The sequence below is a fragment of the Medicago sativa genome, chromosome 5 (assembly GCF_051527215.1).
Source record: "Medicago sativa cultivar Bolivia chromosome 5, Bolivia_mono, whole genome shotgun sequence".
Classification (NCBI taxonomy): domain Eukaryota; kingdom Viridiplantae; phylum Streptophyta; class Magnoliopsida; order Fabales; family Fabaceae; genus Medicago; species Medicago sativa.
The window spans coordinates 75,890,611-76,034,789 of record NC_140753.1 but is presented as its reverse complement, the minus strand read 5'-3'; the positions used below and the strand labels follow the sequence as shown (position 1 = coordinate 76,034,789).

Here is a 144,179-nt window from a genome sequence, read left to right as displayed (position 1 = left end):
CTTATGTTCCAAGTGAACACAGTGGTTGAAAAATCTGAGAATGCTCTGGTCACCCCTCATTTGTTATCGTTTTCTAGATCACCTAAAATTCGTCGTTGCCAGCTTGAACATGACTTCTTAGTTGGTTTGAACATTGACTTCAAGCTTTATTCGCATATTTTAGTCATATACTTTGTACTGTTTTATGTATATTTTCGCTTTACAACAGTTTAAAGTTGTGCAATGTTTTTATTTTTATATTTGTGTAGATGTTATTGGATTTCTCACTGGTATTTCCACTGCGAGGGAATACATTAAGGACGGTAAAATCACCAAAATATGTATGTTTGAGCTCAATGATGCTAGGTGATTTCGGTGTACCAGTTATTATTGTTGAGTTAATTGTTCTGTGTTATCTTGCTATGATCATAGCAAGTAAGTGATTCTGATTATTTTTTCTTATTTGTTGTTTTCCAGTGGTAAATTTGAATGTGTATTGTTTGGTGAATATGTTGATCAATTGCAATCTTTAATTGGAAAGCCTGTTGAAGGTTTTCCAGTGGTTGTAATTGAGTTTGCAAAAATCAAAATATTCCGAGGTGAGCATTATACTCATATACCTCGACATATTCTGCCTAATTGTTTGTTTTATTTGTGTGGATTGCTGTTTTTTACTATCTATCTTATTGATGAAGGATATCCCTCGGTCCAAAGTGCTATGAATATCACCAGGATTTCAATCAATCCTCACATTCCCGAAGTGGAGGAATTTAAAAAAGAGTATGTTAAATTTTGTTTCTCTAACTTTGTTACCTATCGAGTGCTTATTGCATAAGAATGTTTTTTTGCCACATGCGCAGATTGTTTATAAGACGCCTTTCCCTTCTAAACATTTTAGGTTGGCGCAAATGTTTGAATTCATCCTTTATTTGTTCATATTAGGTCTTGCTGCTTTTCCAACAAAGATTTGAGTTACTTCGATCGGCCCAAAGATCAAGAGTTACAGCAGAGTTGATTTCTTGCACAACTATCCAAAGAAAACAGTAGCTGAGCTAAATGCTACAATCGAATATGGGCTGTGCGTGGTTCATGCACGTTTGGTAGGTTGTGCTGAAGGTGAGGATTGGTGGTATGCATCTTGTGTGTGTCACAAGTTGTTGTCTGGTGATTCGAGTTCGTATCTGTGCAAGAGATGTGCTAAAGATGTTTTTCATATTGTTCCGAGGTTAGGTGTTTTGTTCCTGATGGATTTCGTTTTTATTGCTATACCTGTTTAGTAGTGTTTGGGTTCGCTCAAGAAGGATTAATGATTAAAGTTGGAATATGCAATTTTGGGTACAAAGTCAAGGCGATGGTGGATGATGGGACTGATGATGCCATTTTTGTGTTATCTGATGCTGATGTCAATCGTTTTGTCAAAAAGAAGTGTGCAAGTTTGGTTGGTGCAGCCGAGGTTAGCATTTTATTGATTGGACTATTGATAAGTGTTTAAAAGTGATATATTTCGCATAGGAGTTTAGGCGTTTTAGTGACTTGTTTTGCAAGATTCTCTATGGAAAACTCCAAATATTGTGTTAATATGTCATTTATGCTTTTGAGCCTTAGTCTACCCTTTTTGTGCAGGAAATTACAAGCAAGGAGCAAGAAATGTCAAAGTTCAAAGAAGCTACGCCATTAGCGTGTCCTACGCTATTGGCGTGATGAAAAAATGCCAAAGGTCAGAGGGATACGCCATTAGCGCACCTGGGGCGTGGATCTGGAGCACTCTTGAAGGCTACGCTATTAGCGTATACTGCGCTATTAGCGTACAATGTCCAGAGAGCTACGCTATATGCGTACCTGGAGCGTGGAAGCAGAAGCTGGGTTTGAAGAGCTACGCTATTAGCGTATTTCACGCTATTAGCGTAAATGCTCCAGAGAGCCACGCTATTAGCGTGGCTGGAGCGTAGCAGCAGGGCAAGAACAATGTGGCAGGCTCCCATTGGCCAAATTATAGGCCGCCTTACCACGCTATTAGCGTGAGTTGCGCTATTAGCGCAGGTGCAAAAACACAGGCCATTTAAATAGCATTTTTACCTCTCTTTTAGGTATTCACTATTCCATTGAAACATTTTATACATTTCTAGAGAGAGGTTAGAGCTATTTCATAGAGAGAAACACAAAGCAAGTGATTAAAGAGTAGATTCAACCCTAGATTCATTGAGACATCAAGGATCTTGGCATGGAATCTTCATCTTTCCTTCATTTCTTGCATTAGTTTACATGTCTATATGTAACTAACCTTCTTTGTAGTATTGAGGTAACAATCAAGCTATTATGTAATCTTTTGATCTTTTAATATATAAGGTTCTAGCTTAATGATTCAATATTGTTGTTATTCTTGCTTTTAATGCTTTCAAAGAGATTCAAGATGATTTGGACACAAACCCTTGAATTTAGAACTAGAATAACAATCTATCTTATGTTATATCACTCTTGACAAGTTTGTAAACCTTTGATAATTACTTTTAATCAAGCTTTTAATGCTTTCGGATACTTAATCAGGCTGGACACGGTCGATTAAGTCATCCGATCGACTTTGTTATCGTTTAAGGAATTTGGACACGAATGTTTAAACGCTAACTTGGAAATAACGATGTCGCTTTGGACACGAAGGATATTGTAGAAATGATTGTAATAATATTGGTTATAAAGCTAGAGTCTGTTAATCGATCGAGAGATTGCTGCTGTTATGCTTGCTCGTTATCTTATACCGCAAGCGAAATAGTTCAATCCCCTCTCGTTTTTACTTAAATGTCAAATATGGATATAGTGTTACACACAAACAAATTATATCCAAACCCTTAATGTGAACGATTGTGTAAATGCTTATGATTAACGTAACTCCCTGTGGAAACGATCCTATATATACTCACGTGTACATAGTTATATGACGTGTAGGAAAAATCTTACATCAAAATGGCGCCGTTGCCGGGGAGTAACGGAAATTTTTATCATAAGTATTGAAACAATTTTGTCATGTTAAGTCAATTTTGCACAAAATTCTTTCATGCATATACTTATACACTTATGTCATTCATTATTTTTTATGCTAACCACCTGGTATAGTCTTGGTGAACTTTGTTTATGCGAGGTACCGTTGATAAAGAAGACCTACAATTTGATCCTGAAATTGAGAAAACTGCTAGGTTACTTAGAAAGCAAGCAAAGGAAGCTAGGAGATTAGCCAGGCTGGCTCAGCCGGAATCTTTACTTTTTATTCCTTCTCCGTCAGGTTCGGTGCATACTATATCACTAGGTGATTCTTCATCACATTCTTCTGCACATTCATCTCCGAGGAGTGATCCAGAAGTAGTCATGGCTAATGAAGATGAGAATGCTCTACCTATGTGGGTTAGTCCGAGGAGGCTAGCTAATCTTGGCAACCGTAATGCCAAATCTTTTGAGCTGAAGTCTGGGTTGATTAACTTGATTACTCATAACCAGTTTACCGGTATGGATCATGAGGATCCATATAGACATCTTACCAACTTCTATGTTACCGCCGGTACACTTGGTATGAAAGAAGATGAGGAAGAGGGTGTGTTTGTGCAATTGTTTCCTCATTCTTTGATCGGGAAGGCTAAGGAGTGGTATCTTGATCAACCAACTTCTCTGATGGAAAATTGGGGTGAGCTAGAGAAAGCATTTCAAGAACGGTTCTTTCCGGAGGATAGGCATCTTGAGGCTAAAACTTCAATTACAACTTTTGCTCAAGGCCAAAGTGAGACTCTTTGTGAAGCTTGGGAGCGCTATAAATCATTGCTAAGGAATTGTCCAAAGCATGGTTTTGATAGCCAAATGCAACTATATCTTTTTCGTCAAGGGCTTCAAGACATGTCCAAGACGATGCTAGATGCAAGTGCTGGAGGTTCTATTGCTTTGAAAAACCCAGCTGAAGCTGTCAAAATCATTAACCAAATGGCGCTCAACACAAGAAAATCTTCTCACAATCGGAATTCTAATCAAAGGAAAGCCGGTATTCTTGAGCTTGAAGCAAATGATGCGGTCTTAGCTCAAAATAAGCTTCTCACTTAACAATTAGAAGCTATGCAAAAGGAGATGAAAGCTATGCCTAAACAAATTCTTGAATCTCTCAAGCAAGAAGGAGGAACCGCTCAAGTCTTTACTTGTGGACTTTGTACGGGGGATCATCCCACCGGCTATTGTCCCGAGCCCGGTTCTTTTGAAGGGGAAGAGGTCAACTATGTGGGAAACCAACAAAGGCCTAACCAATCACAACAAGCCGGAACCTCACAACAAAATCCGGGTACTTCCAACTTCCAAGGAAGGTATCCGGCCAACTAAAACCAACAAAGACCTTGGAGAACACCGTACAATAATAACTATCAATATCCACCATCAAACTACTACCAACAACCTTACCAACAACCATTCAATAATCAATACCAAAATCCACCACCAAATAACCCCCAACAACCGAATAATTCCCAAAGCACCGAGGAGGTCTTGAAACAATTCATGCAAGTGTCCATGGCTAACCAGAAAAACACCGACGCGTCCATCAAAGGCCTTGAAACGCAAGTTGGTCAGTTAGCTCAACAAATGGCTCAAGGTCCTCCGCAAGGTGGAGCTTTCACCGCTAACACTCAACCAAATCCTAAGGAGCACAACAAGGCATAGCAGTCAAAAGCTATAGCTACAAGGAGTGGGAGAGTAGTAGGTATAGGGGTAGGTGATGATATTGTTGTTGAAGAAAAGGATGATGAAGTTGTCAATAAGGAGGACAAAGAGGAGTTCGAGGAGGATAGTGTAGAGATAGAGGAGGAAGTGTATATAAAGAATAAAGAAGCATTAGTTGAAAAAGAAAAAAATCAAAAAAGAGATCTAGAGTTACAAGAGGAGATGGAGAGGAAGAATAAAGATGTGGGGAGAGATAAAGGGAAGAAACAAGTAGTTGAGAAGCAAGTGGTGGCTCAACGCTTACCATACCCACATGCTCCATCGAAGAAAGACAAAGAGCGGCAATACGCAAGGTTTCTTGAACTCTTCAAGAAGTTGCAAATTGATATACCATTCTCGGAAGCCTTGGAGCAAATGCCGGTCTATGCAAAGTTCATGAAAGATATCCTTTCCAAGAAAAGAAGAATCAACGATGAAGAGACGATCCAAATCGATGCCAATTGTAGTGCTATTATTCAAAGAACAATGCCAAAGAAAGAGCAAGATCCGGGAAGAGTCACTCTACCGGTAGCTATTGGCACAACACATGTAGGTAAAGCACTACTTGATCTTGGATCAAGCATCAATCTCATGCCTTTGTCCGTTGCCAAAAGAGTTGGTGACCTTTGTATAAAGCGGACTTGGATGATGTTGCAATTGGCCGACAAATCCTTTGCAAAACCACTAGGTATGGCCGAAGATGTTCTTGTAAAAGTGGACAAATTTATTTTTCCGGCTGATTTTGTGGTTATGGATGTCGAAGAAGATGAGGATGTGCCTATCTTAATGGGAAGGAATTTCATGCAAACGGCTCGGATGATGATTGATCTTGATGATAATATCATGAAGGTCAAGGTAAATGATGAAGAGGTTACCTTCAACATCCGAGAAGCTTTGAAGTACTCGAAAGACAAGGGTGCATGTTTCAAAATGGATGCAACCGAAGAAGTCATCTTGACTACTCGGAAGCAAATGCACAATAGAACACCCCTTGAGAGTGCTTTGGTGGACGCACTCAATGCTATTGATGAAGACGAAGCAAGTGCCATTGAAGAGTGTTTAAAGGAGCTAGATTCCTTGAAGGAGGTTCTTCCTAATCAAGCCATACTTGAAGATTTGAAAGAAGAATCCAAGGAAGAAGCCAAAGTTGATGACACCAAGGTAGAATTAAAAGTTTTACCATCTAATTTGAAATATGTTTTTCTTGAGAAAGATGGTACAAAACCGGTGATCATTAGTAGCTCCTTGTCCATCGATGAAGAAACAAAGTTGGTAGAGGTTCTCAAGGCCAACAAGGAAGCAATAGGGTGGAAGCTATCCGACTTGAAAGGGATAAGTCTATCTTATTGTATGCACAAGATCATGATGGAAGAAAACTTTAAACCGGTAGCACAACCGCAACGCCTCTTGAATCCAAACATGAAAGAGGTGGTGCGAAAGGAAGTAGTGAAGTTGCTTGAAGCCGGCATGATCTATCCTATCTCGGATAGTGCTTGGGTAAGCCCGGTTCAAGTAGTTCCCAAGAAAGGAGGAATGACGGTGATCACTAATGATAAAGATGAGTTGATCCCAACTAGAACCGTCACCGGATGGAGGATGTGTATAGATTATAGAAGACTCAATCAAGCAACAAGGAAGGATCACTTTCCCTTGCCCTTCATGGACCAAATGCTTGAAAGACTCTCCGGTCAATCCTTTTATTGCTTCCTAGATGGTTACTCCGGTTACAATCAAATCGCCATGAACCCAGATGATCACGAGAAGACGGCTTTCACTTGCCCCTTTGGTATTTTTGCTTATCGAAGAATGCCATTTGGCTTGTGTAATGCACCCGCAACTTTTCAACGGTGTGTTCAAGCAATCTTCTCCAAACTTATTGGAAAATGCATGGAGGTGTTCATGGATGATTTCTCAGTTTTCGGTTCGTCATTTGATACGTGTTTGAATAGCTTGGATACCGTGCTGAAGCGGTGTATTGAAACTAGCTTGGTGCTCAATTGGGAGAAATGTCACTTCATGGTTACCGAGGGTATTGTCCTTGGTCATAAGATTTCTGCTAAGGGTATCGAGGTAGACCAAGCAAAGGTCGATGTCATAGGAAAGCTTCCTCCACCGGTAAATGTCAAAGGTGTGCGGAGTTTTCTTGGTCATGCCGGTTTCTACCGGAGGTTCATCAAAGACTTCTCAAAGATTGCAAAGCCTATGAGCAACTTGCTCAACAAAGATAAGTCTTTTGTTTTTGATAATGAATGTCTTGATGCATTTGAATCTTTAAAAGAAAAGTTGACCACCGCACCAATAATCATTGCTCCTAATTGGGATTTAAATTTTGAATTAATGTGTGATGCAAGTGATTATGCTGTTGGTGCGGTCTTGGGTCAACGTAAGGACAAAATTTTTCATGCTATTCACTATGCAAGTAAGGTTTTAAATGAGGCACAAATCAATTATGCCACAACTGAAAAAGAGTTACTTGCAATAGTTTATGCAATGGAGAAATTTCGTTCTTACTTTGTAGGTTCCAAAATTGTTGTTTATACTGACCATGCAGCTATCAAGTATCTCCTTACTAAGTCCGACTCAAAGCCTAGACTCATCCGGTGGATGTTGTTGCTTCAAGAGTTTGACTTAGAGATCAAGGATAAGAAAGGCACGGAGAATCTTGTAGCTGATCACCTTTCAAGGTTGACAAACAATGAGGTAACCAAGAATGAACCGGAGGTTCGTGAAGAATTTCCAGATGAACTGTTGCTAGCAATCAATGTGAGACCGTGGTTTGCCGACATGGTGAACTACAAAGCAACCGGGTTCATTCCGGAAGATTTTGAATGGCAACAACGCAAGAAGTTCCTTCATGATGCTAACCACTTTGTGTGGGATGAGCCTTATTTGTTCAAAATTGGAGCGGACAATCTCTTGCGTAGGTGTGTGGATGATGAAGAGGCAAAGAAGATCCTATGGCAATGTCATAATTTGCCCTATGGAGGTCACTTCAACGGGGAGAGAACAGCCGCAAAGGTACTTCAATCCGGGTTCTATTGGCCAACTCTATTCAAAGATGCCAACTTACATTGCAAGCATTGTGATGAATGCCAAAGAACCGGATCAATGTCAAAAAGAAATGAGATGCCTCTACAACTCATCCTTGAAGTGGAAGTGTTCGATTGTTGGGGTATAGATTTTGTTGGCCCTTTCCCTTCATCATATTCAAATGAGTACATCTTGGTCGCTGTTGATTATGTGTCAAAGTGGGTGGAAGCCGTAGCATCGCCTAAAGCCGATAGCAAGACGGTGGTGAAGTTCCTAAAGAAGAATATTTTCACCCGGTTTGGTACACCAAGAGTGCTTATTAGTGATGGAGGATCACACTTTTGCAACGCACAACTTGCCAAGGCCCTAGATCATTATGGAGTCAAGCACAAAGTAGCATCACCGTATCATCCGCAAACGAATGGACAAGCCGAAGTTTCTAACCGGGAGGTCAAACGCATACTTGAGAAGACGGTCTCTACATCTCGGAAGGATTGGTCGGCTAAACTTGATGAAGCTTTGTGGGCATATAGGACTGCATACAAGTCTCCTATAGGCCTCACTCCTTTCCAAATGGTTTATGGCAAATCTTGTCACTTACCGGTCGAGCTCGAACATAAAGCCTTTTGGGCATTGAAGTTCCTAAACTTCGATCAAGAGAAAGCCGGTGAAAGAAGAAAAGTTCAAATGCATGAGCTTGAAGAATTGAGAAATCAAGCTTATGAATCGTCAAAGCTCTACAAAGAAAGGACCAAGAAGTATCATGACAAGAAGATCACTCTGAGACAATTCATGCCGGGACAAATGGTATTACTTTTCAATTCAAGACTGAGGTTGTTTCCGGGCAAATTGAAGTCTAAGTGGTCCGGACCTTTCATGGTTAAAGAGGTCAAACCGTACGGAGTTGTGGAACTTGAGGACCCAGTCACCAAAGCCAACTGGACTGTTAATGGGCAAAGGCTTAAGCCCTACTTCGGTGGTGAAATTGATCGGTGTTTGACGACGATTTCACTAATCGAGCCATGATTTCTTCAAAATGCGTCAAGCTAAGGACGTAAAACAAGCTCTTGCTGGGAGGCACACCCAGTTTTGTAAGTATTTTTATGGTTATTGCATATAGTAGTAGTACATATACATTTACAGCAGAAATGAAAGACTTTGAAAAACTGATCCTGAAGCCTCACGCCAATAGCGAAATTTGCGCTATTAGCGTGAGAGCTCCAGAGAGCCACGCTATTAGCGTGAGTTTGGCGTGGGAGAAAATTTTTTTGTGGGCCCAGGGGATTAACTCCCCATAACTTCCCACAACCCACTCCTCTTATTCCTTTTACGGTTTCATTCTTCCCTTTCTCACTCTCACACACAAAAACTTCTCTCACTCACACACTAACCCTAAAAATCAAAACCCTTTTCTTTTGGGTCAATTGGTTCCAAGCATTCATCTTTGCATCATTCATTCTATTGCTTGCATCCAATCACTGCACTAACAGGTTTGATTCTCTTCCTATCTTTGTTCTTAAATTTGAAAAAAAAAACCATGCTTTTGACATGATTAGAGATGGTTAGGTTAGGGTTAGAGTTTTGATTTGTGAATAGAGATTGTTCTTTAATGATAATAGTTGGAAAAGGAACAATAATCATAACCCACATGCAACAAACATTCATCTTTTGATTTTGACCCATTTTGTAAATTTGAAAAACAAGGGTTTTGAATGATTTGTGTGCCAATGTTGTGATTCTGATTCCTTTTCATGATTCTATTGTGTTTTAGAGACATAAGATGAAACCTAGGGTTGAAATATGCTGGGTTGTGCTGAGAAATTGCAGGAACAAAGATTTTGAAAATTTGAAAATTGCAGGAACGAAGAAGTACGCTATTAGCGAAATATACGCTAATAGCGCAACTTTTCCAGAAAAATTTCGCTAATAGCGTATCCTACGCTAATAGCGAAAGTTTCCCAGAAAAATTTCGCTATTAGCGTGTCTGGCGCTATTAGCGTAGTTCTTCGTACTTGTCCAGATTTTCAAAATTTTTGATATTTTTAAATGACCAATTGTAGTTTGTGCTAATATTTTCTATGCAATATGTTGGTGTTTCCTGGTTTTGTTGCAGATGGCACCGAAAAATGTTGAAAAAACTACCGGGACTAAGCGTCCTAGAGGCAAAGGTGCCTCTTCCTCTGCTGCACCTGCAATCCCAAACCGTTTCCCCACCCCTGCCCACTCTGCCAGGTTTAAGAAGATGGCACAGTACAAAACCTGGCACGAGAAAACTTTTGACATTCATCCTAGTGGTGAGCATTCTGATATGCTCCACATTTTCACTGGTCACAAATGGACCAAACTCCTCGTGCCTGCAACCGAGATTAACACCGACCTAATCAGGGAGTTTTATTGTAATGCTGTCCCTGATGCCTCACCCGCTACCTTTGCTGAGACTTTCTCTTGGACTTCTTACGTCCGAGGAAAGCAAATCCCTTTTGATAGGGATGCAATCAATGATTTCCTTGAAAATGCTTTAAACCTTGAGCCATCTGAGGACCCCACAATGCCCACCTTGTGTACCTATGCTAAGAGAAACGCTCAAGGAAATTGGAAATATCAGCAAATTGAGCGTGATATAATGAACAAGGGTAGGCTATTTGTCAAAAATGACAAGGGAGAGATTAGGCATGCACTTACCAAGGAGATGACAGCTACTGCCCGCTTAATTTTCCAATTCCTTGTCCATAATGCCCTTCCAAGAGCCCATACTTCCGATGCCCCAAAAGCCGTTCTACCACTCATCTGGTGCATTATGAAAGAAGTGCCTGTTGATATTGCTCGCATCATTGCTAATGAGATGAAGGCTGTGGCTTTGAAAGTAGCCACTGGTGCTAAGAAGGTGGCTTTGTTCTACCCGGGTTTGATTATGGGATTGCTGAAGGCTTATGGAGTGCCTATTTCTGGACCCTATGATGAAGATATTGAAGGGGTCATCACTGACACTCATATTCGCACCTGGGAGAAAACAGAGCAAAGGGCAGCCCAATACCATTTCTCTGATGATGAAGGTGGCCCATCTGAGGCTGCTGGTTCTTTTGACTTTTCAGGTTTGCAGACCTTTATGCTGGAGCAGCAGATGCATAACCAGTACGTGAGGGACCAGAACAGCTTCTTAATGGACCAGAATGAGGCAATTTGGAGGAGCAACATGGGCATACACCAGGACCTCTACAATGCTCACATGCATCCGGGAAATGCTGAGTACCCGGTTATGACTCCTGAGCAGTACCAGGCTTATGTTCATTGGCCTGAGGGCAGGCCAAATCCTTATGTGGGGGTGGCTGATGCTGTTGATGATGAGGCGACACCTGATGATGCTGGAGTCGTGGGTGATGATGATGATGTGTACCAGGATCTTGATATGGATGATGCTGGAGAGGATGATCAGTGAACTTGAGTTTTTAGTGATGTTTTTCTTTTTGCTTTATAACTCTTCGTTTTTATTTCATGTTGGAACATCTGTTTATTTTGGTTGTATTTTGTACTCTTCAAGCACTGTGGTTTTTAGTGCTTGATTTGTTACTTTGTTACTTTGTTACTTTGTTACTTTATATTTGGTTTAATAACTTAGATTTTTAGTTTAATAACTTATGCTTTGGATGAAATTTTTGTTACATCTTGCTTGTGTCTCTCAAAAGAAAATTGCTCATGAACAATAAATCTTAAAGTGCTCCATGGAGCCATGTTTGAGCAAAAGCAGGTGAGTGATAATGATATTACTTGTGATAAAGCGTAAGGCCAAGGTATTGGTTTTCTTTTATTCTAGGTTTTTAATAAGAATTTGAAACTTGTACTTTGCACAAAATATATATCATTTAATTCTTTTCATAGACATAAATATTTTTGAACCACTTAGTACTTAACATAAATGTGAGGTAGCTTTAATCTGTTGTATATATGCTGGAGACCAATAATCACCGTCTAACTTGTTTTAGTTATGTTAAATCTGATAATTATTTTGAATTGTTTGAAAGCATGGAAAGGATCAAGGCACTTTTTGAATTGAGAGTAGCCTACTTGACCACATAAAGCCTACCTGTGAGAAGAGCGAGTATCTGATACCCCAATCCGAGCCTAATGAATCAAGTCCTCAAACATGAACTGTCAATATTCATAAGCACAATGCTTGTTGAATTTGCCTGAAATTTTTCAAAAATCCAGTTCATGGTTGAATCTTATAGGACTTTGATATTTTTACTTTGTTGAACCCTTAACCTTTTTGTACTTTGTCCCTTGCCTTAGGATAGGGGAACATTCAATTAGAGTTTTTGTTGTATTCAAGTTGGGGAGAAAAAGGAGGCATTATATGTTAAGTTCTGGTGAAGTTGTAAAATAACCTGACAACATTGAATCAAAGAAAAAAATTGTACATTTGAAAAAGAATAGAAAAGAAAAGAAAAAGAAAGAGAAAAATCAAAAATAGAATAAGTTGTCAAGGTTATAAGTTTGATTGTTAATCACCAAAGGTTTTAATTCTTGGTAGGGAAGTATATGGATTTCAAGTTGTGATACAAAAAAAAAATGTTCCTCTTTGATAGGCTTTCTGATCAATTGCCCCACATATGACATTTCTTTTGTAGCCCGGCCAAGTTATAACCCTTGCTAGACCTTTTGATCCATGCTTTTATGCTTTTTGAGACGATATTTGGATGGACACCTAACTTAAATAGGATGTTAGCATGATTGTTGGATGTGTGTTCATTACCTCATTCATTGTTAACATTATATTGCATTTACTTTCAAAGAAGTGTGTTAGGTGTGGTTCATAGATAGATATGTTTATGTTTTGAAGTTTGTGATGTATAGTTTGTGCTTAGGACATTTTTTCGCATTCTTAGTTTGAACCTAGAGTAGCGGAGGACTTCATGCTTGTCCACGCGATCATTTTTGAATCACCATTTGTTTATTTTTGTTTTGAATTGTTTGACATCATGTTGAAAACCTTGTCCAAAGCCTTGTTAGTTTCCTTGTCAATTGATTTGTTTGAGGACAAACAAAAAGCCAAGTTGGGGAGAGTTTGATAAGTGTTTAAAAGTGATATATTTCGCATAGGAGTTTAGGCGTTTTAGTGACTTGTTTTGCAAGATTCTCTATGGAAAACTCCAAATATTGTGTTAATATGTCATTTATGCTTTTGAGCCTTAGTCTACCCTTTTTGTGCAGGAAATTACAAGCAAGGAGCAAGAAATGTCAAAGTTCAAAGAAGCTACGCCATTAGCGTGTCCTACGCTATTGGCGTGATGAAAAAATGCCAAAGGTCAGAGGGATACGCCATTAGCGCACCTGGGGCGTGGATCTGGAGCACTCTTGAAGGCTACGCTATTAGCGTATACTGCGCTATTAGCGTACAATGTCCAGAGAGCTACGCTATATGCGTACCTGGAGCGTGGAAGCAGAAGCTGGGTTTGAAGAGCTACGCTATTAGCGTATTTCACGCTATTAGCGTAAATGCTCCAGAGAGCCACGCTATTAGCGTGGCTGGAGCGTAGCAGCAGGGCAAGAACAACGTGGCAGGCTCCCATTGGCCAAATTATAGGCCGCCTTACCACGCTATTAGCGTGAGTTGCGCTATTAGCGCAGGTGCAAAAACACAGGCCATTTAAATAGCATTTTTACCTCTCTTTTAGGTATTCACTATTCCATTGAAACATTTTATACATTTCTAGAGAGAGGTTAGAGCTATTTCATAGAGAGAAACACAAAGCAAGTGATTAAAGAGTAGATTCAACCCTAGATTCATTGAGACATCAAGGATCTTGGCATGGAATCTTCATCTTTCCTTCATTTCTTGCATTAGTTTACATGTCTATATGTAACTAACCTTCTTTGTAGTATTGAGGTAACAATCAAGCTATTATGTAATCTTTTGATCTTTTAATATATAAGGTTCTAGCTTAATGATTCAATATTGTTGTTATTCTTGCTTTTAATGCTTTCAAAGAGATTCAAGATGATTTGGACACAAACCCTTGAATCTAGAACTAGAATAACAATCTATCTTATGTTATATCACTCTTGACAAGTTTGTAAACCTTTGATAATTACTTTTAATCAAGCTTTTAATGCTTTCGGATACTTAATCAGGCTGGACACGGTCGATTAAGTCATCCGATCGACTTTGTTATCGTTTAAGGAATTTGGACACGAATGTTTAAACGCTAACTTGGAAATAACGATGTCGCTTTGGACACGAAGGATATTGTAGAAATGATTGTAATAATATTGGTTATAAAGCTAGAGTCTGTTAATCGATCGAGAGATTGCTGCTGTTATGCTTGCTCGTTATCTTATACCGCAAGCGAAATAGTTCAATCCCCTCTCGTTTTTACTTAAATGTCAAATATGGATATAGTGTTACACACAAACAAATTATATCCAAACCCTTAATGTGAACGATTGTGTAAATGCTTATGATTAACGTAACTCCCTGTGGAAACGATCCTATATATACTCACGTGTACATAGTTATATGACGTGTAGGAAAAATCTTACATCAACTATGGTCTTCTGAGTTCTTATATGTTTATCTTATATCTTATATTTGAAAGGTTTTTTTTCTCTTTTTTTGTTTCAAGGCAAGAAATGCAGGGTTTTGTCCATGTGAGTTTGAAGCTTTGAAGGACAAACAATTGTTGTTTATTGTTGAGAAGAAAACATCTGCAAATCCAAACCACGATGGTTCTTACAAGGTCAAGGGGTGTTGCAATGACCCCGGTGTTGTTGATTCCTTTTTAAAACAGGTATTTCTTAATTAATATTTCTTGATGACTTGCTTATATTGTTGCGTCGGAATGTGTGACAATATGAGTACATGAGTATAGGTGGAGCCTTGAATATGCTAAGGATAGAGCTTTCTCATGTGAATATATGCGGAGCTGTCAAATTAACTATGCCAATTATTCTTAAGAACTATGTGAATGTATGTGGTTTGTGTGCCTTCACTCTTGGGTGAAGTTGTCAAGGGATTGAATATATGCGGCAGATCACGAATGTTGCAGTATATTTTTGTAGTTATGTTTTACTACTTTAGTTAACTTAGGTACCTTAGGTAGCTTGGGTAATTGTCGTGTTTTATTACTTTAGTTGTGTTTAGATGTCGAAGTGCATTATGTATTAATGAGGTGTGTGTTTTGAATACAAATTGGCTGAATAGGTTAAGTCTAGGGATACTACTCAGGTTGATATTAAGGATGAGGTTTTGCCTATGGAGGGACATCCTGCCATCCATAAAGATGAAATCAAAGAATTGGACCCGGTTCATCAATCATATGTGACAAAACGCAAAGGTGACTCTTATATTTTTGAATGGGAGGTTGAAATTACTGATCCTGTTCTTCAAGCTACAAGTCCCCTCGTGAGTTTCATTTGCTTTCAGTTGTTTGTTTTTCTTTCTATGATTCTATGTTGGTTATTGTAACATGCTAGCAGACTATGTTAATTTTTCCCTGAATTGGACTATTTATTTTTTCAAATCCAGACACTTCCAAGACCCATTGCTTTTGAATTCACAAAGCGGAAGAAGATGTCAATTATTTTGACGGATTTGGACACCATGGAGACATATAAAGCTGACATTATTCCGTCCAAGGATAAAAATGAGGACTGTATAGCCGACGCTTGGATTCGGTTTGCGTTTGACAATACTCTTCGAGTCGGCGACAAAGTGTGTTTCAGTCTTGACTTCGACTTGAATAGCTTATTCGCTGAAATAGTCAAGTATGTTCCATGAGTTTGTAATTTAACTTTCACTGTGGATTTGGAAAACATCGTTTGAATTTGCTTGATACATTTCTGTAAGGTATTAGGTTGCCGGTGTTCAAGGTGCCAGGGGCGTTTACTCCAACTTTCTTATAGTTTCAGTTGTATCTGTCCCTGCCTTTTGCGGTGCATGTCTTGTGCTTTTTTTTTGTTTGATGCAGTATCTGCCCATGGTTCAAGGTGCCATGGCCCTGTTAGCTTTTAAATGGTGTATTCTTTTGTAAGAGATGTCTTTGATACCAAACCATGATAGTCGATTTATATCACAGGATTTCATGGATATGATGTTTACTTCTTATATCTTCTAGAGATGACATCCAAAAATTTTGAATATTATTTTTCCTTTCAAGATCTCATTAATCTTTGTTGCAATTATAATAAAGCTCACAATGATATAGAGCAGCACATTTTTTTAGGGATTTATTCCAAAAATCCAGCAGCACATAGGGACTATTTATAATTAGCAAGTTTAATATGAATCACACAAGAAACCATTGCTGCCTGTCTTCTCCAGGTTAAAGATGTTAGTGGATGGTAGATTACATTTTATTCATGTTTTTGGCCATTTAATTTTGTGTTTATGATCATGGTGGCATTCACTAGAGTGAAAATGTTGGAACTAAATGCGGCATATTGATGATATATAGCATATTGATGATATATCCCATTCACAAATTGCAGAAAGTTATTGATTATGGTTCAATCACATTTACCTATTGCAGAAAAGTAGCGATCATGTCACTAAAATAAAAAACTTATACTCATTTGGATACTGATATTGATATTGATGAGTGGTTCAAAGTTATTGTCTTTAAAGATTGATATTTTGTTATGTTATCGTTGTGTTACAATGTACACATATATATAGTACAAAATTTACCAATTATTAGTAGTAACGTACAATGCTAGCTGCAACATATTAAACTGAGGTATTCTGGCTCTTAATACAAATAATGACTAATCAAATATTTGTTGACTATAGCAAGTCTGCTCTTAATGCACTAATGACAATATCAAATATCCTTTAGTATTTGATGACCAAATAAAATTTTCCTTTTATTCTTCTGTGATACCACCAGATTTGTGGATTTTATTTGGTCCATTATTGTTACTGCTATTACTGCTGCTTTGCTACTGCAGACTTAATGATTTTTTGCATTCATGATTTGGCGAACGTGGTCGAGGACTGTTCGTTTATGAGTTTAAGTCCTTTTTGGTGTTCATGATTTTTGTGGGATATTTTGTGTGTTTATATTTTAAATGTCCGCGTGTTTGTATGTTGTATTTCCATCTACTTTTATTAATTTCCCTGTGGTGCGCTGTTTACTTCATGACATACACGTTTGTATTTTTGTACCACATTAGTATCGTTGTTGTGAATCTTTGACCAACTGTGTATAAGTAATAGGCTTCTGTTCATTCTTACGCTTGCTGTCTTAATGTCTGTTTAGGTCTTGCGCCTTCGCCTTGGTGTTGTTAATCAACGTCTGTGTTGCCCGTGCGTCGCACGGGTTACACACTAGTAATATGACAAGAATTAAAATTGGAAACAAAAAATTTAGATGGACAAAAGTTTGAATGAAAATTTTAGAGAGGCTACAAATAAAAGTTGGTATATTTTGATGGACTCGAAAAATATTTAACCCAATAAATTATTCCAAACCATCAAATAATCAAAGAATGACATATTAGTTTTGGGGTAAGATGCCAAATTGAAAGTGAAAAGCCAAAATGAAAACATTAATTAGGCATAAGGTCACTTGTTTTGTGTAGAAGGTTAATCTCTCGGTCAAATTTTTTCACCATTAAGTTTGTGGCTCAAGCAATACCTTTTTTACTCCATGGGTGCTTTTTTTTATATCATACTCTTTGAATGATGAAAAAGAAGAAAAAGAGTTCAAGACTTTTTTTTTTTTGAAGGAAAAAGAGTTCAAGACTTAAGTGCTCCTAATGATCTCTTTCCGTATAGGCATTGATCCTTAAATATAGATTAATTTATTAAAAAGATACTAGAATTAAATGATTTATATTTTTGAAATGATTAATAATATGTATTTTCATGCGTTTGCCTAAATAATTTTTATTTGCTCGACAAATGTTTGTTGAGTTGGTAAGAACTTAAACTCATATGGTTAAAATGTATGTTTAACTCTCATTGTCCATGTGATGTGAGGACTTCTTTAGCATGTGATCTATAAGTATCTTTGTAAGTGAACTTTAAGGTGCATGCTCTGACTCTAACGAACCTCAATAATCCAACTCACCTAAACTTTTGTTATCCAAATATTTCTTTTTGAGATAATTACCATATAAGCACTAAAGATATGTATTACTCTGCATGATATATTCAGGGCCGTCCCTGAGTAATTGGAGGTTCGGCTCTCATATAAAAATAGGCTCCTAATAAAATAAAAACATAATTTTTTTTAGAAAGAGCAATTATCAATTTAAATTGAAAATAAGATCCGTAAATATAAAAAAAAAGTCATTATTGTAACTAACACAAAAAAATTGATATTCTAATCAATAATATAAAAATACAACTTCAAACGAATATCATTATCAATCATTATCAATTTTCTAGGGTGTTATTTTCCTTAATTTGTACAAAAGAAAAAAATAAAAGATTTATAATGTTTTTTTAGAGAATAATTATAATGTTTTTTCTTTCAAATGAAAAATTATAATATTTGTTGTTAGTGCTTTATAATTTTATACAATAAGTATGAGGCAAAAATTATAAGAAGTGCTCTAACAAAAATAAGAAGAAAACAATGATATTGTGCTTTTATTTTTAAATATATAATCCAATATGTTAAGGAGAATTTAGTTGAATTGGAGAGAAGATTTAGGAGCCTCAAATCCACAATAAATTATGTCCAAACCAAAAAGGAATAATTAATTAAAAAAGAAAAAATAATTATAGAAAAACGGATCCTTCCTGGTTTAATTAAAGAGTAAAAAAGGACAAAAAAGTACCAAAAGGAAAAAAAGTACCAATTTTAAAAAAAAAAAAACCTATGTTCAAGGAAAAAAAAAAGGAAAAAAAGTACCAATTTTAAAAAGAAAACCTGTGTTCAAGGAGTCGAACCAGGGACTTCGAAAAAAAAAAACCTATGTTCAAGGAAAAAAAAAAGGAAAAAAAGTACCAATTTTAAAAAGAAAACCTGTGTTCAAGGAGTCGAACCAGGGACTTTGATGCTACAAGCTCGCGCTGCTACCGCTAGGCCGCTTCAGTTTTACTGATTTATTCATCACGCCATTCATATATATTAAATAATTACATGTATTATATTTTTAAAAAAATAATAATTGGCCCCCAAATTTTGGAGGCTCGGCTCGGTAGAGCTGTTTGCGCTCCCTCGAGGCCGGCCCTGGATATATTCATATGGTTGCATGCAGAGAAAATGAATTCGGCGTGAAGAAGAAAAGTGTCGTGTTTGTAATGGTAATGATGGAGTATGATAATTAATTGTACTATATCATTCCATACAAGAAGATGAGACTGACCTCCCTGCAAGAAGATTGTGGGAGATAATGCAAATAGTACGAGATGTGTATATGTGTGTGTGGTAGTTAGTTGGCATCATTAAAATGGGAACAACGTTGGAGACTCCACATAGACAATTTGACCTCATACTCAAAATGGGAGATTACTCTCACAATTTATTGCAAAAAAGAAGGTAAGATGGCTGAAGGGGGTTTAGAAAATATATTTTGCCATGTTAATGTTTGAGTTTTTTCAAATTAAATAGGCCATAGTTCATAATTTTCTAAATTAAGACCTTGGTAACAAAAAATTTAAGTCATAAACAAAGCTTAACCCATATTTAAGGCCTGACAATATTTGTTTTTTTAGTGAAAGTTGATAAGGTTAAGTCTTAACTTTATTATTCTCAGTTTCATTCCGACATTAAATTAAAATTGAGAAAAGATTGATATTTTTATTACCATATCCATTTACTTAATGGATGCAAGTCAATTACCATTTGAATCAATCTATTGTTGGTATAAAAGATGATTTCTTTATTATACTTGCTTGATAAATAATATTAGTACAAACTTTTTTTTGACTAATTTTAGTATAAAAATTTTGACAAACGTTATACTTACTTGAAAATTCTTTTAGATTTTATTCCATGTTAAAATGATACTACAATTTTTCAAAAAATATTTCTAGGCCTTACATCACATAATTATTTTCATTTTTTTTTGAAGAAACTTAATTATTTTCATATACATACATACATACATATATATATATATATAAATATTTAATTATTTAAAAATAATATATTATGGTTAAAACATAAACAAATACAATATAATTTTTATAACTAATTTTGCCAATTGGAAAAAACTGTTAAGCGTATTTTATAAAACTCGTGTAACCACCTTTGTGAAAGAAATTCATGTACAATATTGATTTACTTTTTTCCTCTCGGAGTCGTTGGCACGCTCTTCTTCAATCTTCACATCTCATTGTGACCGAGTTCTCTACCGCCTCTTGATTTCACCCTCATGATTATTCAATTCAGATGGGATACTTAGTTTGAACTTGGTTTGAATTTGTTTATGTAAATCATGTGCATTATGAATGAATCAAGTCGAGTTGAAGATAACCCCATATTTAAGGTGCAACAAAAGGAGACGAGGGGAAGAACTAAATGTTATGGTCTTGATCCAACGTAAAATATGCATTAACATTAACATTTAACATGGTAGCTATTAAGTGATGATTTCGTAACCCAATGTTGGGGGAATACAAACGTAAGAGCTTGATGGTGCAAGTTTACTTCTTATACCTTTGGTGGGATTCAGGGGGATTCCTAAATGGCTAAGTTGATAATTCCGCAAAGTCTCGATTTATGTACCTTAAGTGATTCATTATCTCATCTAGTTATCGTGTCATGTAGTGTCAACAAACAATTTTTGTGTTCTAAGGTTTTTCATTTAAACTTTAGAAAATATTTAAACAGAGTTATAACTTGATTCTCAAGGGAGGCATGAGTTCGCTAAGTAAATTTGGCTAGATCTCGGTTATAAATAGACATCATAGCACTCCAAATAAGTCTAGAGCTTCTATCTTTAGATTTCGGTTATATTCTACCAAAACACCACAATCCAAATAAGTCTGGTTCTAATTGATGTGCTGAGCTAGAGAGGTTGGTAATGCTATTTTTCTCTTGGTAAGATAATGTTATACCTTAATGTTATCAATCTATTGTTCCCAAAGTTCATTTATTCATTTACTAAGTCGTTGCAATGCTCATTATAAAATTTTTCATCGTAAAATTTATGCTAACTCCGGCACTATAAATATATGGATGAGTTGATATTTTTTATTTTTTCATTTACTAAGAAATGATATATAAAAAAAATCAAAGACATAAAACCACAAATCAAAATATTTCCTCTTGTATCAAATATAAGCAAGAAAAATGTTATGTTAGTTGCTTTTCATTATAAAAATAAGTTAACAGTTTCCTTTTTTTCTTTTTGACCAAGAAGTTAACAGTTTCTATCATATTTGTTATGAAACAATAGATTAAATTGGACACACCATGAAGATAAACTGAATTAAAACAGAAACACATAAATAAAAGATTGTAGAAACTAAAGATGAACATACAAAATTTGTCGATGTTCATATCAATTTGAATCCTACATCCTCATTGAGGTATCTCTCGGAAAAAAAATCCTCATTGAGGTAAAATCTTATCACATGCTAAATGCCGCAACACCAAAGTTACACTAGGGTTACACAATGTAACTTTATAGCTAGCAAGGAAAAACACTACCTCACTTGATCACTCTATTTTTATGTCTTGATCAATGATTCTATGAAAGTAATGCCTCTCATGCTTGGACACGTAAGGTTAAATACTACTCTCATTTATAAGGTTACAATGTAATTAGTTACGATAAATCACCAACTAACTTAAGGAATAAGCTAACCTGGCCCAACTAAAACTTGAAGACCCACCAAAACTAACAATATCTAATGCTGGTATTTCTTAATATTACAATTCTTTTTGAACATTAAATAAAATTAATTATTTTTTGTTAATGGATGTGAGTTAATGGATGTGAAATAGTATATTTTCTTCTGCTTATATATGAGTTGACTATGTTCTAACCGAAAAACTGTTTTTGATAAATTAATTTGTATATAAGATCAATCATATAATCCACTAATATTTTACTATACCTAAAGCACCCCGATTAATTTTTTCTCACTTCTTATTAGCTATCATATTGAATTTTAAAAATAAAAAATATGAAATTGAATTGAAATTAAATTTGGATAAGTTTGTTAGTTAATTACATAAGACTTGCTCTCTAAGTCATGTATATAAATACTACGTGACCTCTCTGTTCGTCAATCAATGAAAATAACAACTTTCTAATACTCTCTTCTTTCTCCATAACAACCTCTAATTACTCTCTTCTTCTTCCTCCATAATTTCATTCATAGTTCAGATTACTTGCAAAGCAAGAAACTTGTGTTGCGCTAATAATAATTAGTACTGGTATTATGTTATATATGATGAATTAATGTTTCATGCAATTTGTCCCGTGGAAAAAAATAAATTCTGATCAATGCTTGGTGTTCTTGATATCTATTTGGGCTTAAGAAATTTCATAAACAAGAATTTTAATGATATGATACATGAAGAGGCTCATATTACTTACACAAGTTACGATTCTCTTATTAGAAATTCTTTCTACTAATTTAACATGGTTTTGCTTTAAGCTTGCGCTTCTTCTTAATAAAATAGAATTGTAACTCGATAAAAAAAATGACAAAAAAAAAATGGCGATAACGTGGCTATTCTTTTGGAGGAAGAATAAACTTGTTAGGTTGAAAATTAAGAGTCATTACTCACAACTTAACCATTTTCACTAACAAACGTATTTGATTCAACATTAGTAATTCTAATCAAAATATGGGATTGTAATTTTAAGTGACAACTATTTTGTTTTTTACAAGAAACTTATATTCATTCATCCAAGTGTGGCATCATATCAAACCTATATTCATTCATCCGTGTCTGGCATCAAATCGAATGTGACAACTGCATCTATACAAGAAGATGTTTCTTCAATCTACACAACAACAGAAGAAATAGAAATTGCATATTTTACTAAATAGTGAGCAACTTGATTAGCTTCACTTCTAACATGCGAAAAAGTAATACTATTATAATTGTGCTGAATCTCAACAACAATAACACGTGTTCATGTATGTAAACACAAGTTAATCACAACAGGTGAGTTGCTCAAGGAAATGGCCTAGGCGGAATTCCAAGAGCATTTTTAGAAGTAAATGAAGAATACAATGTTTTTCTGTCTAGCATCGTGATATCAAATCTCTAAGTGTCTCCCTTTTATAACTATCGAAGTGTTGGTTTAATAGACTTTATTCTGATCATTCAAAGCCCATTAAGTTGTGATTCAGAGCCTCTCATTGGTTGTCTATTTAGAGTACGTACGGCCGCACGTGGACTTTCTCTAATCATTCAATGCCTATTAAACGCGTCTCTAAAAGATTAAGAGTTGTGCTATTTATCAAGAAAACAAATGTACCGAATGTATAGCGAAGAATACACAGCCGTTGGATCCTAAAATTGTTTAAAATACACATAGTAGATGAAAATGAATAAAAGTCTGCTGCAATACAATTAAGCATGTCGCGATGTTGTCGGGGATAACAAAATTCGCGATATCTAGCATTAGTCAAAGATTAAACTATGTTAAGACCGTAAAAACAATTTAGTCATTTTTATCAATTAAATTAGGATGGGTGACAATAACCAATTTTAATGTCATCTATCATCATCATAATATAACAAGAAGATTAAACTATGTTTTAGACGTAAAAAAATTATCCATTTTCAGTTTCATTTCACCTCTCCACAGCCGTAGCATTGTGCAATGACAGCTCAGAGTAAGTAGTAAATAAAATTATCATCCGCCACGTGTATATAAATTGCTACTTAAAATCGAGTCTTTCTTTCCATCCATTTCTTCACACACAAAATAGAATTCATTTCTTTCTAGAACCTTCTTCACTTTTATCTCCCTGTAACCGTTTTCATCATCGCAATGCCTCCAAATTACCAATCTTCTTTTCTGGCTCCGGTGGTGAGGGTAACCACCGCTCCGTCAGTTACAGTTGCAACAGGGTTGTGTTTTGCTTTTAATTTTTGTTCTGTGAAAATAAACAAAAGGTGGAAGTGGTATTAGTACGTAGTAGTAATTTATGCATGTGTTTCTTGATTTAACGTTTTCCTGGATCTGATTTTCGTTCATTCTTCGTTGATTTTAGGTTTTCTCAATGTTTGCTCCTCCTGCAACAACTGCCAAGGCCGAAATAATGAAGGATTTAAGCATTTTTATGTCAGGGGTGGCAATGCTACCAATTCTCATGGTAGCTCTCTTTGCTCCCAAACGCATTGGAGAAAATTGTGGTTTCCTCATTATCTTCCTCTGCAGTTTTGTTATCTCCGTTTACCGGATAATACTTTGGTGACATAATATCACCGTGACATTAAATCTGGGCCACACAAAGGGTTGTATTGTGTGGCCCAGATGTGTTGTATGGGTGACATTAAATCTGGGCCACACAAAGGTGTGTGTTGTGTGGCTCAGATTTAATGTCACGGTGACATTATGTCACCAAAGTGCCACCCCCCGTTTACCTCATAGCAAGCCTTCATTTCCACTCGAGCAGATGTCTCGGCATCCGCGTCATCAGGATGCTTTCAATTGTTGCCTATTTCTCCGGCTACTGTTTTCTCTACCTTGTCTCCTACCGTCTCCTCTCTTTTGCAGCTGCAGCCTACTTTGGTTATTAGTTATTGCCAGAAGAACTTACTTATTAGTTCATTTTACGTTTTAATGCTTCTCTCCATGGCAGAGGCAGAACACTATGTTTTTCTGCTCCTTTATAATTACTTTGGTAGCATTTACATTTATCTTTGGATCTACAACTACTCTTATGTTGTTTAAATCCCACCCTTGTTTGGTTGGTGTATTAATTAGTACTGGTGTTATTTTATGCTTTTATGAATTATAATATTTCAAGCATTTTGTCCTAAATGTGTGGAAAAAACAAGTTATAATCAATGGTAGCTAGGTGTTCACCGTATCTATTTGGGTTTATGAAATTTCATAAATAAGTTATACTAATTCATGATAATACATGAAAGAGAGTCCTTTGCTCAAAAAAAATAAAATGAAAGAGAGTTTGATATTACTTACGCAAGATATGATTCTCTTATCATAAATTCTTTTTACTAATTTGAGATAGTTTTGCTTCAAGTTTGCACTTCTTTTTCCAATGTGTCGTAAGTTATTTTTCTGAGAGAGAATAAAGAGGTTAGAATGATAAAGAGTCATTTCTCACACAAGTCAACAATTTTCAGTAACAAACTTATTATTTGATTCAAGATTTGTAATTCTAATCAAAATTTGGGATAGTAGTTTCATGTGACAACTCTATGGGGCAGGGGTAATAGTTTTAAATAAGTCAAATAAGTTCTTAGTGTGGTCACATCTTTCTATTAAAGGGAATAATATATGATACTTTTTTTTCTTATAAAATATGTAGTATCATACATGAATATGGTATGATAGCAAAGGATATTATTCATCAGCAAGAGAAAGGAGGCAGCCTGAGTTTTTGGATAAAAAAAATATAAAGACAATATATAGAGAAACATAGAAATACTAAAAATATTAAACTAGCCTTAGTCCCTTAGTTCAATCATACCAAAAGGCTTATTACATATCATCTAACATCTTCCCTCAAATTCATAATACATTAAAATGAAGCTTCAAGAGCTTTCTCTGATTTCTATCTCTCTTAAGCTATATCATCGTTATAGTGTTCAACAAACAAATTCCATCTATTAAATAGTGTGATGTCTTTTTTACTCGCTAAATAATTTATTCCATGCCTCAAATAATTCAAAGAATGATATCTTAGTTTGAGTGTGGATCGTAGTTGTAGGATGCATGACTGAAAAGGAGAAGAGCCAAAATTTAAACATTAATCAAAACAAATGTTAAACTTCTCTTTTGTACAAGTTATACTTAAAGAAAATTTTAAACTTCTCTTTTGTAAAAGTTATTTGATTACTTAAAAGAGATATGTTATATGGTGCAACATATTTGACACATGAATGGGCACGAACGCTTGAACAAAATGCAATTTTCCCGTAAAAAGAAAATCAAAAGACTTTAAAGTCAAAAGCCAAAATTGTTTAACCCCATTAAATATTGGATTGTTGGTATTTATCATAGAACCACATGCTAAAGCAAAACAATTAAGTATTAATGGAGGAGTAGTTAATAAAACAAATATGAAACAACTGCCAAGAAATCTGACGTACTAGTAATTTATAACTTGCAATTTTATTTTATTTTTGTGGAAATAACTTGCAATTTCTTGTAAAAGAATAAATCAGGAACTGAATGCATCATTGAGTCCTATAAATTAAAGGAGAAGCAAATAGGTTGTTTCTTCCTCTATCTATGGAAGAGAAAAGAGTCTCTTGTTTGCCACATAGCCAATCATTATCCGCCAACGTGTACACAATGGTTTATTAGGGTTTAAGTAGTATATATACGGCCATAGCTATATATTCTTCTCATTCTTTTCAAGTCACACACTCACACTCACCTTTAGAAACCCTAATGCAAAAATATCAACCACATCAAGAATTCTTCTCTTGATCAAGAAAACCACAAGAAGTCTTCTTTTTCTCAGGTCTACAGAAAAGGTGCTATGCTACATTCTTGTAAATTTCTGCTTTCATTTCTCAGTTGATTTCTTTGGTTTACATTTTCTTGAATCTGTTTTTACCTTTTGTTTCATTATAGGTTTCAACAATGGCACCAGAAGACTACATTTATGCTTTAGACAGGATGCAGAAGATAAGCATGCTTGTGGCCATGACTCCAACGACTTACCCATTCATCTTTCTTGCATACACACATGCTTTCTCTCCCATTGTGATCTTCTCAATATTATCCTCCATTTGTTTGTTTTTCGCAGCCATACTTGCCTTCACCCTTAAGAAGAATGTCCTGCTTTTCCAAAACCAGGTCGACTCCACCACCCGATTCCGAATGCTAATTTGTGCTCTTGCACATGTCTATGGCATCTTCTTCTTCTTCTTTGCAAATTATCATTTCATTCCTTTCTTTTTTCACCATCTCAAGACGTATCAGCTAATTTTCATTGATATTTTGTTTGTTATTATGGTTCTGTTTCTGACTCATAGTGTTGCCGCATTTCTCCATTCCTACTTTTGGATTGTGTATGGCAGCCCAGATACCTAGTTTTTTCTTGATTTAGGCTATATTAGGTTTTTAGCTTTTTCTTGATTTAGGCTATATAAGGTTCTTTAAATTCATTAGTGTTGTTGGATTTCAAGTGTAATCAGATTAATTTCTATTTTGAGTTCTCTGTCTGAGATGATTTTTATTTCTGTTGGAGCTAATTATATTTACCTTTGTTGCTAATTTTTTATAAGTACTTTTCATGAATGTTGCAATGAGAAGTCAAGATAGTGCATGCTAGTCCACATTATAACCACACTTTCAAAATATCCGCATAACGTAAAATTAGATACAATTGCGCCTTGCTGAATAGTCAAACTAACTAGCAATATAATGGTGGTCCCAGCAATAAGGTCTGATTTCAAGAACCTAAGGGTGTATTGAGGGGCCCACTCCAAATGAACAAATAGTACAGCAGAATAGTCACCAATATCCATCTCTTAATACAATATTGGCCTAAGAACCTTAGAATAAATGTTTCATTTTTGTGACATGATAACAGATTCAAAAGTAAGCCTCCTAGCATAAACATTAATCTTAATCTAAGCATATGATTGGTTTAGTTTCTAAATAGCTGAACTTGCATTGCCATAGGTCAAACCAGGTGTGACCATGTTGCAAAGACATTTGGATAATTTTAAGTGAATAAATTTTGCTCTGTTTACTTGAAGCATAATCATAGTTTTTATGATGATCAAAATCAATTTACTTATTGCATGTCAATCAAAATTTGATGAAAAATATGAGTAAAAAAAAAATTTGATACGAAATAGTATTCTTCTTAATGAGGAAAGTGGCAAATGTGTCAGTACTGACAATATCAAACAGTTTTCTTAATCTTGGATCATATATAAATGTTTGTTCTTTAGATTGATGGAATAGGCCATTGTCATACTTTCAAAGTGTATAAACATCTTTTCGAATCCTTGTTATATCTAGAAATGCAATCATCTAAAAGTTGTTTACATCTAAATCCCCATGTTTGAATAAGATCCAAAAGCTCTTCAAATCCTCAAATCCTTGTTATGGATCTCTGCTTCTATTTGTCGAATGACGGTCTAGTAATTAACTAGTTTGGTATATGCATGGTTGGTTAATGGTTAGTAGAAGTTATTTAAATTTCATGAATATTGTTTTAATGGTTTAATGGTACGTATAACTTCAAATCTACATATTGAATATGTGTTGTTTTAAGGTTTTAACATGAATATTATGTCTTAATGGCCTTTGAAAATGAATTACATACATGTTTTTATGGTTGTACTTCTCTCTGTTTCGATCAATAAAAATTAAAAAAGAACAAATTAATTAACCTATAAACTTTGGTGTGTAGTGAATTAAATACCCCTAAGATTTTTGTTGAATAATGGTTGAGATGAGCACAGTGCATGGGATGAGCTGCAATTTGTCCTGAATGTGGAAAAAACAAGTTATGATCAATGGTTGATTTTCTCTATCTATCTGGGTTATTTATTTCTTAGGTATGAAATAATTTGAGATCTGGTTTTGGTTCAAAAGCTTGCGTTTTTTTTTCTTCCAAATTTTATGGACACTCAAACTCATGTTTGGACTTCTATTTCAACTTCTTTTTAGTGACTGGAATTTTCAACATCATGGTTAATTAATTAGCAAAAAAAATAGAGAATAATGTTTCTTCCAAAAATAGAAAATAATGTTATTAATTAATAATTTTTCTAATAAAGAAGTTGGAGTGATAGAATCATGATTCACAAGTCAAACTTTTTTCACTAAGAAGTTTATTTGATTCAAGATTTTTAGTAGTCTATGATCAGTTAACAAATTTTGGACAAAAAGATACAAGCCTAAACCGTGCGTTTGATCAATATCACAAGTAGCTAGCATGCATTTACAAGTGTGTTATGTTGCATACAAGCTGCCACCAATTAATGGAGTAGCTTCATAGACTGCTAATTTTTGGTAATGAGGACGAATAACAACCCTTCTTCTTCTTCTTCTGTTCATTAATTGTTTGAAACTGACTAAGTGATATATATCTCACATTAGTCTCCAAAAAAAAGTGTGTATACACACACATGGTTACTTATAAGGACCCTAAATATTAGACACTCCTTCACTCATTATACACTCAACTCAGTCCTACATGGCTCCACATATCACACGTGATGCAAGACAAATAATTAGAGAGAAAATTTATATCCAATCATGTTTTGTCACGTATGGATGTTAAATGGGGTATAAAATTAAAGGGTGTCTGTCTTAAAGAAATAATTGAGTACATGGACATATCCACATCAATATGGAGCAAGACCATAGGCAAAATGTGGTGCATAAGAGCCATATATGTTATATAATTATATCATATAAGCTAGTAACTAAAGTAAGTAACTAAAATTTATTTCAGCTGTGAAGCTAGAAAATAATTCACACTAGTTGTACATGTGCACATTGTACACACATATTTGTTTCTCTAAATAAGGGTTTTGTAATTTATCCACTCAAAGCAAGTTATTATAACTAGAGATAGAGTAGAAAATAGAAACCGAGAAAGATGTAAAAATAAGATCATTAAACCAAACAATATAATTTTAAAATGTTGATTTGATGAATGCACCTTTCAACTTATAATAACATTATGATGGCAACATTTGCGGAGGGTGAGTTGATTCAAAAATTCCACCATTTCCTATGGTGCAAAATGAAGGTACATACATTTCTATTTTCAGTGTTACACAAGGAAAGAATATCAACCTTTAATGAATCACGAAAGAAGAAAAAAAACTTAAGCAGTCATGGAAGTATTAGGATCAGTAGCAAGTCATATTTTTCATAAAATTCTAAAATACAATCTAAAAATCAGCATTAATTTGAAGAGACTGTCAATGATAGAATCGATGCATATTTACATGTTTGAAAGAAGAGAGAACACTCTTGCTCCCAAAAAGTTTTTGAATATATTCACCACCGGTAAAAGCAAAGGTACGAAGACTTGGAACATATAAATCGATTCCGGAAAAGGTTCCTATATAATTCTTCGGGTCACAATCATACATACAACTTGCATATACTTAAATTGACAAGCTTGGTACTTGATATGTAAAGGTTTTGTGCATGGAGAACTACACAACGGTCAATGATCAAACTATTCAACATGTTAAATGTGGAAAAGGGCTCGACACAACCATCATCACAATGACGAAAGGCAACTTACTTTAGAGAAAGAGTGGTTATAATACAGGAAAATACAAAAAAATTGGAAATATTTGTGTCCCGCCAAAGCAAAACATTGTATTGCAACTAGAAAGATTAAGTGACGTTGAAGTGAAACAAGAAAAGAAGCAAGAAGAAAAGCGTTAAATAGTAAATAAGTTGATCCGTATAAGAGTGGGAAATGTCTTCAAGAAAATGGTGCATCTTTTGGACAAAATGCAATTTTAAAGGTCTCTATATATAACGTTAAAAAAGGACAGTATCTAAAGGAGATACAAACAAAGAATTCTAAAAGAAATGAAAATGGCAGAGGTATTGTAAAGTGTTATTCACATATGAAATCAAAGTACCTTTACATTGAAGTAGGTGGAGCTATGAATGTAGATAGTTAGAATAATTTAATCATAGAACCATAGAATTATTTAACTCCAAAATCTACTATTAATTTCAAGTTGGGGTTTTAGACCCATAGAACCAATTGTACTTAAGATTGATTAACTTCAAAAAATACAACAAATTGTGCATCCTATATCAACAAGTACCTATAGCTATTATGGAGAAGGTTTCTCCTTTTTATCACTCCTAATATACCATCACAAATTCATTCTTCTGCTGCCAAATTTGGCTTATGTGTAAACATTTTTTACGGTTGTCTTCGATACTCGAAAGATCCCTCCATCATTTTGATTTATACAAACAACTCATGGGTAGACCCTCTGACAGTCGTAACTATTGATGATCAGTTTATAAATTTTAAAAGTGGAGCGACATACTGTTGGGTGGAATATCAATCCTCCCTTAACCATTTTTAAGTATACCTGAGTGAAACAATGTTCAAGTCGTCTACCGCCGTTTTTAATGCTACTATTCTCAATGTCTATGATTTTCTCAAAGACATCAAAAATAGTACCATTGAGAACGACCATAAAAGAACGTTTGAACTTGGTTTTATTCAGATATATTGGAAAAAGAGGTTAAGGGAGGATTGAGAACAACCAACAATAGATTGTATCTCCACTCTTGAGATTTATTGTATCTCCACTCTTGAGATTTATAAACATCTCATCAAACTTGCACCATTTAAATGACCTAGTATTGGAGGTTACAACCAGTCATTTTTATTTATTTTTGAAAGGAAAATGTGTAGGAGAGCAGCACATTATCCCATCTCTTTCTCTTCCCCTCTGTCACTCTTTCCTCCCACTTTTACGCTCCCAAACCTTCATTGTTACCTACTATCTTCTTCCTTTCTTTTACATTAATTTCCCTTCTTTTTCTTTCACTCACATAAACCCTCCCTTAAATTATCCTTATCAAATTACCTTTTAACCTTCCTTTTATCAAATTATTATAAATTAATTAAGAAACAATAGATTTAGAATTGGAGAATAATAACAATAATTGTCAAAATTTATTTAAATTGATACCAACTGGATCTCTAATCGATGGGTTGGTAAAAAACAATATTGTTGTGTATCACTTTTTTCAGGTTCAAGTAAGAGAGACCGTGTTTGAAAAATATTGTAAAAGAGAAGTTTTCAAAGAGAGAATATTCCTTTCCCATTATCCCCATATAAATGAAGATGGAAATTTGTTTTTTTTTAATTAATAAATCATTTCTTTGTTGAAAATTTGGGTCTTAATAAAAAGGGGGAATTAGTCACTTTAGTCCCTGAATCGGAAGGGATTCGTCATTTTAGTCCCTGAATGCAGATAAATTGCAAAATAGTCCCTGAATGTAGACTTTGATGAATGCAAACTTCGTTAGTCAATTTAGTCCCTGAATGTAGACTCCGTTAGTCACTTTAGTCCCTGAAATTGACCATGCAGGGACTATTTTGCAATTTCTCTTCATTCAGGGACTAAAGTGACGAATCCTCTCCCATTCAGGGACTAAAGTGACTAATTCCCCTAATAAAAACATATTTCATAAAACATATTCAACAATTATGAATCAATAGCGGAAGCAAACAAAACATTGAACATGATTATGATTGGATCTACGACATGTTTGATTTATCAAGGATATTAAGAATTAGAGTATTAGGAATACCTGGAGATGAAGCTTTGGTGGCAGCCCTCTCGACAACAACGATAAAGAGAGGAGGTGATCTGAAACAAACATCAACATCAACATGGTTAGCGGCGGGCGGCGGCTGATTTGGTTCTTCCTCAACCGGTACCTTTATGCCTCAAGTTCTCTTCAGATGGGGAGAAGAGAGAGTTCGTCGTGTACGGTATATTGGGGACCATAGCCTCTTTTATATTGGATGGCCATTAGGGTTTCCCATTATTCCGTTAATGGGCCATCCGGACATCCACTCATATTGAGTCCATATCAACTAATTAAATATTTAATTAATTATCCAATAAGAAATCTAATAGCCTTATTACTTAATTTGATCACTAATCAATTAAGGCTCACAATTGATAAATTGCTAATGTAATTATTATTACGATATTTGCTCACAAAATGATATTGGAATATAATTAAATAATAAAATATTCCAACATTCTTCATCAGATGAATCATGGATATATGATGCTACAATTATATATATTTCAATGAAACTCAGTTGTCAAAAAATGGAACTCTTTGTTAAAAAGAAAACTGAAACTAAGTTGCAAACTTGCAACCCAACGTGAGAGAGAAGATGGAGGAGAGAGGGTGAGCCTTGAATCAAGTAAGATGCTATTTCACAAGCTGACAAAACCAATCTAGTGCAACCAGGCTTACATTAGCCTTCACGTAGCCACAACTTGGACATCAAGTTCCAAAATTCCAATCCCAAGTGTCCGTTTAAAATTTTGCTATATCAATGGTCTGTATTCAATTGGTCCAAGTTGGACCCAAACTTTAGGTGGTCCAAATTAAAAGAAACCATTTTATAGTATTTATTTTATGTTTATGTTTATACGTTGTTTATCATTTTGAGATGATTCAATTTCTAATTTTACATTAATCATTAAGGACTTTCTTGATAATGTTGAACCCTAAAATCCAATTTAGTTAATTGGTGTAAGATAATGGAATGCCTGACTTTCTCATTCACATGAATAGAATATATACAGCTCTTGTGTAACGTTTGGTCAACTATCTAATTACTCTACAACATAATTACAGGAAACTAATTATAGTAAATTAATACAAAATATTCTATTCTATCACACCCCCGCAGTCGAAGCGGGAGGTTCACGGACGCTTAGACTGGTCCGAAAATCATCAAAGAGAATGCGAGGAAGCCCTTTGGTGAAGATATCTGCAATCTGATGTCGAGAAGGAACATGAAGCACGCGTGCCTGACCACGGGCTACTTTTTCCCGTACAAAGTGAATGTCCATTTCAATATGCTTGGTACGTTGATGTTGCACAGGATTACCAGAGAGATAAATGGCACTAACATTGTCACAATACACCAAAGTGGCCTGAGGGATAGGGAAGTGAAGCTCCAGTAAAAGATTACGAATCCAACATGACTCGGATACAACATTAGCAACACCTCTATATTCGGCTTCAGCGCTAGAACGAGAGAGAGTGGGCTGCCTTTTGGAAGACCAAGAGATAAGGTTGTCACCAAGAAACACACAATATCCAGATGTGGAACGTCTGGTGTCAGGACATCCACCCCAATCAGCGTCAGTGTAGGAGATAAGCTTTGTGATGGGGGATGGTGATAAATGTAATCCAAAGTGTATGGTACCCTGAACATAACGGAGAATGCGTTTGAGAGCAAGCATGTGTTCAGTGCTAGGTGCATGCATGTGAAGGCATACTTGCTGAACCGCATAAGAGATATCAGGTCTAGTGAAAGTGAGGTACTGTAAGGCTCCTGCAAGACTGCGATAGAGAGAAGGATCCTCATAAGGAGTGCCAGATGAAGTGCTGAGTTTCTGCTTGGTGTCAACAGGGGTGGCAGACGATTTGCAGGATGCCATTCCAGCACGTTCAATGATTTCAGAAGCATAGGTGCTTTGACTTAGAAAAATGCCACCAGGATGGCGAGAGACAGCAATACCCAAAAAATAACTCAAAGGACCCAAATCCTTCATTGCAAACTCAGATGCTAAGAGTGACATAATTGATTTGCGAAGGGCATGAGTAGATGTAATAAGGATGATGTCGTCCACATAAAGAAGGATGTAGGCCATGTCAGAGTGTTGTCGAAATATGAAAAGAGAGTGGTCTGATGTGCTATGTCGAAACCCAATGGTAGTTACATAGTCAGCAAAGCGTTGGTACCATGCTCGAGGCGCTTGCTTGAGACCATAAAGTGACTTCTTCAAACGACAAACATAATCTGGATGGTGAGAGTCGCGAAAACCCAATGGTTGGTGCATGTAAACAGTCTCATGAAGATCACCATGTAAAAAGGCATTCTGGACATCCAGCTGATGAATGGGCCAGGATTTAGAGAGAGCAATGGCGAGTACTGTTCTAATGGTAGCGGGTTTGACTACCGGGCTGAAAGTCTCATCACAATCCACACCTGCAACTTGTGACCTACCATCACCTACAAGACGAGCCTTATAGCGCTCAAAGGAGCCATCAGAATTTTTCTTATGTTTAAAAATCCACATACATCGAATAAGGTTAGCATCACCAGGGCGAGGAACTAAATCCCACGTCTTATTTCTAATAAGTGCATCAAATTCAGATTGCATTGCGGATTTCCAATTCGGGTCTGATAAGGCCATTTTGTGATTTTTAGGTATGGGAGAGATCATGTGGTTTGAGTGAGAGATTGATAAGTTAAATATTTTTCGGGGTTTGGTGATGCCTTTCATGCTACGGGTGGTGACAGTACGTGTAGGTGGAGGGGGATGCAGTTGGATTGGTGGGGGTGAGGGAGAGGAAATTATAGTGGGTGAGTTGATTGGAGAGGTAAGAGGTGAGGATTGTTGGTTTATTGAGGAGGGTGGCTGGTCAATCGTGGTTGTTGGTGTTGGTTGGTTATGTGCAGTCGGTGGTGATATTTGATTTTGCCATTGATGTATAAGGTAAGGGTGCAGGTCATCATCTAGGAAATTATAAGAGTGAGGTGAAGGTGAGCTTATCTTGGTGAAGGGAAATTGAGTTTCATCAAAGATAACATGCCTCGAAATTATTAATTTTCTGTTTGACAAATCAAAACACTTGTAACCTCTATGGTTCAATGGATAACCCAAGAAGACACACGGAGTAGAACGAGGTTGTAACTTATGAATGGTAGGTGACGGAAATAACGGATAACACAGACAACCAAAAATTCGTAAGTGTGTGTAGGTGGGATCACGATGATATAAGAGTTGTGTTGGTGACTGATTTTGAAGTGTTTTACAAGGAAGAATGTTTAACAGATAAGTTGCCATGTGGAGAGCATGATGCCAAAATGATGGTGGAACAGAAGAATGAGCTAGCATAGTGCGTATCATATTGTTAATGGTTCTAATTTTTCGTTCTGCTTTCCCATTTTGTGAGGATGTGTGAGGGCAAGAGAAGCGAAAAACAAGGCCATGATTAGTGCAATATTGTTGAAATAGCTCATTATTATATTCACCGCCATTATCACATTGAAAGGATTTTATATTTTGCAAAAATTGTGTGTGAATAAGATTTGTAAGTGACTTGAACATTTCAAATACTTGAGATTTTCTGCTAATAGGAAAGGTCCACAAGAAATTTGTAAAATCATCTAAAAAGAGGACATAGTATTTATGACCAGCAGAACTTAAAATTGGAGATGTCCACACATCACTATGTAAAATATCAAAGGGCATCAAAGTAGTAGTTTGAGAATCAAAAAATGGCAATTTAACCTGTTTGCCTAAAACACAAGAGTCACAGACAACAGAAGGATTAAAAGGTTCACAACATATGAACTTATTATTGCGAAGGGAATTTAAAACGGACGCTCCAGGATGACCAAGGCGACCGTGCCAGAGACTGGACGTAAGACCGACAAAACTGGAGGGAGTGGTGACTGGATATAAATCGCCACGGCTGTCACATCTCATGAGAGGGATCCCCGTCTGAAAATCAGATACAGTAAAACCAAAAGGGTCAAAGGAAACAGAGACATTGTTGTCAGTGGTGAGTCGCCTCACAGAAATTAAATTTTTAATAATTTTCGGGGCATGCAGGACATGGTTTAAGTGAATGGGTTGGTGAGAGGTGGAAATTTGTGTGTGTCCGATGCCGTGAATTGGAATTCCATGGCCATTGCCAACAATAACTTTCTGATTTGAATTACTTAAAGGAAAATAAGACGAGAGATTACCTCGTGATGCTGCCGTGTGAGATGTTGCGCCAGTATCCATGTACCATTGATTGTCAGGAGTCTGGAGAGACATGGTGTGCATAGCTGCCTCAATGTCGGTCTGTATCTGAGATGGTGTAGTAGCTGCATATGCCTGAGGACGCTGTCCTAGGATGCCGGACTGCTTCGGAGGACCGGTGGGGCGTGCCCATTGAGAAGTGGGATAAGGACACGGAGGCATAGCCCATGGAGGAGGAGTCCAACCCCATTGTTGCCAGGTTGGGTACTGCTGTTGCTGCTGCCAAGGAGGATAGGACCATGATGGAGGGGCACTAGGAGTTCCAGATTGAGGTCCACTTCGGTTACCACGTCCCCCTCCGCGACCCTGGTTGCCACGAGAGCGAGAACGATTGTTGGGGCGGCGGTTGCCACGCTGAGAGGTGTCTTCAGAGGGTCGTTGTTGAGTGGTGTGCATGGCAGCATGAGAGCCGGTGCTTGCCATTTTAGCCATACCAGCTTCCTCCAAAGTGAGCATGGAGCGAGCCTGATAAAATGCAGGAAGAGGATTACTTTGACGGATCAAGGTGGCAACGCTGCGGTAAGCTTCTGGAAGACCAGATATTAGTTGAAGAACTAGACGGTGATTGTTGACTGGAGAGCCGACATTCCTCAACTGGTCAGAGAGTATCTTAAGACGCTGACAATAAGCAGAAACATTGGGAAAATCCTCCATGCGAGTGTTGGAGAACTCTTGCTCAAGAGTGACAGCACGAGCGTTCTGATTGTCCTGGAAAATATTGGCCAAACGGTTCCATGCTTCCGCGGCAGTGGAGTTGGGTTCCAGAATAGTAGTCAGCAAATCGGTAGAAATGGTGGAATAAATCCATTGAAGGACAGTGGCATCAAGAGTGGTCCATTGTTCATACTCGGCGTCGGTAGGGGATGGCGGAGCTTTATCTGTAGACGGAACAATGTGATGCAAGCTCGATGTGAGCGAGCATGAATACGGAAAAGCTCGGCCCAGGTTCCATATTGATCTTTTTCCATCTCAAGAATAATAGGAATGTGGTTCCTAATGTTCGAGTCGGCAAGGGCGGGATGAAACTCCGTTTTTGAACCTTTGAGCGTGGTGACCTTGGACTGGCTGGAATCACCGGTGGCAGCTGGGGTGGAACGACCATTAGTGTCACTGTGTTCGGAATCAGACATGATATGTAGTGGGAAAATGAATCACGTACAGAGAACACACGGTACAGGTCTTCAAGGAGAAAACACACGACACAATTGAAGAAAAAATTGAAAATGAACAGTCACCAGCAGAAACAAAAAGAGCAGTACGGAGGAGAGAAAGTCCCAACGTGATGGTGTTGTATTCGTCGGAAGCGTCGGTACAGCTGTCGGAATTGAGAACAGGGATCTGAATCGTGAGGTGAAGAACAGATGACGAATCAAAACAGAGCAGGTGTCGGATTCGCTGGGTTTTTGAGCACAGTGGTGCGGTGTGCGTCGGCGGCGGTGGCACGATCAGAACAGAGGCGGTTCTGATGTTCAGCGGCGGCGCGATCAGAACAGAGGCGGTTCTGATGTTCAGCGGCGGCAGTACGCAGAGGACAGAGCCTGTTGCTGCGTGGGTTGATGTGAAGGAGAAGAAGTGCACGCACGAGTTTCTGTGTTTTTTTTTTTTTTTTTTAGAGAGAGGGATCGATTAGGGTTGATACCATGTAAGATAATGGAATGCCTGACTTTCTCATTCACATGAATAGAATATATACAGCTCTTGTGTAACGTTTGGTCAACTATCTAATTACTCTACAGCATAATTACAGGAAACTAATTATAGTAAATTAATACAAAATATTCTATTCTATCAATTGGCCTCACTGATTTGAATAATTATAAAATTAGTGGTGTGTCCTTGTATAAGGTACGTAATTTCTTTAAAGATCAATTTATATATAATTCTTCGAACCTGTACATTTCATTATCGAACATGTTTTAGTTCTTAGTAGGCAAGATCATTATATACTGCATTATGAAATTGATCTTAATGATTTGGAAGTTTTACCATTTAATGTGATTGCAGAATATTTTGATATGCTGGATTTTATCGCTTATTATATTATATTATTGTAAAATTAGTCAATATTCTGCAAAATTAACAAGTTGCTACATTGGTTGGGTCAAATAACTCTTTTGATATTTAAGTTTGATAAAAAAAAAATTAAATAGATCTTTTTAAGTTGTTAGTTTAATGCATCTTACCCTTTTAAGAACCTATTTAAAACTTTAATGGGTGCATTAAATTTACAATTTAAAAAAAAAAATATCTATTTGAAACTAATAAAACTTAAAACACGTATTTGAAACTTAAAAAACTTAAAAAAGTATGTTGTTTGGTTACATTTGGTTAGCATTATAGTATATAAAAAGTATGTTGTATTGGGTTACATTTGGTTACATTTGTAGGCTTATGTTGTTTGGTAGCATTATAGTATATAAAAAGTTTTAATGTTTTCACATACTAAAACGCTAACAAACAACCTAAATCAATGAAAATATAATATGATAGAATAGTGAAGAGAAAACACAGCCCAAGTCCAAAAGAAAATATTAGATATGGTTAAGGAACCTATTGTAGTTGTTCTCTTAAATTCATAAACAGAGACATTTTTTTAGGCAGTTGGAGATGAAGTAACCGACCAAAAGAGAAAGGGTGAAACATTTTTACAAAACACGATTTTATCCTTAAAAATAATGTACTTCTAATATTGTATACAATATACATGTTGTAATATATACTATTACTCACACCATCTATGCATATACACAGTTGAACCTCGTAAGAAGTGGAGGAGGATCAACGATCTCTTAAGAGATTCACTAGATTATCAATTAAAACTGGATATCTGATCATATTAATATCAAAATAGGATTGATGTACAACTATGATTAGTTTCCATAAAAAAATGATTATATTTACTAAAAAAACTAAAATCAGTAAAGAAAATTTAGAGAGGGAAAACGTGAAATTTCTCTCTATTTTCGTCACTAAATTTTGCAATCAATTAATTTGTGAGAGATTTTATATTCTCCGTCAGTAATTTCTCTTTCTAATTTTGCTTTTCCTAGTCTAATTAGTTTAACATTAGGTTCAAGACATCACGCACTGCGCGGATGCATTATGTGTAAAATACTGAAGAATGTGAAGCTCAATCTGAGATGGCTCGGTAATAATATCATCCTTATTCCAAAGTAAAGCAAATTGTACCCAGTGGCGGAGCTACACCAGGACTGGGGTAGGCCATGGCCTACCCATTTATTCTGCGAAAATACCATAATACCCCTGAGGTAATTTTAATATTACTACCATATGCCACTAGCCAACTATACCACTTTCACTTCAATTTTTCCTCCAGAACGTGAAACTGGGAAAGAAAAGAAACGCGCTTTCTCTTCTCCCTTGCATCATAACACAACATCAGTACATCACCCACCACCACCCTCACCAACCACCACCGGTAATCCCACCACCGACATCCACCGCCACCGACATCTACTCTCTGCATCAATCTCCAGAATCAAAGTTTCATTGGTCTCAATCTCTCTACAAACCCTAAAAAAAAATGTAAGTGTATCTCTGAATTTGATTCTTCATCTGTTAGTAATGATAGTGCTTCAATTTCTTTTTGTTTGTTAATGAATTTGATTTTTGATTTGGTTTTCAATTTCAATTTTTACATAACCCTAATCAAAACAAAAGGGGATTTTTTATTTTTGTAAAGAGTTGTGGCCACCCCATAGTTTTTTGTCTGGCTCCGCCACTGATTGTACCATTGGTTCACCTCCAACCAAAATGAATCTAAGTATCTTAGAAGATTTATTCCATGCCTCTAGACCATCCCCAGACCCTAGAAGGAGAATATGGTGAGAAATTGTAGGATGGGATTTTTTTTTTCCCAAATTGTCCTCTTCTTCCAAGATGTACACAAAAGCATTCCAAGATTTTGATACAAGTTGTTGCAAGTGTGCTCCATGTTTAAGAGTAAATTCCAAATACATTAATCGGTGACTTTATTCCAGGAGCTTCCCCTGCCATAACTCAAACCATTATACCACCTTTCGTGGCTTCTACTATGTCCTTGCTTAAAACTTCTTGATACCTTGGTTCAATCCTCACATAACACAACATTACAATTTAGCTTCATAATTAAGAAAATAATTTACAATCCTGCCAAGGTCGATCCCAAGCCCAGGTAAAAGGAGAGGGTTGTGTTAGGCCTCGGTAGCCAACATAAAACTTCGTCGAATCTCTATTAGTCAACCCCACTTAGTGGGATAAGGCTTGGTTGTTGTAATTAAGAAAATAATTTACCAGTTTGACTTAAACTTTTAGGTAGATAATTGTTCCTAATTTCCTAAAGAGTAACAAGTATTTTATGCATACTGCATCAAAAAAAGTGGACAACAAGTACTTCCAACAAGACACTTTTGAAAAAGTTAAATCCATTTATGATGTATCAGACTTGAAATAGGATAAAATTTTCATCATCACCACAGGCACATTCTTTATGCTGCCCATTTCGGACCCTTTTGAATCTTTTGGTGCTCTATTTAAAAAGCACTTCTAGGATATGGTGGTAGATCATGAAATAAAGTCACATGTGAAAGTGAGGGAGGAATATATGAACTCAAAATATTCTATAATTTATTGGGGAATTAGTCACTTTAGTCCTTTAATGGGGAACGATTCGTCAATTTAGTCCCTGAATGCAGATAATATGCAAAACAGTCCCTGCATGGTCAATTTCAGGGACTAAAGTGACTAACGAAGTCTACATTCAGAGACTAAATTGACTAACGGAGTCTGCATTCAGGGACTAAATTGACTAACAAAGTCTACATTCAGGGACTATTTTGCAATTTATCTGCATTCAGGGACTAAATTGACGAATCGTTCCCCATTCAGGGACTAAAGTGACTAATTCCCCATAATTTATTTGTCTTTTTCTTTGTAAAGAGTATAATTTCCTTTTTGTCTCAATGATATTATATGGTGAGCATGGACAAACGGTCGGTTTCGGTCGGTGACGGACCGAAACCACCAATCCGTTTAAACCCACGGTTGCACAAACTACACCCATTCCCGTCCATTTTTGCATTCGGTTTCGTCGGATTGCGGTTTCAACGGGTGACGGTTTTCTCGGATGGTTTGTTTCGGTTATAGGCTTGAAAAAAAAAATCTTTCCAGTTCAGAATGATAAAGACAGGGATAAAGAGAGAGCAAGAAGAAAAAAGAGAAATGCTACTTCCGATACAAGGAACCATTTGTTGCTTAAATGTTGGCTATTCTCAGTAAAGGTTGCAACTTTTCAAAGGTGAAACAACTCTCATGAGCAAATTAGTAAAGCTCTACATTAGAGAAAAAATACAAATCAAAGAAGATCAGCTATGTTGGAGAACCTCTTTTCAAATCCTTTAAAAAGAAACATATTTGACGAAACAACAAAACTGCCATGGAAGATGACCCATGCAAGTTGGAGGACTTCATATGCGCATTGGAGGTCGATGGAGACAAACAAAGGCGATTACATGTATATCACTCTCATCAATTGTTTTTATTTTAAGGAACACTCTCATCAATTGTTGTGTTGTGAACGTGGTGAGAGATGAAGTTAGGGGAAGAAACACTGAAGCTTGCTTTTCTAAGCTCACACTGTTAATGGAAAAATGAGAAAGAATAATAAAGTTGAATAAGGAGGAAAGCCCACAATGAATTCATTTTCTTAAATGCATACTAGTATACTAGTACTAGTAGTTAGATTTGTTGGTCATTTTTTGGTGTAGTATAAACTTAAGTTACGGTATTAATTAATTATTCAATTTCAAAGAATTTTAAAGCATTCAAAATTTATTACTAGTATAAAAATTAATTAAAACACATACTTATCTACACTTCCCAATGATCTATGAGAGATACAGCTGGCTTTGTGAGGCTCAAGACAGACAGAATGGTCATGTCACACAGCAAAAGTGCATAAACCCTCTGAACTATGAAGAAAAATGAGTATATCTATGCAATAAAATCCCATGGTCGGACGGTTTCGGTTTGCCCGCGGGTTCAATTCAGACATCCGGACTCGACCATATCAGTCCACACAGAACCGGAAACACACACCCGACAATCCGACAACCCGTTTTAACCCACCCGAGTGTCTATTTCTTCACACGGTTTTAGCGGTTTCGGGCGGGGGTCGGGTTTTTGTCCACCCCAGAGCATTATCCCAAAAGATCCTCCAAACAAATAGTGACGCAGAAAGCATGTCATCATCGGATCATGGGGCCAATTTTCATCAACGTTCTGATTTGACTTTTGAGTATTTTTCTCTAAAAATGAATTAAACCTTTGGTTACTTTTATTCGAATATTTTCGTACTAAGAAAAAATATTTAAAACATGATTACATTAGAAATGATGGCCTTTGAATCACATACACACCACACAGGATATCGCAATAACACTTAAACATCTATAATAATTTAAAAATTCAATTAAATGAATGTAATCACACATGTCAATATTATATCGGTGTTATAAGTTATAACATTAAATACGATCTGTATTTGATCATAATATAGGATATCAAAAAATTGAAAATTTTTAACTTGACACAATCCTAAATTAATTTTATTTGAACATACACTCATAAATGAACAAAATTAAAGGAGAATATATTTAAAGGATGTGGATTTTTAAATTTGTGTGTGTGCGCGTTCAAATAAATTTGATTTGGGTTTGTAACATGTAAGACTTGATTAAAAAAGTGACAAAACATCGCAATGAATTGGAAACTCATAAAATCCAACACGACAAACCTCTATGTGGATGATCAGGAAATCCAGAAGAAGCAGCAACTGTGATATCTCACATTCTTTTTTGTGTTGGTGGTGAGAACAAGTTAAAATTTTGATTGTATTAGTTAAGTCGGGTGCAAATCTAGGTGGCATGTTGACTAGTTGTTGACAAATAATTTGGTGCTCGTTTTGGATTTTATTTAATAAGATAAGATACATGGTGCTGGTTGTCACTATATAAGCTGCATAATGTGATTTTGTTTTTTTACCCCTTCATTTAAATACAGTCTGTGTCTCCTAATTATAGGATCCTTTTAAAAAAAAAATTAATAATTGTGCTTATAAATATAAAATCCTTTACAAATTTTTAGATACATTTATTTTATTTTTTTCAAATAAATCCCCTGTTAATACTTCAAATTTATCTTAAAAAAAATGCTTCAAATTTATCTTAAAATGTGAAAAGTTAAAATTGTATGCAAGTGCTATAATTTTTTTTTGTGATGGTCGGAGTTTGAACCCCGGACCTTGCAAATGCTATACTTTAATAAAACTCACATTTTTAACAAAATTATTATTCCAATTACTTTTTTTAATACCTATGTTTTTTTGTTAGAACATCTTGTAAATAGGGGAGAGTGTGATTTTGATTTTGATGTGTACTATATCTCTAACAAGAGTGGCTCAAAATGGGGATATTTATTTTTAATAATAAGTTAGTCTATCCACCTGTTATAAAATAGTAAAATACTAATCATAGATTGCGTTTTTCATAAAAAAAATTACAAGGAGTGGGAATATTTATTTGTCCCTTGCCTTTTCTTTTTCCTGCAAGTCCACCATACAAATGTGACAATAAATGATATCAAAATTCTAAACCAACTGCACTAGACCTCCAATGTTTTGCTTTCTCAAAACCATTGGTATAATTTTCAAAATCATCAATAGTTTGGTCAATCTCTTCTTGAGGATTCATCACAAAGGGTCCAAATTGTACCACTGGTTCACCTAATGGTTCACCTCCAACCAAAATGAATCTAAGTACCTTAGAAGATTTATTCCATGCCTCTAGACCATCCCCAAACCCTAGAAGAAGAATATGGTGAGAGGTTGTAGGATTAGATTTTTTGTTTCCGAAAATACCCTCTCCTTCCAATATGTACACAAAAGCATTCCAAGATTTAGGTACAAGTTGTTGCAAGTGTGCTCCAGGTTTAAGAGTAAAGTCCAAATACATTGTTGGTGTCCTTGTGTAAATTGGTGACTTTATTCCAAGGGCTTCCCCTGCAATAACTCTAACCTTGATACCATCTTTTGTAGCTTCTACTATGTCCTTGCTTAAAATTTCTTGATACCTTGGTTCAATCCTAACATAACACAACATTATAATTTAGCTTAAACTTTAAAGTAGATAATTGTTAATAATTTCCTAAAGATGATGACAAATACTTCCAATATGGACACACTGGTGAAAAAGGGGATAACAAGTACTTCCATGAAGAAAAAGGACAAAATTTTATACTAGAAGACCATTTCATCACCACAGACACGTTTTTATGCTGGCCATTTTAGACTCTTTTTGAATATTTTAGTGCTCTATTCAAAAGTACTTCAAGGATTATGGTACATGACGAAGAATCATGAAATAAAGTCACGTGTGAAATTGAGAGAGGAATATATCAATTATAATATTTTAAAATGTATTTGACTTTTCCTTTGTAAAGAGTGGAATTCCCTTTTTGTCTCATTGACATTAGATCTTTTGTCTCATTGACATTAGATGGAGAGCATTATCCGAAAAAAAAAAAATATTCGGATGATTTTAGTGACGCAAAAAGCACGTCATCATCTAATCATGGGGCCAATACTCATTAATGTTCTAATTTGAGTTTGTGTATTTTTCACCAAAAAAGAATTTCTCATTGGTTACCTTTATTTCAATGTTTGTATACTACGAAATAAGATTAAAGTAATATTCCTTAAAAAAAAAAAAAAAGATTAAAGTAATATTATTATGTTTAGAAAATATCAATTATAGGTTGTGCATCAATTACCCTGCATGAAATAATGAACATGGGATATGTCGCTCACACTAACATGTCAAATTCGGTAATAATTGATCAAATGAATTCATTTAGTATCTATTTGGTTCAGTTTCTACATCATTCAAAAGCAATTCTGGTAGTTTGAAAAGTGAAAACTGACAATTTCAACATGTTTGGTTAGCTTCTCAAAATCAATTCTCATCTCCAAAGAAAAAACAATTTCAGTTGAAACTACAATTCCTAACTTTTGAGTTTACTAGAATCAATTCTCCATTAAATTTTATATTTTAATTATTACAACTCATTATTTTTCTTTAGGCTAAAATATGGTTTTAGTCCTTGCAAATATGTCTCGTTTTGGTTTTAGTCCCTTAAAAAAATTGTTTTTGGTCCCTGCAAAATGTTTTGTTTTTTAAAATAGTCCCTGGAGGGACTATTTTCAAAAACAAAAAATTTTGCAGGGACCTTTTTAAAAAACAAAATATTTTGCAGGGACCAAAAACTACAAAATGGGTTCAGTCATCATGTGCCACGTATGCAAATCATCACAAAAATGGGGTCAGAGACTATTTTAAAAAACTAAAATTTTTGCAGGGACCAAAAACAAAACTTTTTTTTACAGGGACTAAAACCAAAACGAGACATATTTGCATGGACTAAAACCATATTTTAGCCTTCTCTTTATTGTACTTTATCAATTCTCCTTCTTTTTGGTTTGTATTTAATTTGATCAACCAAATTTAATCAAAAAATTTAACGAACCAAATTAGCCCCAGAAAATATTTATGGTCATGAGTTACCAAGTTTTGGATTTTTCTTAACGATTTTTCCATCCAAATTTACTGAATTTTTTCTTTTACGTTATATTTTATAATTTTTGACAACCAACTCTATTATTATTTAACTTAAATATATTTTTATCAAAAAATATATAATACATAGGAAAAATATTTTGTCAAAAAAATTTAGTTTAATGATCGTATTTATTATTTTTAAATTAATACATAGAAAAATTTATTTATTTAAATTAAATAATATAACTGCATTTAGTATTGATCTACATATACATTCAACTATGTCTATTTATTTGTATTTAACTATGTCCATTTTAGTAATTATACACTCAAAAGCAATTTTGATCAAAACTATCCAAACAACATCTTAATGTAATAAGTAATCCCACATATTATTGGTTTGTATTGGCATCATACACGGCCCTCGGGTGGTCCTAAGGGTGGACAAGAGGGACAACAGTTCAGGACACCATTTTTTTTAACGACACTAAAATGATTATTTTTTGTTAGTAGTTAGTATTATATAAATATATTATTTTTTTTTTAACTCGTTTTGAATAATTTTATTAAAAATATATTTTTAAATTTTTTTGATTATGAATGAATCTTTTGTAATAAAAAAAATGTAAGAAGAAATTTGAATAGTTAAAAAGCACAACTTTATTAATTCACTCGGAACACTAAAAAATTTAGGATCGGCCAAGACTTAAATTATGTATTGTTGACTTACATTTTATGTTGGGAAGCAAGGTTGATCCATAGCTGAAGACCCTTTTGGATTCCTTGAGAAGCAGGCATTTCTGAGTGCACTATCCCTCTACCAGCAGTCATCCACTGCAAGTCACCAGCTTCAATTGTTCCCTTGTGTCCTTCAAAATCTTCATGTGTTACAGCACCCTTAATTTCACAAACAATTACACTAAGATGAAGTTAGCTCAAGTATGTGTGACCAATATTGCATGCAAAAAACTTGAAGTCCACTCAAGCTAGTAGTTGGCCTTCTAGAAATATAAACAAGACATGATATATGTGACATCCCACTAGCACACAGATTACTATATTGAGTTGAATATTTAGCTCAACTAAAAAACTTTGAGCTAACATAGAATAAAAAAATTAAATTAGAAAACCTAATGTTTAGTTTACATTAGTTTTCGTTGTAATTCTATTACTCCCACTATATTATATTCTATACCTTTGACTTTGTAATAACAAAAAAAGACATAACCCAAATGTTACCTGTAACATATATGTAACAGTCTCAAAACCTGTGATCAAAAAAGTGAAAAAACATAACAATGAATTAGAAACTCATAATTAAATTAAGAGGAGATTAATGAAGAACAAGTATAAACAACACAAAAACGCCCAACAAGGCAAACCTCTATGTGGATGATCAGGAAATCCAGAAGGAGCAGCAACTGCAATATTTCACATATTTAGAAAACTAAACAAGATTATGACTCTACTTTTCTACTAAAAAAATTAATTATGACTCTCATTTTGAACTTAAAAAACAGAGCAAAAAACAGAGTTTCTGACCTGAGAATTCATCCAAGACAAGGAAAGGATCAAAGTACTTGAGCTCAAATCTAAACAAACCCAGGTGATGAAGAAAACCAATCAATTCAAAAAGATCAATCCAAAACATCTAATGTAATTTATATGTAAATTTAACACATTACCTTAATATTCATGATTGAACAAAAACTATACAAAACTATATATTAAGTCACGTTTTGTAAAAAAACAAAAATATCACGTTTGTAAAACATAATAAAGACAAAATAAAAAGTTGTATATATTTTAATAATAGTAAGACATATTTTGTTGGATTGGACTGTGAATGAATTACCTTCCTATGCTTCTTCTAACAACAGCACCAACACCTTCTCGTTGAGGTTTGGCTAAGAACTTCCTTGCTACAAGACGAGGTTCTTTGAGATTTTCTGGCATTTTATTATGAAAGTGATGGCAAGAGGAAACTAAATATTGTATATTGATGAAAATGTAAAGTGGGGGGGTATATATATATAGGAAGGTGGGGTATGTGGTGGGAGATAGGAATGTCAAACCCAAAGAAAAACGTAAGCGTGGATGGGTAGCTGCCAAGAGTTTGCTTGGGATCAAGGTTTTCTTTATTTATTCCCTTCTTATGAACATACGTCATCATAACGCACCCATGAATCATGATGTGATTATACATATTTTTATTCTATAAACAATTTTCTTCTTTAATTTGTCAAATTCTTATTTGACAAAATCAATATGATTTGTCTTTTTGCTTAATTTTAATTTGACGAAGCACTTTCGTTTTTTGTTTTTTATTTTCAGTTTAATCATTTATGTTATTATCATCTTACACTTTTGTCTTTTTTTTTTCAATCATTTATATTATGAAATGTCAATATTGTATCGTCTGTATAGGATTCTTTCAATAAAATCTGAGTTTCTATGTTTCTATGTTGAATATTTTAGTTTGATAATGAGTTAGATGAATTTTTTATAAGTTATTTTACGAGTTTACTTTTTTTTAAAATTGGATAACATAAAGGATTAAATCCAAAAAATAAATAAATATAAATGATGAAAATGTTACCTGAGGTAACAGACAAATTGTATAACTTTACCTTCTTGTTTTATATACATACATTTAGTTTATTTTGGATAATAAAAAATCGTTTTGATTAATAAATGTTTTTTTAAAGTTAAATAGTCATTTTGGTTTCTCGATGTGCACATTGTTGTCATACTAATTTCTGTTTCAAGATAAAATACCAAAAAGAGAGTAAATAGGCAATTACCCCCACTGAAATTGTAAGTTTCGTCAATTACCCCCTTGAAATTAACAAAGCTTCAATTACCCCCCCTGAAATTGCACAAAGTTAATCAATTCACCCCCTCCGTCAAATTCTTCTGTTAGTCAACATGACGTTTTGCAAATACCCCCCTGAAGTTTTGCACTTATGTGCAAAATGTCCCCCGAACTTAAAAATTTATATTTTTTTTTCTTTTACTTGACTCAAAAGATATTAAAGGCAAACAAGGAAACTTGAGAAATGCATTTAGGATTCAAGGAATAGCTTAAGGAGTTACTTGGTGAAGGGTACTATGGTAAAGGAGGATTATTTAAAGTGTTTTTTGAAAAGAAATACGTTGGTGGAGTTGAGGAAATTCAGAAACTTCTTGATGACAAGAAGCTTGAGAAATTGATTGATTGTTGTGAAAGGATTGATGACAATGAAGGAGATGATGGTGGATGTGAGGCTTGTGGTGATATAAAGTTTGTTCCTTGTGAAACATGTTATGGAAATTGTAAAATCTACTATGAAGGTGATTATGAAGAAGATGATAATTGTGAGGTTGGTGGGTGAGTGTGGATTCCAAAGATGTTCTCATTGCAATGAAAATGGCCTAATAAGATGTTCCATCCTAAGATTTCAGTTTAGAAATGATCTATTTCTGTAACTAGAAATTTCATATGTTGTTTCTAGTTCCATATTTCATTTTGACATTTAACAATGAAAATGTCCTAAGTTAATTGTTAATTGTTTGCCTTTAATATCTTTTGAGTCAAGGATAAGAAAAAAAATAAAAATTTTCAAGTTTATGGGGCATTTGGCACATAAGTGCAATACTTCGAGGGGTATTTGCAAAACATTATGTTGACTAACAGAAGAATTTGACGGAGGGGGTAAATTGATTAACGTTGTGCAATTTCAGGTGGGTAATTGAAGTTTTGTCAAATGCAAGGGGGTAATTGACGAAACTTACAATTTCAGGAGGGTAATTGTCTATTTACTCCCAAAAAGACCTTGAGTTCAAATTCTATTAGTTATTGTAGTCTCTGACGTTAGTTTTGGATGTTAAGTATTAAAAATTTAGCTCTCATTTTTTTTTAGAGACAAATAGTAGGTGATGTAACATCAGGGATCATTTTGACATGTTATCAATTGGTTTTAAATCCCTAAATTTTCAAACCAGAATCTTATTCTTCACTTTGAAATTCTAAATCCTTATTCATCTTCTTAGTGTATTAGATTAGGATTTTATAGGACAATTTTTGCTAAAAAAAAGTCTCGAGGATGTTAAAAGATTTTGTAGAATTTTAATGACTTTCATGATTTTAAAAGACTATCAGGATTTACAATTTGGATTTCAATGGATTTACATCATAAGATTTTAAAGGATTTGAAAAGATTTTATGAATTTTGAAGACGCATTGCAAAGAAATGGTTACAACACACTCTCTATCATAATATTCTCAATACATACTCTTATTTTTTTATGAGAGAGAGAGAGAGAGAGAGAGAGAGAGAGAGAGAGAGAGAGACGAAGAGAAGAGAGGGAGAGGGAGAGAGAGAGAGAGAGAGAGAGAGAGAGAGAGAGAGAGAGAGAGAGAGAGAGATAGATAGATAGATAGATAGATAGAGAGAGAGAGAGAGAGAGAGAGAGAGAGAGAGATAGATAGACATAGTAAAATTTTAAAAGAAAAACAATCTTAAGAAATCTTATGTTTTCATGAAAGACTTTTTAGTGTTAAAATTTAACTCGAACATCCCACAAAATCCATCAAAATTCAATTTATTAAACAATCCTTCGAAATTTGAATGATTTTGAATATCATGAGACTTTTTTTAAGTTGATGAAAAGTCTTGATTGAATGCCTCAAGACTTTTTTAAAATAACAAAGAATCTTGATTGAATATCATAAGACTTTTTTTAAGTTGCAAAGAGTCTTGATTGAATACCACAAGACTTTTTCATAATTAAAAAGTCTTTTAAAATCCTTTAGAATCCTAATCCAATACACCCCCTAAACCATTTTGTCCTCATTGCATTCAATCGATTTTGATAATGATGGGTGGTGGTGCAAATTTGTCGCAACACAACCATATACACATTCGTCAAAAATTGGATATTATTATTCTTCTTCCATCATCAAACTGTTTTGCTGTAAGGTGTGTTGCACAAACTTATGATAACAAGGGCAGGTCATTCTTCACATTTTCAATTAACAAGGTAACTTTGGATAATTTTCAATTAACAAGGTAACTTTGGATAATTAACAGGGGCAAAATATTATATAGTAGCCAGATATATTAAGAGATGTTAAAGTGTTACATTAAAAAAATAATAAGGAAAGCATACAATAGTAAATAAATTTATCCATGTAAAAGTTTGAAGGTCTATATAAAAGGATAGTATATATGAAGGAGAACACAGCTAGAAAATTCACTAATAATGTCTTCGTTTTGGTTGTCGTTATGTTGCATTCATGTCTCCATTGTTGTCTGCAAAAAAACAAAGAATTCTACAAAAAGAAAAATGAAAATGACAGAAGTATTGTAAGGTGTTATTAACAGATGAAATTAAAATACCTTTACAGTAAAAAAAAGGTGGAGCTCCGAATGTAGAAAGTGATAATCATTTAACTCATAGAACCATAGAATTATTTAACTCCAAAACATACTGCTGATTTCAAGTTAGGGTTTTAGACTCATAGAACCAATTGTACTGATGATTGATTATCTTAAAAAAAAAAAAAAAAAAATACAACAAATTGTACATCTTGTATCAACAACTAACCATAGTTATTATGGAGAAGATTTTTCCTTTTTCATCACTCCGAATATACCATCATAACCTCATCCTTCTATTGCCAAATTTGGCTTATCTGTAACTTTTTTTTTTTTGTTGTGTTTGATACACATATGAATGAGTCCTCCATCATTTTGATTTATACAAACAGCTCATGGATAACTCCTCTAACAAGTATAACCGTTGATGAGCATTTTATGTATTTCAAGAGTTGAGACACAATATATTGTTGGGTGGAATATCAATCATCAATTAACCTTATTTCAGCACCCCTAAGCAAAACTAAGTTTAAGTCTTGTATAGTCGTTCTCAATGCTACTATTCTTGATGTCTATGATTTTCTCAAAGACAACATTGATTTATACACCGACTCAATTCTTCTAAGGGCAATGGAGTAGGTGTACAAATCAAGATTGTTTTTGAGACGGTCATACACATTAATAGTAGTGGCATTTAGAACAGTCACAAAAGGTATGAACTTGGTTTTATTCGTGTATACCGAAAAAAAAGGTTAAGGGAGGATTGATATTCCTACCAGCAATAAATTGTATATCCACTCTAGAGAGATTTATAAACTACTCATCAATAGTTATGATCGTCAGAGCAGATATCCATGGAGTTGTTCGTATAACTCAAAACGTTGGAGGAATCTTTCGAATGTTTATCAAACACGGCAACAAAAAAATAAAAAGGTTGTAAGCCAAATTCGGCAGCATATAATTATTTAACTCCAAAATCTAGTTTTGATTTGAAATTGGGGTTTTAGACCCGTATAATCAATTGTGGTGATGATTGATTATCTTAAAAAAAATAATACTAGAAATCGAGCCAATAATCTTATATTTGAGGAACTACAATGCTTTCATAATCAACAATTGAACTATTCAGGATATTGAAATTAATTAGAGAAAGGGTCATGTTAATTTATGTCCTTATGCCCTAAGGGCACAAGTTAAGGATCTAAAAAAGGAAATAAAACATGAGCTTTGTATTGAAAAAATAAGTTTTTAAACTTTCAAAACATTGAACACACAATTTTCAAAAATTAGTTTCTACAATTGGTTTCTAAACTTGTGTCTTAAGGGCACAAGTTAACATTTCCCTTAGAGAAACTATAAATACCTTTCGCTACAAATCTAGTGATGGATGGATGGAAGGAACAGTCGGAGGACAATCAATGCATTTGGCGTCCACATAATTAATGAGAAGAAAGTTGTGTAGTTGTTAGTGGTCTTGGGCCCACTATTATGTAAGTATACACTATTATGTTCTAATAGTTGAGTATGTAAGTATTAGAAGATACACCCTCCGGTCATTATTATAAGCAAAAAACTATATTTTAGATTCATTTATTAAATAATATATTTTGTCAAAAAAAAAATAATATATGTGGTTCATAATAAAGACCACATACATCATTTAATGAATGAATCTAAAATGTAGTTTTTTGTTTCTAATAGTGACCGGAGGGTGTACATACACATGCGGAGCCACTTAGAAGCTTATGTAGGCATATGCCTGCACAAACTTTTGAGATTTTTTTTCTTAATATATGTTACACTTTCGTTATGCCCACATTAATCATCAACCATTACAAATTATTACTAGTTCAAATGCTTTACTCCACTCTATTCACACCACATTAACTCACACATTAATATATATTTCTTTTTTATTAAAACACAACACTCTATAACCATAGTCTACACTCCACGCCCACTAACACGTGCTTTTGATAAGTTTTTTTTTTTTGAAGATTTGAAGATTTTCTTACCTCCAAAAAATTAAAGCTTGTGTATTTTTATCCATTAAGAAATGACAAAATTATTGTATTGGAAATTGGGAGCATTACAGGTTATATAAGTTCTATAGTATATGTGTATGATTTGAATTTTGAACATAGTTTTAATTGTGATAATTTTATTTATGTCAATAAGCAATGGAAAATGAAATGTAATACACCCTCTATTACTTTTTAAGTGTTGCGGTTTGATCATTTGCACTATTTATATAACTTAATTCGACAATATTTTTTTAATTAATATATAAAAACAAATGTTAACATATAAGATGTTTAAATTGTTCGTTGAATATTTTTAAAATATAAACTTTTTATAATCTTTTGTAATAGATAATTAAATATATTAGTGATCAAATTTATGCATTGACATACGTGAAGTGGTAAACTACGACACTTAAAAGTAATGAATGTAGTATATATATTTAATGTTACAAATCTACATATAGCGCCCCCACTGTTTAAATTTTTTGGCTACGCCGCTGATACATAGACATAGTGCACTCCCAAGAAGACGATGAATGTTGCTAGAATTTTAGTATGGACAAAAATCAATAGTTTGGTGAATCGTGTGAGTAATGTGAAGATTGACAGTGAAGTTTTTTCAATCAAGATTGTTGAAGATGGTGAGAGTCCTACAATTTCTAATAATGGCAAGATTAATGTCGAAAATTTGATTGAGGCATATGGGATGTGGTTGAGGATAGTATGCCCCTACAATTGGTGTAAATAGTATTAATGATGTGGATTATGAGAGAGAAAATAATTTAAATTCATATGATATGAATGAATGGTTATGAGGGGCTCAAGAATGAAGGGAGAGATTATGGTAGAGAAAGAGGTGTGAATCGTGATTATAGGAATGGAATGGAGGAGACAAATTTGGATAGAAAGTTCATGAAATTTAAATGGAATTGAAGTGGAAAATAATTGTGTGGTGGCCACAAAGAGTAGTCGTTTTTTACAAGCCACAAGGAATAGTCATGATCCAAATTTATAGGAGAAGGAGAAAAACGAGTCATGAATTGCATTGTTATTATTGAGCTGTTTAAAAATAACGGATATGTAATGTAGCATTTTTTTATGTCATTTTATAGTCTAGCCACGGCTGAACTTATGCATTATTTTGTGATTACAAGTCTTATGAATGTTATTTACACATAATCATCTAATTGCTCAATGAAAAACAACAAAATTGAAGACCATAGGTTGTTACGGCCGTGACTTACATTACAATCGACCGTAACAACAACAACTTTTATGGTCTTAATCATTTGAATAAAAAATAAGAGAGATCAGAGAGAATATGAAGCTTCTCTCATTAGAAGAAAAAAAACTAGACCAACTTACCATATATCATTCCTAAATCATAATATTACACTATAGATTTTGATTAATAATTAATAAAAATAAAAAGGGTAATTGAGATGTTCTATAAAAAAAATAAAGGGATAAGTGGGATGTGTGTTAATTTTTTTAAGGCAAAGAAAAGAATAATTTGGATAATATCAAGACAACAAAACAAAACACTAACTACGTTGTCGTATGAATATGATCATGTGACAAATCAAAAAAGTTGGAATAATATGGAAGCTACGAATTTTGATAAACCACAATTCCAGATTTCGAGATGACTGACTCGGCAAATCCCCATCGCCTTCAATGATGCTTCTATCCAAGGTAACTGACTAACTAGGTATATAAAAAAAAATTGTTAGAAATAAAAAGTTTGTCTCACTCCATCGTGTGACATGCGTGTATCTTTCGTCATATATAACTCCATAGACCATATAGTCTACACATTTTTTTAGCTAATTGCCAACATACAGTCTACACGCTTTGACACACAACTCTTGGTTACGTCAAATAGTACATCTGATCTTACGATACACTATGTATTATGCAAATTAATGAATTTATTGTTGACAAAATCTGTGAATATATTGTTGACAAAAACTACACTTTAGAGCTCTAATAAAGTATATATTTAGACGAATGTGGTGATAATTTATTAAATTACAAAATGTAGCTTAGACACAAAAAGATGAAATATTGTATAAAGTTACATTCACTTTAAAGAAATGCTAACAAATTCAAAGAAGAAATTTTTTCTTAGAAACTGTATATTCAGCACATTGAAACTTAAAAAAGAAAAAAATTTTACATAAATTTTATATATTTTTTTCTCTTTTGAATCTTTAACAAGTACCTTTATAACACTTATTAGCATAACCCTTCAATTTAAATGAGACAGAAAGTCAGGATAAAATCAAATTCGCATAGCATACGGTATATGGTGTCAACATAACACTTTTGTTAATTACTAGTAACTATTGAATCTTAGATAAAGTATAAGTTAAAATAGAGGAATAATAGAATATTTAGTTAAAAGGAAGTCTCTATTCATCATTTAAAAAAAAAAATTAAGTTACTTTTTATTGATGGCTGATGACAAAATATGTTAATTTTACTTTCATCATGGTTGATGACTTATTCCTATCTCTTGTTTGAACATTGGCTAACAACACTTTTTTTTTTTTTTATCTCTTTTAGGTCGTTTGTGTTCTATTTGTAAAACTCTGGTGTTTCTCTTTTATACATCTTGTTCTATGAAAAACATTTTTTAATGTTAAAAAAAGAGAAGTGCTATATAAAGCGAACCAACCTCTCACGAAGCTTTAGCAAATGAAGCAAAGCCATTAAATCTTGGAATCTTGGAATTACTGTATTACAATACAGATGGGAATAAAAAAAAAATCTTGTTGCAGTTACTTTTTCACTGTCGCTATGTTCTTGTGATAAAAACTCTCGAGGACATGTAGCATTTTCCTTAAAAAAACCATTGAATATCATTTTTTTTTTAAAATAATATAATAGCACGTAATTAAAATATTGGGTACAATTTACTTTGTAATTCGTTTTTTTTTAAATATGTGTTTGTTTTAAGTTGTTGAATAAAAAGATAGAAGAGTGAGACTACTAAAGTAGAGAAAAGATGAAATGCAGGTTAGAGACGATGCATTTTTAAAAATTAAAAATAACAATTATTTTGACGATTTTTCATTGTTTAAAAAAAAATGCACAAGTTGTTCACTATAAGAGTTTTTTTGGTGAATTCTTCAAGAGATTATTATCTCTTTGTTAAAAATTAAAATTAAAATAAATTTTAAAACTCAAAAATAGAAAATATTTTCAAAATATAAAATACTTTTTTTTAGAAGAAAATGTAAACAAAAATAGTGCAAAACTGCAAATTACACACTCCAAAAACAAACATTAATTAGTTTGATGTTCTCGAACATTGTCTCATGTAGGAAGATATTTCCTATCTAGAACTAATATAATCCATAGGTTCCTTTGAATTTGATTTTAAATTAATGAGGCACCTTATTTCAGCTGCAATTTCTTCAAATGTTACAATTTGTTATTGATGAGGTGACCTTGTATGTTGCAACATTAGGGTCAGTTAGAAAGTTTAGAGGGGAGGAGAGGAGAGTACTTTAGATTAGAAGAAAGGAAATTTTTTGGGCTTAGATCGTCTATGTATAAAAGAAAAAGAGGAAAATATAAAAATTTATAACTAATCTCTAAAAACTTGAACGGGAGAGTATATTTTTATTCATGATACAGTTTTTATTTTATTTTTAAATGGAGGAACTAAAAAACTGGAATGGGAGGGTTTAGATAAACTCTTCAAATTCAATCTATGCTATTATAATTTCTGTTGATTTTAACGATCAAAACAAAATCTACTTATATTGAAACAATTAACAAAATACACATGCTCTGCATGTTCTCAAAAAAGTTTCATCCGAACCTCAACTTGTTTATCTAATGCCAAATGCACACCAACAAATACAATTATAAATATATAATACAAGATAAACATCTAAGATGAATTCGTAGTCCGTAGATATACACCACTAAGGATTTTGTACTAATAGTACAAACCCAAGAAGCAATTGGAGAACTTAGAATGAACATGCATAGCTACAATGAAAAGAATTTGCTCCTAAGTTAAAAAAAATAATAAAAATTGTGGATTATTCATGCAGTGTGAAGCCATAAGTGTCATGCCACTATCCTGGCAGAGATCATGAGGCAATAGAGGGTTGAAACCAGCAAAGACACCTTCTCCTTTTTCTTTCTTTTTTCTTCTTTTTGGCAGGAAGTGAAGAGATGATTTCACTCAAAGCAGAAGAATAGAAGCTACAAACACAGCAAGACTGGACAAGAAGAAGCAAGCAGAAACCTTAGGCTGTGCGTTTCCGGGTGGGGACTTGGTTCCGGCAGCAGGGCTAACAGCTGGAGCTATTTTAGCAACCGGAGGCAAAGATGGCTCTACCACTTCATCTTTAGTCAAGGGAGGGAGTGGAGCCATAGCTGGAGGCAATGACGTATTGCTAATGACTGAAAAAAGACTTCCTGGTTGAACAGGTTGCATGTAGGGAGGTGTGTTATTACCCAAGTTTAGGCATTTGTTTCCTGCAAAAGAATAGAGAACAATTATTATGTCGATAATTGAGAGATAACAGACTTGATGGTTGATAGAGCAGAGATAACAATTGTCAAGTAAAACAAAGTTAATTAAGGAAATGGATGAATTTTTTTTTTTTTTTGAAGAAGGAAATGGATGAATTTATATTATTAAATGATGAAGAAATGGATGAACAATCTGCCCAGACCAAAAGCTCCTCAGTGAAAAAACTTACTGCCTAACCATATCAAGTTTAACAAACTCAATCCTACCTACTCCTTCCTCTCACACACCTTTTTGTTGGGAGAATCTACTACTATCTGCCAGCTCAGCACTCACATTTCCCACACTATTTTTCTTCTTTTTCCTAGTGTAAACTCTCCACACTTTGGGCTTCTCATTTTTAAAGCCCACCAGCACATCACCCTCAATAGTATCAGGCCCAATTAAACTCCTATCAATGGTACAGTATAATTTTCTAGCACTTACTTGAGTATCTATGAGCAGTTTTAGGGAAGTCTGTAATGATCCCGTTAATTTTTGCACCCTGAATAAACGAGTTGATCTCCACAGTTGAATCTGAGAAGAAATCAAACGCCTGAGATACAAACTCATTGCTGAATGTTTCTACGAAAACTGAGAGGTTAGAAGCTCGTAGCTTTTCCACAATGTTTGTTTGGGTGGTTACAAAGCCTGCATTCTTAGGAAATACTGAATCTTTGTTGATAACCACAGAACTAGCAAATGTTTTTATATCCTCAGCAGCAGCATTGGTAGCATCACCGACACTCTCGTCAATCTGGTAGACAAGCTCGTATTTGGTTTTCTCCTTGAACTTCAGTAGTACAGAGCTATTAGTGGATTGGATATAAACTTTTTGGCTCCCTGGTTTATCATAACCTGCTTTACTTAAAGCATTAATGACAACATCGGTCACACTTAATCCCTGCTTTTCTGCAAGATAGGCTGCATTCTGATAACAGAAACACACAACATAATGTTATTCAATAAAAAATTAAAGAAAATAAATTTGAAACAAAAAGTTTGTAGGCTTAGAATATGCAATCGTTATAAATCTATCCAATGCCCAAATAGAAACCAATTTGTTTTTCTTTGGTTGAAGTAACTCAGCAGGCAGAGTTCGTGAAGAAATACTAGAACGGAAATTCACAGGAATGTCACTTTTGGCAAGTCAGTCTGTCATTTGCCATTTTTATTATATCCTACTCACAAGTGTCGTAACAATGCAAAAACAATACACGATAGACTTAATATCTCCTATTCTTATTTTCTGGATCATGCAGGGTGCAGGCCTTTCAAAGTAACAAGGTGAAACCAGATAATCAGTCATACCAACTATGGAGTAAATGGCCCTAAACCATTAAATTTGCACTAATCTGATATATACTGATATCAAAATTATATACTAATAGTAATATTCCAATATAATCCCAAGAAATTCGAGAGTCTTGGTTCTCTCCCCTCCATGAATTCGAGAGCTTGATCTCTCCCTACCTATCCTTTATCCCAATCCCCGAATGCCTTTATTTTCCTCTGCAACTTATTTATAATGCTAAGTCTTATATCTGTTACATAGAAGTTTAGTAGACACCAATTACTGCAGACAGCAATTACTACACACAAGTAACAGTTACTTATTTATAATATTATTAAATAAACAACTAGTATTCTATAACTTCTGCCCTTAGGAGTCCTATTACTAACATAATCTTATAAACATTGTGAGTTTGAATAACAGCTGATAGAATGAATTATATACAGAAATAATAGGCATGATAGAACACACCTCAACAATGATCAAGACGCCTGATAGAGAAGTCTGATTTTTTGTTAACGACAAGAAATCTGATAATGTTAAAAATGTCCCATCGTTCTTAGCTTTTGGATTCCTGAACAATGTGTATTTTGAGAAAGGGGCCAATATTGAGGCTGCAGGGAAAATAGGGAACAGAAAAACATGTCAATTGCTCTTTTATAAAAATTAAAACATATTCTTTCTTCAAAACAATGCAAATCAATATAAGTGCAAAACACCAAAAGCGAAATGTTTTCAATGGAAAACAACCCATGAATCTTTGATTATCCTATAAAGTGAAGTTCTAAGCTAAATTTTTCCTAAAACACAATTTTTTAATGCGTGTGTCTCTATCTGATTCTGAGATTATGGCTTATTGAAGTATCAGTCAATTAGACTTAGAAGAGTCTGGGTTACCACCATGCAAATATGGAAAGTCTGAATAATATTTAACTGCTGGAAAAAAAACTATAGAACTTTCTTTGACTTACGGGTCAGTCCTTTTATATCGTTCCACGTCAAGTTGAATGAAAATATGCCACGGCCAGATTTGATCTCAGGGACACTCATTGCTAAATCGCTGAAGCTAGTTTGAGCAACTGTGGTACTCTCTAGAAGATCAATTGATTTTAAGCAAAATGGTGTCCCGTCCTTTGACAATTGAACAGGGCAGTCAAGAACATCCACACCATCTTGTATGGCCTTGTTATATGCTAAGTTGGTACAAGCTGGATAATCTCCACTTGCTCCATACTTTGAGATAATCAAGGTTTTATCTGAAAATATAAGAAGTGAGAGCAATAAGTCAACAACGATGAACACTATGCGGCCACAAAATGATGGAAATCGTGCAAAGAAACAACTAGAAATTATTGATCAACAAGGTGAGAATACATATTTAAGATCAAGACAAAATGTACCTCTTCTTGTAGCATTGTTGCCTATGTGAGCAAAGCAATCTGCAAAATGAGAAGACAAACTCAACACCTTCTTAAATAGAGACTAAAGAATAGTACACACAAGCATACATATATATTCTAAGGTTACAATTTTTAAGTATGTAAAATAACAAGAAATTAATATCAATTGCACACCTTTGTCGTATGTTTAGAGGATGTAAAAGGACTTTAAAATTGATGAAGAAAATGACAGTATGGATAGTTAATAGGCATGAAAAACCAAGAGGACGGAAATCTTTATAAGGAAATTGAAAATTGAAATGAAATTTTTATGATAATTTCTTATATGAAAGGGTATACAACCAGATCCCCTACCTGTCTAGAGAAGGTGCCTAGTCTAAGATGGAAGCAAAAATGCAGAAGGTCGTGGGTGTTTGGAAAAGATATTCTATTTTTAGTAAATTTTGTGTGTGCACCATCAGCATTAGGACAAGAAATCGGATAAGGTCAACATGATTCCATCAGTGTCCTATTATTGAACAATGATTGTATAGTTTGTAGGAGCACCCGCATGGCAAGAACAAGTACCTCCTTACCAAGATTGTAAAGTTAAACTAGTTTTTTGTTATACCAACTTGATTATGTATCATTTAGCAGGCCAATTCAATTGATAAATTCTTACTTTGAAGAGATTATTCAATGAATATATTGATATGGAGAAATTTGTAGGGGATGGGATCATGGGAAAATTTTCCATTTAAAATATATAACAGCAAAAAAATGTTTAAAAAAGTAAAAAAGCAATGATTGGAACTAGAAGTCTATATGTGATAATATCTTATCTTATTTTACTCCTTACTCAAATAATTAAAATGTTGGCATATAAATGTATATTTTTCCTTCCCATTGAAACTTTTCCATCCAATCATGTTCTTAGTGAATAAGATTTTGATCAAATCAGATTCATTCTATTTGCGGCAAGTCATTAACAAAATGGAGAAAGATAAGTAAATAACTAACCTATTGCTTCGGATGGAGTTAAAGGAAAATCAGTCAGCACACCATCAACGGTGAACTCGCCGTTATCAATGAATTGGAGGTATTCAGCAAGAGGATCATAACTGTAATTAAAGCTAGTAACAATATCATTTGAAAAATCTGATGCAAACACTTCCAGCCCCGCTTTATGCGCGTCTGAGACCAAAGAGGTATGTGGTTGTAGATAAAGACTAGCATCTACAGGCCATATGTATCCCTTGGGAACAAGAATTCCAGAAGCAAACGTCTTGATAAACGTAAGATTTTTTAACAATGAACCATAAGTCTGATTGGTTGATGGATCAGTGTCTTCCTGATTGAGAAACCTAAAGACAAGTTTCGTTGTTTTTGGGTTGAAGCGTGTTGTAATACTTCTCAGAAAACCAGCCTCAGGTGATGAAATATAACTGACATGCAGTCTTCTAGAAACTGCAAGTACAAAGCTTCTCATGCTCAAATTGTGTTGCGTGTAGAATGCATCGTGCTGTAAAATATCAGAAAAAGTAAGAGTTAGTTTAAGAACAAACAAGGAGAGTAAATCATGAAAGTGGATTATACAATCCATTTACCTGAATGTTCAACCACAAACCTGGTGTTTGTGGGGCCACTAATTTGAGTACGTCATCGACAGTATTAATTATAAAATTATTGCCATCAAGAAGGGGTGACCTACTGTATACTCCCTGAGTTACTGTCCATAACAAAAAGATTTCAGAAACCATAATAAATTTGAAAACTCACCAGTAAGCTAAACATAGAAAAGATCTTAAATCGTAAAACAAAATGTGTTACAAAAGAATCAATCAGTCCACAAAATACTGAATCCATAACAACAAAACTAAATATCCGACACAAGTTAAACTTACCAGTGACACTGGATAGGCTCTCGAAGTTGTAATCCACAGAAAAATAGCCACTTGTGGGTACACCATTAACCAAATAATTCATAGTTTTATTTGGGAAAACACCGGAAATGTCAGTAGAGTTTGAAAGGTTGAGATCTGGAAGGCAAATCCCAACTGCATCTTTCGTCAATTGCACATCACACCATAGAGCGGCATTGGGTGTGCTGGTTTGTGCGGCCAAAATATAAGCAGAGTCACTAGAATCAGGAAATATGCCCGAAAAACCACCATGTGAGATGACCAGTGGTGGACTTCCTGCAAAACAAAGTTGTTTAACTTTTGTAAGCTTCCTACAAATTTATGATTCTTCCCAAAAGATAAAGTTAAACTGGAAAGCTCCTTAAAAACCTTAAGATAAAGAAACTAATTTCAACTTAAATGAGAAATTATTGTTTATTACAAGATTCTTTCAATTTAAGAAACTTTCTCAAATTGACAACATCACTGGTAAATTATCTAAAGAAGATGCTGAATTAACATGCATCAAAAGAATCTATTAGGACAGGACTGTTTCTAAATTCTAACTGAAACTACTATAAATATCAATAGTTTCATTTTTCTGATAAGATTTTCCATGATTCAGTTCAGTTCAATAAACATTATCAAACTATTCTTAGCTAGCTCAATTAACTAACATTTATGAGAATTCAATCAAATCTCTAATAAGCTCAAATTAACACTATCAAAGTTTATAAACAGAGATCTTTCAACACATACCTGTGAGTGTGTTCCATACAGATCTCTTAGTTTGAGCTGAAACAAGTGCTAGAAGAAGAAACAGAGAGAGCGAAACGAAGAGAGCGCGTGGATTACACATTCCGACTCGACTACTATGGTAGTTTACGATGAAGTGATGAACACAACCACCTTAATTTCGGAGAGAGAGGTGGTTTCTGTTCTGTTCTTTTCTGACTTATGTTAATGACCTCTTAACTCAGAAACACAACCTTTTTGTTTCTCGTCCTTTTCTTTCCTTCTTGCATTAATTTTACAATATATATAAAAAATGTTTATATACTAGATATAGATATTGTAGATATTTCCTTTAAAAAAAAATATATTGTAGATATTATTATAGGTATTATTTTATGATTGTAAAGAACCGAGGACTATTCAACGAAAATCTACTCAACATTTGGATGCGATGATAAAAAAATTTCTTCAGCTCTATCAAACATAAATTTAGATACGAATATCGAACAAGACATGTTGATGCTAATAATAATTTGAAGGAATGATATAATTCAATGTAATTATGCATCAGTGTTGTGTTAGTATCAGATATGTATCTGGCACCAGAACACAGCTAATCTAGTAGAATATTTGTACTTCCCACCAAGTCTAACAATGTAGCAACTTAAAATCGATACAATTGTACTCGACTCGATAAATTAATTTCTGCAATTACACGCATAAGATATTATATTAGAAAAAGAAAAAAAAAAGATTATTCAATTCAATAAATTATGAAGTGGACAAGCTGGCTTTGAGCTAAAAGCCGCGTTATTATTGACTGCTGTTGAGATACTGCGTTTTGTGGTGGGGTCCAAACCATTGTTGTTACTCTCTGGCATTTCTCCACGTGGCAGAAGATCATTGGTGGTGTGGTTTGGGTATGAAAATGATCGAAACGCCTGCGTTCTTAGCTGTTCTTGGTGGGATTCCAATTTCCACAGGCCACAGCCCCACGTAGATAGAACGTGCTCAGGCCATTGTGATGTATGTGGTTCTCTTTTCTTATTTTTTTGATAAGTTTATCTATGTGGTTCACTATCAAAATTAATACATTATTATATTATGATGATATATGACATACTACCATAAAATAAAGTTATATGATATACGACTGAGTCTGATTGAACAGGATGTGTTTGATTCCATATGAAAGGTGGAATAATTCTTGTGTGTGGTTAAATTTGGATTAACATCATAATCAATCGTGGATAGAACCAAGCTTCGATGACTATAATGGTCAACTCTCTTCACATATTTATTTGTACTTCCTTCTATTTCAATCATAAGAAAAAAAGTATTGTATGTAGTATCGTCATCTAAAGGGACCTCTAATGTCCCAACATGCATCCGTCCGTGGACTAGTTCATAAGTCATGCAAAAAAAATAAAATGGTAGGACAATGGATTTAAAATGTATGGTTTACATTTTTCATTAATTGAATGGCGTTAATTGGAATTCAAATGTAAGTAATAGTCTTACATCGACGAGAAAATGAGCTAAATAAAAATAAATAATACTATACAAGAGAAAGAGAAGTGACTTATATATTTAAATTTAGGCTTAAATAAGAAAAACGTCCCTGTAAGTTCGCGTGTTTTTGGTTTTAGTCCCTGTAAGTTTTTTTGTTGCGAAACAACCCTTGTATTTTCATAACTTTTTGAAATTCGTCCCTGCCGTCACCATCCGTTAAAAAAACGCACATGTGGCTAACGGAGGCTGACGTGGCGACCTGTGACGTGGCGAAATTGGTTGATGTGTCCATCCATGTGGCCAGTCACCAAGTTTCAGGGACCAAATCCAAAAACGAAAATTACGAGAGGGACCAAATCCAAAAACGAAAATTACGAGAGGGACTAAATCCAAAAAAAGACGGTAATCACGAAAAATTCAAATTAAAAACCAATTTCTCTTCCATCTTTTTCCTCACTTCCAGCTTCTTCTTTATCTTTCTACTTCTTCATTTTCCTCGTTCTTGTAATCACACGCCTAAGAATGTCTTCATCATCCATTGCTAACTCTTCTATATTTGATTTTCTAGAAATTAAATGCATATATAGTTTTCCAAAGCTTGGAATAATTCTAGATGTTGGTAATGTTCCTTCAATACCTTCCAACTCATAACTGGATTCATTAGGACGTCGAGGCTGTTCTTTCCCAAGCCATTTCGCTAGCTGAGCTGACAATTGTGGTTATCTGAATTTAGCTATCCAATGAGTTGTAAAATTGAAAAGGGTTATACTCACAAGCTTAAAAACCATTCTCATTACAGTTCATACATATAACTGAAAAAGGACTGATCAAGGTAGAAAAACCAAAGCATTACAATAGTAATTGTTTCTTTCTAAATGTGGCCAATTGACTATAATTTTAATATCGCACTCCAACACCTTATTAGGCATGATTTGGATTTGCAGCTATATATCGAAAGAAGACATAACAACTCTAAAGAAATCAATAAAAATGAAAGAGAGAAGATACACACCGAAGAAGAAAACAAGTCGACGCTAGAATGGTTCTATGCGCTATTAGGATTGTGTTCTGTTTTGTGGAATGTGTTTGTTTTAATAATTTGTTCTTTCAATTTTTCACCTGTTAGATTAAATTAATGTTTGGATTTTATTGTTGAGAGGATTGAGAGAAAATACAGATTTAGAGGATCCGGATCCTCACCTAAGAGTTAGCAATGGATGATGAAGACATTCTTAGGCTTGTAATTACAAAGATGAGGAAGGTGAAGAAGGATGAAGATAATGAAGAAGCTGGAAGTGAGGAATGAGGAAGAAGATGGAAGAGAAATTGGTTTTTAATTTGAATTTTTCGTGATTACCGTCTTTTTTTGGATTTAGTCCCTCTCGTAATTTTCGTTTTTGGATTTGGTCCCTCTCGTAATTTTCGTTTTTGGATTTGGTCCCTGAAACTTGGTGACTGGCCACATGGATGGACACATCAACCAATTTCGCCACGTCACAGGTCGCCACGTCAGCCTTCGTTAGCCACATGTGCGTTTTTTTAACGGATGGTGACGGCAGGGACGAATTTCAAAAATTTATGAAAATACAAGGGTTGTTTCGCAACAAAAAAACTTACAGGGACTAAAACCAAAAACACGCGAACTTACAGGGACGTTTTTCTTATTTAAGCCTTAAATTTATACTATGTATAAAGAAAACTACTCCTATCAGCATTTTTGAGCTGAATTTTTCTTTCCAAAAATACCCTTAATTTTCAATACAAATAATACATGTAACACATAGATAAAAATAAATTTAAATATTAAAACAAATATAACAAACACAATATGAATATATATTTTTTTTATTTATCATTTAAAAAGTGTAACAAACTAGATGAGTATATTTATACTTACTTTCTCATCATTCCAATTATACCCTTAAACAACTTTTTCTATAATAAAATTGTTGTTGGTGTCATTAAAAAAATGAATTTAGATTATATTTTTTGTTATATTGTATTATTGTCAATGTCGTTGAAACAGATAATCATGGTTTTGATTTTTTATAACTTGAAAGCAACAAACATTTATATTTTATTAGTTTTAATCAAAATCAAAATTTCATAAAAAAAAACACCGTTCATAATTTTCAAACGTTAGCATAATAAAAAGAGTGAGAAGACGGCCACGTGAGTGCCCATCTTTTCGCTGGTTGGCAAATAAAGTTTCTTACTTGTATACGTCGTTCATTGGCTTAAATTTAACTTGATGTCAAGTCATCTAGTAATGTTTTTGCGTACAAACATAAATTCAATTCTTATTTTTGATTTTAACTTTTTATTGTATTATTTTTTGTCTTTGGAATTTGCCTTGGGCCTCCATATACAACATTGCTATAATATTATGACAAACTTCCATGCACATCTATTACCAATACGGCATTGCTAAATACGTACACTAAAAAGAATATCACGAAAGGATCGCAAATAAAAATTACCAATGAAAAATTAGAGTTTTGTGAAATGCACGTAAAAGTTGGTGAAAAAGATGGAAGTCAATAATGAATGGTTGGCCGAAATGCATGTCGCAATGGGATTCATGTCATTTTCATTCGTTAGCAAATACAGTAACATTTTTCTTTTCAATATTTTATTTTTGTGAATAGACTAAATAACAATAATTATTGCAAACTCACACACACAAGTAAATGAGCCAAATTTGATTCCAGGTCACTACGTTTAGACTATCAATTTTAGCATTTTCTTTTTCTTCATTTGAGCTATAAATTGTGGATAATTTATAATTGAGTTAGTGATCCGATAAGAAGTCTTATATAGATAGATAGATAATTGATGACAGCTTATGGTTGCTTCAAGTAGATACACACCATGCAAGTTTATTGTAACTTTATCATAAACGGTAGTACTAGTTTATAGGTTTATATTTTCTAAAAAATAGTTTAATTCTAACCCCTTTTTCTATTTTTCTCGTATACCACTTTTAATGATCTTTTTACCTCAAATGCAAATTAAAAATATATACTTGATTGGTTTCACTCACTTTATAAAATGACTATTTTGGTTTCAAACTCGCACATAATTCTACCCAAATAAAAGTCACACATAACTCTACCAAAAAAAAAAACCGTGTTTGTGGTCATTTTTCAAATTATGTTGACGATCCAATTGCATTTTTTTTTTTGTTGAACAAGTTGAAGATCCAATTGCATTAATTAATTTATATGTTGGTTTTATTGAAGAGATGACCGCGTACCGTGACATCTTAGACGTTGAAAAAACTCACCCTGAGGACAAGACAATTTCAAAGACGAGTACATAGAAAACACAAATAACAAACACAAGTTTTATAATGTCAAACATCATGAAAGAGCCAAAATGAAACAGCTGGAAGTGCAAACTAAAATGTATGGTTTGCATTTTTATAATTGGAATTCAAATGTGAGTGATACTCTTACATTTACATGGATGAGAAAATGAAGTAAATAAATAAGTAACTCGTATATGAAAAAAGTGACTCCTATATTTGAATTCGCAAATGAACTTTTTTACTTGTTTACTTGGTCCATAGGTCCATTAGCTTAAATTTATCTTGATGTCAAATTAAGTTATCTAGTATATTGTTCCGGGTACTTTTTAATTTTAACTTTTATAATAATTTTTTAATACTTTGGAATTCACCATCCACCAAAAGATCACAATAATATTACCAATGAAAAATTAGAGTTTTACGATATTCATGAAAAGTTGGTATAAAAGATGGAAGTGAATAATGAATAGTTAGGCGAGATACATGTCGTAATGGGATTCATGTGATTCTCATTTGATATAAATAAAATTTTGTTTTTCATTATTTTTTTAGATGGACGAAATGACGATAATGTTGCAATTTCACACATACAAACATAAGTAAATGAGCCAGATTCAATTATCAGTCACGACGTTTAACATAAGAATTTTGACATTTTTTTCATTTGAGCTGAAACTTATGGACAATTTATAATTGAGTTGGAGATTTTATAAGAAGTCTTATAAGCTCCACGTTGAAGTTAATCGAGATTCATCTAGTTCAGTCTTAAAGTTAGCAAAACAAATTTATTTACTTATTTTTATAAGCTCCACGTTGTTTTTTATTTTAAAATGTCTCAATACAAAACCGGAAAAAGATTGGTGAACCACTCTTTTGGTACACCCTTTTGGTACACCCGCTGATGTGGCAGGGGTGGTTTGGTAAATTCACGTGATAAGGGGTAGTTTGGTAGTTTCCTTCACAACCACATAATCTTCTCCTCTTACTATCTCTCTAAACTCATTCTTCCATCTCTCCTTTTCCCTCAACAACTACGACCTCCTCCCACCGCCGCCTCTCTCTCCTCTCCTCTCACGCCCATTTTTCTCTAATCTGAGAAATTTATCTTCCATTTTTAGTCCCTCTTCTCTCTCACTCCAGTCCCTATTCTCTCTCACTCCAGTTACCCTTCAAAGGAATTGATTTGTGGTTCTTGCTCAGTTCCTATCCCATTGATTAATTTCGTCAGCTTTGGTCATTACCTGCTCAATTCACCATGTGATTCCGGCAACAGAGTTGTTCTTCTCGACACACGCTATTTTTTTTTAAGGTAAGACTAAGAGATGACCACCATTTTTCAATTTCTTTCGGGTTCTTACTTGATATTTTTTATTCATCTATTTCTACTCTTCACATTCTGAGCGCATACCATGTGTTTGATCAGGGTTGTCTTTGATGCTCGCACTCCTGCTACTAAAAAAACAAAGAATGGCAAGAGCAACTTCCCGTTGTTGTTCTCAAAGCAGAAGAAATCATGTATTCCAAAGATAATTATGATGTTTTTATAAACCCTTTTGTTAGTTTGGGTTTTAACGTGGATTTTTGTATAAACCAACTCACTAGAAATTAATGTTTCAAAGTTAACTATGTCATTTGTGTGTTTCATAATTTAAAGGGAGGGACTATTCATGCTGCAGTTAAAAGAAGCCTTCTGTACGTCTTCTATGTTAATACTCCTATGTTGAATAATGAACTTTGCTTTTTGCAAATATCCACTAAAGCCCAATTGAATTGATTTTTTTCTCTGTTTTTGATTTTGTTTAAATTTGTGAATTTTGATTAGAATTTTTTTGGGACAGATATTAGTGTTTTCGTTGCATTGGGTTTCATGTATCTTACTGTTGATATATGTTTTATCTTGGTTTTCGGGTGTCAAACATTAATTACGTTTGAACCTTTTAAACCGGTGATATCTTATTTTTTTTTTGGGAAGGGAAAAAGTAAGCAAAACCCTTGAGAATCGAGGTCCGGGAGTTGTTTTCGCTACGGGAAGGTGTTAGGCACCCATAACGACTATAGTAACCTATAGGAACCGTCTTTAATTTCTACGCGCGCGCTTTATTTTTAAATGCTATTTTGAAAGTATTATTTAAACCTAGGAGTTTACTAAATGAAGAATTGGAGGGAGAAGAATGTTTTTGGATTTTTATTTTATTTGAATTGAAGGAATTTTGTTCCTTGCCTACGTACCCGTTTAAGGGATCAAATCCACCGTAGTTCTCTCTCAAAAAATGTTTTTGTTTTTGTTGGTTGATTTTAAGTTTGAAAAATAGGATTTTGAAGAATGGAGATTGAGAGGCCTTGAAGGCATGAGAATTTAAGAAAAGAGTGGGGTTTGATTAGTTATTTGCAAAAACAAGTCAAAGTATGATTAAAATTTGTTGAAATTTGATTAAGAAAATGAAAAGGAAAATCAATGGGGTTTTGACCCCAAGGTTTATTGTGAAAAAGATTTGAGTGAAGTTTGTTCATATTTTTTTGAAAATTGATTTTTCTAAGTATGAATCCTAGGCATTCATCTAACCATACAATCCTAAACATACATCTAAACATGCATATTCTAGCTATATATCTAAAGTGGTGTGTGTGCATGTGTCGGTGCTTGTGTCGGTGTACATCATTAGAGTCCATTGTCCTTTACATCATACCCTAGATACATTCTATGGCCTCTTTGCCAAGAAATTAAAAGCATGAAAGTAAAATATTACAAAAACTCCTAAGTTTTACATTCTAACTTTGGTACAAATTAAATTGCAAGAAAGAAATAGAGATGAATATGGGATGAAATGGAGATGCTTATGAAATGATGAAACATGAAATGAAAGGAGTTAGTAGTACATGACAATATCAAAGAAAATAAAGCAAGAGAAGCACTAGAACATAAAGGATAGAAAATGAGTGCAAACATGGCTAAAATTTGTTCATAGAATGCAAGAACCATATGACCTATAATTCTCCCATTCCAATGCATTTTTAAAGGTTTAGGATCAAGTCTTGGAATGGGAATTAAGGCAACATGATTTACTTGGCATTTTAAAACAAATTTCAAGCATATTTACCTTATTTATTTACACAAGTAACTTGTAGACTAAGTAACCTATCAAGATTCATACTCATGTATTAATATCAACACAAACAGTAGCTAAAACTCCCTCAAAATCATATAACATGTATCACAAACAATTATCAAGAATTTGAAGTAGAATTGGGCAAAATTTTCATGAATTTTCACAAGAAATCAAGGAAATAAAGCAAGAAAATGCAATAATATTTTTCATCAAGATTTTCAGTAAACAAAATGCATAAAAACATCACAAAAATTAACAAGGACATGTACAAAAATTTATAGAATTTTTCAAGTAATTTTGATCATGAACAGAGGTGTAAAAAGCAAAACAGTGTTAGGAAATAGCAAAGATGCATGAGAAAAACGAAATCTGCAGAAACACAAGCCCAGGCCCAAAGTCTTGATGGATCCTGGATCATCCATTGGCTTTACAGCCTTTAGATTGATCCAGGTCCAATTTTGACCAAGATCCGAGGGCTGAAGACACACAAAGCAAAGTGGATCAAATCAAGCACGCATCAGGACCATACAACTCATAGCAAGACAGATCTAACGGTCTAAACATGAAGGAGCACAGAACGAACACAACACGCGCGCGCGTGGGATCAAAGGCATGATATATAAGCAGTTTGCAGAGAGAGAGAGACACAATACACATACATTTCTCTCTCTAACATAAGTTAGAGAGAGAAGCTCTGCAACAAAGAGTCTTCTTCTCCGATCTTCTTCCGGCGAGTTCAAACATGCCGGTACGGTGGTCCGCCGGTGGCGCCGCCGTACCGGTGGAGTTTTTCAAAGCTTTTTACATCCTTGAACTCGTCTTCTCCTCCTCTTTACGGTTTTGAAACTATTTTTCGCAAGGAAGGTTTAGATCGGAGTAGATCTAGGTTCGAATCCTACGGTTCTTCAGATTTTCAAAGATTTTCGAAACACCTTGAACTGAAACCCTAAACTACACTATTTTCCTCACTGATTACGATTATGCACTTGAATTTGCAAAATAAACGGTGGATCTTCACAGACTGCATTTCTAGGGTTTCGGTTTCAAATCTTTTCGAATCTTTTTGGAAATTCTGCTTTGATTCACCGTTTATACATGCTTATAAACCTTCGATGATGATTTGAAACCAAAACGAGAAGGTTTTTGAGAGTGTACCTGGAGATTCAAGCGATGATGTGACGAGGATCCTCGTGAATATTTCCTTTGAGCTTCTGGTGAATGATTTGTTGAACTGAATCAATGAACTTCCTCTTCTCTTTCTCTGATTCGAATCTTCTTTGTTCCTTCTTCTCCTCTCCCAAACTTCTCTGTGATCGTGTAATTCGTCAATCTAATGGCGAAATTGCGCTGGAATTGCAGAGTTAATGGATTCGATGATGATGATTTCGTAAGAAATCTCTGAGAACTTGCTTCAAACTTGTTGAAATTGTTGGATTCTGTTGTGTGTTGAATTCGTATTCTTGCGAAATCTGAGGAAAATTAGCGTGAATTTGTGAGATTTTGGCCTGGAATTCGATGTGAATTGATGATTTGGTGTTGGATTGGTACTGGTTTGATACGAATTTCTGAGATTCTGGACAGTTAGGGTTTTGAGATGATGAACTTGTTCATCATTGTTCTTGAGCTTTTCAGAGTTTGTTACGGTTTTGATTTGTTTTGGGTGGAGAGAGAAATTGTGATGTGTTGGTGATTTTTTTTGCTGAGTTGTTAGCATCTGAATGGAATGGCAATGATTGGAGCCTTTTATAGGCTGCCATGTGTAGCTTCTGGACCAATATGGACATGACATGTGGCACTGGACATAACAAACTGGACCAATGGAAAAAAGACACGTGGCACTGGACTTTAACAAATTTTGGACCAAATTGCAAATAACCAAAAATAAAGGACTGAGATGTAAAAAAAACGACAAAAAAAAAGACTTTAAAAGTAATTAATAATAAAATTGGTAAAAAACGTAATTTGGAAATAAACGTAAAGTGAAACGATTAAAATCGACAAAACGGACTAAAACGAACCAATGGCTTAAATGAGGTACTTTAAAGTACCTCTCTGCCGAAATTTCGTGTGAAATGACCAAAATGCCCCTAGGGCTAAAACAACTGTAAATGACTCAGATACGAATTTAAAAAATGGATTTTTAACAAGGAATTGAAGCAAAGACTTATTCAAGCAAAATTAACAGACTCAGAGACAATTTTAAGGGTTTAAACAGAGTTTTGACACTTGGAATGACTAAAATGCCCCTAGGGGCAAAACCGACTCGAAATGACTTCAAATGCAATTTTTGAAATGGATTTTGACATAGAATGAAACAGAGACTTATTCAAACTACTTGAAAGGACTTAAACAAATTTTTAAAGATTGAGAAAAAACTGACATAGGAAATGACTAAAATGCCCCTGCATGTGAATTTTGCAAATAACATTGGGATAAAATACAGAGAAAGATGCAATTGATCAGAGACATATCAAATGACTTGAAATGCAAGAAAGGGAAAATTGATTAGTATTTTTAGGTCCAAAATTAGGGTATAACAGCTGCCCCTATTTAAGTTTCTTTGTCCGGAGAGTCAAGAGACGAAGTCTTAGAGTTGACGGGACGAAGATACTTAAATATTAACATTTGCACTGCTTTTGGACATAAAAATACGCTTTCAGAGTTTCAAAAACATGAATGTCATGCAATACTTTGATTATGGATGTAAGACAAACAACTGGAGTCTATGGAACCTGTCATGTCACTGGAGATTCAAGTGGACATTGACAGGGTAGACAAACCAGGGAGTAGAAAATAGGTACAAGTTGTTCTTTTGGGTCGAACTAGCCACTTGACCAAGGAACACGAAACAAGAGATGGGTGCAAGCTGTTCTTGGAATTGAACTTGGCACTTGACCGGAAACATAGACATATAGGCAGATACGAGTTGTTCTTTGGATCGAACTTGACACTTGGTTGAAGATACAAACAGATAGGCAGACACAAACTGTTCTTTGGATTGAACTGGCTGTTTGGCTGGAGACATGGACAAAAAGGGTTGATACAAGCTGTTTCTTTGGATCGAACTTGCTTGTTGGATTATCACCACATCATGTGGGAAGGTGCAGACTGTTCTCTTAGAACGAACTTGTCGTTTGACCGATAACAAAGCATAAGTTGGGTACAAACTGTTCTTCAGATTGAACTTGCCGTCTGACTGATAACAAAGCATGAGCTGGGTACAAACTGTTCTTTTTAGATCGAACTTGTCGTTTGTCCGGAAGCATAGGTACATAAGCAGGTACAAGTGGTTCTTTTTGGATCGAACCTGGCACTTGACCAGTAACAAGATACAAATTGAAAGTCTGGCTTAACAAGATACCAATTGAGGGTAAATTGTCATTGACTTGATCTGAGAATAGACATGACCATTTTTGTTGGCCCAAGAGTAAATTGACATTGATTTGGATTGAATTGAAAGTTGACATTGGCAGAGGGATTGAAGGTTGAGATTGAGCAGAGACATAGACATAGACGTTGGATTGAGAGTTGAAATTGCCATTGAAATTGGATTGGAATTGAATTGAAAATTGAAATTGACATTGACATTGAGATTGGAGATTGACATTGACATTGAAGTTGAGATTGGATTGATATTGGAGATTGACATTGACATTGAAGTTGAGATTGCTTCGAATTTGACAGTTGAAATTGAAATTGAGATTGGATTGAAATTGGAGATTGACATTGACATTGAAGTTGAGATTGCTTCGAATTTGACAGTTGAAATTGAAATTGAGATTGGATTGAAATTGGAGATTGAAATTGAATTTGACAGTCGACAGTTGGATATGCAACATGTATGCATGGTATAGCAAGATTATTGGATGTATGAGCACATAAAATGCATGATTATGCATGTATGAATGCTTAAAATGCATGATTGGCTTGGCAGTTTGACAGGGAAATTTCACAAAGGCAGACAAGACATTGGAAGGTTGGGCACGTAGTGGCTCGTGCTGCAACATATTCACAGGGGAAAAACCTCTTTGGAGAGACCGTCGTTGAGAGACGTATCAAAACCATGGCTGAGGGCAATAAAACTTGTAAAGGAGGACCCATGGAAGGTTCTTGGATACAGGTCGCCGTTGCTAGGCGTGTCAGTGCTGGGTAAACATTGGATGTTCGCATCTGTGGTCAATGCTTTTCAATATTCTTTTCATTTTTCATTTTCAAACCCCAATTTTGCCTGAACCGCCCTTTCGGGTTTTCGATTCACCGGGGAGTAAAGATTCTTTTCATTGCCCCATTTTTGCCTGAATTGCCTTCATAGGTTGTCAATCAGCGGGGTGCTCATTTTTGCCTAAGCCGCCCTTTCGGGTTTTCAACTTAGCGAGCTTTTCATTTGCATTTTTCATTTTTCATTTTCATTCTGTTTTTTCATTCTTGCCATTGACCACAGATCATCCCGGGGGTAACCTGCTTGTAACATGTATTGAAATAGACATTGACACTCATTCATTCATGCATGTTTCATTGAAATGTACCCTATTGCTCAGGTTTGCTTTCAAAATAGACATGGAAAGAGTTTTCAAGTTTTCAAAAGATGTTTGTTTCAGACATTGTCATTATCAAATAGAAAGGAAATATTTTGTATAAAGCATTGAAAGCAGAAAGAAAATAGAATTTCAAACAATAGAAAGGCTCAAATTGATGTAGAAGAGTGAGAATCAGCCAAGGGCATGACTTCACGGATTTACAAGGCTTGGAAAATGGTAATTTTATTGGTTGATGATACATTGAACACGATGACCGCTACATTTCATAGAAATTTTGAATTCACAAGTACAGGAGCTTCTGACGAAGACGATCATTGACAGTTGCAGATGCCCCAAGGGTGATGGTGATTTGCCGGATATAGTTACTTGTCTTTTATTGTCAACCTCATTTTTGCATGAACCGCCCTTTCGGGTTTTTGGCTCATCGAGGCGCTCATTCTTGCCTGAGTTGCGTACAATCTCAGCGAGCTCTTTCATATTCATTTTTTTTTGTCCCTAACTTTTGCCTGGATCGCCCTTTCGGGTTTTCGATCCACCGGGAAGCGCATTTTTGCCTAGGCCGCCCTTTCGGGTTTTCGACCTACCACGCTGTTCTTTTCTTTCTAGACAAAGTATTTCTTGACTATATCGGTATTAACAGGATTTGGGAGTTCAACACCATCCATGTGTGTAAGAATCAAAGCACCACCAGAGAAAGCCTTCTTGACGACATAAGGACCTTCATAGTTAGGTGTCCACTTGCCCCTTGGGTCGGGTTGCTGACTTATCCTTCTTTTCAATACAAGTTCGCCTTCCTTGAATTCTCGCGGTCGGACTTTCTTGTCAAAAGCATTCTTCATCCGTACTTGATACAACTGTCCATAGCCATAGCATCCATACGTTTCTCTTCAATTAGATTCAATTGATCGTACCGACTTTGACACCATTCAGCCTCAGTTAACTTTGCTTCCATGATCACTTGAAGAGATGGAATCTCCACTTCCAGAGGGAGAACTGCTTCCATACCATACACAAGAGAGAAAGGAGTTGCCCCGGTTGAACTGTGTACCGTAGTACGGTAACCATGCAAGGCAAATGGGAGCATTTCATGCCAATCTTTGTAAGTAGTGACCATCTTCTGAACAATCTTCTTGATGTTCTTGTTAGCGGCCTCAACTGCACCATTCATCTGAGGTCTGTAAGGAGAAGAGTTGTGATGTTCAATTTTGAATTCTTCACATAAAGCTTGCATCATGCTATTGTTCAGATTGGACCCATTGTCAGTGATGATCTTGTTGGGAACACCATATCGACAGATAATGTTATTCTTGATAAACTTGACAACCACTTGCTTGGTCACATTTGCATAGGAGGCAGCTTCAACCCACTTGGTGAAATAGTCAATTGCCACTAGAATGAAACGATGTCCGTTGGAAGCCTTTGGTTCAATTCTTCCGATCATGTCAATGCCCCACATAGAGAAAGGCCATGGGGAAGATATAACATTGAGGGCATGTGGAGGCACATGAATCTTGTCAGCGTAAATTTGACACTTGTGGCATCTTTTAGCATGTTTGTGGCAGTCACGCTCCATGGTTATCCAGTAATAGCCGGCTCTTAACAACTTTCTTGACATGGTGTGGCCCGCAGCATGGGTCCCAAAGGTACCGTCATGTACATCATGCATCAATTTCTCAGCTTCTTGCTTGTCAACACATCTCAACAAGACCATGTCATAGTTCCTCTTGTATAGGATTTCTCCGTCCAGAATGAATTTACTAGCCCATCGCCTCAAGGTCTTTTTATCTCTGTTAGAAGCACCAGGTGGATATTCACGATTCTGCAAGAATTGTTTGATGTTGTAATACCAAGGCTTTTTATCATTCACATCTTCATCAGCTTGATCTGGCATATTTTCAATAGTAAACACATGAGCGGGTCTATCAAGACGTTGTACTTTGATTACGGGCACATCATTCCAGTGATTGACACGAAACATGGAAGACAAAGTAGCAAGAGCATCAGCCATTTGATTTTCATCCCGAGGGATGTGGTGCAGCTCAATCTTGGTAAAGTATGTCAGCAGACGTCTTGCATAGTCACGGTATGGGATCAGCTTATCATGATGAGTCTCCCATTCACCCTTTATCTGATTAATAACAAGTGCAGAATCTCCATAGATGTCAAGGTGCTTAATTCTCAGATCAAGGGCTTCTTCAATGCCCAAGATGCATGCTTCATATTCAGCTATGTTGTTTGTGCATTCAAAGGTTATTCGAGCGGTGAAAGGAATGTGGTGCCCCTGCGGAGTTACAATGATGGCCCCAATTCCTTTACCATAAGCATTAACAGCACCATCAAATACCAATCCCCACTTGCTATTGGGGTCTGGCCCTTCATTGATCAGTGGCTCTTCACAGTCTTTTGCTTTCAGATACATAATCTCTTCATCAGGGAAATCAAATTTAATTGGCTGGTAATCGTCGAGGGGCTGACAAGCAAGATGCTCAGCAAGGACACTTCCTTTGATTGCTTTCTGAGCTTTGTACACAATATCATATTCAGACAACAACATCTGCCAACGTGCAATCTTTCCAGTAACAGCAGGCTTTTCAAAGATGTACTTGATTGGATCCATTCGGGATATCAACCAGGTTGTATGATTCACCATATAATGACGCAGGCGTTTGGCAGCCCAAGCTAAGGCACAACAAGTCTTTTCAAGCATTGTATACCGAGTCTCGCAGTCGGTGAACTTCTTGCTCAGATAGTAGATAGCATGCTCTTTCTTACCAGTCTCATCTTGTTGACCGAGAACACAACCCACAGAATCATCTAACACTGACAGATACATAATCAAAGGCCTTCCTTCCACTGGCGGGACAAGGATAGGTGGCTCCAACAGGTACTCTTTAATGCTATCAAAAGCTTCCTGACATTCATCATTCCATACAACAGGCTGATTCTTTCTGAGCAATTTGAAAATTGGTCCACAGGTAGTAGTCATGTGAGATATGAATCTTGAAATATAGTTCAGACGTCCGAGGAAACCTCTGACTTGTTTCTCAGTTTGAGGGGCCGGCATTTCTCTGATGGCTCGGACTTTGTCAGGGTCAACTTCAATGCCTCTTTGGCTGACAATGAAGCCTAGCAACTTTCCAGATCTTACACCGAATGTGCACTTGTTGGGATTCAACCGCAGCTTGTACTTTCTTAATCTTTCAAACATCTTTTTCAAATACACAACATGCTGCTCTTCATCACTTGACTTCACAATCATATCATCAACATATACTTCAATCTCTTTGTGAATCATATCATGAAACAGAGTCGTCATACCTCTTTGATAGGTAGCACCAGCATTTATCAAGCCAAACGGCATCACTTTATAACAGAACGTTCCCCACGGAGTGATGAAGGACGTCTTTTCTCTATCTTCCAGTGACATTCGTATCTGATTATAACCAGAGAAACCATCCATAAAGGAGAACACTTTGGATTGAGCAGTACTGTCAACAAGCACATCAATATGAGGCAATGGGAAGTTATCTTTTGGACTGGCTTTATTTAAATCTCTGTAATCAACACACATTCGAACTTTCCCATCTTTCTTTGGCACTGGTACGATGTTGGCAATCCACTCAGGATATTCAGCTGTCATGAGGAAACCCGCATCAATTTGCTTCTGCACTTCAGCTTTGATCTTAAGAGCCATGTCTGGACGAGACCTTCTCAATTTCTGTTTGACAGGAGGACATTCAGGTCTTGTCGGTATCCGGTGTTCCACAATCTTGGGATCTAGGCCCGGCATGTCTTCATAGGACCATGCAAAGACATCTGGATAATCATGGAGAAGCTGAGTGATCTTCTTTTTCACTTCTGGCTCAAGTGCAGCACCGATCTTGATCTCTCGCTTGTTTTCTTCAGTACCCAGGTTGATAAGCTCAATCTCTTCCTGGTGAGGCTGAATGGCTCTTCTTTCTTGCTCGAGCAGTCGAGTGATCTCATACGGTATCTCTTCATAATCATCATCCTCATCTTCAGCTTCATATACAGGGAATTCAAAATTTGGAGGAACCATAGGGTCACTGTGTTCAACGGGTTTATTGTGGTTCAATCTGCATAATATGATTGGGATGATTTTTAGAAAAAATGTTTTTTCATGCAGATTTTTGAAATTAATAAGAAAATACAGATGTTTTGGTTTTTTCTGGCATTACCATTATTTCCAAGAAAAAGACACTGAAAAGTAAAAACAAAGAGTCGCGGAAAAGACGACAACTTTTATTGATAACGGCAATGCCGAAACAAACATGCCCTTACAATGATATCACCTTCGCCTTGGGCAGAGCGAAAGGATTGTTATTTTGAAAACAAAAAACATGAGCAACAAAACACATTACATGGAAGCATGCATGACTAAAGGAACATCAATGGCTTCCCAATTTCTCACAGTGCCTCCTGTTATACCCTAATTTTGGACCTAAAAATACTTGTTCAATTCTTCTTTTCTTGCATTATAAGTCATTTGATATGTCTCTGATCAATTACATCTTTCTCTGCATTTTATTTCAATGATTATTTGCAAAATTCACATAGAAGGGTATTTTAGTCATTTCCTGCATTCAACTCATTTTAATCCTTGAAAATTGTTTGAGTCTTTTAAATTGGTTTGTATAAGTCCCTGTTTTAATCTCATGTCAAAATTTATTTCAAAAAATATCAGTTGAGTCATTTTCTAGTCAGTTTAGCCCCTAGGGGCATTTTAGTCTTTTCATGTGTTAAAACCCTGTTTAAATTCTAAAAATTGTCTCTGAGTCTTTTAATTCGCTTGTATGAACTCTTGCTTTAATCCCTTGTTAAAAATCATTTTAAAATTGCATTTGAGTCGTTTCGAGTCATTTTAGTCCCTAGGGGCATTTTGGTCATTTCACGTAAAATCTCTTATCTGCTGTATTGTTTTTAATCGCCTCGCTTTACGTTAATTTTCAGTTTACTTTTTCAATTCAATTTTAGTTTTAATTTTCATTTTAGTCCTCGCACTTTTATTATTTGCATTTTAATCCTTTTTTTAGTTTGTTAGAGTCCAAGTGCCATGTGTCCAAATGCTATTGGTCATTAAGAGTTTGTTACAAGTCTAGTGCCACATGTCTCATTCCAATTGGTCATAAGCATCACACATCACCTATATAAGTCAAACTATGGTCAAAATTTCACAACTAATCATTTTTACACCAAAAAAATTCCAAAAATCATTTTTAATTATTTTTTCTCTCCCATTTTTCTTTCATCCCTAACAACCTCTAACTAACTTCCTCCACCTCCTTCACCACCCTAACTAATTTCCTCCACCACTTTCTCCACCCTAACTAACTCATCTTCATCCATAACAATTTTTTCCACCACTTTCTTCATCACTTCAACCTCCACAACCACCACAAACCTCCATAACCACCTCCAAACCTCCATAACAACCTTCGATCTTCATCACCAACCTTCAATCCACATCCAATTCCTCATCACCATATTCAAATCAGATTATATACACAATTCCAAACTGAACCAAAAGGAACTCCAAATCTCCTCTCATTCCCAATCGGATCCCATTCTTTTCTTCCTTATCGCAAACTATGACACTATATGCTTCCAAGAAAGAGAGTTAGTGAAGGAGAAATTTGTCATAGAAGAAGAGACCAGCAACAACAACGGTACCAGAACAGGTGTGGATCAAAATCACAAGGGTTTGGAGACGGAAAGTGCTTGACGATAGAGGCATCGGTTTCGCGGCGAATCGAAAACGTCGGAGAGGAACGAATCTGGTACCAATCTGTTTGAAACGCAAACTGGACTTGCAGCAACGGTGACGAACTCGGAACGTACAAGCAGGAACACAACCGAATTGGTAACACTTTCTTCCTCTCCTTTTCTTGTTAACGTTTTTATGGCCGTTCATGAATTGTTTTGAATTGTTTTGTGAACACTGAATCTTGTCGTGAATTGCTTTGCGAAAACTGAGTTTTGAAATCGAATAGAGGAGAGGATTCCGATTCCGGTGATGCGTTTTGTTGAAAAAGGGATGAAGTTTGAAATACCGGTCACCGCGTCGGAGTTTAAACCGTCACCGGAATCTGGAATTTTTTTGGTCGGAGAAGAAGAGGTTATCGTATGAAGAATTCCATTTCAATTGTGTTTTGCTCTCTGTACGTGATGCTTTTGTTGCTATTATCTTCCCATTTAATTCCACGTACGTTAGAACACCGTAACACCATGGTCCCTCAGTTTCTTGGTGATTCGATATTGATCATGTGGTTTCTGATGAACTGGACTTTGCATGTTCGGGTTGGGCTTTGTGAGTTCATTTCCTGCATTTCACTTCAATTTTCCTTGCTATTTCATGCCCGCCAATTGCTAATTGAACCCCTCCTACATTCAAAATTTATGATAAAAATTCCAAAAATTTCTAATAATTTTCTTGTGTCTTTTGTTAAATTTTTGTGTATCTTGCATGATAAATTTTGATCACAAGTGAAAAATATTTTGGCTCTTTGATTGATTCCATGTGTTAATTTTCGTCCAAATCTTGATAAGAATTTTTAGGGTTTTGTGAAGTTGTTGTGATCAATTTGTGGCATTTGATACTTGTTTTTAGAATGCAATTACATGTTGGAACTTGCTTCAAGGCGTATGTGTTTGTGCTTTGTGAGTTTGTGCTCATTTTGTTAAGTTTTTTTGTGAAATTTGTGACGTGATTGTGAACTTGGATTTTAGTGCATAAATGTGGCTTTGAGCCTAAAATTTTTGGAGTGAATTTGACTTTTAGATATGATGAATACTTGCTGTTTTTTGAGTTAGCCTACGTGAATCTTGTGTTTGTTAAATAGTGTGAGGTATACTTGTGAATTGAAGCGCGTAAAAAAGGAAGAACTTGCAACCTTTATATTCTTTGGTATAGTTAATGACTTTAATTCTCATGTTTTTTTCTCTTGAACTAAGTCACTCAAAACTTTTCTAATATCATGAGGATTTAGGCCTTTAACCTTACCTTAGGATGGCATTAAAAGTCGAGGTTCTTTTACCACTTTTAGTTAATGTTACTTGTTACTTCATTTTCAAGTTACATTTACTTTACTATGCCTCTAGTATATTGGTTCTATTTCACTTATGCTACTAACCCTTTCTTGTTTCATGTCTCATTTCATAGCATTTCACATCATATTTTCGCCTTTTATTTCTTGCACTTTTATTTCTTGCAATTTAATTTTTGCCAAGAACTAGCATGTAAAATTTAGGTACTTTGTAATATTGCTTTTTAATTCTTGCAAGACCATAGAATGTAAACTAGGGCATGATGTAAAGGACAATGGACTCTAATAATGTACACCGACACAAACACCGACACATGCACACACATCACTATATAGTTAGAATATGCATGTTTAGATGTATGTTTAGGATTGTATGTTTAGATGTATGTTTAGGCTTTATACTTAGAAAAATCATTTTCCAAAAAAATATGAACAAACTTCATTCAAACCATTTTCCAAATAAACCTTGGGATCCAACATCCCATTGTATTTTCTTTTTCATTTTCTTAATCAAATTTCAATGAAAATAATCATGTTTAGACCATATTTTGCAAATGACTAATTCAACCTCACAATTTCCTAATCTCATGCCCTTGAGGCCTCTTTCTCATTCTTCAAAATTCCAATTTTCAAACTTAAAATCAACCAACAAAAACAAAAACATTTTTGAGAGAGAACTACGGTGGATTTGATCCCTTAATCGGGTACGTAGGCAAGGAACAAAATTCCTTCAATTCAACTAAAATAAAAATTCAAAAACATTCTTCTCCCTCCAATTCTTCACATAGGACATTCCTAGGTGTAAATAACATTTCAAAATAGCATTTAAAAATAAAGCGCGCGCGTAGAAATTAAAGACGGTTCCTATAGGTTACTATAGTCGTTATGGGTGCCTAACACCTTCCCGTAGCGAAAACAACTCCCGGACCTCGATTCTCAAGGGTTTTGCTTACTTTTTCCCTTCCCAAGAAAAAATAAGATATCACCGGTTTAAAAGGTTCAAACGTAATCAATGTTTGACACCTGAAAACCAAGATAAAACAGCTGGCGACTTCACTGGGGAGATTCGAGAGTTACGCCTAGTCTTTATTTCCACGCTTGCGCTTGTATTTTTACTTGCTTCCTTTACTTGCTTTCCTATGTGAATAAATGTTTAAATTCTTGCAAACGTGTGGGGTGAGAATATCAAAAGTCCTGCACCCGGGCTGAGTGAACTTAGGATTTAGGAGGGATATAATCGACAATTCATTCCGGGGGTTGCCTCGTGTCTTGGATTATGCGATCAATCCCACATAGCTGAGGCATTTTGGGGGTGATGTTGTCGGCGCGGGTTGTCGCGTTTAGGCACTTTACTTCTAATTGTTCTATGACGCTATGAACCGTAGATAACTAAACCCATCCATGGCCATTTTCTAGGACGTAGTGCGGAGGCTAAACCGAGTGTCGTCTCGAGTTTTAGTCGTCACGCGATACTACACTCAAGTTAGACCTTCCACGTATAATCATGGAGCGAGGGTCGTCTCGTGACACCATGAGATACGTCGGAGAGGTTGCAACTTGGGAACCCTTTTAGAACCCGGTTACTATTATCCTAAAACCCTAGTTTCACCGGACACCGTGTCCACCCATGACTCCTCAACTTCAAACCCACCATGTTTTCTCCGAACTTGAACATAATCATGCATACATGCATACATGCATAAACTTTTTTCCATGCATTTATCAGAGGACTTAGACAAGTCATCTTTTGAATATCACGGATGTGAACGCCAAGTGATACCATCTCAACTAAACTTTTAGTTTTGATCAAGATTTTCAAATAAAACCGTGGTTCTCCGTGATGTTCACAACCACTTTGACAAGTCTTCTGACAAAACAAAAAAAAGTCTTTTCGCATTTGCATATCATGCATCATATGCATCATTCATCGGTCACAAATGGCTTCCCGTGCTCATTGTCTACCTGGTTTTGTCCGCCGCAGTCTGAAAAGTGGCTCGTGTTCGCAAAGTCTACCAACCAGATAGAGTTTATCAGACAAGATTGTACAAGAGAAGAAACATGGTTAACCTTGAGGAAGAGAATGCCAGCCCCTCGGGCCAGCCCATTGACGAATCTTATCTGGATGAAATTCTGAGACTTATTAAGAAGAGTGACTACAAGATTGTTGACCAGCTGCTGCAAACTCCGTCAAAGATATCCATCTTGTCTCTGCTTATGAGCTCAGAAGCTCACAGGAAGGTGTTAATGAAGATACTGGAGCAAGCCTATGTTGACCACGAAGTCTCTGTGGATCAGTTTGATGGGATAGTGAGTAATATTACTGCCTGCAACAACTTGGGGTTCGGTGACGATGAGCTCCCCGAAGCAGGGAAACGCCACAACTTGGCTCTACATATCTCAGTACATTGTGGATCTGACATGATATCCAACGTATTGGTGGACACTGGATCGTCTCTGAATGTAATGCCTGAATCCACACTAAGGCAATTGAGCCATCATGGAATTTCTCTGAGGGGTAGCAGCTATCTGGTTAAAGCTTTCGATGGATCCCGCAAGGATGTTCTCGGGGAAGTGGACTTGCCAATTACCGTTGGACCCGAGACATTCCAAATAACTTTCCAAGTCATGGATATCAACGCCTCTTACAGCTGTCTCCTCGGAAGACCATGGATCCATGACGCTGGAGCGGTAACTTCCACTTTACATCAGAAGCTCAAGTTCATGAGGAATGGTAAGATTGTCACTGTGCATGGTGAGGAAGCATATCTAGTTAGCCAGGTGTCATCATTCTCTTGTGTTGAAGCAGGATCCGCGGAAGGGACGTCGTTTCAAGGCTTGACTGTTGAGGGTGCAGAGCCCCGGAGGGCTGGTGCTATCATGGCTTCACTGAAAGACGCCCAGAAGGCTGTTCAAGCAGGGCAAGCTGCTGGCTGGGGCAAAGTGATTCAGATTCTGGAAAACAACCGTAAAGAGGGCCTTGGATTCTCTCCAACCTCTGGTGTTTCAACTGGAGCTTTCTACAGTGCTGGGTTCATCAATGCTATTGCCAAAGATGCTGCTGAAAGAAGCCATGTGCCTACATTTGTTATACCAGGAGGCACTGTGAGAAATTGGGAAGCCATTGATGTTCCTTTAGTCATGCATGCTTCCATGTAATGTGTTTTGTTGCTCATGTCTTTTGTTTTCAAAATAACAATCCTTTCGCTCTGCCCAAGGCGAAAGTGATATCTTTGTAAGGGCATGTTTGTTTCGGCATTGCCGTTAATCAATAAAAAGTTGTCGTCTTTCTCACGACTCTTTGTTTTTTACTTTTTAGTGCCTTTTTCTTGGAAATAATGGTAATGCCAGAAAAAACCAAAACATCTGTATTTTTCTTATTAATTTCAAAAATCTGCATGAAAAACTTTTTCTAAAATCATCCCAATCATATTATGCAGATTGAACCATAATAAACCCGTTGAACACAGTGACCCTATGGTTCCTCCAAATTTTGAATTCCCTGTATATGAAGCTGAAGATGAGGATGATGATGAAGAGATACCGTATGAGATCACTCGACTGCTTGAACAAGAAAGAAGAGCCATTCAGCCTCACCAGGAAGAGATCGAGCTCATCAACCTGGGTACTGAAGAAAACAAGCGAGAAATCAAGATTGGTGCTGCACTTGGGCCCGAGGTGAAAAAGAAGATTACTCAGCTTCTCCATGACTATCCAGATGTCTTTGCATGGTCCTATGAAGATATGCCGGGTCTAGATCCCAATATTGTGGAGCATCGGATACCGACAAGACCTGATTGTCCTCCTGTCAAACAGAAATTGAGAAGGTCTCGTCCAGACATGGCTCTTAAGATCAAGGCTGAGGTGCAAAAGCAAATTGATGCGGGTTTCCTCATGACAGCTGAATACCCTGAGTGGATTGCCAATATCGTACCAGTACCGAAGAAAGATGGGAAAGTTCGAATGTGTGTTGATTACAGAGATCTGAACAAAGCCAGTCCGAAAGATAACTTCCCATTGCCTCATATTGATGTGCTTGTTGACAGTACTGCTCAATCCAAAGTGTTCTCTTTCATGGATGGTTTCTCTGGCTATAATCAGATACGAATGTCTCCTGAAGATAGAGAAAAGACGTCCTTCATCACTCCATGGGGAACGTTCTGTTATAAAGTGATGCCGTTTGGCTTGATAAATGCTGGTGCTACCTATCAAAGGGGTATGACAACTCTGTTTCATGATATGATTCACAAAGAGATTGAAGTATATGTTGATGATATGATTGTGAAGTCAAGTGATGAAGAGCAGCATGTTGTGTATTTGAAAAAGATGTTTGAAAGATTGAGAAAGTACAAGCTGCGGTTGAATCCTAACAAGTGCACATTCGGTGTACGATCTGGAAAGTTGCTAGGCTTCATTGTCAGCCAGAGAGGCATTGAAGTTGATCCTGATAAAGTCCGAGCCATCAGAGAGATGCCGGCCCCTCAAACTGAGAAGCGAGTCAGAGGTTTCCTCGGACGTCTGAATTATATCTCAAGATTCATATCTCACATGACTACTACCTGTGGACCAATTTTCAAATTGCTCAGAAAGAACCAGCCAGTTGTATGGAATGATGAATGTCAGGAAGCTTTTGATAGTATTAAAGAATACCTGTTGGAGCCACCTATCCTTGTCCCGCCAATGGAAGGAAGGCCTTTGATTATGTATCTATCAGTGTTAGATGATTCAGCGGGTTGTGTTCTCGGTCAGCAAGATGAGACTGGTAAGAAAGAGCATGCTATCTACTATCTGAGCAAGAATTTCACCGACTGTGAGACTCGGTATACAATGCTTGAAAAGACATGTTGTGCTTTGGCTTGGGCTGCCAAACGCCTGCGTCATTATATGGTGAATCATACAACTTGGTTGATATCCCGAATGGATCCAATCAAGTACATCTTTGAAAAGCCTGCTGTTACTGGAAAGATCGCACGTTGGCAGATGTTGTTGTCTGAATATGACATTGTATACAAAGCTCAGAAAGCAATCAAAGGAAGTGTCCTTGCTGAGCATCTTGCTTGCCAACCTCTTGATGATTACCAGCCAATTAAGTTTGATTTCCCTGATGAAGAGATTATGTATCTAAAAGCAAAAGACTGTGAAGAGCCACTGATCAATGAAGGGCCCGATCCCAATAGCAAGTGGGGATTGGTGTTTGATGGTGCTGTTAATGCTTATGGTAAAGGAATTGGGGCCATCATTGTAACTCCGCAGGGGCACCACATTCCTTTCACCGCTCGGATAACTTTCGAATGCACAAACAACATAGCTGAGTATGAAGCATGCATCTTGGGCATTGAAGAAGCCCTTGACCTGAGAATCAAACACCTTGACATCTATGGAGATTCTGCACTTGTTATTAATCAGATAAAGGGTGAATGGGAGACTCATCATGAGAAGCTGATCCCTTACCGTGACTATGCAAGACGTCTGTTGACATATTTTACCAAGGTTGAGCTGCACCATATCCCTCGGGAGGAAAACCAAATGGCTGACGCTCTTGCTACTCTGTCTTCCATGTTTCGTGTCAACCATTGGAATGACGTGCCCGTAATCAAAGTACAACGTCTTGATAGACCCGCTCATGTGTTTACTGTTGAAAATGTGCCAGATCAAGCTGACAGAGATGCGGATGATAAAAAGCCTTGGTATTACAACATTAAACAATTCTTGCAGAATCGTGAGTATCCACCTGGTGCTTCTAACAGGGATAAAAAGACATTGAGACGATGGGCTAGTAGATTCCTTCTGGACGGAGAAATCCTATACAAGAGGAACTATGACATGGTCTTGTTAAGGTGCGTGGATAAACAAGAAGCTGAGAAATTGATGCATGATGTACATGACGGTACTTTTGGGACCCATGCTTCGGGTCACACCATGTCAAGGAAACTGTTGAGAGCCGGCTATTACTGGATAACTATGGAGCGTGACTGCCACAAACATGCTAAGAGATGCCACAAGTGTCAAATTTATGCTGACAAGATCCATGTGCCTCCACACGCTCTCAATGTTATATCTTCCCCATGGCCTTTCTCTATGTGGGGCATTGACATGATCGGAAGGATTGAACCGAAAGCTTCCAATGGACATCGTTTCATTCTAGTGGCGATTGACTATTTCACCAAGTGGGTCGAGGCTGCCTCCTATGCAAATGTGACCAAGCAAGTGGTTGTCAAATTTATCAAGAATAACATCATCTGTCGATATGGTGTTCCCAACAAGATCATCACTGACAATGGTTCCAATCTGAACAATAGTATGATGCAAGCTTTATGTGAAGAATTCAAAATTGAGCATCACAACTCTTCTCCTTATAGACCTCAGATGAATGGTGCAGTTGAGGCCGCTAACAAGAACATCAAGAAGATTGTTCAAAAGATGGTCACTACTTACAAAGACTGGCATGAGATGCTACCTTTTGCCTTGCATGGTTACCGTACTACGGTGCGCAGTTCAACCGGGGCAACTCCTTTCTCTCTTGTATATGGTATGGAAGCAGTTCTCCCTCTGGAAGTGGAGATTCCATCTCTTCGAGTGATCATGGAAGCAAAGTTAACTGAGGCTGAATGGTGTCAAAGTCGGTATGATCAATTGAATCTGATTGAAGAGAAACGTATGGATGCTATGACTCATGGACAGTTGTATCAAGTGCGAATGAAGAATGCTTTTGACAAGAAAGTCCGACCTTGAGAATTCAAGGAAGGCGAACTTGTACTGAAAAGAAGAATAAGTCAGCAACCCGACCCAAGGGGCAAGTGGACACCTAACTACGAAGGTCCTTATGTTGTCAAGAAGGCTTTCTCTGGTGGTGCTTTGATTCTTACACACATGGATGGTGTTGAGCTTCCAAATCCTGTTAATGCCGATATAGTCAAGAAATACTTTGTCTAGAAAGAAAAGAACAGCGTGGTAGGTCGAAAACCCGAAAGGGCGGCCTAGGCAAAAATGCGCTTCCCGGTGGATCGAAAACCCGCAAGGGCGATCCAGGCAAAAGTTAGGGACAAAAAAAAACGAATATGAAAAAAGCTCGCTGAGATTGTACGCAACTCAGGCAAGAATGAGCGCCTCGATGAGCCGAAAACCCGAAAGGGCGGTTCATGCAAAAATGAGGTTGACAATAAAGACAAGTAACTATATCTGGCAAATCACCATCACCCCTTGGGGCATCTGCAACTGTCAATGGTCGTCTTCATCAGAGGCTTCTGTACCTGTGAATTCAAAATTTCTATGAAATGTAGCGGTCATCGTGTTCAATGTATCACCAACCAATAAAATTACCATTTTCCAAGCTTTGTAAATCCGTGGAGTCATGCCCTTGGCTGACTTTCACTCTTCTACATCAATTTGAGCCTTTCTATTGTTTGAAACTCTATTTTTCTTTCTACTTTCAATACTATATACAAAACATTTTCTTTCTATTTTGATGATGTCAATGTCTGAAACAAACATTTTTGAAAAATTAAAACATTTTTTCTGTCTATTTTGAAAGCAAACCTGAGCAACAGGGTACATTTCAATGAAACATGCATGAATGAATGAATGTCAATGTCTATTTCAATACATGTTACAAGCAGGTTACTCCCCAGGATGATCTGTGGTCAATGGCAAGAATGAAAAAACAGAATAAAAATGAAAAATTGAAAAATGAAAATGAAAAGCTCGCTAAGTTGAAAACCCGAAAGGGCGGCTTAGGCAAAAATGAGCACCCCGCTGATTGACAACCTGTGAAGGCAAATCAGGCAAAAATGGGGCAATGAAAAGAATCTTATTCCCCGGTGAATCGAAAACCCGAAAGGGCGGTTCAGGCAAAAATGGGGTTTGAAAATGAAAAATGAAAAGAAAGAATATTGAAAAGCATTGACCACAGATGCGAACATCCAATGTTTACCCAGCACTGACACGCCTAGCAACGGCGACCTGTATCCAAGAACCTTCCAAGGGTCCTCCTTTACAAGTTTTATTGCCCTCAGCCATGGTTTTAATACGTCTCGCAACGACGGTCTCTCCGAAGAGGTTTTCCCCTGTGAATATGTCGCAGCACGAGCCACTACGTGCCCAATCTTCCAATGTCTTGTCTGCCTTTGTGAAATTTCTCTGCCAAATTGCCAACCAATCATGCATTTCAAGCATTCATACATGCATAATCATGCATTTTATGTGCTCATACATCCAATAATCTTGCTATATCATACATACATGTTGCATATCCAACTGTCAGCTGTCGAAATTCAATGTCAATACCCAATGTCAATATCAATGTTAATGTCAATGTCAAATGTCAAATGTTAATATCAATGTCAAATGTCAAATGTTAATGTCAATGTCAGCTGTCAAATGTCAATGTCAAATGTCAATGTTAATGTCAAATGTCAATATCCAATGTCAATGTCAAATGCCAATGTCAATGTCAATGTTAATGTCAAATGCCAATGTCAATGTCAATGTCAATGTTAATGTCAAATGCCAATGCCAATGTCAATGTCAATGTTAATGTCAAATGCCAATGTCAATGTCAATGTCAATGTTAATGTCAAATGCCAATGTCAATGTCAATGTTAATGTCAAATGCAAATGTCAAATGTCAATGTCAAATGTCAAATGTCAATGTTAAATGTCAATGTCAAATGTCAATGTTAAATGTCAAATGTCAAATGTTAATGTCAAATGCCAATGTCAATGTCAATGTCAATGTCAAATGTCAATGTCAAATGTCAAATGTCAAATATCAATGTCAATATTAATGTCAAATACCAATGCCAATGTCAATGTCAATGTCAATGTTAATGTCAAATGTCAATGCCAATGTCAATGTCAATGTCGATGTTAATATCCAATGCCAATGTCAATGCCAATGTCAATGTCAATGTCAATGTCAATGTCAATGTCAATGCCAATGTCAATGTCAATGTCAATGCTGATGTCAATTTCAACTGTCAATTCAGTTCAAATCAATGTCAATTTACTTTTGGGCCAACAAAAATGGTCATGTCTATTTTCAAATCAAGTCAATGACAATTTACCCTCAATTGGTATCTTGTTAAACCAGACTTTCAATTTGTATCTTGTTACTGGTCAAGTGGCAAGTTCGATCCAAAGAACAGCTTGTACCTGCATATATGTCTATGTTTTCGGTCAAGTGGCAAGTTCGATCCAAAGAACAGCTTGTACCTATCTTTTGTTTGTATTTCCGGTCAAGTGGCAAGTTCGATCCGAAGAACAGCTTGTACCCGTTTCTTGTTTGTATTTCCTCGGTCAAGTGGCAAGTTCGATCCAAAGAACAGCTTGTACCTGTTTCTTGTTTGTATTTCCGGTCAAGTGGCAAGTTCGATCCAAAGAACAGCTTGTACCTGTTTCTTGTTTGTATCTCCTCGGTCAAGTGGCAAGTTCGATCCAAAGAACAGCTTGTACCTGTCTCTTGTTTGTATCTCTCGGTCAAGTGGCAAGTTCGATCCAAAGAACAGCTTGTACCTGTCTAGTTGTTGCCCGTTCTTTCTACCTTGATGTCTATAAATCCCTTGGTGGTGTGACACAGCCCGTAGATTCCGGTTCGATTGTCTTGCATTCATAAATGAAATGTTGCATGGCATTCGTGTTTGTTTGAAAATCTGAAAGTCTATTTTTTTGCCCGTTCTTTCTACCTTGATGTCTATAAATCCCTTGGTGGTGTGACACAGCCCGTAGATTCCGGTTCGATTGTCTTGCATTCATAAATGAAATGTTGCATGGCATTCATGTTTTTTTGAAAATCTGAAAGCGTATTTTTATGTCCAAAAGCAGTGCAAATGTTAATATTTAAGTATCTTCGTCCCGTCAATTCTAAGACTTCGTCTCTTGACTCCCCGGACAAAGAAACTTAAATAGGGGCAGCTGTTATACCCTAATTTTGGACCTAAAAATACTTGTTCAATTCTTCTTTTCTTGCATTATAAGTCATTTGATATGTCTCTGATCAATTACATCTTTCTCTGCATTTTATTTCAATGATTATTTGCAAAATTCACATAGAAGGGTATTTTAGTCATTTCCTGCATTCAACTCATTTTAATCCTTGAAAATTGTTTGAGTCTTTTAAATTGGTTTGTATAAGTCCCTGTTTTAATCTCATGTCAAAATTTATTTCAAAAAATATCAGTTGAGTCATTTTCTAGTCAGTTTAGCCCCTAGGGGCATTTTAGTCTTTTCATGTGTTAAAACCCTGTTTAAATTCTAAAAATTGTCTCTGAGTCTTTTAATTCGCTTGTATGAACTCTTGCTTTAATCCCTTGTTAAAAATCATTTTAAAATTGCATTTGAGTCGTTTCGAGTCATTTTAGTCCCTAGGGGCATTTTGGTCATTTCACGTAAAATCTCTTATCTGCTGTATTGTTTTTAATCGCCTCGCTTTACGTTAATTTTCAGTTTACTTTTTCAATTCAATTTTAGTTTTAATTTTCATTTTAGTCCTCGCACTTTTATTATTTGCATTTTAATCCTTTTTTTAGTTTGTTAGAGTCCAAGTGCCATGTGTCCAAATGCTATTGGTCATTAAGAGTTTGTTACAAGTCTAGTGCCACATGTCTCATTCCAATTGGTCATAAGCATCACACATCACCTATATAAGTCAAACTATGGTCAAAATTTCACAACTAATCATTTTTACACCAAAAAAATTCCAAAAATCATTTTTAATTATTTTTTCTCTCCCATTTTTCTTTCATCCCTAACAACCTCTAACTAACTTCCTCCACCTCCTTCACCACCCTAACTAATTTCCTCCACCACTTTCTCCACCCTAACTAACTCATCTTCATCCATAACAATTTTTTCCACCACTTTCTTCATCACTTCAACCTCCACAACCACCACAAACCTCCATAACCACCTCCAAACCTCCATAACAACCTTCGATCTTCATCACCAACCTTCAATCCACATCCAATTCCTCATCACCATATTCAAATCAGATTATATACACAATTCCAAACTGAACCAAAAGGAACTCCAAATCTCCTCTCATTCCCAATCGGATCCCATTCTTTTCTTCCTTATCGCAAACTATGACACTATATGCTTCCAAGAAAGAGAGTTAGTGAAGGAGAAATTTGTCATAGAAGAAGAGACCAGCAACAACAACGGTACCAGAACAGGTGTGGATCAAAATCACAAGGGTTTGGAGACGGAAAGTGCTTGACGATAGAGGCATCGGTTTCGCGGCGAATCGAAAACGTCGGAGAGGAACGAATCTGGTACCAATCTGTTTGAAACGCAAACTGGACTTGCAGCAACGGTGACGAACTCGGAACGTACAAGCAGGAACACAACCGAATTGGTAACACTTTCTTCCTCTCCTTTTCTTGTTAACGTTTTTATGGCCGTTCATGAATTGTTTTGAATTGTTTTGTGAACACTGAATCTTGTCGTGAATTGCTTTGCGAAAACTGAGTTTTGAAATCGAATAGAGGAGAGGATTCCGATTCCGGTGATGCGTTTTGTTGAAAAAGGGATGAAGTTTGAAATACCGGTCACCGCGTCGGAGTTTAAACCGTCACCGGAATCTGGAATTTTTTTGGTCGGAGAAGAAGAGGTTATCGTATGAAGAATTCCATTTCAATTGTGTTTTGCTCTCTGTACGTGATGCTTTTGTTGCTATTATCTTCCCATTTAATTCCACGTACGTTAGAACACCGTAACACCATGGTCCCTCAGTTTCTTGGTGATTCGATATTGATCATGTGGTTTCTGATGAACTGGACTTTGCATGTTCGGGTTGGGCTTTGTGAGTTCATTTCCTGCATTTCACTTCAATTTTCCTTGCTATTTCATGCCCGCCAATTGCTAATTGAACCCCTCCTACATTCAAAATTTATGATAAAAATTCCAAAAATTTCTAATAATTTTCTTGTGTCTTTTGTTAAATTTTTGTGTATCTTGCATGATAAATTTTGATCACAAGTGAAAAATATTTTGGCTCTTTGATTGATTCCATGTGTTAATTTTCGTCCAAATCTTGATAAGAATTTTTAGGGTTTTGTGAAGTTGTTGTGATCAATTTGTGGCATTTGATACTTGTTTTTAGAATGCAATTACATGTTGGAACTTGCTTCAAGGCGTATGTGTTTGTGCTTTGTGAGTTTGTGCTCATTTTGTTAAGTTTTTTTGTGAAATTTGTGACGTGATTGTGAACTTGGATTTTAGTGCATAAATGTGGCTTTGAGCCTAAAATTTTTGGAGTGAATTTGACTTTTAGATATGATGAATACTTGCTGTTTTTTGAGTTAGCCTACGTGAATCTTGTGTTTGTTAAATAGTGTGAGGTATACTTGTGAATTGAAGCGCGTAAAAAAGGAAGAACTTGCAACCTTTATATTCTTTGGTATAGTTAATGACTTTAATTCTCATGTTTTTTTCTCTTGAACTAAGTCACTCAAAACTTTTCTAATATCATGAGGATTTAGGCCTTTAACCTTACCTTAGGATGGCATTAAAAGTCGAGGTTCTTTTACCACTTTTAGTTAATGTTACTTGTTACTTCATTTTCAAGTTACATTTACTTTACTATGCCTCTAGTATATTGGTTCTATTTCACTTATGCTACTAACCCTTTCTTGTTTCATGTCTCATTTCATAGCATTTCACATCATATTTTCGCCTTTTATTTCTTGCACTTTTATTTCTTGCAATTTAATTTTTGCCAAGAACTAGCATGTAAAATTTAGGTACTTTGTAATATTGCTTTTTAATTCTTGCAAGACCATAGAATGTAAACTAGGGCATGATGTAAAGGACAATGGACTCTAATAATGTACACCGACACAAACACCGACACATGCACACACATCACTATATAGTTAGAATATGCATGTTTAGATGTATGTTTAGGATTGTATGTTTAGATGTATGTTTAGGCTTTATACTTAGAAAAATCATTTTCCAAAAAAATATGAACAAACTTCATTCAAACCATTTTCCAAATAAACCTTGGGATCCAACATCCCATTGTATTTTCTTTTTCATTTTCTTAATCAAATTTCAATGAAAATAATCATGTTTAGACCATATTTTGCAAATGACTAATTCAACCTCACAATTTCCTAATCTCATGCCCTTGAGGCCTCTTTCTCATTCTTCAAAATTCCAATTTTCAAACTTAAAATCAACCAACAAAAACAAAAACATTTTTGAGAGAGAACTACGGTGGATTTGATCCCTTAATCGGGTACGTAGGCAAGGAACAAAATTCCTTCAATTCAACTAAAATAAAAATTCAAAAACATTCTTCTCCCTCCAATTCTTCACATAGGACATTCCTAGGTGTAAATAACATTTCAAAATAGCATTTAAAAATAAAGCGCGCGCGTAGAAATTAAAGACGGTTCCTATAGGTTACTATAGTCGTTATGGGTGCCTAACACCTTCCCGTAGCGAAAACAACTCCCGGACCTCGATTCTCAAGGGTTTTGCTTACTTTTTCCCTTCCCAAGAAAAAATAAGATATCACCGGTTTAAAAGGTTCAAACGTAATCAATGTTTGACACCTGAAAACCAAGATAAAACACCTCCTGGTATAACAAAGGTAGGCACGTAACCACCTCCAGCAGCATCTTCAGTAATAGCATTGATGTACCCAGCACTGTAGAAAGTTCCTTTTGAAACAGCAGATGTCGGGGAGAATCCAAGGCCTTCTTTACGCTTGTTTTCCAAAATCTGAATTACTTTGCCCCAGCCAGCAGCTTGCCCTGCTTGAACAGCCTTCTGGGCATCTTTCAGTGAAGCCATGCTAGTACCAGCCCTCCGGGGTTCTGTACCCTCAGCAGTCAAGCCAATCACACATACATCACTGGTAATCAAGTGCTTGTCATCCATCAGGCTCTGGATATCATTTTGCACCACACAACAGCCCATAGGATTCTGCAGACATTCTGAACAAGAATCATGATCATGTTTGAACAGAGAAGCCTGGCAAAGTTTGACATGTAATGGCACCAAGGGAGTAACAACATTGCGGACATCCAACATGGGATCCTCTTGAGGAACGGGAACCCTTTCGAAGGCCTCAATCATATTGACAGCAGCATGGTTTGGAAGCGGGTTGTCAAGGACATGAGGAACACTATTCTCAAAAGTCAACCGTCCCTTTTCTATCAGATCCTTCACAATATATTTCAGAGCAAAGCAGCCTTCAACATCATGGCCTTGAGCACCCTGATGGAATTCACATGTTAGATCCTGTCGGAACCTGGGAGGTAATGGATTAGGCGGAGGCTTGCCTGGTCTGGTGACGCAGTGTCCCTTAGCTAGTAGAGTTGGGAGCAGCTCACCATACCGCATTGGTATTGTTGGAAAAGAAGGTTTGGGTCGGGGACCCTGTTGTTGCTGCCGTTGCTGTTGAGCAGGAGGCTGTTGTTGTACTTGTTGAGGAATGGCATTGACGGGCATTGGTGGTTGACCCGGCGGCAGAGGATATTGCTGGTAGAATGGTGGGAAGAAAGGATGTTGAGAGTACTGCATGTAGTGATAGGGCAGAGGTAGTTGTGTAGCAGCTGCAGACGGGTTACCAGACACCATCCCTACATCAGATTCTTTCCTCTTATGATGGCCGTTACCGTACTTCTTCGGTGCACTGTTTGAAGATTCACCTTTCTCAAGGACAATAATACCATCTCTGACAGCCTCCTCTAGACGAGTTCCCATTGTAACCATATCAGAGAAGTTGTTCGGAGCAGAGACTATCATTCTCTCCTTATATTCCTTCTTCAGAGTCTTCAGGAATGTCTGCGTTAATTCTTCCTCATCAAGTCGAGGAGAAACACGGGCAGCTGCCCCTCTCCACCTTTGAGCATATTCACGGAAGGTCTCATCTGATTTCTGAGATAGGGCTTTGAGAGAGTCCCTGTTTGGCCTCAGACGGGTGTTGAACTCATATTGACCTTCAAAAGCAGCAGCGAGTTCCTCAAAAGTATGAATGTTGTCTTTGCTCAGACTAGTGTACCAATCTGCTGCATCATCTGTCAAGCTACTCTGGAAGCAATGGATCATCAGCGCATCATTATCGGCGTAATTAGCCATCTTTCGGACATACCGGATAACATGGTTATGTGGGCAAGAAGTCCCATTGTACTTGTCGAATTCTGGCTCTTTGAATTTCTTCGGAACCTCAAATCGGGATACCAAGCATAGATCACGAGCTTTAGCAGGAGCACCATTGTTCCCTCGGCTAGCCTTGACCTCACGGAGTTCTCCAGCCAACTCCTTTAACTGTCTCTTCATAGCTTCCATTGCGGGATCTTGTCCACGCGGAGTGTCAACATCAATCACCTGTTGCACAGTGTGTACAATAGGGTCGGTAACAACAGTGGTTACTTGAGGCATAGTAGTAGACACAGGAATCTGTCCCCGACCAGCAAAACCAGAGGTACCAGCAGCAGTATTAGGAGAATAGAAAGGTGGGAGTCCATAAGGACGGCCGTTGGGCATAACAAAACGAGCATCAGTAGCCACAGTAGATAGTGGGATAGAGGGAATCACCTCAGCAGTAACTGGAATAGAAGTGGCTGGCTATTCTTGTGAAGCCATCATGGCGGACATGGCGTCATGAGCCTTAGCCAAGTCTTCTTTCATAGCAGCCAATTCGGCACGGAGCTGAGCATTTTCTTCTTCAAAGTTAGCCATCATCCTTCTCTTGTGAAATCTTGTTTGATGAATTCTGTCTGGTTGGTAGACTTTGCGAACACGAGCCACTTTTCAGACTGCGGCGGACAAAACCAGGAGGCAATGAGCACGAGAGAAGTTTTTTGTGACCAATGAATGCATATGATGCATGAAATGTGTTAATGCATATGCAAAAAAGACCTTTTTTATGTTATCGAAGGGTTTTAGACAAATTATAAACTTGTAAACATTACTAAACAACAATTAACATAAACGGGAAACAAACAACCAACATATAGTTTTACAAGACAATTCCGACATAAACAAATGGAAATAACAACAGGAAATGGAAATCCTCAAGCATAGGAAGTGGAAGCGTCATCCTCAGACTCAGACTCATAGCTGCAGTATCGTGCGTAGAAGTCACGGGCACCCCTAGCCCTCTTGGAGTTTCTCATGAGCAATCTATCTTTCTTCTCAATCTCTCTCTTAGCCTTAGCTAACTCTTTCTTCAGTGTCAAGACTTCATGAGTCTGCTGCTCATCCTTTCCGTCCAAAGTCATGATCAAGTTCTCAGCCTCATAGTATCTAGCCCTCCACTGATGTTTCTCCCGACTCTCCATAGCTAGATGCTCCTGATACATCTCCTGGGTAGGTGGGAGTAGAGGCAAAGGCATGGTAGGAACAGATGCAGACACGTATCTCATAGAGGGGTAAGGCATACCGATCTCCTCAGCTTGGTTTATCACCCACTGTGTATAGGCCTCATGAGCAATACCGGACCTTACACCCATATGCTTCACCTCTTTCTTCCGAAGTTTGGACCAAGCTTGCATGAAATCTTCTCTAATTCCGGTGGGAGCATTGGAGTAGTGAAAGAAGTAAGGGGCTGTAGCAAGATTGATGGGCTTATCTTTCATCGGGAAACCAAATTGTCGCAAAGCGAGCTCCGGGTTACAGTTGATTCCACCCCGGGTACCAAGAAGAGGTACATTAAGAAACTTTCCACCGCCAAAGATAATTTCCTTAACCCTAGAAGCGGGAGTGAGCCAAACCACTTCATTAGGAGTGAGAGCCATAATCCTCTGTGAAATAGACCAATTCCTCGGATTGTCGTGGAAAGACTGCGGAAGGTGCGAAATAAACCACCTATAGAGGAGAGGCACACAACAAAGAATGTATCCACGACCTTTGTCGGAATGATCGTGAATAGCATGGTATGTGTCAGCTAGCAAAGTAGGGACCGGATTCTTGGAGTGGAAGATCATAATAGCATTCATGTCCACGAAGCCATCAAGATTCGGAAAGAGAATAAGCCCATAGATGAGGAGTGCAAGAATAGCCTCAAGAGTGTCCTGACAAGTAGTATTGAGGTTGGCTTTCCAAAGAAGATACTCGGAAGTGAACCCTCGGATGCGTGCCTTAGTGACAAGATTCTTGGAGACGTCGGTGGTCTTGAGATAGAGATCTTTAGCAATAACCAATGGAGGAGGAGGATTTTCAGGTCCTGAGAAAGGTATCCCCTTAGCAATAGATAAACCCATCAAGGAAGAATAAGCCTCTAGAGTAGGCACCAACTGAAAGTCTGGGAAAGTGAAGCACCGATACCCCGGATCATAGAATTGCACTAGAGTGTGCACAAGCTTCTCATCCACATTAGTATGGAGAATAGGAAGCAAAGCCCCGTGACGACGTCGGAAACCAGTCGGATCCTCAATCTTGAGTGCCAAATCTCTCAAACTAGCCAAATCCACTTCCTTGAACTTGTAGGACTTAGTCATCTTCATCCCTACAATGTTTACAAATTCAACTTGTCTAAGCCCTTCGATTAACAATGCATGACAAAAGTTTATGCATGTATGCATGTATGCATGAATGCATGATTATGTTCAAGTTCGGAGAAAACATCGTGGGTTAAAGTTCAAAGTCAAGGATTCATGGGTGGACACGGTGTCCGGTGAAACTAGGGCTTTAGGATATAGTAACCGGGTTCTAAAAAGGTTCCCAAGTTGCAACCTCTCCGACGTATCTCATGGTGTCACGAGACAACACTCGCTCCATGATTATACGTGGAAGGTCTAACTTGAGTGTAGTATCGCGTGACGACTAAAACTCGAGACAACACTCGGTTTAGCCTCCGCACTACGTCCTAAAAAATGGCCATGGATGGGTTTGGTTATCTACGGTTCATAGCGTCATAGAACAATTAGAAGTAAAGTGCCTAAACGCGACAACACGCGCCGACAACATCACCCCCAAAATGCCTCAGCTATGTGGGATTGATCGCATAATCCAAAACACGAGGCAACCCCCGGAATGAATTGTCGATTATATCCCTCCTAAATCCTAAGTTCACTCAGCGCGGGTGCAGGACTTTTGATATTCTCATCCCACACGTTTTGCAAGAAATTAAACATTTATTCACATATGAAAGCAAGTAAAAAAAAACAAGTAAAAATACAAGCGCAAGCGTGGAAATAAAGACTAGGCGTAACTCTCGAATCTCCCCAGTGAAGTCGCCAGCTGTTTTATCTTGGTTTTCGGGTGTCAAACATTAATTACGTTTGAACCTTTTAAACCGGTGATATCTTATTTTTTCTTGGGAAGGGAAAAAGTAAGCAAAACCCTTGAGAATTGAGGTCCGGGAGTTGTTTTCGCTACGGGAAGGTGTTAGGCACCCATAACGACTATAGTAACCTATAGGAACCGTCTTTAATTTCTACGCGCGCGCTTTATTTTTAAATGCTATTTTGAAAGTATTATTTAAACCTAGGAGTTTACTAAATGAAGAATTGGAGGGAGAAGAATGTTTTTGGATTTTTATTTTATTTGAATTGAAGGAATTTTGTTCCTTGCCTACGTACCCGTTTAAGGGATCAAATCCACCGTAGTTCTCTCTCAAAAAATGTTTTTGTTTTTGTTGGTTGATTTTAAGTTTGAAAAATAGGATTTTGAAGAATGGAGATTGAGAGGCCTTGAAGGCATGAGAATTTAAGAAAAGAGTGGGGTTTGATTAGTTATTTGCAAAAACAAGTCAAAGTATGATTAAAATTTGTTGAAATTTGATTAAGAAAATGAAAAGGAAAATCAATGGGGTTTTGACCCCAAGGTTTATTGTGAAAAAGATTTGAGTGAAGTTTGTTCATATTTTTTTGAAAATTGATTTTTCTAAGTATGAATCCTAGGCATTCATCTAACCATACAATCCTAAACATACATCTAAACATGCATATTCTAGCTATATATCTAAAGTGGTGTGTGTGCATGTGTCGGTGCTTGTGTCGGTGTACATCATTAGAGTCCATTGTCCTTTACATCATACCCTAGATACATTCTATGGCCTCTTTGCCAAGAAATTAAAAGCATGAAAGTAAAATATTACAAAAACTCCTAAGTTTTACATTCTAACTTTGGTACAAATTAAATTGCAAGAAAGAAATAGAGATGAATATGGGATGAAATGGAGATGCTTATGAAATGATGAAACATGAAATGAAAGGAGTTAGTAGTACATGACAATATCAAAGAAAATAAAGCAAGAGAAGCACTAGAACATAAAGGATAGAAAATGAGTGCAAACATGGCTAAAATTTGTTCATAGAATGCAAGAACCATATGACCTATAATTCTCCCATTCCAATGCATTTTTAAAGGTTTAGGATCAAGTCTTGGAATGGGAATTAAGGCAACATGATTTACTTGGCATTTTAAAACAAATTTCAAGCATATTTACCTTATTTATTTACACAAGTAACTTGTAGACTAAGTAACCTATCAAGATTCATACTCATGTATTAATATCAACACAAACAGTAGCTAAAACTCCCTCAAAATCATATAACATGTATCACAAACAATTATCAAGAATTTGAAGTAGAATTGGGCAAAATTTTCATGAATTTTCACAAGAAATCAAGGAAATAAAGCAAGAAAATGCAATAATATTTTTCATCAAGATTTTCAGTAAACAAAATGCATAAAAACATCACAAAAATTAACAAGGACATGTACAAAAATTTATAGAATTTTTCAAGTAATTTTGATCATGAACAGAGGTGTAAAAAGCAAAACAGTGTTAGGAAATAGCAAAGATGCATGAGAAAAACGAAATCTGCAGAAACACAAGCCCAGGCCCAAAGTCTTGATGGATCCTGGATCATCCATTGGCTTTACAGCCTTTAGATTGATCCAGGTCCAATTTTGACCAAGATCCGAGGGCTGAAGACACACAAAGCAAAGTGGATCAAATCAAGCACGCATCAGGACCATACAACTCATAGCAAGACAGATCTAACGGTCTAAACATGAAGGAGCACAGAACGAACACAACACGCGCGCGCGTGGGATCAAAGGCATGATATATAAGCAGTTTGCAGAGAGAGAGAGACACAATACACATACATTTCTCTCTCTAACATAAGTTAGAGAGAGAAGCTCTGCAACAAAGAGTCTTCTTCTCCGATCTTCTTCCGGCGAGTTCAAACATGCCGGTACGGTGGTCCGCCGGTGGCGCCGCCGTACCGGTGGAGTTTTTCAAAGCTTTTTACATCCTTGAACTCGTCTTCTCCTCCTCTTTACGGTTTTGAAACTATTTTTCGCAAGGAAGGTTTAGATCGGAGTAGATCTAGGTTCGAATCCTACGGTTCTTCAGATTTTCAAAGATTTTCGAAACACCTTGAACTGAAACCCTAAACTACACTATTTTCCTCACTGATTACGATTATGCACTTGAATTTGCAAAATAAACGGTGGATCTTCACAGACTGCATTTCTAGGGTTTCGGTTTCAAATCTTTTCGAATCTTTTTGGAAATTCTGCTTTGATTCACCGTTTATACATGCTTATAAACCTTCGATGATGATTTGAAACCAAAACGAGAAGGTTTTTGAGAGTTTACCTGGAGATTCAAGCGATGATGTGACGAGGATCCTCGTGAATATTTCCTTTGAGCTTCTGGTGAATGATTTGTTGAACTGAATCAATGAACTTCCTCTTCTCTTTCTCTGATTCGAATCTTCTTTGTTCCTTCTTCTCCTCTCCCAAACTTCTCTGTGATCGTGTAATTCGTCAATCTAATGGCGAAATTGCGCTGGAATTGCAGAGTTAATGGATTCGATGATGATGATTTCGTAAGAAATCTCTGAGAACTTGCTTCAAACTTGTTGAAATTGTTGGATTCTGTTGTGTGTTGAATTCGTATTCTTGCGAAATCTGAGGAAAATTAGCGTGAATTTGTGAGATTTTGGCCTGGAATTCGATGTGAATTGATGATTTGGTGTTGGATTGGTACTGGTTTGATACGAATTTCTGAGATTCTGGACAGTTAGGGTTTTGAGATGATGAACTTGTTCATCATTGTTCTTGAGCTTTTCAGAGTTTGTTACGGTTTTGATTTGTTTTGGGTGGAGAGAGAAATTGTGATGTGTTGGTGATTTTTTTTGCTGAGTTGTTAGCATCTGAATGGAATGGCAATGATTGGAGCCTTTTATAGGCTGCCATGTGTAGCTTCTGGACCAATATGGACATGACATGTGGCACTGGACATAACAAACTGGACCAATGGAAAAAAGACACGTGGCACTGGACTTTAACAAATTTTGGACCAAATTGCAAATAACCAAAAATAAAGGACTGAGATGTAAAAAAAACGACAAAAAAAAAGACTTTAAAAGTAATTAATAATAAAATTGGTAAAAAACGTAATTTGGAAATAAACGTAAAGTGAAACGATTAAAATCGACAAAACGGACTAAAACGAACCAATGGCTTAAATGAGGTACTTTAAAGTACCTCTCTGCCGAAATTTCGTGTGAAATGACCAAAATGCCCCTAGGGCTAAAACAACTGTAAATGACTCAGATACGAATTTAAAAAATGGATTTTTAACAAGGAATTGAAGCAAAGACTTATTCAAGCAAAATTAACAGACTCAGAGACAATTTTAAGGGTTTAAACAGAGTTTTGACACTTGGAATGACTAAAATGCCCCTAGGGGCAAAACCGACTCGAAATGACTTCAAATGCAATTTTTGAAATGGATTTTGACATAGAATGAAACAGAGACTTATTCAAACTACTTGAAAGGACTTAAACAAATTTTTAAAGATTGAGAAAAAACTGACATAGGAAATGACTAAAATGCCCCTGCATGTGAATTTTGCAAATAACATTGGGATAAAATACAGAGAAAGATGCAATTGATCAGAGACATATCAAATGACTTGAAATGCAAGAAAGGGAAAATTGATTAGTATTTTTAGGTCCAAAATTAGGGTATAACAATATATTGTTCTTCTAGGTTCACTTTCGATTCTATTGCGTGCAGCAAATTCTTATGGAGATTGAGAGCGTAGAGTAGAAATTAGAGTCAAGATAATTAAACACACCATGAGGTAATTGTATCTTCTGTTTTTTAGATATGTTTTTGATCTATAATATTTATTTCATCTAATATGATTATCACTAACAAACCGTATCTGATAATAGGCAATGCTGATCACTTTTTACTTTTATTAGAATTGTAATAAATCATATCTGTCAACATTTCACAATGTAATACTAGAATTGTAACTTTTGTTAGTAGCACTTGCCACTTTCGGAAATTTCTGCATTTGGAAATTGCTTCAAGGGCCAAGGAATTGAGTTACTCTGTTTGCAGTTTTTGATGAGAAAGGTTTACTATTTCTTTAATAGTGATGTCGTTGTTACTGCATTGTTAAATTTAATTTTGATTTTAGCTTTTTTGGTTTTGGTACAATTGACTAGAATTGGCACTAATATGTTCACCTTTGCATAACAATATTAGTTTGGCTTTCAATGGATTAGCTTTGGTTTTCAATAGATTTGGCATTAATATTGAGATGGTTTTTGTGTCCCAATTTTTCTTATAATCATTCCTTTGGGTTCTTATAATCATTCCTTTTCAATGGTTTTTGTGTCCCAATTTGTTCTTATAATCAATGTTTTTGTCTTTCCAAAGTATTGAGTACCAATAGACTCTGTCATAACTATCTATCTATCTATCTATCTATATATATATATATATATATATATATATATATATATATATATATATATATTTCTTCAAAAAAAAAAATATATACCATCATTCCTTTGGTATTTTGCGCATCTGTTTCTATAATATTTGCCTTCGAATTCTTATGCCTTATACAAGGCTGTCCTTATGGACTCTTTCACTGTGTTGAATTTTTCTGTTGAACATATGTTGTATGCCATATAAACTGATACTACTATACCAGTTAAGACATGTAGTAATTTTTGTTGTTATTTTTCTGTTTCAAACAAATTCTTTATGTGCCTTATATATTGTTTTTGTTCTAATGGGTTGTTTTCCTAATCTGCTAATATATACTAATATCATTTTGTGCATACAGAAATTCTATACTGAACATGCCTTCATGATTTTCCTGTTATAATGTAGTGCTTTTATAATTCTTTTTCTTCAGCATATTTGCGATTATGGTTTTATGAGCTTCTGCGGTTATTTATTTTTCTCTATTTCTGTTCATGTTATTCTTCTTTTGCAACTTTAATTTTTTTTTTAATTCATTATACTGCTATCATTCAAATACATCTTATAAACCTATCATCATATTTCCTTTAAGTTCGTTTGCTTTTTCAATTATGCTGAGTTACCAAAAAAAAAATTCAAAAAAACCACACATTCCATTGTTTGTTTGATAGAAATCTTTTATTTTTATGCTACCATGATAGAACAATATAAAGACTGTGTGAAGGAATGGTGATAAAGACTGGTGCTCCGTCCCTTGGAAACAATGAAGTTCTCTTTATCACATTGAAATATTAAGGATTGTGTTGGTGCTGATTCGGGTGTACTGACGTTGTGGTGTTGTTGCTGTTTGTTTTTGGTGCATAGCCGGAGGGTCCCCTTTCTGCTTAAGACTTGCTGGCAGGCTACTGGTTCGGTTCTATTTTCTGTGGTTCGAGTCTGCAGTACTCCCTTTTTGCTGGTTGTTGGCCTGCGGGGGCTGTTTTGTGTTTTATAGGGTCCTTATGTTGTTTATCAGAATGATTTTTCTAATTTTATTTGTGACATTTACTACGAGGACACTTATCCCTTTGAGAACCCCATTCAAGAATCCAATATGTCTAACAAAATGAATGATGCAAGAGTTACAGGAGTGAACTTAGCTGCTGAAGTTATCAATTTCCTTTAACTAATAAATCATTGCTGGTTAAAGTTGGTTTCAAGGTAAGGAAAATTCAAATCTTAAGTGATTTATCTTTCAACTACTTAAGCATTTGAATATTTTAACCATTTATAAGCTTTCTGTGTTGCATTCTGAATTTTATATATGGTCTCATGTTAATTGCCTTGAAGAATTCCTAGCTATTGTGGAATTGAAAACATAAGGTGAGAGTCCTTATTAAGTGATTGAAGTTGGCGGTCTGCTATGGATTGCTTCAGCAGACTCCATGAAATTGGTTTTCAAATTACTCATTTAGTGACATGTTGGGATTGACTTAGTACACTTGCATTGCATCTTAGGACACTTGATTTCATTAGTCTTATATAGTGGCATAATCTGATCTAAATGTGTTTTTGGTTTCCCTTTTGAATTTGTTGGTAGTCATATGATGCACTTAGTTGAGACTTCATAAATATATTGCATTGAATTGAAGGGAAGAAAAATTCAAAAGCTGTGAGTGTTCATATTCTCAAGTTATTGTCTTTCTTATATTCTTTTTTTGTTATCATTCATTTACAAGTTCCATGAGATCAAGGACACCACTATATCATTTGAGTTATGAATTAACCAATGGAATAACTCTACTTCGTTGTATATGGAATCCAAAGGAGTGTTTACAAAGGGGATGACAGTTGAGAGGGCAAGCCTCAGGTCTGTTGCAAATGTTAGGTGCTTTTTTCCTGTCAGTTTTTTCACTGTCTGCTGCTCTGGTGTGTATAATATTACCCCTTGATCTGGAAGTACAAACTGAAAAGAAGCTTCAATTTAGGTTGTTGTCAATTGTCATGACTTGATATACCCAAGGTGAAAGTTAAGAAAGATCTTGGAATCATGAAAGTCAAGGTCTTGTATTACCAGTTTAACAAAGAGGAGGGATTGGTTGTACTAGAAGAAAAGATGAAAAGTGTATGGGAAGGACCATAACATGATATAGTGGCTCAAGAAAGAATGAATGATTCTTTGATAATTGACAGATTTCTTTGTAATGTTTTGACTTGGATGTGTAATATTAAGGTATTGTAAACATTCCTTATTTATTGTAAATCAATGGGAAATTTATCACTGAAATATCAAAAGATATAGATTCTATGTTTCTTGAACTCTTAATATCATGTGAAATAGTGATAAAGACAATTTGGTCATGAAAATAAAATGTGGTTACACCTTTGTTAAAAAATGGTTAAACGCAGATCATTTTTGGATAGTTTTCCTAAAGTCTGTCAAACAATGAAGATCATTCACCTCACTTTATTATCATCAAACAATGAGTAAATAGTTTAAACTCGAATACATATATCGCCTTAAAATGCCTTAAATTGATATTGTTTTCACTACATTTTATCACTTTTGATATTTCAGTGATAACTCGCCTTAAAATAATATTGTTTTCACAGGAAAATTATGTATAACCAAATATTTGAAGTGTGTAACCACAATTTTACAAAGGCGTAACCATGCTTTTTTTTCTTTCATGTGTTTAAAACTAGTCGTGAGACATTCTAATTTACGAAAAAATGGTTACGCCTTTGATAAATTATGGTTATATTGTTCGTTTATTTGGTTATGTGTAACTTACATTTGCAAAAAAAAAAAAAAAAAAGCAATTCAAGCCAATTGTCAGTGAGACATTCTAATTTACGAAAAAATAGTGGTCACGCATATGTAAAAATGTGGTCATACAGACCATATATTTGACTAGCTTTTCTTTCCGATGTGTAATAATATCGTTTTAGGCGAATCGAACGCATAATCTCATTTGATCACTGCACTAAAAGCATTCCCAACCATAAATAACCTGTTTTACAATCGGCAAGTTTATCACGCCTAAGGACGGACAAGTTCTAATTTATGAAAAAAATAGTGGTCACGTATTTGTAAAAATGTGGTCATACAGACCATATATTTGGCTAGTTTATATTTCGCAGATGTAAATAATTTTGTTTTAGGCGAATAGAACACATGATCTCATTTGATCACTGCATTAAAAGCCTTTCAAACGATAAATAACTTCTTTTACAATCTGCAAGTTTATCACGCCTAAAGACGGACAAGTTCTAATTTCTGAAAAAATAGTGGTCACGCACCTTAAAATATGTGGTCACACAAAACATATATTTGGCTAGTTTATATTTCCCATGTATAAATAATCTTGTTTTATGCGAATCAAACACATAATCTAATTTGATCACTACACTAAAAGCAATTCCAACAATAAATAACTTATTTTACAATTTACGAGTTTATCACGCCTAAAGACGGACAAGTTCTAATTTTTGTAAAAATGTGGTCATACAGACCATATATTTGGCTAGTTTATATTTCCCAGATGTAAATAATCTTGTTTTAGGCGAATCGAACGCATGATCTCATTTGATCACTGCACTAAAAGCATTTCCAACCATAAATAACCTGTTTTACAATCGGCAAGTTTATCACGCCTAAGGACGGACAAGTTCTAATTTATGAAAAAATAGTGGTCACGCATGTGTAAAAATGTGGTCATACAGACCATATATTTGGCTAGTTATCTTTCCCAGGAGTAAATAATATCGTTTTAGGCAAAATATATACATGCAAAGATTTCACCTGTCAATAAAGACACAATTTAGACTCCAGGAAACATGGAGGGCCATAAGTTTTACGATTCCCTGTTTGTGTGGCACAAAATTAAGTTTTTCTGTAGTAGTTACACCAATTAAAAGGATATAACATTGGCTAAAAACATATTATGTTTCACCAATACTATCACCTTGACAGGGTCCTAGGAAATTCAAAACATTTAAAAATAATTTACTTAACCATTTCATCATGGCACTTCGCTATCTTTATTCCTCGTCTTCATATCACCCTTCACCCATGGTGTCCGCATAAGCCCACTCTCCACACGGTTGCTTGGCTTATCTTTATTTCGAGTGATCAAGGTTGATGCTTGCAGATGTTCATTACAAGAAAAATCATCCGCTGCCATGGTGTTAACTTGCATCCAATTGACACCTTGTATACAGCAAAACCAGACCCAACATCATAGTGAGAAAATTAAGAGCTCATAGGAAAAATACATATAACCAAAAAATTGAAGCATATAACCACAAATTTTCAAAGGCATAACCAAATTGTTGTTCTGCATTCAAAGATGGTCACCTATAAGTTTATCAACCTCACAACATAAATTTTTATTGAATCATTTTATTGAATCATCTTATTGTGAAATCTAATATGCATTACACCTCTATCATTAACTAAGAAACTAACTCAATCTCCATAAAAACGTTATTAAGAGACTAATCCAGTCTCTAAAGACTTTATCGATCAAACTCAAACACTGATAAGAAAGTATAGATGAGGCAACGACAAGTTATCACAACCGTAGTTTTGATATCAACAACGAGAAATGAAATTTATGTGCTCCCCAATTTTGGATTTAGGATTCAAAACTAATTTTTAATTTTGGATAACTAATTTTAAAATTAGTGTTTAGGGTTCTTCAATTTTTATGTGCACATATCAGAATTGATTACAAAACTAAACTTATATTCCAATTTCTAAGCTTCACTCAAGTGTTTACCAATTTCTGAAAACAAACATCAAGGAGGTCACTGTTATTAGACAGGGACTTTAGAAGAGAAAACTAACCTTGAATCTGTAAATCCATCTTCCAGGCACCACACGAGTGGGTCACTGTTATTTGAAATTGATGAAGAAGGAGGCCGAGAACAGCTTACTACAGCGGCGATGACGGCGGATTCAGACCGACAGAGACATGAGAAGGCCAAGAACAGCTTACTACGGCGGCGGTGATGGTGGATTCATGAGCTTACTACGGTGGATTCATGACGGTGGATTAGAGCAATTTTTCTGGTGACAAACATGATGAGATGAGATGAGAGAGAGAGCAAACAAAATAATTCATTTTTTTTTCAATTTTTTTTTGTTGACAAGGCATAGACTTATTATTTTATAATTAATTGTGACAAGTGGAAGGGTGTAGGAGTGGTACGTCCACCTAAGGTGGTTCACGTATCAGCACTCAAACTACAAAACCTGTTCTAAGCATCTAAATACTAGGTTGGATCAACCTTCTCATCATTAAATATATTAAAGTAGTTAAAATATGGGAAATGCTAACCGGTGCTCCCGGGGCACTGGTTAAGGATATGAAAAAGGAAATTATATAGTAGTTAATGCATTGAAATTGTGTAATTAATTCATAATAAAGTCAAAAACAGTTTCCTTTTATGGTAATAATTCTCTTTTATGGTATGCTTAACCAGTGCCCGGGGGCACCGGTTAGCAGGACCCTTAAAATATTGGTGTTGAAGCCTATAAGTAAAATTTTATGTTGGATCATTCAACAAATGCACAATTGTCCACTTCTTATACTTAATGCGTGTGTTCTTGTCAAAATTAGATCATTTGAATAAAAATCAAATGTTAATGAGAAAATGATTATGTCATTCTCAAAGTGAATAAGTCTGCCACTCCCTTTGGTTACTTGGACACTATTATTATCCAATCCATTCGAACCTGGGAATCTTGAGTTCAGTTTTGTTATTTTTCTAGTGTTAAAAAAATAGGAAGTTGAACAAAGTGATTCGTATGTTTGCAAAACAGGTTCATTCAATTAGGTCGAGATCATTTCATTTAATGGACATCTTCATTTGATTAGAGGACTATCCTTAGACTCGTTTTTTCCTTAAGTCTCTCCTCCTTTGATTTTTTTTATCTCTCATTCTTAGTATTACCGAAAATACAATCTAATTCAAAAGAAAGAAAAAACAAACAAACAAACAAACAAATGTCTTAACTCAGTTCGTATGGACAATGCATAAAATATGCAAGGTCCGGGGTTCGAACCCCGACCACCACAAAAAAAAAAAACAAAAAAAAGGAATGTTATTATACTTTTCAAATATAAATTATTATAAACAAATATAAATTATTATAAAAAATGTTATTATACTTTTCAAATATAAATTATTATTATTTATATTTTTTTTAACTATGTTTATAATATAAAGTATTGCATATGACTGACATCTTTAGGATAACCTGATTGACCGACCATCTTTAGTGGAGTCTTCTCTCAATCATATTTTATCAAATATAAATTATTCCTATCTAGTTCTTATTTTAAAATCTAAATAATTATATAAAAATCAAAGACTATTCCAACACAAAGTGTGTCCATAATAGCCACCAAAATTCAAATCAATGCCACCATTTTTCTTCTTAGACTTTTTTTGTTAAGATTTTCTTCTTAGATTTAAGCCATCGCCAAAAGAGAACCTTTAATTATTAATGGGAAAATGTTAACCAGTGCCCCCGGGGCACTGGTTAAGGAAGCTAATATAGTAATTTTTGCATTGAAAATTGTGTAATCAATGCATTAAAAACTTAAAAAGTATCTTTTTTGACTAACAATTTCTTCTTTTGGCTTCCTTAACCATTGCCCCGGGGGCACTGGTTAACATGACCCTTAATTAATCTAAAATATAGATAAAGCAAGATAATTTTTTTACCGAAGATCGATTATGACATTCTTTTCAATAACAGATAGATTATATTGATTGAATGTAAATAAAGATATGATATGATATTCAATTATCAAACTCTCTCCCTTGCAGAGAAACAGAAAAGCATAAATATTTGTTATTGATTAGAAACTGATAAACATACCACAAAACATAACAAATCATGATTTTTTTTTTTTTTGAAGGAACATAACAAATCATGATATTGAGTCACAAACCATTAAACCATATTGATTCATAAAATAAGCAACTAGTTGTAATACAATTTTTCAATAGTAAATACTAGTACATTAAAAAGCCAACAAAACAAACTAGGCTGACATATAAACAAAACGGTAGATCCATTGAAAACCAAAAATTTCCCTAAGAAGGAGTATCAGATAAAATGGACCAACAGTCCCATAGTAGTAGTGGTCGTCATCAAGCCATTTGTGAACACCACCAATGATAATCCGCCACGTCTACCTCATTGTACATTCTTGTTTGGTTAAGTTGGTTCAATTCATCACCTTTCATTGTAATCTTGAGGTTATCTTTAACTTCAAATTGAAGAAATATACAAACAGAGCATTAAATAGATGTAGGGTACCGTATTTTACTTAAAATAAAAGTGGAAGTTTTGAACTTTTTTGGATTTATTAAAATTAATATTATTCAGCTTGTATGTGATGGAAAACAATGCAAAGATTAAAGATAAAGAACGGGAAATATGGATGAAGTAAAACGAAAAGAAAAATAAAATAAAATAAAATAAGGGAGATCGATATATTATTTTGATGATGCATGTTAGCCAAAGAAATATATGTATTAACGTAAAAACCAAAATAATTGAAAGAGAGAAATATGACAAATTCACAATAAAAGTATAAAAGAGAGAATTGTTCCAAAAGTTGCAATAACATAGTCTTACAAATATCATTTCTCTATTTTGATAGACTAAAAGTAATATGAATTGTGATTTCATATTTTTTTATTAGACAATTATTAATTGTTAATTTGTTAAGGACGGATTTGTTGGAAGCAAGGATCAAATCCTTGTAAAAAACAAAACAATTGACTTCAAATGGTTATAAGCTACTCAAAGGACGAATTATTCAGAAGAACATGAGTTAATCAGACTTTACTTACCTCTTGACTAAATTTAGATTACTGGGACCTCTTTTTTCTAAGAACCGCAAGTTAACACCAACAGTTGTAAAAAAAAAAAAAAAAACACCAATATCAATAAATATCAGGTATTGTGTTTGAGGTGTAGGAGTATAAATGAAGGTATGAAGTAAACTTTTCTTGTAGGAAGTTAAACAAAGTGGTCCATATGCTAACAAAACAAGCCCATTTAGTCCCTCATCAGATTTGTTAATGGGACTATCTCCTTAAACTCTAGATTGTTTCTTTTCTCACCCTAGCTATGGGCTTCTCACACACTCTATGTAGTTTGGGTTTTAGAATTCGAACCGCATAAAAATCACATTAAATATCTAAAAATACGTTAAAATATTTTAGATTTTAAAATTCAAATAGGACGTGCGAGAAGATCATAGGATGCAAAAAGTAATGACCTAAACTTTATTGTTCTTGATGAAGACTCTCCTCGTTTAATTTTTTTTATTCTTCATATAATAAGGTTTTATTAAAAAAAGAATTATTTATGTCATAGTTTTCAACTATAAATTATTTCTACTCAATTATTTATATTATGATTTTTTTCTATGTTTTTTAATTGTGCAAAGTCATTCAAAAAACTAGATATGAAAAATATATATTTGATAAAATATGATTGAGAGGAAAGACTTCACTAAAGATGGTCAATCAGATTATCATAAAGACATTAGTCATTTGCAATACTTTATATTATAAACATAGTTAAAAAAAGCATATTTAAATAATAATAATAATAATAATAATAATAATAGTAATAATAATAATAATAGTAATAATAATAATAATAATAATAATAATAATAATAATAATAATAATAATAATAATAAATGCCCCTAGGGCATTGCCTCATTGGTTAACATTCTCCTTTGTTTTAACATTAGAAAAATAACAAAACTTAACTCAAGATTGTAGGGCTCAAATGAATTGGATAGTAGTGTCCAAGTGATCAAAAGGAGTGGTAGGCTTTTTCATATTAAGAATGACGAAATCATTAGCATTCAATTTTTCTTCAAATAATATAATAATAAGAACACACACATTAAGTATAGAGAAGTGGACCATCATACGTTTGTTGAATGATCCAACACATTAAACATCTATGCAACTAACATCTGAATTTACTTAGAGGCTTCAACACCGTTATTTTAACTACTTCAACTTTGCTAAAAAAAATAAAAGTTCAATACTTGAATTAGATCAAAGAGAGAATATAAGACCCTAACTGGACCAATTGAGTTTGACATATATCTGTTGGAACAAAATGTGTTTAACAATGAACCTTAAAGAGTTTTGATGATAACAGGGTATTAAAAATTGTAAATTGGACTAGCTAATATTTGTTCAAGTGTACATGACCATAATTATAAAGTTACATCATCATTGGTTCTGAATGAGCAAATAAAGAGCAAAAGAAAATGAAGCTTAGATGATTCTGAAGGCAAAGCGCTCCTGAAGTCAAGCTGCTCCTGAAGAAATAGCGCTCCTGAAGTAAGCTGCTCCTGAAGAATAGTGCTTCTGAAGACAAGAGGTCCAGAAGCCACATCATCAGAAGCTGCGTCATCAGAAGCTGCAGAAGTCACATCATCAGAAGCCGCATCATCAGAAGCTGCCTCATCAGAAGCTATTTCACCAGAAGCTGAATCTCAACTGGATTTGCAAAAGATTCAAGAATTGAAGAATTATCAATGCAAAAGCGGTCTATTGGATTCGAAAACACAAACAAAGGATTAGTGGAGTTTTGCAACGGTCATTTCAAAGGTGTTTGAAGGCTTGTGCTTGCAATTTGGACGAAAGCGTTGACATTGTACTTTGTACGAATTGTACAACCACGTTCTCCACTACTCTGTTTTGTGTCCACGCTTCAAGACAAGAAAACAGCTCCAGAATACGGTCTCGCCTGCATATATGTTCCTTTGGATAAGGAATGGATTTCAAATTGGTTCTTCATAGGACAACAACCAAATCAGGCAAAAGATCAGTGGTGAAAGATCAAGCTTCAACTAACGACTCTTTGGTGTGCTGGCAATTTCACAACGTCTCTTTCACACCTCTATATAAAGGAGTGAAGACCTAGAGAATTGGTAATGCAAGAACGCTGAACGAAAGACTCACAAGATTTTCACAAGTACCAAACCTCTGCTGAAATTGTTCTGCATTCACTTAGAATTTCTGTGTCTCAAAGTCATATCTTAGAAATTCTTAAGTCCATTGAGTCTGTATCTGATTTGTATTGTGAGCACCTCTGATTGTATATCAAGTGTTCAAACTTAAACAATTTTCTGTGTAATTTTGTTTAGTTAGGAAGTCTCTTGCAATTGTGCTTGAGCAGGAAGTCTCTTGATTGTGTTCTTGAGCAAAGGAAGTCTCTTGCTTGTGTGCTTGAGCATTGGAAGTCTCTTGCTTGTGTGCTTGAGCATTTGTAATCAGATATTACTCATAGTGAAATCTCCTTGGAAGTGCAAGGGGGACTGGACTACTTCCGGATTGTGGAAGGAACCAGTATAATTGCTTTGTGTCGTTCTTCTTCTCTCTCTGTTTTATTCCGCTGCATTTAGATTCTGATTATCACTTCAGAAGCTGTCTCACCTAGCTTCTGATCAGTGTGTTCAGTTTTTAGGAGAAACGAAGAATTTTTCAAAACACAATTCAACCCCCCCTTCTTGTGTTTTTCTCACCTTCAATTGGTATCTAGAGCCTTGGTCTGTTGTGTAACACTTAACCGTGCAACAGTCAAAGATCTGAGAAAAACATGACTACTCCTCCTCCTAATGGTTCTGGTTCTAGTGATACTAGCTATAAAAATGTCTCACATGATTATAGTGATAGTAAGAAAACCAGTGTTGGAAAAGTTCCAAAGTTCAATGGAGATGCTGAAGAGTTCTCTTGGTGGAAGACCAATTTTTACAGTTACATCATGAGCCTGGATGAAGAATTATGGGATATTCTGGAAGATGGTGTTGGTGATTTAGTCCTTGATGAAGAAGGAGCTGCTGTGGATAGAAAGAAACATACTCCAGAACTGAGAAAACTCTACAAGAAGCATCATATTATCAGAGGAGCTCTTGTCACTGCCATACCCAAAGCAGAGTACATGAAGATGAGTGACAAATCCACTGCTAAAGCTATGTTTGCTTCTCTCTGTTCAAATTATGAAGGGAGCAAGAAGGTCAAAGAAGCAAAGGCTTTTCTGCTTGTACATCAGTATGAGCTATTCAAGATGAAGGATGATGAAACTATTGAGGAGATGTACTCAAGGTTTCAAACCTTAGTTTCTGGGCTACAGATTCTAAAGAAGAGCTATGTTGCTTCTGATCATGTAAGCAAGATTCTCAGAAGCTTACCTGCCAGATGGAGACCCAAAGTGACTGCCATTGAGGAAGCTAAAGATTTAAACACTTTAAGTGTCGAAGATCTTGTTAGTTCTCTCAAAGTTCATGAGTTAAGTCTTAATGAACATGAGTCTACTAAGAAGAGTAAATCAATAGCTCTTCCATCCAAAGGCAAGTCATCAAAAGCTCTCAAAGTGGTTGAATCTGAAGAGGAAGAACAGTCAAGTTCAGATTCTGAACCAGATGCTGCTGAAATGGCCATGCTCTCAAACAGACTTCAATATCTGGCCAAGAAGAACAGAAAGTTTCTCGCCAAAAGGGGTAACTCCAGAAGCTCAAGGAAAGAAGATCAGAAGGGATGCTTCAACTGTAAGAAGCCTGGACACTTCATTGCTGAATGCCCTGATCTTCAAAGAGAAAAGTCAAAGGACAAATCAAAGAGGTCTACATTCAAACCAAGCAAATTCAAGAAGCAGATTAAGCAGAGTTTAATGGCAACCTGGGATGACTTGGGTAGTGAATCTGGATCTGATAAAGAGGAAGCTGATGAAGATGCAAAGGTAGCTGTTGGGTTGGTAGCAACAGCAACTTCAGAAGCTGGATCAGATTCAGACTCAGAAGATGAAAACGAGGTATATTCCAAAATTCCCAGAGATGAACTTGTTGAGTCACTTAAAGAACTTCTTACACATTTTGAAGTAAGAACCAATGAGTTGAAGGATTTAAAAGAAAAATATGCTGATTCAGTACAACAGCAAAAATCAACTCTATTGGATCTGAAAGCTTCTGAACAAGGACTTAGGGGCTTTGACTTCATGTGTAAAACATATGAAGATCAGCTCAGGTTCTTATGTCAGAAGCTACAAGAAAAGTGTAATGAAAAACCTTTAAGTAATCATGAAATTGCTCTTGAAGATTTCATTATATCTGGCATTGACAGAAGCAGAGTAGCTTCTATGATTTATAGCATTTACAAGAACAATGGCAGAGGAATTGGTTTTCCAGAAGTGAAACTTGAGAAAACCAATCTAAAGTCTTGTTGTGAATGCATCAAGGAAGGTCTGAAAACATTCTTTGTACCAGAAGGGGCTGAGTTGGAAACTGTTGTTCAATCAGAACCTGAAGCTTCTAGTTCTAAGGCTAAGATTATTTCAAAGCCCAAGAACTCTAAGTCAAAGGCTATGATCAAATCTGATTCCAAGACTTCAAAGGTTAGGATCCTGAAAAGATCAGAACCTATTCCTCAGAGTCTGGTGAAACCAAAATCTGGGGTTCTGAAGTCTAAGTTTCAGAAGAAGACAGTTACTGCTTCTGAAGTACCAAAACCTAAGGTGATGGTTAATCAGAAGCAACCCAACTCACAGCACAAGGTACAAGAAGTGAAGAGTAAAGCCTTAAGTACTAACCTTCCAGGACCCATAGAACAATGGGTACCTAAAACTAAAAATGTCAATGATGCAGGTATGTCTAAGAGCAGTGCCAAAGCAAAGATCATGGTACCTAGACAGCGGTTGCTCAAGACACATGACAGGAGACAAGTCCATGTTCCTCAGCCTAACAATGAAAGAGGGAGGAAATGTGAAATTTAGAGGCAACCAGTCAGGCAAGATCATAGGTACAGGAACTATTGGTAATTCCTCTACCTCAATTAATAATGTATGGTTGGTAGATGGTCTTGAACATAACCTTTTGAGCATTAGTCAATTTTGTGATAATGGTTATGATGTACTTTTTGAAAAACCCAACTGTGCAGTAATCAACAAGGAAGACAAATCCATTGTGTTCAAAGGAAAGAGAGTTGACAATGTCTATAAAATCAATTTTTCTGAACTGGCTGATCAGAAGGTGATTTGCCTACTATCAGTGAATGATAAGAAATGGATGTGGCACAGAAGGTTGGGACATGCTAACTGGAGGTTAATCTCTAAGCTTAGTAAGTTACAACTTGTAAAAGGGCTACCAGACATTGACTATCATTCAGATGCACTCTGTGGTGCATGTCAGAGAGGGAAAATTGTGAAATCATCTTTTAAAACCAAAGACATTGTTTCAACCTCAAGACCTTTAGAATTACTCCATATTGATTTATTTGGACCAGTAAGTACTGCATCCTTATATGGAAGTAGATATGGATTAGTCATTGTTGATGATTACAGCAGATGGACTTGGGTGAAATTCATAAAGAGTAAAGATGTTGCGTGTGATGTATTCAGTAGCTTCTGCACTCAAATTCAATCTGAAAAAGAATCAAAAATTTTGAAAGTCAGAAGTGATCATGGTGGAGAATTTGAAAATGAGCCATTTGAAGCTTTTTGTGAAAAACATGGAATTTTCCATGAATTCTCTTCTCCTAGAACACCACAACAAAATGGGGTTGTAGAGAGAAAGAATAGAACTTTACAAGAAATGGCCAGAACCATGATTCATGAAAACAGTTTACCAAAACATTTTTGGGCAGAAGCAGTGAATACAGCATGCTATGTTCAAAACAGGATCTATATTAGACCTATTTTGGAGAAAACAGCATATGAACTCTTTAAAGGAAGAAAACCCAATATCTCTTACTTTCATCAATTTGGATGTACTTGTTACATTCTGAACAACAAGCTCTACCTAAAGAAATTTGATGCCAAGGCCCAAAGAGGAATCTTTTTAGGTTACTCTGAAAGGTCAAAGGCATACAGAGTGTATAATTCAGAAACACTCTGTGTTGAAGAATCTATGCACGTTAAATTTGATGACAAGGAGCTTGAAGATAAAACTTCAAAGCAAGGTGAAAGTTTTGCAGAGATACAGGTTCCTGAAGCTATTCCAGAACCTGATCAGATAGCTGAGTCTGAAGATAGTCCATAAGCTGAACCCACATCAGAAGCGCAAGATGAAACTGCTTCTGATGAAGCACAAGATGGCTCACATCAAGCAGATCCTCCCAGAAACACATTCAAACACAAGTCTTCACATCCTGAGGAGCTAATCATCGGAAACAAAGATAGTCCAAGAAGAACAAGATCACATTTCAGACAAGAAGAGTCAATGATTGGACTAATCTCAATGATTGAACCTACAACAGTTGATGAAGCACTTTCAGATGATGGATGGATCCTAGCTATGCAAGAAGAGTTGAATCAATTTCAAAGAAATGATGTGTGGGATCTGGTACCCAAACCTCAGCACAAGAACATTATTGGAACAAAATGGGTATTCAGAAACAAGCTGAATGAGCAAGGTGAAGTAACAAGAAACAAAGTCAGGCTTGTTGCACAAGGGTACAGTCAACAAGAAGGCATTGATTACACTGAAATGTTTGCTCCAGTTGCAAGATTGGAAGCAATCAGGTTACTTCTTTCCTATGCAGTTAATCATGGCATAATATTATATCAAATGGATGTCAAGAGTGCATTTCTAAATGGTGTCATAGAAGAAGAAGTGTATGTCAAGCAACCTCCTGGATTTGAGGATATTAAATATCCTGACCATGTGTTTAAACTGAAGAAATCACTATATGGCTTGAAACAAGCTCCCAGAGCTTGGTATGATAGACTAAGTAATTTCTTAATCAAAAATGATTTTAAAAGAGGACAGGTTGATACTACACTCTTCAGAAGGACCCTTGAGAAAGATATTCTTGTTGTGCAAATATATGTTGATGATATAATATTTGGTTCTACTAATGCATCTCTTTGCAAGGAATTTTCTGAGTTAATGCAGGATGAATTTGAAATGAGCATGATGGGAGAGCTGAAGTTCTTCCTTGGCATTCAAATCAATCAATGCAAAGATGGAGTCTATGTTCATCAATCAAAGTACACAAAGGAGCTTCTGAAGAAGTTCAAACTTGAAGATTGTAAAGTGATGAACACTCCAATGCATCCTACGTGCAACTTGAGCAAAGAAGATGAAGGAGCTAAAGTAGATCAGAAGCTGTATAGAGGTATGATTGGTTCTTTGTTATACCTCACTACATCTAGGCCAGATATTTTATTCAGTGTATGCTTGTGTGCAAGATTCCAATCAGATCCTAGAGAATCTCATATGACTGCTGTCAAGAGAATCTTCAGGTATTTGAAGGGAACAACTAATCTTGGACTCCTTTATAGGAAATCCTTAGATTATAAGCTAATTGGATTCTGTGATGCTGATTATGCTGGTGATAGGATTGAAAGAAAGTCAACCAGTGGCAATTGTCAATTTCTGGGTGATAATCTTACATCCTGGGCTAGCAAAAGACAAACAACTATTGCTATGTCTACAGCAGAAGCAGAATACATTTCAGCTGCAAGTTGTTGTACACAACTACTTTGGATGAAACATCAGTTGGAAGATTATCAGATAACTGCCAACAGTATTCCCATTTATTGTGATAATACTGCTGCTATTTGTTTGTCTAAAAATCCAATTTTGCATTCAAGAGCCAAGCACATTGAAATCAAACACCATTTTATCAGAGATTATGTTCAAAAAGGAATTTTAGATATACAATTCATTGATACTGAAAATCAATGGGCTGATATATTTACTAAGCCTTTAACTGTTGAAAGATTTGATTTTATAAAGAAAAATTTGAACATGCACTTTGTATCTGATTAAATGCTTGCTTGCTCCTGAATAGGATTTTAGGTTCTGAAGTCAGTTCAGAAGCGGTAGTCCATCAGAAGCTCTTTATTGAGGTTCTGAGGAAAACTCGCTTCTGATGATGACGTCAGCATCTGAAGTCCAGAAGCTGGATTTGTTGCTTCTGAATAGTTGAATTAGTGGAAACGTTGGAAGTTACCTTTTAAAAAGTAACTTCTGGCCCACTAACTTGGTAGTTACTCTGTGAACTTCTTACGTGGCATGTATGTATTGGTGTATAACAAAAAGAGCAATGATGATTTAATAGCTTTGAAAGTACTTTTCACGCGCCCCCAATTTTGTCATTAATGTTATGTTTGTTTGTCTCTTTTGAATTGCAATCGTTTTACTTTTAACACTTTGACAATTCACACACTACTCACTCACAACAAACACATTTGCTCTCAAACCTCTTGCGAAGTAAGCGCATTCTCTCAACCTTAACCCTAAAATCTTCATCTTCTTCAAATCTTCGTCAATCATCAAATGGCATCATCAAGCTCAAAAGTTTCAGAATCTACATCAAACATGCAAAGAGCACCAGAATCTGAGTCCATCTACAAAGAGAAGACTATGGATATTCCATGGGAATCCCTAATAGTTCAAGTTGAATCACCAGTGGACTTCACTTCACTCAAGAAGTACGAAGTGGACATGGAAGGCTACGTAGAAACTCAGAAACTATCTGGCTACTTCAACATGCTAAATGGGCCAACATATGTGAACTTGGTCAAAGATTTCTGGTTAAGGGCCGAAATTGTCAATGAAAAGCCTGTGAAGGTAGCAGGTAAACAAGCTGGGTCGAAGAAAGGAAAGAAGGAAATTGACTTGAATCCCACTTCCTTCAGTAGCCTTGAGATAAGGTCTGAAGTGATGGGTATTCCCATAGTCATCACAGAGGAGATAGTTGCTAAAGCTTGTAGAATGGATGCAGAAGGAAGGTTTCAAGAAATTGTTAAGAAGGATGATGTCCTGCTGCAAAACTACTACAACACTCTTCTGGGTGGTAACAAAGATGCTAAGCCTTCTGAAATGGAGATTCACAACAGAATGTTGGTGAAATTCAGCAACGATTGCTTCTTTCAAAGAGCAGGTGGGTCTGATCAACCCAACAACCAACAGAAGCTAGCAATCTATTTCATGACCAATCTGGAAAAGATAAACTTTCCAAGATATGTATTGGATCATCTCTGCTGGGCTATCAATGAAAGCACAGTCAAAGGAAGGAAACAAGTGCCCTATGGAAGATTGCTCTATGAGATCTTTTATCAAGGGAAAGTGCTGGATCTTTTGAGAAGAACAAGGGATGCTTCTGATAAATGCTTCGAAGTCTCTACTGCAGAGAAGACTATCAGTAGCAAGACCTTGCATTCTATGCACTTATTCAAGACAGCTCCTAAAGATGAAAAGTGGTTGGAGATGACCACAGAAGAATCTGAGATTATCAGGGACTTTCCTTCCATTATTAAGGAAAGTGATCCTGAACACTTAGCTAGATTAGTAGCTGAGTACATCTTGGAGGAAGCTGCTTGTGCTAAAGGGAAAGGCAAGAAGGCCAAGGCAGTTGCTGTGTCAGAAGCTGCTGTTTCTGATGCACCTAAAGGGAAGAGGACCAGAACTAGTTCTGAATCTGATGCTGCTCCTACTAAAGGAAAGAAGGCCAGAACCAGTACTGAGTCAGAAGCTGCCATTGCTAAAGTTGCTAAGTCTGAATCTAAACCTATTTCTATCAAGGAGAAAGGAAAGATGCAGAAGATTGGTGCTGCTTCTATTCCACAGAAGAGAAGAAAAGGTAAGGCAGATTTGGTAATCACTCAAGAGCAGCTGGAGGAAGCTCTTGAACAAATGGAGAAAGAAGAGGCTGATCCCAAGCTGAAGAAGAAGAAGGCTCCCCTTCAACTTGTGAGTCCTATGGTTGAAATGACTCTAAGAATGAAAAGGATGGCAGATGAACGTGCTTCTGATCTTATATCAGACAGAAAGGATCAAAAAGCACAATACATTCAGCAAAGAGATGAAAAGCTCAAGGCTTTGGGGTTGGAAGACTGTGATAGGTTCTACAAAGAAAAATTGGCTGAAGTAAGAGCCATTGCTGGTAAGCCTACTGAAGACAATGAGGAAGACGATATGATGCTCATTTTTGAAAATGCTCCAGAAGAGGGAACTTCAGAAGCAGTTCCTCAATCTGCTGGTCCACAGAAGATCACTTCTGAAGCTGGCCCTGCAGATCAGGTAATCCAGATTCCAGTCACCTCTATCCCCATTTCACTCTCTTCACCATCAGCACCTGAACCAATAGAAGACACTTCTGTCTTAGACAGTCTTGCTCTTCACTACTCAGGTGAGTTACCCTTAGACAAATCTACCTCAGAAAAGGCCTCTGAAGCAACTCCAGAAGCAGCTGCTTCTGAAAATGTTGTTTCAGAAAACCCCCATCAACAAACACCTGAACCACATAAACCCACAACACCCCCACAATCACCATTAGCTACCATTGACCCCCAACTCAACAATCAAACAACAAATTCACCACAACAACCACCAACTGAAACTGAATTTCAACCTTTACCTGAACACTCTCCAGAACCAACTCCCATGGATGTTGACATCTCTCTAGTCAATGTTCAAGCCTCAACCTCCACCACTCACATTGTTTCTGACCAGCCTTCATCTTCAAACACACAAACACACCTTAACATTCCAGTTCCTAACCCTGTTCAAGATCTGGAAATCAGTGATTCTGATCTTGAAACCCTTGATCAACCACCCACAAACATCCTGGAATCTGGATATATTAATTCTGAGCTTCTGACAATCCTGAGTCAGATGCATAATCTTGTGGATCAACGAAGGACAATTGATCTCACAAGTGCATATGAAGACTCCTGGGCATCTCTTCAGAACCGGGCAACTGAGCTTATCGAAGAAATCAAAGCTAAATGCATCAGAGTCAAGCAAGCATCAGTCAGAAGGCTAATGGAGCATGTGAATCAGAGTCTTAGAGTAAGAAGTTCTACACTGCTCCTGGCAAACCAGCCTTTCTTCTTTGAAACGGATTACTTGACCAGAGAAGCCAGGTTGTGTAAGCTTCTGAAGAAACAGATGGCATAGCAGCAGCAAGAAGCTAAGGAAAGGGAACAAGCTCTTCTCCAGAGGCAACAACAACTTGAAGAACTGTTGCAGAAGAAGATTGAAGAAATGGAGGAGATGAAGAAACAACAACAAACCAACCCTTAGTTGCACACCCTTGTGTTTTCCTTTTTGTTTGTTGTTTGTTTTATTTTCTTAGTCCTTGCTTCTGAAACCATCTTGTCTTATTTCTCTTGCTTCTGAATGCTTACTGATTCTGACTGTTTAGCTGCTTCTGACAATTGAATATACATGTTCATATATTTTGTTCTGATTTATTTAGTTCATTGCTTAGTATACTCTCTCATGTTTGAGTTTTTCTCATATCTTCTTGTTTTTTATGCTTATATATATTTCAATTTTTTTTTTGATAATGACAAAAGGGGGAGTATATGTGACAAGTATTTAAAGGCTCTGAGCCCCATTAATGGCATTTGAAACTTTTTGAAAAACTTCTATCATTTTTACCTTATTGGTATAAGCTTTGAAAACGAACGAAGGAGTATCAAAATTCAAGTAAAATTAATTGAACCACTCTTCTTATCTATAAGTTAATTCTTTCAATGATTCAATTTTGTTTTTAAGCTCTGATAATATTATTGTGCGAAAAATGAATTTAATTAACCTGGATAGAACTTAGGGGGAGCTTACAAACCTCACCTTAAAGACTATCAGACTCAGGGGGAGTTTGAGCTTACAAACCTCAGAACCCCAAAGTCAACTTGTTAATTAGATTAACAACAATTGATCAATTTTAAATACTTTTGTTTGTCATCATCAAAAAGGGGGAGATTGTTGGAACAAAATGTGTTTAACAATGAACCTTAAAGAGTTTTGATGATAACAGGGTATTAAAAATTGTAAATTGGACTAGCTAATATTTGTTCAAGTGTACAGGACCATAATTATAAAGTTACATCATCATTGGTTCTGAATGAGCAAATAAAGAGCAAAAGAAAATGAAGCTTAGATGATTCTGAAGGCAAAGCGCTCCTGAAGTCAAGCTGCTCCTGAAGAAATAGCGCTCCTGAAGTAAGCTGCTCCTGAAGAATAGTGCTTCTGAAGACAAGAGGTCCAGAAGCCACATCATCAGAAGCTGCGTCATCAGAAGCTGCAGAAGTCACATCATCAGAAGCCGCATCATCAGAAGCTGCCTCATCAGAAGCTATTTCACCAGAAGCTGAATCTCAACTGGATTTGCAAAAGATTCAAGAATTGAAGAATTATCAATGCAAAAGCGGTCTATTGGATTCGAAAACACAAACAAAGGATTAGTGGAGTTTTGCAACGGTCATTTCAAAGGTGTTTGAAGGCTTGTGCTTGCAATTTGGACGAAAGCGTTGACATTGTACTTTGTACGAATTGTACAACCACGTTCTCCACTACTCTGTTTTGTGTCCACGCTTCAAGACAAGAAAACAGCTCCAGAATACGGTCTCGCCTGCATATATGTTCCTTTGGATAAGGAATGGATTTCAAATTGGTTCTTCATAGGACAACAACCAAATCAGGCAAAAGATCAGTGGTGAAAGATCAAGCTTCAACTAACGACTCTTTGGTGTGCTGGCAATTTCACAACGTCTCTTTCACACCTCTATATAAAGGAGTGAAGACCTAGAGAATTGGTAATGCAAGAACGCTGAACGAAAGACTCACAAGATTTTCACAAGTACCAAACCTCTGCTGAAATTGTTCTGCATTCACTTAGAATTTCTGTGTCTCAAAGTCATATCTTAGAAATTCTTAAGTCCATTGAGTCTGTATCTGATTTGTATTGTGAGCACCTCTGATTGTATATCAAGTGTTCAAACTTAAACAATTTTCTGTGTAATTTTGTTTAGTTAGGAAGTCTCTTGCAATTGTGCTTGAGCAGGAAGTCTCTTGATTGTGTTCTTGAGCAAAGGAAGTCTCTTGCTTGTGTGCTTGAGCATTGGAAGTCTCTTGCTTGTGTGCTTGAGCATTTGTAATCAGATATTACTCATAGTGAAATCTCCTTGGAAGTGCAAGGGGGACTGGACTACTTCCGGATTGTGGAAGGAACCAGTATAATTGCTTTGTGTCGTTCTTCTTCTCTCTCTCTGTTTTATTCCGCTGCATTTAGATTCTGATTATCACTTCAGAAGCTGTCTCACCTAGCTTCTGATCAGTGTGTTCAGTTTTTAGGAGAAACGAAGAATTTTTCAAAACACAATTCAACCCCCCCTTCTTGTGTTTTTCTCACCTTCAATATCTATGATTAATCTATTATATTAGAAAATTGCTTTTTTGACTTCAATATATTCCTAATAATACATGAAAATTCCTAAAATATCTCCGACGGTAGTTAACTACCATTGAGGACCCGACAACACTTAACTACCGCTGAGCCCAACGGTAGTTAACTACCGTTCATAAGATACAACCTAAAAAAAATTGTGACATCATAGGAAAGAGAAACACATGGGTGAGTAAAAAAATTTCTTCAAATTTCTTCATCCTCGTGTAGTTGTTGTTGTGGGATGATTTCTTCATCTCATCATCTCTTTCTCTATTATTTTTTTAGGTTACAAGGCTAAAAAAAAGAAGGACAAAAGCAACAAAAAGAAGAAGAGTTAACGCCTTAAGAAAAGCGTTCCTAATTCATCCGATTGCAACATAGGAAGAAGGCCCTCTGGAGGGTGGGAGTGAATAGTCAGTTCTTCGTCATTCAAAGCTCCTAGTTTGGCCATAAAGTCCGCACACCATCTCTTTCTCTATTAGAAATTGGAATCATTGTTTTTTTATTTTATTGTTAAAAAACATAATCACAATTTTTGTTTGAAAGCCATCGAAAGAGGAACATTTGTTGAAGAGCAGAATCACAATTCCACCTGCCATGGAAGAATTAACAATTGGATTTTATTAGGATTGATTTATGTTCTTAAAATATTAATTTTTAATAGAAACGCATAACACCCAAAAAATCAATTCAGCATTTTTGGGGTTGAAATGCCACCGGAAGAAGAATGGTTCAGGTGTTGTTTCTAGGTTTTGTCGACAGTGGTAAAGGCAAAGATTGATTCAATTTATTTGTATTTTGTTTTATGTGATTGAAACTCATTCTTGTTCCGTAAAAAACTCTAGAGAGCAACAACAAGAAGTGTGAAGAAGAAAACCCACAAGAATGGAGAAAGTGAACTGCAGATACTTTTCTCTCTCATCAATATGAACAGTAGTTAACTACCGTTGAAAAGAGAACGGTAGTTAACTACCGTTGGAGGCAAAATGGTATTTTCAATGTGTTTTTAGGAAACTTCACATGTCAGAAAAGCAATTCCCAAACGGTAGTTAACTACCGTTGGAGGCAAACTGGTATTTTCAATGTGTTTTTAGGAAAATTCACATGTCAGAAGAGCAATTCTCATTATATTAAAGTTTATTATTTAATTGATTTTTTTAGTCTTTTATTGATGATAGGAAGTTCATTAAAATAAGTCATCCAATTTCCACTCAAAAGATTGGTGATTAGCAAAGTCAATGGATATTTAAATAGGGACATTCACACTCTTGTCCTAATATGGTGCATTTAGATGTTTTTAAATGTATATCCAATAACAAATGAGATGTTAAACAATTTTTTTCAGATTAACTAAAGATTAAGTTTGAGTTCGAGTATAATTTGAGAATACAATAATATTAAATCGGTGTTAAAATTTTTAAGAAGAATTTTGTCATCCATTATTAGAGTCGTCTCAAATGATGAGTCAGATTAGTTCATGGACTTGCTAGTAGATGAGACCCGACTTAAATAGAAAAAGGATGTTCTTTAGTCCTTGTATACAAGGAGTAATTCAAAAAAACAAAATGCACCATGTTAATTGTTATCCCAAGATGAGTGTGAGTGAATATAGAGAACGATGATGCGAATATCTATGCTGAAACTCGACCATGGCGAACTCATCTCTCTCGCGAAGCGTATCACAACTCTTCAATCCCTCCTCCCATTCCACGCCGTCACAGTCACCACCGGAAACTCCACCAACCCCTTCATCGCCGCCAAACTCATCTCTCTCTACGACACTCTCAACCACCCATCTTCATCTTCCACACTCTTCCATTCCCTTCCTTTCAAAGACACTTTCCTATGGAACTCTTTCCTCAAAACCCTTTTCTCTCGTTCCCTTTATCCTCAGTTTCTCTCTTTTTACTCCCTCATGCGCTCTGAAAACGTTTTGCCGAACCATTTCACTTTTCCTATGGTTGCTTCTTCTTATGCCCATTTTATGATGATTCGTTCTGGGATGAATCTTCATGCATTGGCGTGTAAAGTTGGGTTTTTTCCTGAAAATTCAGCTGTTGGGTCGTCTTTTGTGTCGTTGTATTCTAGATGTAGTGAAATGAATGATGCAGTTAAGGTGTTTGATGAAATTCCTGTTAGAGATGTTGTTGCTTGGACTGCACTTGTTATTGGGTATGTGCAGAATGGGGAGAGTGAGATGGGTTTGGAGTGTATTAGTGAGATGTATCGGGTTGGTGATCACAGTCAGAAGCCTAATGCAAGAACATTGGAAGGTGGGTTTCTTGCTTGTGGGAATTTGGGTGATTTGGTTAGTGGAAGGTGTTTGCATGGTTTGGTTGTGAAAAATGGGATTGGATGTTTGCTTGATATACAGTCTTCCGTTTTGTCTATGTATTGTAAATGTGGGGTGCCCCGAGAAGCTTATCAATCCTTTTCTGAAGTGATCAACAAAGATCTTTTGTCTTGGACATCTATGATTGGTGTTTATGCTAGGTTTGGGATGATGAGTGATTGTGTGAGGTTCTTTTGGGAAATGTTGAAAAATCAAGTGTGTCCGGATGGAATGGTTATTGGTTGTATTCTTTCTGGTTTTGGTAATTCCTTGGATGTATATGGAGGGAAAGCTTTTCATGGATTAATCATCAGAAGACATTATGTTCTTGATGAGATGGTTGATAATTCGTTGTTGTTTATGTACTGCAAATTTGGAATGTTATGTTTTGCTGAGAGGCTTTTCCAACGGTGTCAAGAGAGCATAGAGTGCTGGAATTTTATGGTTGTTGGCTATAATAGAATAGGCAAGAACGTAAAATGTATTGAGCTCTTTCGGGAGATGCAATATTTAGGTATTCATTCTGAATCAGTCAGCGTAGTTTCAGCAATTGCTTCGTGTGGCCAGTTACGAGAAATCAACTTGGGAAGGTCAATTCATTGCAATGTGATAAAAGGTTTTGAGGATAAGACTATATCGGTAACTAATTCACTCATAGATATGTATGGAAAATGTGATAAGATGACTGTTTCTTGGAGAATATTTAATAGGTCGGAGAGGGATGTTATCTTGTGGAACACTCTGATTTCAGCACATATTCATGTCAAGCATTATGAAGAGGCTATAAGTTTATTTGATAAAATGATTATGGAAGACCAGAATCCCAACACAGCCACATTGGTGGTAGTGCTTTCAGCTTGTTCTCAGCTTGCATTTCTAGAGAAAGGAGAAAGAGTTCACCGCTACATAAACGAAAAAGGTTTCAAGCTTAATTTACCTCTTGGAACAGCTTTGGTTGATATGTATGCCAAGTGTGGGCAACTAGAAAAATCAAGAGAGGTATTTGACTCAATGATGGAGAAGGATGTAATTTGCTGGAATGCAATGATCTCGGGCTATGGAATGAACGGATATGCAGAATCTGCGATAGAGATATTCAATCTTATGGAAGAATCAAATGTTAAGCCAAATGAAATTACTTTCCTTTCTCTTCTCTCAGCGTGTGCCCATGCGGGACTTGTTGAAGAAGGAAAAAATGTGTTCGCTAAAATGCAGAGTTATTCTGTGAAACCCAATTTAAAGCACTACACTTGTATGGTAGATCTTTTGGGAAGGTCGTGTAATCTAGAAGAAGCAGAAGAATTGGTCTTATCCATGCCCATTCCTCCTGATGGTGGCGTGTGGGGAGCGCTGTTAAGTGCTTGTAAAACTCACAATCAAATTGAAATGGGAATAAGAATTGGCAAGAATGCTATTGACTCTGAACCGGAAAATGATGGATACTATATCATGGTAGCCAATATGTATAGCTCTATTGGGAGATGGGATGAAGCAGAAAATGTGAGAAGGACAATGAAAGATAGGTGTTTGATGGGGAAAAAAGCTGGTTGGAGTATGGTCTGAGCTAAAACTTCCTTACGGTCAAACCTGATCTTTGGAAGGGACATAGGAAACTCCTGGAGTTTCCCGAGTGTCAATAAGCTTGATTTCGTAAGTTTGGTCCTTTCGTAAGCCAGTTAATTAGCTCATTACATTGAACATCTGGGCTAAGGAAGCTGACACGCTACAAGCATGTAAACCTGTTTGCATCATAGCTTCCATGGGCATTAGATGCCCCTGTGTTGGATGCATATATAATTGAGTTAGCGACCAGATGGCTTTAAAAATCATTTGGGATTTTGAACTTGAAAAAAGCTGGAGGGATGAGGATATTATCTTCGTCAAGATTCTTTATGCCTAGCTTACAGCTGTAGATTGAGTTTATGCATATTATGAGAATTTTGCAGGCTCATACTGTGCGTGCTCACTGTCACTGGTATTATTATTGGGTTTGCTTCATGAGCAAGTGGAACCGCAATTTTTTTATTGTGGATTATCATTTTTTATCATCGCTAGTTGTTGCTTCTTGGGGCACGCATTTCATACAATCAACAACATTGAATTAAGAATCAAGGAAGTAAGGAACAAACATTTTTTATTAAACCAACTACAGGTTGCAGTGGGAAGCAATGATCGATTTCTTCTTGAAATTCTTGAGACATTTATTCTTGTACTTCAAATACTACTACATCAGACACTAATACACCACATATTTGCTTGCAAACATATGGACAAAACACCCTGATAAAAATAAACTACTTTTTTTATTTGAAAGGGCTTCAAATGCTGCTTAAAACTTCTCTAGTGTTAGCAATACACATGAAGAAGAATTGCTTTTATTGGAGGAGACCTGCACCTCACTGCAAAAACCAAGGATTAATCATGAATGGTTTATCTTGTCAAATATAAACACAAGTAGTTTATACATTCAAGCTCAAGGTCTATTATGAGTTAAGATGATACCTTAACAGTTGGAAGGTGTTTGCAGACCACATTGACCGGGCAAGGCCAAAGCTTTTTTGGCATTGATTCCATAATAAGTGAGGGCAGACTTGTAACCGCAGAGGCAAGGAAGATTGGCACGGCGCAAAACACCACAGCAAGCCTGGTCTGCCCTTGGCGGGTTTCTACCGGTAACGAACTTACTACACGATTGTTTTAGGTCATTTGGGTCTATGTTGCATATTTGAACAGCTAAAGAGCCGGCCAACATGGCAAAGAGCAGTGCTCCTATCATCCACTGCGCCAAAGCTTTTCCCTGAGAACGTGCCATACTCTCCTAATTTATTAACCAGATGCTTAGCTAACTGGGTCTAGTTTACTATATGTTTTGATGTGTTGCCTCTAAGAGTTTATTTATAGTGGTGTGTTAAGGATGTTATTGGAATAATTAATTTTAATTTTAGTACTGTCATTTGGTAATAGTTGTGTCATGTGAGTACAGTCGGTGTGTGTTCACGAGATAGATTAACATTAGAATAGTGATAGTATTCATAACAAAACAAACTAAAAAGTCGACTATTATTTGGTGGAAAAACAAAAAAGTGGTTCAGCGTGACAGAAGGACCCCTTGTATTTGTTTCTAATGTCTCTATTGATACAATAAAAGTTACCACATTTTTCCTTGTGAGTGTTTCAGTTTGATAGGAGTAGCACTCGTGCGACATAGAATTGGTGACATTGGTCAACCACAATATCACAAGTGGCTTTTTCTCTCTCTTTTTAACAAGGATTGTGACATTGTGTTTGACCAATATCACCAATTCTATGTTACTCAAGTACTATCCGTTTGATAGTGATGCCAAATGATGAATCTAGTGGTTCATTATTGAGCTCAGTGGGTTAGGTTAGCATTCACTCAACCTTTTAGTTTTTTCTTTGCCAAAAGAAGTGGAAGAATTAACATGAAGCCAACCGAAATGGTTTCAATTGTCAAAGTAGCCACGTGAATGTACAGTGATTTAAGGAAGATGGAAAGGAAATTCCTTTGGGTCCCACATAAAAACCCTTCTTTTAAAATGAGAACTAGACAATGGGGATAGGTTGATTTGAGTAAAATGACATTAATATCCTTGCTTTATATTGTTTGTCTACTTAAATTCTTTCTGAATAAACTTGTTAAGGTTACTTTAGTCATTTTGAAATATAAGCTTTCTCACTTTCCACTAAATCAAAGAAAGATATTTATTTATTTATTTTTTATCTTTCTTTCATTCTCTTTTTATCCAACCAAACAATTACAAAATTATATAATTTTCTCTACTTTCTGTTCCCTTCTACCTTACTTTCCTTCCACTTTTTTTTTCTTCAACAAAACAGAGTGTAAGTGCCAAATCATATCATATTATTATGTAAAATAAATAGAAGTTGATAATGAAACATTTGTGGGCTATGATGAATTTGCACCGAGTCCAAATAATACCCCTTCTATCCAATTGTGAGTGAGTGTCACATTTTGTTATTTCATACGAATTAAATAGAAGCTAAACAAACTTACTACTACTCTATAACTTTTTTTATGGGGCTATATTAATTCTATCAAGTACTAATATTTTGATCATTATATAATTGAATGGTGTTACCTTAAATAAATTTATTCGAAACAAGCTTGGGACTTGATGTGATGACAATCCATTTAGATTTTAGTGCATGGGTTGAATTTTACTTTACTTTAACCACAAATAATCAATAATCAATATAAAGTAAGGTTTATTATGTCATGTGTCACTTCCACATTCATTCTCAATATTTCTATTATTTTTTCTATTTTTAAAAACCAATATTTTATTTAACATAAATATCTCAACAACATTTTGATCTTATCCACTCAATATTTTCTTTAATTTTTTTTTGAATTTCTAATATTTTATGTAGCAGAAATATCTCAACAAACTACACATAATACTTTCAACGAAGTTTACATGTATGATCTTATTTTACGATTAAAAGACTTCAATTTGTTTATTTGTTTTTAGGAAAAGAAACTTCAATTAGTTATTACTAATTTTTTAGCACTGTATCATTCAATTAGTTTTTATGTTTGAGGAAAAAAGGGTTCGATTAGTTTTTATTTTTGATAAAAAAAAGATTTGATTAGTTATTATGTTATCTTTTAGCAGCATATTCTAATGCAAATGTTAATTATAAATAAATAAATTTTTGTTAATCACATATTTACATATTTTGAGCACAAGCAGAAACGTCAAACCTTCTTTTCATCTAACAATTTTCCTTTTTCAGGTTTGCCAAACACCAATTTTATTCCCTTTCAATTGATTTTTTTCTCTCATACACATGGGCCACAAAACAAACCCATGACCACATGTTTAAAGGGATCCAAAACTCTTACCACTTGGATTAATTCATTATTGATTTTGTTACACTTTTTATTCTTGCATTGGACATTCATCTCATCATTTATAAATATTTTTAAGATATTATTATAATTGTAAATTTAAATAAATTCAATCTAATATACTTACATGTGTATTCGTGCACACAAATTTATAAAACTTACTATTTAATATCTAACCCGGGCAACGCTGAGTCTCTAAACTAGTTTTTTGATAAATAAAGGTTTTGGTGAGTTGGATTTTCAAGGTTAGAAAAAGACTTAAGATTCATATAACACTTATATAGGTATTGGCATATCTATTCACCAACAAAATATTCACACCGAAATCAAAATTCATATTAACGTACTTGTAGGATATGGCTTAACTATTACTACTGATTAGATCAACCGTAACCACAAATTGTTGCTGTGTTTCACATGTACTGTTTTGTGGTATGTTCCAGCAATATGAATGAAATTAAATAATTTATGGTAGTTTTGGAAAGTTTAGATTTGAGGATGGACCAAATTTTCCGCTCAAAGTATTTGGTAAGAATTCTGCTCTTTACCCAACAGTACCTAATTTTCCCCTCAAAGTATTTGGTAAGAATTCTGCACTTTACCCAACAGTTTTTTGTTCATTTCCAACTGAAAAGACTAAAATGCCCCTACATGAGTTAAAACACACGGTGTAAGTTAACTCACGTCAGTGTAAATTTCAAAAAAATTCAACGTAAGTTAACTCACGTTTATTAATATCCAAGTTTTTTTTTTTTGAATTTATTTAATACGCAATTTTAATAAAATCATAAAATAAATGCTAATATAAATAAAAAGAAAGGAAGAAAGGAACATAAATAATACGCAATATTATTTAGATGACAAAATCATAAAATAAATGTTAATATAAATAAATAAAAAGGAACATAAATAATACATATAAAACCTCATTTTATTAATAATTGATACATTTACATAAATTGATATAGTTTATTCGAAACTACTAAATCTGCTTCTTTGAGGTAAAAAGAAACCAACCTTGGGGTAACAGAGGATCAAGGTTGGGGCAAAAAGACATCAACCCTTTGGGTAAATCTAAATCTGGTTCTTTCCCAAGAAAGAGTCTTTTTACCCACGGTAAAAAGTTTTTGAGGTAAAAAGAAGCAAATTTACTTTTACCCTAATGGTATGTTTGGTTCAAAGGAAAGAAAGTGATGAGGAAAGAAAGGTTAAGGAAAGAAACACTTTCCATTGTTTGGAAACCCTCCAAAAAGGTGGTGGAAAGAAAGAATCTGGTGGGACCCACACAAAAAATCCTTCCACGCCAATATGTGCAGAAAGGCTTAGGAAACTCAACGTTTTACTTGAAAAGTCCAAAACACCCCTATCATTATTGTTTTTTTATTTATGTTACTATTGTTTCTTTTTTTGAACAAATATTATTATTCCTGGGTTGTTTCTCTCCATTTATTTATCCAGGTCGTTTCATTCTTTTTCCACGAAACTATAGACACATTAATCATATATATATATATATATATATATATATATATATATATATATATATATATATAAGGGTGTTTATGTCAATTACTAAAAATAGATCATTCTTTCCTCAAACTTTCTAATCCACTTTCTCTTAAACCAAACAACTAAAACAATCCTCTCACTTTCCACTCCCTTTCTTTCCTTATACAATCTTTCCTTTCACTATCTTTCCTCACACTTTCTTTTTGCAACCAAACAGACCCTAAAGGTTGACCTCTTTGTGCCCCAAGTCGGTTGGCCTATTTTTTGCCCTCCCATGACCCTTTTTTACCCCTCGATTGGCCTCTTTTTACCCCCAAAAAAGCTAAAAAAAACAAAGACTATAAAGGTGAGAGAGTGAGGAGGAGGAGGAGAGAAGGTATGGTGTGAGAAAATGGTGAGTTTTGGAGGGGTATTTATAAGGAGGAATGGGTAACATAGGTTTTATATACACTAAATGCAGTCAAAAAAGTTAAAAAAAACGCGTAAAAATGGATTAAAATCAAGGTTGAATAACTGACCACCGTCCAAAAAATGTGTTCTTGGTGCATAAACAATCGGCCACAGTAGCGTGAGTTAACTCACGCTAGGTTGGCCGATTTTTCATGCATTTTAATGCATTGTAAATGGATTTTACACTTTTTTTTTTAACTTGTTTCACGTTTTTGACCTCATTAAGTATCATGTTACATTTCAAAAAAAAAAGTGTTATGTTACCTTAAACCACCTATAAATACCCTCCTCCTCTTCGCTATTTCTCGAATAAAAATTGCGTATTAAATAAATTTGAATAAAGTTGTGTATTAAATACATTCGAATAAAAGTTACATTACATACATAAAGTTCCTAAATATGTCCTATTATTACATGACATTCAGGTAGAGATATGTCATACAACAATTGTCTTACCTCTAAATTTGGGGTAAATTCAAACTTGCTAAAGAAAAGCTCTCAAGCATTCACCCGGAAGTTTTATTGTTCCATTCAAAACAACATGTGTTATGCAGAATCAACTATATATGTTATCACATCGAATTCCCTCATATAAGACGAGTCATCACATAAAGAATGAGGTCCATTCTGTGACACTCATCTTATATGAAGGAATTCGATATCATAACTTATATAGCTGATTCTGCATAATATATGTTGTTTTGAAAGGAACAATAAAACTTTCGGGTGAATGCTTGGAAGGTGCATTCCCTACCTAATCACGATCTTCTGGCGGAATCAAACTCTTGAGAATATCTTCAGTTGATCTCAGCAACGTTACACACAGATCGATCCACGATAACATGATGTGCTCCCAAAACATGCTTGTCACATCGTCGTTCGTTAATTTCATCCAACTGAATGATATTCTCCCATCGTCGAACGTTGGATGTTTATACCAACGTTTTCCTCCTTCCTTGTGTCTCTGGTGTTGACTCCTTGATTGAATTCATTCAGTTGATCCTTGAGGCCTCTTAACGTGACACCAAGGTACCGAACCTTCAACCTCTGAGGTTCTCCACCGTTGAATTGTGCTTGAACGTCGATCATATCGGCCATTGCTTCAAATCTACACAATAAGAAATTAAAAACAATCAATGAAAAACTCATTCAAACATTTCATCAAACACCTGGAGTGCAAATTATACATAAACCCTAAAACTCATGACTAAAACGTAAAGATGCAAACATCTAAACAATTAAGCAATATAAGTGATTTACATGTAACATTGTATCATTTCTTGCCCAAAAAATCAAAATTTAAACTAAACGCTAAAACTAAAAAAATCTAATCTAAGTGAGAAAAATCTAACATAAACATGCAATTTAAGCAATATAAGTCATTTACATGTAACATTGTATCATTTATTGACAAAAAAAATCAAAATTTAAACAAAACACTAAAACTAAAAAATTCTAATTTAAGTGAAAAAATCTATCATACCATCATAATTTAAGTGAAAACTTACATGTTCTTGTTATTGGAGTGTTGTTTGATTTGAAGTTGAAAGAATTTCGGATTTGGGTAATTTGAGAGAGATTTGAGATTGGAAATGAGGAAATGAGGTTCTGTCTGACCTTAAAAGAGCACCCAGAAAACACAACTAATGTGAGTTAACTCACGCTACATGAGTTAACTCAGGCAGGGGCAATATGATCTTTTCAGTTAGGAGCGATCTGTTGGGTAAAGAATTCATTTGGTAAAGCTTTGCCAAATTATATTTCAGAAGTCATACCGTAGTTTTTGTTTTTGCTTCCTTTTACAAGTGAATTATATAGAAACATTTATGGCGTATCTATTTTTAAATTCTGTCAATACATTTATACATCATATGTTGCAACCATTAGAATTGGTATAAATTGGAGCAATGCTATATATCAAGAAAAAATTTATCAAGAAAAATTCAAGATCACCCTTAGATTTTATCAAGAAATTGTCCTGAAATTAATGTTAATCAATAAAATCTCAGCCTGGCCGGAAATCATGGGGTGGTGGGTGTTATGTATTTTTTTTTTTATGAAAGGTTAATAAATAAGACTGAAATCTAAGGGTGATTATTCTGTCATGTCATTCTTGAATCTTTCTTGATAAAATCATTCTTGATATCTAGCATTTTCTATTTTTTTATTTTATTAATCTAACCAGTTGAATCTCAAAACCTCTTGCAACCTTCCCGATATTATTAGCTCAAATTTGGAACGTTTTTCATTCAGTATTTCAATCCACCCATACAACAATGTCAAAGTTTTTTTATGAGTTATTACTGTGAGTTTAGTTCTTATTCAGTAGAGAGATCCAAACAAATTCCACATATATTAAACAAAACTTTGTTTGGTCCAATATGTTTGTTGTGATTCAATGGTCAAAATTTGTAATTAGACGCTTTACTGTTATTTGTCATCACAAATTTCCCCACTGGCGCACTCCCAACATAATTTCAGATGCAGACATTCAAAAATGTAAATTTAGTACTATATGAAGTGAAAGTGCATTTCCAGGTAAAATATACTATCTAAACATACACTTCCAAAAATATATGTAATTTTTTAAAAATTTAGGGTGGAGAAAGTATCATGCTTTATGAGTTAAGATTTGAGACTGGTAGTTGACCCTTTTTAGGGGCAAATGGTAGCTGACACCGTTTGGGTCAAAAAATTGTAGTAGACTTACATGGATGAACATTTTTGTGAATCGAGACGTAACTTCTGATCGACTTATTTCATAGGTTGAGCGATCCACAAAACGTATAGAGCAAATCTTGGAGTTTAATACAAGTCTTCTTGGTAAACTCATCCCAAAGAAAACAAGTAGAAAAACTCATACGTCCACAACCTATTTTTTAGATTAATTTCTTTTACACATACATTCAATTATATAATACCTATAATAGCATTTTCTTATGTTTATTTTTAGGTTTAATTGAATATTTGGCCCTCATGTATCGCGATTGTGTGATTTTAACCTATATTGTTTTTGAACGATCTTGAACCCTAAAAAATTTCCACTTTTGAAAGTTTTGCAGTCACATACTTTACTCTAATCCATTTCCGTACGGCATGCCAGTATCTTTAGAAGCAAGAAAAATTGTCACGACGAATGAAAACACAACAAATTTGATATGGGGATGGCGAAATTTGATATGGGGATGGCGGGTTTTCACCAATAGTTGTTGCACAACATTAAGTTTAGTTGACTTGAGTCCAACAATGTTTTGCCACTAGAGTGTCCCATACTCACCTTAGTTTTTTCTGTGGCCAAGGAAGCTCTCCATAGTTGGATTTTTGTTATAACATATCATGTTGTTATAAGGTCATGGACATATATTTGATTTGATTTCCAACCCCCCAAATGCTCATTTAATATGAAGCATGGAATGGATACAGACACAGACACCGAACACGACATGGATACCGTTAATAATTTAAGAAAATTATATAATTCAGTGTAGTTATATGTGTTGGTGTCGTGTCGATGTCGGACACGACACATATCCGACACCAGGACACGGCTTATTCGAAGAGTGTCCATGCTTCATATCATGTACAATCTATCTTGGTATATGTTGCAATAAGGACAAATAAATAAATACTTCAAGTGTTACCTTCAATTTGAATATTTGAAATTGGATTTATAAGTAACTAACAATTAACCAGAACCACCAGACCCCCCTTATCATCTCCAGGGTTATCATTGTTACCTAAACAAAGCCACCACCGATGATTCAACTCTTCTGCCGCATTCATCATCCTTAGACGGTAAGTATCCTCTATTAAACTTTGTTACACATCACAATTTATCTCCAAATCATATGCATTTCACTCTAAATATTTCTTCTTACACTGAACCTACTTCTTATGAGGATGCTATGACTAATGAGAATTGAAAAGAGGCAGCACAATCTAGAGTTATGTGCTCTCATGAAAACTGACACATGGCCAGTTGTTCCTCGTCCTGCACACAAAAAAGCCATACGGTGTAAGTGGGTTTTCAAATTAAAATTCCATGCCGATGGTTCAATAGAGAGACACAAGGTTAGGCTTGTCGCAAAGGGTTTCACACAAACGGAGGGCGCAGATTATCTAAAAAATTTTAGCCCAGTTGTCAAGATAACAACAATCGTAGCTCTCTTGTCTATCGTTTCCTCTTAAGACTGGCACATTCATCAATTAGCTGTAAATACATCTTTTCTTCATGGAGATTTGAAAGAAGAACTATATATAAAACCTTGTTCTTCTCAATGTCAATCTAGTTTGCAAGCTACAAAATAATCTCCATATAGGTTAAATTAGGCTAGTAGGCAATGAAATGCCAAACTTGCTGAAATTTAAATTGGAATTCATTCCACTTTGAGATGGCGGTGTTAAAGTTTAGTATTTGTATCTCTTTATTTTATTTTTGTTAAAGTTTAATATTTGTCACGACTAGTTTGGAATTATTTTTTGTCGTTGAGCGGCGAAAAAATTATAAGTGACCAAATTTAATCTTCACTCACAAAGTTAAGAAGAATGAAACTCTGAATTTTTTTATTCCTTCTAAAAGACAAATTATAATAAAAAATTGTAAAATAAAATAAAGTTGGAGATGAACATATATTATTAGAGGAACCCAGATAGTGTAATAAACTCACAAATAAATGGTAAATGTGTCTTTAGAATATCGTTTAAAAAATTAAAATAAGTAATTTTTACATTTATAATATATAAATGTGTATTTATAACTTGATAAGTATTTAATTTCTCCTTTTAAGGTTTTTTAAATAGTACTCCATTAAGACACCATAGGGGAAACCAATTATTATTGAAAGAAAAAGAATCGTCAACCAAGATGTGTTAGAAACAAGAAAAAGAAACGACAACCAAGATGATATAAGTATGGAAGATGCTAACTAGTGAAGCTTGTATTGAAAAAGTGAAGTGTTATTTAACTTTCGGAAAATGTTAACCAGTGCCCCAAGGGCACTAGTTAAGGCCTTTAAATGGTAACTTATCATAAAAATATGTGTAATCAATACATCACAAATCAAAATATTTGACTTTTTTATAAATAATTTCTTCTTTTGGAATCCTTAAAGAGTGTCTGGGGGAACTCGTTAACAAGACCCATTTTTTTAAAAACTAAATACCTATCTCTAGCACTCCTTATGGGGGCAAGTAAAGACGGTTAATTAATAATTTCACTTTAACTTCTTCAAAAAAAGAACTTTTTATAAGTTAAAAGCTTGTTGTTTTCAATGAATTTTTCTGTTTTTATCTTTCTTAACTAAAGTCCCAATAACACTAGTTAGCATGACATAATATAATTTAATGTAATCATATGTGTCAGTGTATTATCGGACACGATATATATCTGTTGAGTATCTATGCTCCATATAATAGGAAATTTTGACCTCTCAATAAAAAATAGGGTTAAATATGTTTTTGGTCCCTATAAATATGTCAACTTTTCGTTTTAGTCCCTCTAAAATTTTCCTTCAACTTTTAGTCCCTATAAAATTTTCAATCTTCACTTTTGGTCCCTCTTTTAAAGTAAACACATATGTAGAATTCATATTATTTAATAAAATTTTCCAGAAAAATTCAAAATATTATAAGAATCACTCCAAAAAAAATTCAGAATTTTTTAAGAAAACATGAATTTAATATGAATTTTTATATTTTTTACGGTTAAAAATTCATATTTAATTATTGTTTTGTTAAAAAATTCTAATTTTTGTTATGATTTTTTTTTAGAATATTTTACACATTTCTGCACAATTTCATTAAAAAATACAAAAATTAAATTAAAAATAGGGACCAAAAGTAGTGATTGAAAATTTTATAGGGACTAAAAGTTGAAGAAAATTTTAGAGGGACTAAAACGAAAAGTTGACATATTTATAGGGACCAAAAACATATTTAACCCTAAAAAATATTATAAGAGGAAATTGGATCATATAGAATCGGACAACCCTCATTGGCTTTAATGAGCATTTACATGTGATTATATTATACGTAAATCAAGAGTCAATGGAAGTTGCATTAGACGTGCCAAAACACCATTCCATCCAAAACAATTAATGTTAAAAAAAATGTTAGTAACATACGTTTTTATGGTTAGCGAAATTGTAAACTTGGTTATTAACACAACGCAAATTGTGTGTTACAATTTTTTTTCACTATATTAAAATAATGTTTTATTTTAAAAAAATTGACAGAAAAAGGTAAAAATTGACGAAATTGTAAACATCCAAGTGTCCCATGGCCATTGTTGACAACTATGTGTTCAAATTGCATTTTTGTTAAGAAAAACTATGTATTAGAGGCCATGCTCCATTTCATTTTGGACTCAAGTTAGTTAAACAAATTGACTGGTTTTGAAAAATTAGATTTATTGTTTCATTTTTTTTCCCATTATTTCATATAGTTTTTACTAATTCTAAAAGAAAACATGTAATCACACTACCAAAAAAAAACATGTAATCCAAATTGTTAAACGTTTTCGTTTTAGTAGAGATTAATCATAATCATTTTAGTAAATTAAGTTAAATCAATTTTTTATTATTAATAACTTTTTTTATCAATCATTAAACTTGGGTCGAAAAATCAATAAATCCATGTAGTATTATATGAAGACCCTGTTATTTTTGATATAATAAGGTCTAATTAAGGAGGTAGTAGCTAGTGTGCTTGTGGGAGAAGGGTTTCCCTTACAATGTAGTATTATATGTAGACCTTAAATATATATATATATATATATATATATATATATATATATATATATATATATATATATATATGTATATATGCAGAAGGGTTTACAGGTTCATAATACCTGTTCTAAGGGTAGGATACCAGGTTGATTTGAGGTCTTTATAGGTTCGTTTCTTTTCCTGCGCTTTTTGTTTTACTCTTGGTTTGTTACATTTTTATTTTTATTTTCTTGTTATTTGCCTTGCTTGAGAAGGTTTTAGTCCATGTCTCCCTTCTCTTTGTGTTCTTATTTCTTTTGTGATAAAAATAAACGATATGCATTCATTCAAATTGATAGAGTGCATCGATGCAATATAAATCAAAGTCGCTAAAAACAAAAAGGATGAATTTGTGAACAAATTCACAACATCTATGCTAATAGCATAAAACGACAGAGTACGTATGACTACAAATATAACTATATTCAAGTCTCCAAAATACTCGTATCTTTTTATCTATATATTTCTAGGGTAAAAATTGTTTCATAGGTAAAAATTGACGAAATTGTAAAATTAATAGGTAAAAATGATTTTTCTTAATAAATGGTTGTTTCATTGTTTACTCAATACCACACTTTACCATCAATAACATATGAGATTGAAAAATGGAAAGTAAGTAAATGTGATCCATAAAATACTGTTTTACTCATACAATATTAACATGTGATCGCCCCAAGAATATCAACACATCTTCGTGAACAAATGGCGTGAATTTCATTCTTCACGTAAAGAAAATGTGTTATATGTGAATTTCATTCCTCATAAAATTCTTAGTAATAGACGTGAAACTACTTGAAAAAATGTGCAGAAACTACCTCCTACCTAATAATAGCATTGATCATGTGGCTATTAATAGGATGCAAAACATTTCATTCTTCACGTACACCAAAAAATCATAACTCGCCATATGTCTTTACTTAGGGCCATCCTTGTGAAACCGGAGACTCGGCTCTCATAGTAAAAATAGGCCCTTAATAAATAAAACCACAATTTTTTTAAAAGATTAATCTTCTATTTAAATTGAAAACAACACCCGTATAATGATTATTAGCCACCAAAATCAAAATTAGCAATTATTTTTACTAAAGACGTGTTTTTTAACTTAGAAAGAGAAACATGAATCATGATTTTTTACTTAGAAAATGAAACATGAAACATGTTTATTTTTCTTTTATGAGTGGGGGGTGGGTATATTGAACAATAATTTTTTTCTTGAGGCCCATCACTTTAGGAGGCCCAGCTCGGTTGAGCTCTTTGCACTCCCCAAAGAACGGCCCTGTCTTTACTATTTTTCACGCTCACTCTCATCTCATGCCCACAGTCACAAGAGTTACTATTGTTAATGACTATGATCATTTGGTCATGGCCTTACAATGGACACCTGCAAAATGCAGGGTTTCCAATTGCACAAAAAACCCACCAAGTTGTTTGATTGTTTATGGTATTTGGCCGTCGAACACTAAAGATATTGCTCTGTTCAACTACAACGTTCGTTTTCAACCAAATGTGATATGTTCTTACTCCCACCTTTTTGAACGAACACTATAACCTTT

General features: G+C 35.4%; 5 protein-coding genes and 2 long non-coding RNA genes across 7 annotated transcripts in view; 3 read left to right on the top strand and 4 right to left on the bottom strand.

Moving 5' to 3' along the window:
- Window positions 1-1,471, top strand: part of LOC146925091 (uncharacterized) — a 2,327-nt gene extending 856 nt beyond the window's left edge. Inside the window, exons 2-6 of the mRNA XM_085711930.1 lie at window positions 1-124; window positions 249-345; window positions 457-578; window positions 675-759; window positions 1,210-1,471. The exon at window positions 1-124 is cut by the window's left edge and continues 144 nt beyond it. Coding sequence (XP_085568056.1) covers window positions 1-124; window positions 249-345; window positions 457-578; window positions 675-759; window positions 1,210-1,471 — 690 coding nt within the window. The remainder of the gene's footprint in view (window positions 125-248; window positions 346-456; window positions 579-674; window positions 760-1,209) is intronic.
- A 35,202-nt stretch (window positions 1,472-36,673) lies between these two features.
- LOC146925090 (uncharacterized) lies at window positions 36,674-37,520 on the bottom strand. Its single transcript, XM_085711929.1, has 3 exons — window positions 37,319-37,520; window positions 36,741-37,268; window positions 36,674-36,696 (listed from the first exon to the last, which is right to left on the bottom strand). Exons 1-3 carry the CDS (start codon window positions 37,518-37,520, stop codon window positions 36,674-36,676), a joined length of 753 nt encoding a protein of 250 aa, XP_085568055.1.
- Window positions 37,521-43,892: 6,372 nt separating this feature from the next.
- LOC146925089 (pirin-like protein) lies at window positions 43,893-48,015 on the bottom strand. The gene is made up of 6 exons (XM_085710065.1): window positions 47,857-48,015; window positions 47,544-47,593; window positions 47,384-47,422; window positions 47,241-47,269; window positions 46,732-46,898; window positions 43,893-44,529 (listed from the first exon to the last, which is right to left on the bottom strand). Exons 1-6 carry the CDS (start codon window positions 47,955-47,957, stop codon window positions 44,028-44,030), a joined length of 888 nt encoding a protein of 295 aa, XP_085566191.1. The 5' UTR covers window positions 47,958-48,015; the 3' UTR covers window positions 43,893-44,027.
- A 9,113-nt stretch (window positions 48,016-57,128) lies between these two features.
- On the bottom strand, window positions 57,129-63,507 carry LOC146925088 (glycerophosphodiester phosphodiesterase GDPDL3-like). Its single transcript, XM_085710064.1, has 9 exons — window positions 63,253-63,507; window positions 62,497-62,790; window positions 62,200-62,321; window positions 61,613-62,114; window positions 60,614-60,652; window positions 60,185-60,469; window positions 59,685-59,827; window positions 58,367-58,850; window positions 57,129-57,885 (listed from the first exon to the last, which is right to left on the bottom strand). Exons 1-9 carry the CDS (start codon window positions 63,350-63,352, stop codon window positions 57,590-57,592), a joined length of 2,265 nt encoding a protein of 754 aa, XP_085566190.1. The 5' UTR covers window positions 63,353-63,507; the 3' UTR covers window positions 57,129-57,589.
- Window positions 63,508-68,904: 5,397 nt separating this feature from the next.
- Window positions 68,905-107,186, top strand: LOC146925087 (uncharacterized). Its single transcript, XR_015010362.1, has 4 exons — window positions 68,905-69,359; window positions 69,474-69,742; window positions 104,724-104,817; window positions 106,160-107,186. It is a non-coding gene; the product is annotated as an uncharacterized LOC146925087 (long non-coding RNA).
- Window positions 107,187-109,260: 2,074 nt separating this feature from the next.
- On the bottom strand, window positions 109,261-110,503 carry LOC146925086 (uncharacterized). The gene is made up of 2 exons (XR_015010361.1): window positions 110,290-110,503; window positions 109,261-109,650 (listed from the first exon to the last, which is right to left on the bottom strand). It is a non-coding gene; the product is annotated as an uncharacterized LOC146925086 (long non-coding RNA).
- A 17,624-nt stretch (window positions 110,504-128,127) lies between these two features.
- LOC146925085 (Pentatricopeptide repeat (PPR) superfamily protein) lies at window positions 128,128-131,967 on the top strand. Its single transcript, XM_085710063.1, has one exon. The coding sequence runs from the start codon at window positions 128,293-128,295 to the stop codon at window positions 130,567-130,569; it is 2,277 nt and encodes a 758-aa protein (XP_085566189.1). The 5' UTR covers window positions 128,128-128,292; the 3' UTR covers window positions 130,570-131,967.
- Window positions 131,968-144,179: the final 12,212 nt, after the last annotated feature.

Coding starts and splice junctions, on each gene's coding strand:
- LOC146925090 (XM_085711929.1), bottom strand. CDS start 37,520: ATGTCTGATTCCGAACACAGTGACACTAATGGTCGTTCCACCCCAGCT. Junction 37,269..37,318: donor AACCTGGGCCGAGCTTTTCC/GTATTCATGCTC, acceptor TTCCGTCTACAG/ATAAAGCTCCGCCATCCCCT. Junction 36,697..36,740: donor TGAAGACACCTCTCAGCGTG/GCAACCGCCGCC, acceptor CGTGGCAACCAG/GGTCGCGGAGGGGGACGTGG.
- LOC146925089 (XM_085710065.1), bottom strand. CDS start 47,957: ATGCCAGAAAATCTCAAAGAACCTCGTCTTGTAGCAAGGAAGTTCTTA. Junction 47,270..47,383: donor TCCTGATCATCCACATAGAG/GTTTGCCTTGTT, acceptor TTTTGATCACAG/GTTTTGAGACTGTTACATAT. Junction 44,530..46,731: donor CTTGCTTCCCAACATAAAAT/GTAAGTCAACAA, acceptor GTGTTATGTTAG/GATTGAACCAAGGTATCAAG.
- LOC146925088 (XM_085710064.1), bottom strand. CDS start 63,352: ATGTGTAATCCACGCGCTCTCTTCGTTTCGCTCTCTCTGTTTCTTCTT. Junction 62,322..62,496: donor GAGCCTATCCAGTGTCACTG/GTAAGTTTAACT, acceptor TGTTATGGACAG/TAACTCAGGGAGTATACAGT. Junction 58,851..59,684: donor GCGTCTTGATCATTGTTGAG/GTGTGTTCTATC, acceptor TTCTGTTATCAG/AATGCAGCCTATCTTGCAGA.
- LOC146925085 (XM_085710063.1), top strand. CDS start 128,293: ATGATGCGAATATCTATGCTGAAACTCGACCATGGCGAACTCATCTCT.